Source organism: Talpa europaea, assembly GCF_964194135.1.
Source record: "Talpa europaea genome assembly, chromosome: 15".
NCBI classification, from domain to species: domain Eukaryota; kingdom Metazoa; phylum Chordata; class Mammalia; order Eulipotyphla; family Talpidae; genus Talpa; species Talpa europaea.
The window spans coordinates 56,039,334-56,161,229 of NC_140083.1; the positions used below are offsets into that span (position 1 = coordinate 56,039,334).

Sequence of the window (121,896 nt, forward strand, 5' to 3'; positions counted from 1 at the left end):
TTAAATAAGCAAGTTTAAGATTATCTGGTGATGTGAAGCACCATGCTGACAAGTGGTATTCAGCTGAGAGGTAATCGGAAGGCAAGGCGAGTCATGCACACACTCATCTGATTAATTTAAGTCCCTGAGCATCTCACTTAATATTTATCCAGCACTCCAAACTGTTCTCCTCATATAACCTAAACAACTGTTTTGTTTACTACCGCCAAAGTAGACATAGGAATGGATACCATTGTGACTTATAACCACATGCAGCCAGTTGGGAAGTTCTTAGTGACTCTAGCACCTTCCAGTTCTAATTCCCAGGCCATTTTGTTGAATTATAGCCCAAATAATCGGAGAGAAGAAAGAGAAATGTGGAGGCCCACAGTTCTCCATGAAAGCAAAATGAACAGAGAAACAAGGAAAAAAGGCAACAATAGTGAAAAAACACAGCAATCACATGGATTAGAAATGTGCTGCAATCTAACTATATTTTTAAAGAATCAATTCCAATAATGCACATTCTTTCTTATTTTTTTTTAAATTGGAGAAAATATAATGATGCCTACCATCATTATAAAAAATAGCACAGGGCCTCCCCTGGTGGCGCAGCAGTTGAGTGCTGGGCTGCGAGACTGCCTGCAGCTTCTGTAGTGCCAGTTCGTTCCCCGGCCGCCGGCAAGGGTCCCATGAAAAAAAAAAAAAAAAAAAAAAAAGCACAGAAATTTTCAAAGGAGAAACAAAACAAAATAACCATAATCCCATCCAGATAACCATTTTCAAGATTCTTCTTTAGCTATAATGAGACATCATCTCATACCTGTGAGAATGGCCTATATCAAAAAGACTAGAAATAAGAAGTGTTGGCCAGGGTGTGGGGAAAAAGAAAACCTCATATACTGTTAATAGGAATGTAGTATGGCCCAGCCCCTATGAAATGCCAGGGTTTCTCAAAACATTACTGTAGGGTAAGTGATGATCAGGCTTTTACACCATTGGACAATGGCTTTGAATGCGGGAGCTGCTTAGGAGCAAGGGTTTGTGTAAGTGGGCACAACTGACCTGAGAGACTGAGCCTATAAGGGCTGCGTTACAGAGGACGGTGTGCAGTGGAGAATGGTGGTGGCATAGCTACGAGAGACAGCCAGAGATAGCCCAGCAAGATAGTAAAGATTCAGCGGGGGCTGGGAGGTCTGCCAGTCTCCTGGCTCCCTGGGCCCCTGCTTGCCCTGCATCTGGTTGCCTCACTACAAATGGTGTCGAAAGACCATTAAAAGCCTGAAAGAGTTACTGAGGGCTCCAGTACTCTCCTTCAACCACCTGCCCAGATCCACAGAGAAACTACCCCTTGCCTTGCTGGCACTACAATTACAAATAAATATCAATACACCATATGATCCAGCAATTCCATTCCTAGGTATTTATCCGAAGAATATAAACACATTAATTGGAATGGACATATGCACTTCTATGTTCATTGCAGCACTATTTACAATAGCTAAGAGTTGAAGTTGTATACACAGTGGAATAGTACTTAGCTATATAAAAAAAAAAAGATGAAATCTTGCCATTTGCAAAAACATGACTGGAACTGGAGCTGATGATAGGCAAAATAAATAAGTTCTGGATGATTTCATTCATCTGTTGAATATAAAAAAACAAAGCAAAGAAACAGACAAAAGCAAGTCCAAACAAATCCTAGCAATCTGATTGCAGAAGTGAAGTTGGTGGGGGAAGAAAGGATGGAAGATTACTGGTGCTTTAGTGGTGGATGTGGTGTGATAACATATTTGAAGAGGTTTCAACCTATATCCTTAAGTCATATACATTGTTGTAAACCAAAATTACCTCAATACAAAAATTAATTTATAAAAGATCAATATTATCCTTAGTATTTCCTATAAGTAAATACACCAGTAAACATATGCAACATCCCCACCACCACCACCACCAGTGGTGGTGACAGTTAAGTGGGTAGAGTCTACGACACTACCTAGATTTGAATTCTGGTTCAATCACTTCAAAGCTGTGTGAACTTGTGCGAGTTACTTGACCTCTCTGTTCTTTAATTCCCTACTTTTTTTTTATTTAAATAATAAATTTTATTTTTATATTCCCCCATACAACTGCACATGCCCCATTCTGACCCCAATCCCTCCCCTCCCGGCCCCCACCCCCCAAAAAGTGTCTCTGGTTCATAGTTTTTTGTTGATTTTGATTTTCACTTTCTTATAGTTATTCATTTTCCTGATCCCTTATTTAAGTTTTCTAGATTCCTGCTATGAGTGAGACCATCCAGTATTTTTCTTTTTCTTTTTGGCTTATTTCGCTGAGCATGATCCCTTCCAGCGCCATCCATGTTGCTGCAAATTGCATGTGTTTATCTTTTTTGAATGCTGAGTAATATTCCATGGTATATATGTACCATATCTTCTTGGGCATTTTTTTTGGCATTTGGGCTGTTTCCAAAGCTTAGCTATTGTAAATAGTGCTGTTATAAACATAGGGGTGCAGGTGTTCTTTGGAATTGATGTTTCTGTGTCCTTTGGGTAAATACCTAGGAGTGGAATTGCTGGATCATATGGAAGCTCTATGTTTAGTAGGTCCAGAAATCTCCACACAGCTCTCCATAGTGGTTGGACCAGTTTGCATTCCCACCAACAGTGCAGGAGAGTTCCTTTTTCTCCACAACCTCGCCAACATTTGTTGTTGCTAGTTTTTTTAATATGTGCTATTCTCACTGGTGTAAGATGGTATCTCATGGTAGTTTTGATTTGCATTTCTCTGATTACAAGTGATGTTGAACATTTTTTCATATGTCTGTTGGCCATTTGCATTTCCTCTTCAGAGAAGTTTCTTTTTAGCTCTTCTGCCCATTTTTTGACTGGGTTATTTTCTTTGTTGTTGTTGAGTCTCATCAGCTCTTTGCAGATTTTTGTGATCAGTCCTTTATCATTAGTGTTGGGTGCAAAAATGTTCTCCCAGTTGGTGGGGTTTCTCTTTGTTTTTGTTATTGTCGCTTTTGCTGTGCAGAAGCTCTTTAATTTGATGTAGTCCCAGCTGTTTATCTTTGCCTTCACTATCACTGCTTTGGGTGATGTGTCTGTAAAGATGTCTTTGATATGCAAATCACATAGTGTTTCACCTATATTTCCTTCTATGTATTTTATGGTTTCAGGTCTTATGTCTAGTTCTTTCATCCATTTTGAGTTGATCAATTCAGTAAAGTGGCAGGATACAAAATCAACATGCAAAAGTCAGTAGCCTTCCTATACACAAACAATAAATCTGAAGAAGAAGAAATAAAAAAAAATCCCTTTTATTATCGAAAAAAAAAAATCAAATATTTGGGAATAAATCTAACAAAAGAGGTAAAGGACCTATACAAAGAAAATTATAAAACACTGTTAAAAGAACTAGAAGAAGATACAAAGAAATGGAAAGACATCCCCTGCTCATGGATTGGAAGAATAAACATTATTAAAATGGCCATCCTACCAAAAGCAATATACCAATTCAATGCTATTCCAATCAAAATTTCAATGACATTCTTCAAAGTAATAGAACAATTATTGATGAAATTCATATGGAATCACCAAAAACCCCGAATAGCCAAAGCTCTACTGAAAAAAAAAGAAGGAAATGGAGGCATCACACTCCCAGACTTCAAACTATACTACAAAGCCATAATCATCAAAACTGCATGGTATTGGAACAAGAACAGACATACAGACCAATGGAATCGAATAGAAAATCCAGAAATAAACCCACAGATTTATGGTCAACTAATCTTTGACAAAGGAGCAAAGACTATGCATTGGAGCAAAGAAAGTTTGTTCAATAAATGGTGCTGGGAAAACTGGGTTGCTACATGTAATTCCCTACTTTTAAAAGTTGGGATCAATTACCTATGTTATAGGGTTGTTTTTTTTTCCAACTTTTAAAAAATTTTATTTTATATAATTCTTACATCATTTTTCATTTTTGCACAATGTATGCATTTTCATTTTGGTTATATTCCCCATACAATTGCACCCCCCCACCTTATTTTGACCCTAGTCCTTCCTCTCCCTGCCTCTCCCCTCCCAGTGTGTCTCTGGTTTATAGTTGCTTATTGATTTTGATTTTTACTTTGTATCAGTTAGTCTTTTTCCTGGCCCCTTATTTAGGTTTTCTAAATTCCTGCTATGAATGAGACCATCCAGTATTTTTCTTTTTCTTTCTGACTTATTGCGCTGAGCATGATCCCTTCTAGCTCCATCCATGTTGCTGCAAACTGCATGAGTTTATCTTTTTTGAATGCTGAGTAATATTCCATTGTGTATATGTACCACATCTTCTTGATCCAGTCATCTATTTTTGGGCATTTGGGTTGTTTCCATAGCTTAGCTATTGTAAATAGTGGTGCTATAAACATAGGGGTGGGTTTTAAAAGAATTAAAATTGACATCTACAAAGTTCATTAAACAGTGCCTGGAATACAGAAAGTACTATAAAAATGCTTACATTTTTATTATTATCTTCAATTACAGTTTTACAAATATGGTATCACACTGCATATATCATATTAGAGCTTGTGTTTCCAATCTGGTGATATAGCCACTTTAGGAAAATTTGCTTCCTCATATTCTGTATTTTGAAGACTTTGAGATCATTCAATAAATAAACCCAGACTAACTGGGCTTCAAGATGTGACATTTTGACTATGTCTAGCTGCTTGCTTATATCTGTGATGTGAATGAACAAATATATAAGTGGGCTGGGAAAAAAATCTAAAGCCAGGGTGTTTCTCCTGCTCCTCACTTTAAGCAGTGCCTCTGGCAGTGGCTGTGAGTCTTTACGGCCTAAGTACCTGCACTCAGCCCCACAGTCTTGGGAGTTTGAGTGACTGCCCACTGGTGTAAATCTCTGGGTTGTCCACTATCCTCAGAATGGCTTTTTGTCTCTTCAGACACCTTTGTAACAGTTCCTCATATTAAATTTCTCTACTGCTCTACCTACCAGTGTCTATCTTCCTGTTTGGACCCTCACAGATATAGAGACATTCTTCAATGTGTAAATAGAGATTTATTCAAAATCACAAAGGTAGTTTAAAGTTTTTCAAAGTAGTTGTGTCTCATTTCAAAGCTCATGTACTAGAACTACTATATCCCATCTAAATGAATAGTTTTCATTAATTGTCTCTTCCTGTTACTTAGCTCAAAATGTCTGCCATTATGTTACTATTGTCATAATTTAATTATCTATCTGTCTGCCATTATGTTAGTAACTATTGTCATAATTTAATTATCTATCTTTTTCAACAGCTTGTGAGACATTTCTAGTGCAAGCATGTCTGTATTCATCTTTGTATCCCTAGCACCAACTACTGTGTTTGGAATGTAATAGAGCCTTAATAAATATTTGTGGAATGAGTGAATAATAATCATTACCATTTACAGAGTGACTATTTTTTATTTCAGCAATCTTGCTGGGGGTCTTATATAAATTTTTAGACTCATTTTTTATAACATTTTTGCAAGGTAGGCATAAATATTCCCACATACAGAGAAGGAAAAACAGGCTCACAGAGTTTAAACAACTCACAACTAAACTAGAATTAAACCCTATCTAACTGGACTTCAAGGTTTGACATTTTGACCATATCCAGCTGCCAACTCACAACTAAACTAGAATTAAACCCTATCTAACTGGACTTCAAGGTTTGACATTTTGACCATATCCAGCTGCCTTCATGTATTTATAAATGTGTATGCACAAATTTATAAATAAATGGATTTGGTAAAAATCTAAATGTGTTAGTGGATTTTCAGTTATTTTGGGAGCTTTATAAACAGATGAAAATCTTTATAAGAAAAAAGATCAGATCAGTGTTTATTTGCTACAGTTAAATGAAGGAACATGTTTTTGTACCCCAAACTATGTCTATGCAAGCAAAAAAAGAGAAGTGCGATAAACATGGAAAGAAATGAAACAGTTTAAACTGCAAGTGTAAAAACCTTGGCTGCTTCTATAATTCTCTGATCATTCTCTAGAATTACTTGGCCTGAGAAGGCGCAATGATGATCTTCACAACCGATTCTAAATCGAGTCAGGTTTCAACTTTATGGCTTTGGTCTATAATCAAAGTTAGATTAGAATGTTAGAAAAAGTAATGGGGTAGGTCTTCCTATTGCTGGTTTGCTGGTGAAGGTTTTTACCTGTGTTCTGTGCTTTGCACTCTTTGCTTTGCATAGTGAAATCATGCATACAGTTAATAGTCTATGGTCAGCTAAGTTTCTCTAGTTTTGCATAGAGTGATGCATTTCTGGTACCTCCTCTGGACATAGAAATAAACAGATACTGGTATTTGTAAGACTGATATACAGAATCTAATCTTATTCTTTGCTTCTGATGAGTGGGAACTAATATAAGTAACAGAATTTGGTAGGCATCACACAAAATGTCATTGTTGATACTACAAACCCTTCATTGGCACATACTTCTTGGATTAGTATTGGTTGAAATTATTTCAGCAGGGAACCACCCCGAAAGCTGTCCTCTCTTGCAGAAGTAGGAGCCATTTGGAGATTCTGGAAATAAAAAATTTTCTTAAGATTTTTGCTGGCATGACCCTCTCTTTTGTCCCAGGGAAAGGACGTTCTTCTAAGTCTTCTTCATGTATGTACTACTAGTTTTGCCATGATAAAATCTTTATTTTGTTAATTCAATAGTATAGCATTTAATGTATGCCTTTTCCCCAGGTGGTTTACAGCGATAAAACACCATGTTTATATACTTAATGCTGGGCGAAGAGCACAAGATTATTTGTTTTGTAAAACAACAAAACAAAAAGACATATCCTCTTATGATTGAGACATGTCATTAGGGGCTGGCAACTGGCAGGCAGCAGCCCGGGAGTGGAATTGTTCAATGGGCTTAACGTTTCTGACAAGCAAAGTGAAAGTTTTAGTAACTGCATGTAGTTAACAGTTTTGTCAAATGCTTTTACCACAATTAGAAATAAATGCGCATGAAAAGCAAAAACCACCGGTAGACATGGAAGAAACTCAAGCATGTTTCTTTGAGAATGAGCACTGACGAATATCTGGCTGCTGCTGAAAGTTCAGAGTTAGACAAAGTAAAGCTTCACCACTTCCTCAAACTGGAGCAAGTTGTTTTCATTAGCAGTGATGACAGAAGGGGATTTGTCCCTGATGCTGTGGTCCCAGGAGCAGAAGTCCCCGTCTAAACAATTCTGTGCTAACAAAAGGGGCCTGTCCACAGGGCTGTCACTCACCAGGCAGAGAAGATATGAAGAAACAAAGTGTGCATTCCCTGATTTGGGGCCAAAGTGCTTGACTGTGATTGTGATATTACTTTGGATTTCGTGTATTTTGTTAAATTAACAAAATAGGTGTTTTTATTTCTTCATTTTATTGTTTTCCGCCATTAAATGTTAAACTGTGTCTGAAAAGCTAGACATTTTCACTAAGCAAATTGGCAAATGAAGGAAAGGTTAGTGTTCATTTAATCACATTTAATTGTTTCCAAGCTTCAAGCCTTAGTCCAGGGAATTGCTTATAAAACTTCTTTCAAGGAAGTAAAAACATTTTGAAACAAAGCTCTGAAAGAAATAAAACCAGCTCTAGATTGCTACACAGTGTCACCAGGCATAGAAGGATCTGCAGAATTCCTCTACACAGCAATTTTCTGTCGCACTAACTTTGTATATCCATCAACTACACAGGAAACACCAGCATTTAGAATAGTTATGTCTTTTACCTACTAGAGAGAGTGAAGACAGTTTTGCTAAAGAAGAGGGGTAAGTTCTCTCCCTCTCCTATTGTATAATTGGGTGACTACCTTGGGTTCAGATGTAGGGAAGGAGAGAATAGAAGCAAAAAAGACAGGGAAGCAAGGTTGGGTTCTAAATGCATGAAAAAGTAGGAATGAGGGCAGTCGAGAGGCGTATGATAAAAGGAGCTGTAAGACAGAGGAGGCCCAAATAACAGCAGTTCCTATTCTTCTAAAAAAATTATCCTAATCTGTTAGTTTTCCCCCAAACAAGTGCCATGTACTTGTATTACAGTTAAGGTGATTTGGAATTTTGTGTGAGGATTTAGCATGAGTTCATTTGTATGGCCACTCAGAATTGACAAGTGTATCTCTCATAATTTTCTTCTATGATATATGAATCTTTTCACCACTTACATGCCAATTTGTATTAGATGACACACTAATTCTACTCCAGTTTGTTTTATTGAAAAGTTTTACCTTTCCTAGTAAAATTATAACTTCTTTGTGGTCTGGTCCAAGTACCTTCCACAGAGCATAATGTTCCTCCAGCCAGGTTCAACAGTCTTTAGGACAGTTTGTCTGCCTCATTTACTGATGAATTATAGTACATAGTACAATGACTAGTAAATAATAGACTTTCAAAAAAATTCTATTGCACCTGTGAGAGAATGAATAAAGAGAACAGATCTTATACATAATTGTTCAGTGACTATTGCCTTAATGTTTGTAGGGGGAGTGTGATTCAACACATTTATAGAGGTACAGCACTTAGGTCTTTAAAAATTAGTGTCAATCAGGATGACTTGGTAAATGGATAGCATTCGCAGGATTTTAAAAAATTAATGTCAAGCTTATTGTTAAGATATCAGTCTTAAGTAGATGATTATAACACCGTTAGAGTGAAATACTTCAGTTTTAGTACAAAATATTGTACTAGTTTCAAGACACAGACACAATCTTTGACATGGGGTTAGTAGAATTTAATAAAGTTAAGGGCTTCTTTCAGGCTTACAAATAAAAATGTGTGCCTAAATACTCTACAGGTAAGTACACATATAGATCTGCCCTCATATGTTTGCCTTCTCCTAAACCTCACATCTTACTTTGCAATTAAAGGATTCTTTTTCCAGATCATAGATTATTTGTTATTTTTACTTAGGCAATTTCCATGATTAAAATTCCATGTCTCCCCAGGTTTCTGTGAATCAGCAGTGCCCCAGAAAGCGTTTCCCTTCCTGAGACTCCAGGGAAGTCTTGGAACGCAAAGAACTTGAAGAGGGAGCCTGGCCAAATAGAGATTTTTGAGCCGTGCTAGGCTCTGAAGCAGATTTTTAGCACAAACACAAATCAAAGTCTGTGTGCTCTTAAAAGCAGCATTTTCATGTAAGTCCAAGGAGCTCACTTGGTTCTATTTGTTTTGGCTAAAGAAATGAAAAGCTTTGTTTTAACCACGAGATCATTATTTTGCAAGGGAACCATAACATATTAATCTAGTAGCTTTAATCTCACTAAGGAGTAAATACAGTTATTTGATGTAACTTTTCAATGGAAAATTAACAGCTAGATCTTCTCTAACGTCATTATTTTCTAGATCTGAATCAAAGTTTCCCAAGTATTTTTGGAATACAATAGATTCTGATTATTTTATTCAGTGTTTTCTTCAAAACAATGACAACTTATGATTTTGTCAGTAATTTAATGGGGTTTTTTTTGTCTTCTTAAAAGGATAGAACTAAGAAATATCAAGATTTAAAACATAAATAACTTGGAACACTCAGAAGAACAACATGGGAGAAACTAAGAAAAGAACTGAAACCCATAGAGTAAGATGTCTTTCCAAGCTAAAGGTATGGAACATGTGTGTGTGTGTGTGTGTGTGAGTGTGTGTGTGTTTTAAAATCTTACTTTGTAAAGTTGTTAATATTTTTATGGAGTGATCTGGATCTAATATTATTGTCATAAGTGCCTGATACATTAATGATTTTTTTGCTTTGAGAAATTGGTTTTATAACTGAGGGTCTATATATAAGTAAGTTTACTAATTCAGGCATTGTAATCAGAAATGATTTTGAAGGATTTAAATAAATGACAGAGTCTTAACAATTTTCCAGGCACCCAGTCACCCAGTATTTGTAGCAGGAAGTATTTTTCTGGATCAAAAGTCAATTTATGCTCACCGTTCTGGGACTTCTAGGCAGACGAGTGTGGGGTCTCTCCTGGAAAATGGTTCACTGAAGAGAAAGTCTTTGTGACTCTGTAGGCAATGGTCTCTTCACAATGACCCAGTAAAACAAATGTTTACTTCAAGCTTTGGCAACAGAACAAGCCTTCTCTGTAAGAAAAATGCCCACTTTGTTATCTTTTCTGGAATTTTTGACTATTTCAGAGCAAACTTTTTGCATAGCTTCAAAGTCACTTTGCCTTCAAATAAAATTCAAATTTATTTTAAACTATGAGATCTGGGTATTTGTCTTGGTTCTACAGCTAGTGTCTACAAGTAGTTTCCAAACTGAGACACTGCTCCTAATTTTCTCTCTATCAAAAGTTTCTTTTCCCTTTATACCTGTGTAAGGAAAATTTACACATGCACATGAAATTTATACATGTACGTGAACTCTATAATGACATAGACTGAGAAAAGTGTTTTTACCTGAAGTGCAATGTAAACGATATTTTAAAAATTTCCCTTAAATCATTCCTCAGTGTATAGGTCTTCTTCTAAAACTGGATGGATAAAAAATAAAGATCAAGGCCCAGTCTCTCTGGATTTAAATCTGAGTTAAACTACTTACTTATTGCGTGATATTGGACAAGTATTGACCCTCTTTGTGCTTCAGTTTTCTCCCCTGAAAGGGTAATAACAATAGTTCTATCTTACAGGATTCTTTTCTATTTACATACTTGGAACAATGACGGGGATATTGTGAACATTTAATAAATATTAACTATTGTTAAAAGTAGCACTGTGGAGAAAACAAGTCAGGTGTTACTTTTTAACAATTGGTCTTAAATCTAATTTTTGATTTCTTTGGAGTTTGGCATTTAGATGATCAAGATTAGATATTAGTCTGAGTGTTACACTATTATGAGCATAAGTTTATCTGGTAAAAGTGAGAAGCATTTGCTTAGTAATCAGGTTTTTCTGCTTCTCTGAAATAAGAAATATACTCTTTAACCAAAATGTTTTACGAAAGGGTCAAAGGAGTGTCCTCAACAAATTTACTCCCAAACTCTGGCACACTATTGTGAAAGAATGTTAGGACTAGCTTTATACATAAAGAGTATTTTGTACTAGACATGAGTCATAATAGGCATTGCTTTGCCTTTACTTTGTCAATAGAACCTGTTAGGAAGCCCATCTAGATTCACCCAGTCTCATTTCTTAAAACGCTAAAATAAAGTTGTTTCCCAGTTAGGATTAGTATTTTATTTTGTAAAGCATGTTTTTAATGTAAACCAATATGTTTAATTATAAAATTATGTGCAAAATTGTTTACTCGCAATGTATTCTACAGAGATTTATAGTGTGATGAAACAGTTTCTATAATATTTAAAAGGATAATATTAAATTACATTTAATATAAAGGATAAATATTTAATAAAAAAGATAGTTATAGTATCTTACCAGCCATATAATAGTTTTGATTCATATTAAGTTTGATATTTAAACTTCTCAGGTCTTTTCCACATAAATTTCTGTTCAGATTTTCCCAAATAAATTGGTACAGATAGTGCTTGGTTTAAGTTATTTAATCTTATTATATTTCATCTTACATTCAGCTTATTTTCAGTTCTGACCAGTTTTTCAAGATTTTTTTTAAAAACTTAGTCTATCTATAATTAACTCAATTAACTGATACTGTGTGCCTAGCATATCCATGAGACATTTAGCAGACACCAAAGATACAAAGGTGAATAAGACTGGCTCCTGACTTTGAACTGTACACAGTACAGTGAAAGAGGAAGTTATAAGCATCCAAACAGTTAAGTGTGATAAGAGCTGCTATAGAGGCAGGCACATAGCAGGGTAGGAAGGTGAATGAGAGATTAATGCTACCTAGGAAGCAAAGAGAGAAGGAAGGCTCCACAACAGAAATGATAATAGAGTTGAGTTTTTAAAAAATGAGTATATATCAGGGCCTCCCTGGTGACGCAAGGGGTTGAGTCTCAGCACTATGAAGCAATCCATAGTCACTGCAGCCACTGCAGCAAGAGTTTGATCCCTGGCCAGGGAGCTAACCCACATGGCACAGAACACCTCTCTTGTCTCACCTGCTGCTCCCCTTAGCAATGTATTTAAGCCAATCTGCCTGTTCTGTTTCCCACTCTGCCTCTGGTGAACACTCTCACCCTCCTTCACATGTGGCCTATACTTCAGCTCTTGTATGCATAAATAAATAAATCTTAAAAAAATGAATATATATCAGATATATAAGGGGAAGAAAAACATTATAAGTGGAGGAAATTGAGATGTAGAATGGCATGGTGAATTCAAGTAACCATAAGTAGAATATTGTATCTCTGCATAAGTATCAGGAGATGAGATGGAGATATAGATGAGGCTCTGATTGCCATCCAAAAAGGCAGGGATTTTTATCCATGGCAGTAACTAAAAAGTTTTAGGAAGTGGAATCACATGTTAAGCATGCATTTTTAAAAATTCACTTGACAGATAATTAGTGATATTATAAATTCATTTGACAGATCATTAGTGGTGGTGGCAAGCAGAAGGGAAATTGGAGGTTGATAAGACAACAGGCCACTGGGAAAAAAATGATTGTAATTGTCTAAGCTAAACTAGGTACACATTTGAGAGATTTCAGCATGTGGGTGGTAGCTGAAATCTTGGGAACAAGTAAGACTTCCTAGGGAGAGCTGGTGTAGTGAAAAGTGAAAAGCATACTTGATTAAAGCCTGGAGGGGTTGGCCAAAAAAAGAGAAGATTGAATAAAAGGTCTAGCAGGTAGGCAGATATATAGCTATGCATGTTGGGAGGGAATTTCAGGAAGAAAAGAGATTAATGGTGTCAAATGACTCAGATATCAAGTTCTCAGCTAAGGACTGAGAATTAGCTCTTGATTTTGGAAATCAGGGAGGTTTTTTTTTAATGACCTTTTATTTATGATAGTTTCAGGAGAGGCTAAACTGTAGCAGGTTAAAGATTGAGTCAAAGATTAAATTGCATATGCAATGAATCTAGATTATTCTTCCAAACAGCTTGATGGTAGCTGGAGTAACTACCCTCATGGGTGAATGAAGACTTTATATATAGGTTTACATGTAGCTATATTTTTGTAGATACACAGAATTATTTTAAATGTATTTAAAAATTAGCAGGAAGAAAGGCAGTAAAGAGTATTGGGAAGGGGGGGCAATAATTCATGGATCAGGATCTCAGAAACAGGAAGAATGGGAAAGGGATTTTATTACACAGGAGAAGGTATACCTATCCCAAAGTGATAAAGGTAGAGATGGATTAAGTTTGAGATTATTTGTTGGTTATGAATTACACATGGCTGGTTTGGAGATGAGGAAACCAAAAAGACTGTGAAAATCTTAAAGGGAATATACAGGGTGCAATATAAATTATGGGGTTGGTTCAAGATTGGGGCCATGAAGGGCTACGGTGGAGGACTATGGTGTTTTGGTGGTGTGTGTGGTAACAGATATCTAAGAGGTGTGACCCTGTACTCCTTAAGTCATATACAGTATTGTAAAGCAGTGTTTCCTTAATAACAAATGATACTATTTTAAAAAGAAGATTGTGTGTATAGAAGGTGGAGAGGTGAGGATTTCAGGGATTTGAGAATGTTGGCTAAGAGCAGCAGATCAAATGGTCTCCAGGGATGGAAGTGTCATCAGGAAAAATACTTACATAGGGTCAAGATAAAACTCCTATGGTCTAATATTGGAGACCCACCATTCAGGTTGGCATAAATTTACTTATCTAGACTTCGATGTTTTTGAAGAAATAATTAATCTACCCAATTAATTATACTACTACCCAGTATAAAATGCACCTTTTTCAAATCCCCTATTAAAATCTAAGTCTTTTTCTGTTAATGAAACTCAAGCTTTTAACTTTTCACATTTTCTTTAAAACCATACTAAGTTGTCCTTGGTTTTTATTATGGGTCATGTCAAACATGACTCCTCTTTGGAACTATCTCAATACATAGGAAACATGAGTCAATAGATGGAATTTTATGGTATTCATATTTGTTTATCATAGCAAATACTGTTCAATTTTGAAATATTTTTGTAATGGTCTATAATTAAAATAATGTTTTAAATAAATTAATGGTCAGTGAACAGCAATCTAATATTGTAAATTTGCATATTACTTTAGATAAGAGAGACCTTAAGGGAATTTGCTACAGAAATAATGTCTCTGTAATGCTACATTCCTCTTTTTCAATATCAATAATCAATTAGTCCTACTCTGAATTTTCAAAGTGAGAACTTGATATGAAAGGCCAGAAGAACAGATCATAACAAAAGTTTCTCACAAGTTCAAGGATAATTTAAGTTTGAGTCAGTCTTGGAGAAGAGTTTATATTGTCTTGTAGAAGATTTTTTGTCAACAGGTAGCAAATACACAATTTAAAAATAAAATTTTTATATGTTTTCTTATATTCTTTTCTCCTAGATGTTTCTGGTGGCAATAACATGTGCATATATAGCCAAAACACTATCTGGATCTTATATGAATTCCATGCTCACACAAATAGAAAGACAGTTCAACATCCCGACATCTTTAGTTGGATTTATAAATGGGAGCTTTGAGATTGGTAATGAATTATTTTTGTATTACGTCTTTTTATATTTTATTTTATCTGTGGACTAGATTGAATTTTATTCTTCTTATTTGTTGCTTTTTAGGCCACTTAATCTTTCTGAATAATATTCATTCTATTTCCCCCCCTATTGTGTCTAGGAGGTTGAGAATTCTCCTTCCTAAGTACAGAGGGAAGAAATTGCTTTCACTTGTCCCTGAATTTATATAAGAAACAGTCTCTAGGGAAAAATAAAGTTTATTCTTAGGCTGTGATTTTTGTGGATGACTGGGAAGATGAGAGGACAGACAGTAACAATAAGGGAAAGAAAGATTTCTCCTGTGAACAAAGCTACATTGAAATATGCTATAATAATAGCTTTCACATCCTTCAAGGTGAAAGCTGCTGTTAATATATTTAATCAATATCTGAAATACAAATCAGGTTTAGGAGAGGAAAAACTGAAGCAGGTGATGTGTGATCTTACCTCTTAGTGTTCAACTCCTTTAGATCTTTCTCTGACTACCATCTCTATGTGCTAAATCCTAGAATGGAATTAATGGAATTAAAAAAATGGAAATTTTTAATGGAATTAAAAAAATTACATTTAAATAGTTCTTAGTCAGCTTACCATATAATGGGGAACAGAGGTGCAAAATAATAAACAGTTAGTTTGGTGACATAGGTATATGCAAGGTATTATAGGAACACAGAGGAGGAGATGCAATCTCACTTAGTTAGGCTCTTGAAAGCCAACCAGATTTTATCCAGATGAAGAAATGGGGTTATATAAGTGTGAAGAGGATTCCAATTGATGAAGCATAATTAACTTGTGTGGGGAACACCACCAGCCTACTATTACTGGCTGCCCAGGCTTAACATGGGGTAAGAAATGGACTATGCAGAGACTTGCATGCTGTTGTAGAACTTACCTTTTATCCTCGAGGATAAGGGAGAGTTACTCAGAGATTGATAGGGTTATTGATATTTCTTGTGCCAAGGACTTCTTTGGCAATCTCTAGCTACAGGAGCTCAGAATGCTTTTAATTGTATAAGATAAAAGCCATATGGGTACAAAGACAGTCAATTATATTGAAGTGAAATTATCAAAATATCAAAACATTTTGTGCTTTTTAACACATTAAATAACACTATCTACACTAATTTGGAAGTGGTGATTACTGTCATTAGTAATTTGAGGTATCTTCAATGCCAAGTGCAAACATCTAACTTCTACTGGTAACAAATTAATGACAAAATTGGGAGTACTGTTAATAAATACTATAGTCTGTGCTTACTCTCACTATCATCGGAAATGCTAACATTTAGTTAAAAGCTAGTGAAAATAAAGATGCTGTTTTTTTTCTCACTCAAGTTCATGGAACCCCTGATATCTATCATTGGACTCTGGAGTTTGTAGAATGCAGGATAAGAACTCCTGCTTCAAGCAAGGCTCATATTTTGCTTTTCAGACTGGCCACACTTGTAGTTGTGTTGAGGACTGGTTTGAAGATGTTCAAGTAGACTGGGGCAAACAGCATAACAGAAGGTCCATGCAAAAGTCCAAGCCCAGGCTCTCAGGACCTGAGTCAAGATCACTCTAGTAGGAATGGATGGAAGAACATGACCTAAGGAGTTAAGTTCCAGTAAATTTAGTGAAAAGTTGAATGTGGCAGGCATTAAAAAGGAAAGAGGGAGACCGCAGCTTTACTGCTGGACCAGGGAAGTAGACAGTGCTACTGAGGTGGAAGTGGGGAAGAGGAACAAGAGTTTGGTGGTGGAACACGAGTTTGGTGGTGGCTATGGGGACCATGAAGAGTGAGTTCTGTTTCTGTAGTAGGTGTCCATGCTGCAGATATTTGAATTTGAACTGTTGAATAGCAAGTAAATGGGTGCTTGTTAAAACTAGAAAAGAGATGCTGCAGTTCATGGCGAGGATAGAGGGTGGGAAGTACAATATACAAAGAATGGATCCCTGAGGTGCACCAGTGTTTCAGGGACAGGTAAAAGAAAAGGAGCCTTTGAGAGTGTTAAGGGTAGGAATAGTCAGAGCATTAAGATGAGAAACAGGGAAGAAGGGCATGATGGATGTCAAAAGACAGACATTTTCAAAGGAAAGGAACTTGTCAGTGTATCACAAACATTAGAAATTCTAAAGAAGGATGGAAAACTGTTCTCTGGGTTTTATAATGTGGAGATAATTGATGATATCAGCTGAAGAGGAGATTTAGAAGCTAGAAAGCAGTGAGAGGCCACTGCTTTCAGAAGAGAATGAGAGGGGTTGAGGAGGAATGTTCTTGACATTTAGAGAGAAAGTAGAGAATATCTGTAACTAAAAGGCAGTATAGAAGGGGACACACAATACATGAGGGAGATTTTAATTACTGGAGTAAATGTCTTGAGAGAAGGAAGGGGAATGCCCGGGTGGTGTCCTAGACCTTGCATGGTCAGATGGGCCATGACCCTGAAAGATGGATGGCTAAGGCCATCTGATGGGGAGCTCAGATACTTTCAAGTCAGATTCTCCTCAGCTTTTTGAGAAGTAGAAAAAATTGACTGCGGAAAGTGAGTGATGACAGGTAGTGTGAGGAGTGATGACCTGATAGTGAAAGAGAAGTAATTTATAGATGTGCTCCAAGTATCCCTTTGCTTACCTTTCCTTGGTAATTCTTACCAGACAGTGCTTTCCATAGCCTTGACAAAAACTTATCTGTCCCTCCCAGCCCCCTCTCATGGTAGTTATCCTGGTAATAAGACAAGGCAATGGGAAAGATGAACTTGAGAAGTGAAATCTCCTTTGTTTCCCTTTCAAAACTGATGTGGATCTCCAGTAGCAGCTTGAGAACATACTGCCTTCAATATGGGTGGCTTTACCCAAATGCCCAAAAATAGATGACTGGATCAAGAAGATGTGGTACATATACACCATGGAATATTACTCAGCATTCAAAAAAGATAAACACATGCAATTTGCAGCAACATGGATGGCACTGGAAGGGATCATGCTCAGCAAAATAAGCCAGAAAGAAAAAGAAAAATACGGGATGGTCTCACTCATAGCAGGAATCTAGAAAACTTAAATAAGGGGCCAGGAAAAAGAATAACTATAAGAAAGTGAAAATCAAAATCAACAAAAAACTATGAACCAGAGACACTTTTTGGGGGTTGGGGAGTGGGAGGGGAGGGATTGGGGTCAAAATGGGGGGGTTGCAATTGTATGGGGAATATAAAAATAAAATTTATTATTAAAAAAAAAAGAATCTAGCACTTAACTAGTGCTTGGCACACAAGCACAATAAATAATTGTTTAATGAAAAAAAAATATGGGTGGCTTTAACATGGGGATTTTAGAAACCTAGTTAGTCCAATGCAGCTGATGGCAGAGATGGAGCATTCCCCATATCAAATAATGGAGGGGTTGACAGGCCAAATGAGAGAAACAAATGGAAAAAAAAGCCTTCAAAATACACACCTTAGAAAATTATTAGTGCCTTGAAGAAGAGTTTATGTTTATAAGAGTTCATCGCAGAGGCTTTTCTTATACATAGTAGGATCAGGGTAAATATTGATTATTGACTTAAAAAATGTGTGATTTGAGAACTTACTCATCTGCTTGGTGCTCTCAACCATGTATTCCAAATGCTCTTAGTTTACTTATGAGCCTGTGTGTCAGAACAGGATCTCTATAATTGGTTTCTTTACCCTATGTTTTGGGAATACATTTTTCCTTGAGTGATTTGTGCTTCAAATACAGACTTACTTTTAAGGTGCAGTTTACTTCTAAATAAAAACAGTTCTTTGGCTTGGTTCAGTGGTTAAAACAAAGTTATACTTGAATCATGAGCTATAAAACATATTTATCTGGATTTGACTTTTGCTACTCTTTTCAAGCTTAGCAAAACATGACAACCTTCTATGGAGAAGGCATGGAGGGAGAGGACAGAGGGGACCTGCAGGCTGACACCTACCTTTGCATCCAATTCCCTAAGATCAGATAATGATATATACAGCCATTATATTTCCCAGAACCATGAACAGTCCCTTTCACAGGCTCTTCTTCTGCCCTCTAAATGCTGGTATTCTACGTTCTGTTTATCTACTGACATCGTGAAAGAGAGCTCTCCTTCAGGGTCGTGTCTGAGGTTCTTAAGACTTCACTCATACTTACTGAAATATTCTGTTTGTATCTCATTTTTCCCCTAGGAAATCTTTTATTGATCATATTTGTGAGTTATTTTGGAACCAAACTGCACAGGCCTATCATGATTGGTGTTGGATGCATGGTCATGGGCCTAGGGTGTTTCTTGCAATCGCTGCCTCATTTCCTCATGAACAGGCAAGTATTCCAGTCTCTCATGATGTTTTATGTTCAAATTTCAGCTGCAGGAAATGAAGCTTGGAATTTCCTTTCTAAGAGCATGGAGCACTGTGCTGGGAGATTCAATGGGAAGATCGTGTTCCACAAGTCTGTGTGTGTTCTTGACTGTCTGGCTCCCACATACAGATTTGAGACACCTCTTTTGTAGAGTCGAGTCTTATATGAAGAGTCTTAAGACCTGGCAAAAATTTGGGATTACCCCTTTCTTGGGGCTATCGAGATACTTCTGATTATAATGATGTTCTTTTTAATTGTAGGTCACCAAGTGGTTGAATTTTATTTTAATTTTTTTAACCAAAGTAATATGTATACAAAATTGTGAAGATGAAATTATATCAAAAGGCTTATAATGAAAAAGATCTGTCCCCTGCCCCTTAGATATAGCCCAGAGGCAGCCCCTTACAATTCTTTTAGCTCTTTTTTCCTGCTATTTGCTTCCATATTTCCAAGTAAATGCTTATTCTTTGCATTTTTGATACTTCTGTGTTTATGTAGTCATACTGACAAGCTCATATTCGGTATTTCCATATGTCTGTGAACACTGTTTTCCCTGATGCACCATAGGGTTATCTTTTTTAGTTTCCTTGGATTGAATAACTGCCACTTTTAAGTTTGATTTTCTTTTTCTCGCTAAATGTTTGTTATCACATTCTCACCTGGTGGAGCAGTGTCTTCTCAATAGACTCTCACATACCAGAGGGTGTCATTTTTATCTTGGGGGCCCCTCTTCTGTCACCATTACTTCTCCATGTACAGTCTGTACTGGGAACTGTTTAGACATGCTGTATCACTGCTTTGATGTTGTCCAGTTATCTTTGGGAATTTGCTTTGCCTCCTTCTCCCTTCACATATATGAGTCACAAATTTCATTGTTTCCCTCAAAGCATTTACTTAGGGTTGTATTTCTTTCATCTACTGATTCAGTGACCACTAGCTTATCTGCTTTCTCATTTTCAAAATCTTATCAAACTCTCATCTTGTCAAATCTTTCATTCTCTTTATCCTTGTGACATGATACATTTTCCTTTTCATTTCAAAATCCACTTACTGTCATTTTGTTCATGTTTTGGGAATGAATGGACTTCAAATGAGTTACTAGGTTTTAATGGGTAAGTTGAATGAAAGGATAACTTATCTTCTGAGGCATCTCTGAAGGAATTTGAAGTTTCCAGATAAAGTGTTTTCACCGTCCCTTTACATCCTTTTACCCTATCCAAGACAACATTAAGTAGCATTTAGTTTTTATTTACATTTTTATCCTCTCTACCCTCTGTGAAATGTGTTATTTCTTTGTCTGAGGCTGGCATGTTTCATAGAACCAATGGGCATGAAGACAGAAGCTTTGCCTGTGGTTCACAGTCAAACTCCCTGGGCATGACTGAGCAATTGTTCTAAGGTTAATCTATTGCTATTTTGACCCTTTTTAATATGCTACATAGCGTAGCAATTAGGATTACTAGTGACATCCAAGCATAATACTCCTTGGAACGCAGAAGGACAAGTTTTCTTTGGCTTTCTCTTATCTAAGAGAAATAGAGAAAACATCCAACATAATTTCTAAGAAACAGAGACACAATTGGACATATTTTCCTCCATAATTATAGTGTGTCATTTACTTTCTGAGGAAGGGCAGGTGCCTAAGGTAAATGGTCCCAGTCTTTGTTCTTATGAGAACAGAAAAAGTCACTACATTGTGTTGTTATAGTATTTTAGATTCCCTTCAGGTCACTCCTTATGATGGTAAATGGTTTGTTTTTCTTAGGAGTTAACATACACAAGAAAGTATTATTGTTTTGATTCTCGGAAAGTAGGAGTATATTTCTTATAAGCAAACCTCAGAGAATCTGAAATTGGAGACTTCTCTTGTGTTTTTTCCCCAAAGCTTTTATCTTATTAATTATGCTTTATTGAGTCTATTATTTCCCTTAGTTTCAGTTCCTTATCTACAGTTCCTTATCATTATTTCCAGGAAATAATCACCTAAAAACCACAGAAAGCTGACATTAGCTCATCCAAAAGGTAGACCCTCCACATGCACAGAATTGAAAACTAGCTGTAAAGGTAGTGCACATTTACAGTGAGTGGCAAGTTCTTTTTGATGGTTTTAATTTATGATGATTACATTGTCTAGAAGAAAAGACATCGTCTTTACTGGATCTGGACGTTGGGTCTTTCTTTGTACAGTGCTTATGTTGTCCTTCTTGGCTCCTTAACAAAAACATGTTTTCCCTGTGTTCATACAGATATGAATATGAATCAACAGTTTCAGTTTCAGGAAATTTGTCCTCAAATAATTTCTTGTGTATGGAAAACGACACCCAGATTTTCAGACCAACAGAAGAACCATCAGGTTGTCTACTTCACTTTATTGCTTTCTGTTCAGTGACTCTGTAACTGGACATTTTCTGCTGAGGGTTTTGAATGAGTTATTGGTTTGGTAAGGTAAATGAACACAAAAACTTTTTTTTTCAGGGATTTTGGAGGGGATCAGGGAGGGGAATAGAATTGGCTAATAATAGAAAATGCTCTCTCTCTTATAGTTGGATATAAGTATTAAGAATGCCTGTCTATTTTTTCAAATGGTTATTTAATAAGTCAAAGACATCTATCCAAAGATCACTGTAGAGTTAACTATATGAAGGAAACATCTTAGAAGGATGGATTTCTACTATTAGCTTACAATATGTAAATAGGAAATAGGAAATAGGGCTATACAATTATGTAAATAGGAAATAGAAATAGTAACAAACTCCAAGAGGTGTGTGCTATCTCACTGATCTTCTATAGCAGAGAAAGCAGGCACGTATGCTATCATTCTGATTTACTCAATTTTCTTTCTTCCCAAGTAGGAATTTGTCTTTTTGTGCCTTTCTCCTTTTATCAGAGGTACTACTTTACATTTCAATGAAATAATAGTGTTGCTGCTCCTTCTTATGTTCCAAACACATCTGTGACCCTTCATATGCTAAGGGACCCAGAATATCTTCTGGTGATACTTAGTCCTGAGATGACCCAGATGGCTTACGTCAGACTGGAACTTCTCTTTTTGTGAAGGGGACATTTTTATGCTGGATTCAGTAGAAGTTATAGTTTCTCCGGGATAAGAATTCCACTGCCATTATGCAATCAGAAGGAACCAAAAGACTTTCAAGGAGTATAAAAATAGCTGTTTCAGAAACTCTAAGCCAAGGGAACACCCTGGGGAGGAGACAAAGGAAAACATTATTGACAATGGCCTGTGTTCTGTCTGTGATCTGTGAGGTGACTTTTGCCAAAGAGTGACTCAGGTCCTATTTCCTATTTTTCATTAAAAAAAAATCTGCACTGTAATAGATCAAAATCTTCCCACTGTGGAATTGCTGCGGAAAGTGTATTAATTCTTTGATCATCTGATATTTCCAATTTTGCTCTAGAGTAAGCCTAGAGTTTGCCTGAGAGGTCTAGACATAAGTCACTGTGCTCACCACGGGAAAAAAAAAATCCCCAGAAAAAAAAAAATCAATACCCAGAAATGGAGTCTATGACTTTCTGGACTGGGAATGGCTGAGAGACAAACCTCAGAAGAAATGTCCAGACCTATCTCTGCTCAGCACCTTTATACCTGTGTGTGGTACCTGGTCAGGTTATAGAAAATAAGGACAAGTTGTCATTCACTTTTCTGAACATATGACTTCCACCAAGTGTCTTCTTGGCTTGACAGCTATTTTATCTTAGAAAGGAAGTGACAAAGAGGTAGATTAAAGTCTTCATACATCTGCCATTTTCCTCCCCTTCTACTTTGGCCTAGTTTTTGTTATTTTACTTTGTAGCTACTGTTTCAAGGATTGGGAAGGCTTTCTTTATTAAGTTATTTGGTGTTTAGAGTCTATAGTTGACTCTATAGAGAAAATGAGATAACTACCCAGGTAAATATTTTCAGTTTCTATAAAGTAATTAGAACTGTAGAGAATTTAAAATTCAGTAAGACTTGGATTTAACTATATATATATATAATTATATATATATTTATATATATATATGTATATATATCTCCCTATGAGTACTGTTATACATATGGTAAGGTAAATGAACAGAAAAACTTTTTTTTCAGGGATTTTGGAGGGGATCATGGAGGGGAATAGAATTGGCTAGTAATAGAGAATGTTCTCTCTCTTATAATTGGATATATGTATTAAGACTGCCTATCTATTTTTTTAAATGGTTATTTAATAAGTGAAAGATATCCACCCAAAGATCTATCCAAAGATGAGTACTGTTATACATGTGTATACATTTTATACATATGAGCAGGGATGGGCTCCAGCTTACTTCATATACTTAACTAGATCTCAGTACTTTGTCAGAAAATGCAAAAGGGAGGACCTGATAATTCACTGTTGGCTTACTAATAAAATCATGGATGGGGTTTCTTGGGCATATAAGAACTGTAAATTGCTTACCAAAAATTTAGGGTTAAATGCTACTCACTTTTTACTCCCAAGATATTAATGCAATGTCATTTTCTTCTCTTAACGCAGAGTGTGTGAAGGAAGTTAAATCATTAATGTGGGTATACGTACTGGTAGGAAATATTATACGTGGAATTGGTGAAACTCCCATCATGCCTTTGGGTCTGTCCTACATAGAAGATTTTGCCAAATCAGAGAACTCTCCTTTATATATTGGTGAGTTTGAAAAACTGCTGTAGCCCAATTTTAGGCCAGCAGGCACCCTGAGGATGGGCAGCAAATGTTTATTTGGATTCAGTGATTTTCGGAATGATGAACAGAGTGCCTGGCACAGTTGACCACCAGTAAAAATGTGTTAAATGGAAGAATTACATGCTAACTCCAAGTAACTGATTTTGCTAAATCTGCATTTTGCTGTTAGAAATAGTATGAATCTCATGTCTTGAGTTCTTTTTGCTTGGATTGTTCAATTGGTTATAAAATCATAACTTTGAGTAGAGGGACATTTTGCTAGTAGACATATATATTTTTTAAAATCAGAGAAGTCAAAGGCAAGAAGAGATAGGAACAGAACTGCACATTATCAAAACATATTAAAATATTTTATCATTACCGCCAGTAACTTTTGGCAATTTTTGATGATTCACTGGTTTTGCAATCTTTTTCAGTGTTTCTCTGATGCTTTGAATCCCTTTACATGTTTATACTGAAAGAATAAAAATCCTCACCCATAGTAAATTAACAAATACCTTGTTATTATATGCTTTTATTTAGCCAATGAATACTAAGGGGTATAATGCATAGAAATAACTGTGACAACTTTCTGTATCAAGATGAATAAGACATAGTATATATGAGGCTTGTATAAAAGTCATTACATGATTATAAATCTGTAAAATTTGGTAAATGTATGGTATAATTAAATAACTATAAATCAATTACTATGCACCAGGAAAACAGTTCCCATATATGACTCCAGAGTTTGGTGGAGAATACAAAATTTCAATATAAAGTTCAAGAATCATCTATACAGAGACATTAAGTGAAATCAAGAGGGAGAAATGAGGTTGTCATGATAATATAGACAGTGAGAGGCTGGAGGGTAAAATACTCAGAAACACTTTACTTAGTGAGGAGAGGAAGAAGAAAGCCAAAGGAAGATTCATGGGTGACAACTGCCCAGCAATGTCTAATAACCACGAGAGTTAGGAGGATAAATACTAGAAAAAGACAATGGATAAGTGGCAAAGAGATTGCTGTGCTACTTGAGTGTATTTCCAATTGAATGTGAAAGAATCTGAGTAGAGTTAATGGGGTCGGGGGAGAAACAGAGGCTGGGCACAGTAAAAGGAAAGAGAGTAAGGTGGATTTGAAATACAGAAATCAGCGGATGAGGGAGGTTGAACGAGCACAAGAAAGGGAGTGTTTGGTTAAGCAAGGGTTCACAGAAGACAGAAAAGGCTGGTGCCAAGAAGTCAGGGGAGTACACGGGGGCAGGGAGGGGGGTGTTGGGGCTGGGACTGTACAACTGTAGACAAGGCAAAGACAACAGGTGTGGACATATTTTGAAGAGGAAGAAAGCCTTCTGCAGAAGCTCATGTCTGAGCTCATTATCTAATCCGAATGATAGAAAAAGCATGAGATTGTTGTTAATAAAGTTTCTAATCAGTAAGAACTTGAGAGGACAGATGGAAATGGAAGATAAGAATGTGGTGGATCATGACAAAAGTGAAGAGAATTATCAGTGATACTGAAGACACAGCCAGAGGAACTTTCAAGTCAGAGATCTGGGGATGACGTTTTTTCTGGGGAATATGTCACAAGAAATTCATCTTAACATGGCATGGCTTTAGAATTCCTCTAAAAATATGATCATTTTCAGAAACATCAGAACAGTTGTACTCTGTAGCATGGTATTGTTGATAGCACATCCTGGCCTACACAGCTAGAATGAATCTACACCTGTGCTCCCACATAAAAAGAAAATTTGCAGGCCTAGAGAAAGTGGCTTTCAATTACGAGGCTCAACATCTATAGAAACAATCTTGTTACTTAGATGTACATCAAGTTTCTTTTTTTTTTTTTTAAGATTTATTTATTTTTATACAAGAACTGGAGTACAGGCCAGAAGCATGGGAGGGTGAGAGGATTCACCAGAGACAGAGTGGGGAGCAGAACAGGCAGACAGGCTGAAATACACTGCTGAGGGGATCATCGGGCGAGACAGGAGAGGTCTGCCTTGCAATGTAGGTTTCTCTCTGGCCAGCTGGGAATTGAACCCCGGCTGCAGAGGCTGTGAACAGCTTCATAGCACTGCACTCAACCCACTGCACCACCAGGGAGGTCCCAGCAAGTTTCTTAGAAACTAAGTATCTAAGGAAAAAATAAAGTCAAAACAATTCAATCTTTGGGTTCCTCATGGAATTAGGGTTCTTTTTTGTGGGTTATGTGTATTATAACTTGGTATTTTCCTTTATTTTTAGGGTTTATAGAAACAGGAGCTATCATAGGTCCATTGATTGGACTTCTGTTAGCGTCATTCTGTGCAAATGTTTATGTTGACACTGGATCTGTGAGTACAGGTAATCCAACAGAATCTAATATTCCAATGTCTAGAGTTCACAGGTATCTTTGGGCAAGTTTGCACAGTTAATCATTGCCTTACCTGACCCTCACTTAGATAGAGCATATCCACTTTCCAGGTGAGCAAACTGAAGTGGAGGAGTTTAAATAATTTTTCAAGTATTTCAAATCAGTGAACAGGAGAGCAAGCGAAAATGCTTATCTCCTGACTCAAAATCCAGTGCTCTTTCTACTACATGACATCATATATTTCTTGTTTTCAAAAGATTTGAGCACATAGATTTGCATTTCTTTTAACCAAGCAACCAACCACTTCTGAGTAGTTAGAGCTATTTAGTAAGAACCTATTTCCAAATGCCTGTGATGACAAGGCAGATAGTCTAACCACTTTATTGCTACAATCTTGTGATACTAAGTATTGTCACATTTTATGAATTTCTAAATTTTATACATGTTTTCTATTTGGATAGGACCTGAGAATTATAGCTTTAATAATTTTCTAGTTCCTAAGGACAGAATGACTTTGGCTAATTAAAAATGTGTGCATTTCTTTACAGATGAACTGACCATAACTCCCACTGATAGTCGCTGGGTTGGTGCATGGTGGTTTGGCTTTCTGATCTGCGCAGGAGTGAATGTGCTCACTTCTATTCCATTTTTCTTTTTGCCCAAAACGCTGCCGAAGGAAGGGCTACAGAATAATGCAGAGATCATTAAAAATGACAAAGAGGAGAAACAAAGAGAGGTCAAGAAGGAAAAGGATGGACTTACTAAAGGCAAATATAAACATTTTAAATTCTACACAACTTACTTTTTGTTTTATATTGATGTGTCTGTATTGTAGCCTGACTCTATGTTAAAATGTATTAAGACAATTTGTCAATAAGAGTCAGTATTCAATAATATCTAACTAGTCTGATTTTTTTCTGGGCTACTACTTGGAAATATCTAATTTACAAGTTGCATTATCTCAGATTGCCATTTACATAAATGTTTAAGTCAATCCGGGCATTTAATAAATTTATTATTTTTTATTTTTTTCCAATAAAAAAACCTGCTTTATGCAGGATATAGGCTGAATTAAAAAAAAAAAAAGAAATTCAGACTAAGAATGAAAGGAGGGAAAAAAAAAAGTACACTAATTGAAATAAGTATCTAGTTCTGCAACCAAAAATGTAAGTTTAGCTGTGAGTTTCCTGGGAGTTAAAGCGGAAGAGAGAAATATAATTGTCATATAATTCCCTATATTTGATAGAGAGACTAATGGCCACTCTTACAGAGAAACTGTTGCCTAAGTAGCAAATTGGAAAAAGAGACAGTTTTCATAAGATGCATGATACAGGAGTATTCAACCACAGGTGATTTTCTAGCAAACACAGGAGCTTATTTCATATAACAGTTTCCTTTGTAAGTCCTCAATGAAAGTTCAAAGCATAATTTATAGAAGGGATTTCTATGGCAAATAAGCTAAGGTAATCTAGGTATTTAATATTTAAGAAAACTGATTCCCAAACTTAATCATACATTGGAATCACCTAGGAAATTTTAAAAATTACTGATGCCTGGAAATTCTGTGGTATTGCCAGGTCTCATTTAGTTAGTATGACTGAAGGTAGGAATGGCTTAGTTTATCTGAAAATGGGGATAATAGTAATAATAATAATTATTATTATAGAGTGGTAAAAGGGTAAAAGTAGTTATACACACATTATTATTATTACTGCTAGTATTAGTGTTATTGCTATGTTACTATCACCCGTGAATTATACCAATTTGCACAGAATTTTTGTCAACAATTGAAAATTCACCTAAACCACAATTTAAGATAATACTTTTTGGATCATTAAGGGTCAGTAAAAGATCTTGTAAATCTCCATCATCATGATTATAATAAATAACTCTTCTCTAAGGACTTTATAGACTGATAGATTTCAAAATAGAATATTGTTTGTATACCACAAGATCAATTTTCAATACTAGGAAACAGGTTAGCTGAGTGTAATACCTACAGAAAAGACACTGGAACTACAGGGACTCACCTATTACCACAGGGATATCGACAAACATGGATGATTTACAAACCTCCAGTGAACTCTAAATACAACTCTCTGTCCCCTGCCATATTCTCTATTCATACATGCGAATTCTACAAATATAACTCACCTCTTTGCATTAGGCTATGCTTCCTCCTCTTCCAGTTTACTTGTTACTTGGTCCAGAATGGATTTTGGAAAGTTAGTTAAGCAAACCAGGGTAATACACTGTCACAAATCTTAGTTCTCTTATAGAGAACATGAAAATAAGAAAAAAAGAAAGTAAAAATGAGAATTTAACCTCAAGTGGAGGCAGCATTACCCAGAACACCTGTAGAGATGAGCTAAGAATTTGACTCAGAACTTTGTTCAGAGAGTCAGGGAAAAGTTTTGGTTACATAGTTGACAAATAAATCAGGATTTCAAGGAGTGAGGCTGGACCTGGGTGTTTTCAAAGATCACCAGGTCATTTTAATATACATCCTATTGGCAGCCACCCAAACTGTTGTTCTAAAAAAGAAAAAAAATTACCTGATACTAAAGAAAATTTATATTCCATGAGTTCCTATATACATCTTCATTTTAAATGTCCAGAGTAATAATATCAACATTTGAACATAGTTTTGTCAAATAGATTTCTTTCCAGAGTTTAGAGAACAGAACAGCATTTTTTCTTTCAGGTGATCCCTAGAGAAGACAGATGATATTCATAGAAGGGAAAGAGAAAGATAAAAAGGAAATGATGTGAACCCAGACTATATTTTGGTCATGTTATACTTTTTCTTTAATACACACTGGTAACATAGTGAAGATAAAACCACTGTGCCCAGCTCCCTGCCCTATCAGCTGTAAGTTGCGTCACTGACTGGCAGAAGCTACCAAAGCAAAGCTCTAACATGAGCTTTCGAGAAATAAAGAGAATTAACATAGTATATGATGAAACAGAGACACATAATATGGATCTGAGGTTGATGTTTCAGAAAGTTAACAAGGTGCAGAGGTAGTTTGACAAGTATTCTTCCATTTCAGATTTTTTCCCATTCATGAAAAGCCTGTTATGCAACCCAATTTACATGCTTTTCATACTGATAAGTGTCCTCCAGTTCAATGCATTTGTTAATATGATCTCCTTCATGCCTAAATATCTGGAACAGCAGTATGGGAAATCTGCTTCGGATGCTATCTTCCTAATTGGTATGTTTGTTTTTGTTTATGTTAGTAGTCCCCTTTCCTTCTGTGAAATGCTGAACAGTGTGATGGGTTTAAGAAACACCTGAACTGAAATATGTTAGCATACTTCTGTGTCTGGTACATTTTTCCTTCTTTCTCCAGGAAAATAAAGAAATGGTCAGAAAGGGAAGAAGCCAAGGAACTCTGGCTTTCTTCCTTCTTCTCTCTCTCCAGCCAGAATGCAAATATGAAATATTTGTAGGAGGCACAAACTAGATATGATTTGCAGATGTGCAACCCATTAATTTAAAAAGGAGGACAGAGTTCACTCATTAGGAGTCTCTGTGTTATTCCCAGATTTTACCTTTTTGTCTCTAATTTATAAACCCACATTCTTCCTAATTTGGTTCTTTGGTCCCCTGGGGGTGTGAAGTGTCTCTGCAGCCCCATAGTTCTGTGAACACACTACCCCCTGTCTGGGGATTTTTTTTTTCTTTTAAGATTTATTTTTATTTATTTATGCATATAAGAACTGGGGTGTAGTCAGAGGTGTGGGGGATGAGATGATTCACCAGAGACAGAGTGGAAAGCAGATCAGGTGGATCTACTGAAATATATGCTGAGGGGAGCAGTGGGCGAGACAGGAAAGGTCTGCTGCACCATGTGGGTTAGCTCCCTGGACGGGGATTGAACTCATGCAGCAGTGGCTAGCTAGAGCTAGATAGCACTGAGACTTTCACCCCTCTGCCATCAGGAAGGCCCCCTTTTTCCCCCTTTGCCTTATTATTTTGAAAGTAAATTCCCAGACTACCTGCATCCATATCAGCTAGAGTGTTTGCTAAATTTTCAGGTATCTGGGCCCCAACTCAAAAAGACTAAATCAGACTCTCTATGGGACTCTGGAAGGGATTTTTTAACAAGTTCCTTCATGAATGTGCTTCAGTGAGCAGACCCTGGCATTGTAAGAACACATCATAGGGCTGTCTTTCCCTTTTCCTTTTTTTTTTTTTTTTTTTTTTTTTTTTTGATATTTGGGGGAAGGATAGCGGGAGGGAGAATGCTGGTCACTAGCACCAAGACATGAAATGTAAATACACTTGACTATCACAGGTTCAGCAAAGTAACCCTTCTAAAGTACTTGTGCACCAAGTCAAATTCTTAACAAAGAAGTAGGACTAAACAACTGCAAAATCATGTAAATCCTCTATATACACACATATGTAATATATATGTATAATCCCACCCCAAAGAATGGGGTAAGTGCTTTGACTTGTCACACCTACTGGGATCTTAGGAATCACACTTTGTAAATAATATTTTACTTGCATTTATAGGTATTTATAACTTACCTCCAATATGCATTGGATATATAGTTGGTGGCTTAATTATGAAGAAGTTCAAGATTACTGTCAAACAAGCTGCTCACATAGGATGCTGGTTTTCTTTAATTGAGTATCTTCTGTATTTTTTAAGTTTTCTCATGGTTTGTGAAAATTCTTCAGTTGCTGGCATAACCACGTCTTATGAAGGGTATGTTGTTTTAATTTCTTTCTGCAATTAAAAATCTGTTTTCTTCAATGGTTATCCATGATCAGTTCATTTGCTAGTAGGAGTTAGTGGCAGTAATTTATGGTCTTTCTCCATCATTTCTCCATCTGTCAGTCATAACCCAATCCATCCAAACTCTAGGCTTATGAAAATGGTTGAGGATATATATCACAGTGCTAGTGAGTTTATGATTGTGCATATATATATATGTATGTATGTATGTATGAATAGGTGATATGAGTTTTTAAATTCATTTGGACAGTTAAAATGAAATGAAGGGCATCTTAAATTGTTGCCCTTAAAATTATCAAGAGTATTTGACTGAAATAATTTTAGATATAAAACCACAAAATAATTTTGCATACATTTATCTGATTTAAGTCTTGCAAACTCCATTAAGATTAGGTCTTCAACCATCCCTTTTGTTATTGAAACAAAAAAAATCAAATATTTGGGAATAAATCTAACAAAAGAGGTAAAGGACCTATACAAAGAAAACTATAAAACACTGTTAAAAGAAATAGAAGAAGACACAAAGAAATGGAGAGACATCCCCTGCTCATGGATTGGAAGAATAAACATTATTAAAATGGCCATCCTTCCAAAAGCAATATACAGATTCAATGCTATTCCAATCAAAATTTCAATGTCATTCTTCAAAGAAATAGAACAATTATTGATGAAATTCATATGGAATCACAAAAAACCCCGAATAGCCAAAGCTCTCCTGAAAAAAAAAGAAGGGAATGGAGGCATCACACTCCCAGACTTCAAACTATACTACAAAGCCATAATCATCAAAACCGCATGGTATTGGAACAAGAACAGACATACAGACCAATGGAATCGAATAGAAAATCCAGAAATAAACCCACAGGTTTATGGTCAACTAATCTTTGACAAAGGAGCAAAGACTATGCATTGGAGCAAAGAAAGTTTGTTCAATAAATGGTGCTGGGAAAACTGGGTCGCTACATGCAAAAGAATGAAGCTTGACCACCACCTCACACCATACACAAAAATCAACTCAAAATGGATTAAAGAACTAGACATAAGACCTGAAACCATAAAATATATAGAAGGAAATATAGGCGAAACACTACGTGATTTGCACATCAAAGACATCTTTACAGACACATCACCCAAAGCAGTGATAGTGAAGGCAAAGATAAACAGCTGGGACTACATCAAATTAAAGAGCTTCTGCACAGCAAAAGAGACAATAACAAAAACAAAGAGAAACCCCACCAACTGGGAGAACATTTTTGCACCCAACACTAATGATAAAGGACTGATCACAAAAATCTGCAAAGAGCTGATGAGACTCAACAACAACAAAGAAAATAATCCAGTCAAAAAATGGGCAGAAGAGCTTAAAAGAAACTTCTCTGAAGAGGAAATACAAATGGCCAACAGGCATATGAAAAAATGTTCAACATCACTTGTCATCAGGGAAATGCAAATCAAAACTACCATGAGATACCATCTTACACCAGTGAGAATGGCACATATTAAAAAAGCTAGCAACAACAAATGTTGGCGAGGGTGTGGAGAAAAAGGAACTCTTCTGCACTGTTGGTGGGAGTGCAAACTGGTCCAACCACTGTGGAAAGCTGTATGGAGATTTCTGGACCTACTAAACATAGAGCTTCCATATGATCCAGCAATTCCACTCCTAGGTATTTACCCAAAGGACACAGAAACATCAATTCCAAAGAACACCTGCACCCCTATGTTTATAGCAGCACTGTTTACAATAGCTAAGCTTTGGAAACAACCCAAATGCCCAAAAATAGATGACTGGATCAAGAAGATGTGGTACATATATACCATGGAATATTACTCAGCATTCAAAAAAGATAAACACATGCAATTTGCAGCAACATGGATGGCGCTGGAAGGGATCATGCTCAGCGAAATAAGCCAAAAAGAAAAAGAAAAATACCGGATGGTCTCACTCATAGCAGGAATCTAGAAAACTTAAATAAGGGACCAGGAAAATGAATAACTATAAGAAAGTGAAAATCAAAATCAACAAAAAACTATGAACCAGAGACACTTTTAGGGGGGCGGGGGTGGGAGGGGAGGGATTGGGGTCAGAATGGGGGGGCTGCAATTGTATGGGGAATATAACAATAAAATTTATAAAAAAAATAAATAAATTAAAAAAAAAAGATTAGGTCTTCATTTTTGAGTTCTGATAATATCTGGGAAAGTACTTTGTATACAGTTAGGCACTGATTTAATGCTTGTTTATTGGTTATTTGCTTCTCTGAGATAAATCATTGAAAAAGTAGCTACAGAAGCAGATTTTTTTTTTTATGCCAGAGCTGCTGTGTCCAAGCCACAGTGATGGTGGGAAGATTTCTTAAAGTTAAAGTTAGCAATATAACTAAAAGTTAGCAATATAAATGTTAGCAATATAAACAAAAACTTAAAATTAGCAATATAAATGTTGGCATTTTCCTCCCTACCATTCCTTTCTTACGTCTTATTGTTTAAAACAAAGACACGTGTATGTCTTAGGGTAAACCATATGAAATAGTCATTTTGGGAGTTCAGAATCTTGTCTGTTGCTATTTTTGATAAGGGAGGGAATATCACTGGACTGAGATGAAAAGAAGAAAAGGGAAATGCTCTAATATTCTTTCATATTCATGACATTACTTTAAATTATTTCAGAATGCAACAAGATTTACCTGTAGGAAATACTATCCTTGATGACTGCAATATGGACTGCAACTGTCCCACTAAAATATGGGATCCTGTGTGTGGAGACAATGGGTTGTCGTATATGTCAGCCTGTCTTGCTGGTTGTGTGACATCGGTTGGAACAGGAATAAACATGGTAACACATCCTATTGCCTTTTCTGCAGAACTTTTGTTTGACGCATCTCAATGGCATGTTCCAACGATGAACTGGGCCCACATTTGATAAAAGTAAAATTCAATCATTCCTTAAAACCTGATTTTTTTTGTGTGTGGCAAAAATAAGTTGCCTTAAATATGATCATTTTAATTTACCTTTAATTTTCTGGATGTTATTTAAACTTTCACAGTGTCTCAGCACTGATCTTTAATTTCTTAAGTTTTTACCCAGAAAAATTTGTTTGAAAAATACTTGGACACATTTTGATTACAGAGATCAACTTGGCAGTTTTGATCTGTATTATCCAACTAATTGTTTTACTGGTTTTGTTCTTTTTTTCTGTACATACACACGTGTGATCTGTGTTCTTTGCATTCTCACTACTTTGTAAGGTGATGGAATTAGGCATGTTTTCTTGCCTGAAAAATGTAACACTACTTATGATGCTGGTGGGTGATCAGAGCAAAATATAAATTTTGGTTCTGTTTAAAACCTGAAAACAACAATTCTAGAAGAGTTGCCTTTACTCTGTTTTTGAAATAAACTATACAAAGCTTTGGCTATTTGTAAGCATCTGAATATTTTAACTGAGAATTCTGAAATAAATTTTGTTTGCCATACTTAGTGCTGTGACAAAAGCAGAATGTACTTTTTTTTTTAAAAAAAACTATACCTTTAGGATAGCTGACCTATTGAAAATTTAATCCATATATTTAGAAAGAAATTCCATTTTTATAAATCTACTCTTCTATGTTTTGTTTCATGTCATAACCCCAAGAGACATGATAATGGATATGAGAATAAAAGGGAAAAATCTCCATCTTGATCCAATTCAGTATGTAGAAAATATTTGAGATTTTGTTAAAGATTTTCTTTTTTATAGGATAACATACTGTCTCCTGGCAGGTGTTCCAAAATTGTAGCTGTATCCAAACATCAAGTAATTCATCTGCAGTCCTTGGGCTGTGTAACAAAGGACACGGCTGTTCCATGATGCTTCAGTACTTTTTAATCTTGTCGGCGATCAGCAGTTTCATTTATTCTCTATCTGCCATACCGGGATACATGGTTCTCCTGAGGTACAAGAACTACTTTCTTTACTTAGATCCCTGTCTAATCATTTATGAAGACAACTTTTATTAAGAAAGTCACTTGGAGCCATGGCATCTAAGAAGTCAGGGTTGAAAAATATCACGTATTAAAGTTTCCCATTAAGCTTTGTTAAATTTTACAAAAACTTAAAGTTAGCAATATAAATGTTGGCATTTTCCTCCCTACCATCCCTTTCTTACTACGTCTTATTGTTTAAGACAAAGACACGTGTATGTCTTAGGGTAAACCATATGAAATAGTCATTTTGGGAGGTCAGAAGTGGGTTGCCTGGTACTCATTTCCTATGGTTCAGCCTTTGGACAACAGAGTCCAAAGGTGTCAGAAGCCTGTTCACCAAGTTATCTACCGGGCATTAGGCAAGTCACTTGATATATCTGAGCTCCATTTTTCTTTAATACAGGATAGGCATAATAAGAAGTTCTCTGCTCCCTACCAAGGCTGTTATGAGATGTGGAGGATGAAGGGCTTTCTAAGCCTAGGAATGTGCAGAGCCAGATTCCAACTTAGGCATACTGAACATGTGTTCTTCCAAATATAGGCTACTTCATGACTAGTAAAGAATCTTACACACAATTCACAATTTTTCTCTTTTCTTGGAAATCAGAAGCACTATCAATTAATCTTAATTCTTAGTTGACAGCAAATTATCATCAAAAGCTGGGGTAACATCCCCCTGGCTTGATTTTCTTTTTTAAATTTTTTCATTCCATTCCCCACTTATTCTCACCATGTGCACCCATATTAATATGACAGTATATGTCCTTAAACATGTATTTTCCTTTGTAAAGTATCAAGATTGTGTGTGTGCTTATATCCACACAGATAGTGCTGTGTAGGTCTTGTGTTGTTTCACAAGGCACATGCACATATAAATTCACTAAGTACTTCCAGAACTCACACCAGCACTGTGTGGGAGTTCCCACTCCTTACAGCTCCCATAACACTTGGAGCCATATAACTCTGAATGTGACTCTCCTAGTGGGTGTGAAGTGGAGGCTCATTGATGTTTTACTACATTAGTTCTGGATACAGTGAGTTTCAGCATCTCTGAAAACTTTTTTTCTAGTCATGTGGGTTTCTATTACAAGGTGCTTGTTCATTTTCCTTTGTATTTTCTTTATTTTCCTCGGTGGTTTTGATGATTACTCTTTAGATCATAGATACTAATGTACTATTGCTTATATTATACAATTATCTTTTCCTAGTATCTCACAGTACCTTTGATGAAATTCTAAATTTTGTTTTATTGAAATCTAAGCTTTCTTGTCTTAGTGCTTGTGTTTTGAGGAGACATAATTTAAAAAATGTTTCTATAAAACAAATGACAAAAACAAACTTTTAGACTATGAAAACAAAATAGTGGTTAAAAGAAGGTGGAGGGGAGGATAGATAATTCATTTAAAGGGGAGTAATTGTCTGATGGTGGAGGGACACTAGACTCCTGGTGTTGATTATAAATATGTACAGATGTTGATTCACAAGGCTGGACACTTGAAATCTATATAATGTTATAAATCAATGTTAGATTAAAATTTACAAAAGATGTTGTACCATATTACCAATTTATAAAAATGATCCCCTAAATTTTATCCTACCAGCTTTACAGCTTTACCTTTTACATTACACTTCTTTAAACCAAGTAAGTCTATCTTTATGTGTGGAGCAAGGGAGGGAGCTAGTATTCTTTTTTTCCATATAAAAAACTCATTTTCCCATCATCATATTCTAAATAAAGGGTTCTTTCTCCACTGATTTGTGGTACCCCCTTTATCATATCTCAAGTTTTAACAAATTCTCACTCTATTCTGTTCCAAAGTTTTGTTTGTTCTCATACCAGTGCAATATTGAATTTATCGCATTGATATAACATATGTTACATATCATATATGGTATCTTTTTCACTCACACACCACTGCCTCCTTTACCCTTCCTTTAATCCCTTTTCCAAATTGACTTGCCTGTTCATACATGGATCTTTATACTTACATATGAATTTTGAAAAAGTCTGTGTGGATTCCATAGATTGGAGAAAATCTAATCCAGATCAAATATTTGTGAACATGGAATATCTTTTCATTTAAAAAAATTTTTCTTTTTTGAATACTATACACACATATAAGGTGCAACTGACAATAATGAATACACATATCCACATATATGTGTATCTATATCCATGCATGAATATAAGGATATGCATATTTTTGTGATGCAGATCACACATTTTTGTAATGCAAAATGGCATTATTTTCTCTCATTTTCTAGTTGGCTAGAGAAATGCTGGTTTACAGAAATGCTGTGGTTATTTTTAAGTTTAATTTTTAATCCAGCAACCTTTCCTATTTGTTCTAAAAACTTGTTTTTTTAATATTTACTATGTAGAAATATATTAAATATGGAAAGCTTTTTCTCTTCACTTTTAAGTCTTATATATCTGAGACTTAAAATTTTCTTATATCATCAACTTGGATATCAAAACTGTGTTTAACTGTGGTGATGATAGTGAGCATTCTTGTTCTTTTCTAATTTTTTTGTATTTTTATTTTTTAATTATCATTTTTTAAATTTTATATATTTTTTTACATAATTTTTCATTTTTGTACAATGTATGTATATTTTGGTTATAATCCCCATGGAAACCATATGAAAAATTTTCATTAAGTATGATACTAGCTGTAGATTTTTATTATATAATTTTATCTATAATTTCTGAATTTAAAATGATAAAATAGGTGTTCAAATTTATCAATTTTTTTTGCATCTATGAAAACAATTATATATAGTTTTTCCACTCATTACTTTCAGTGTAGTGAAATAAAATAATAGATATTTTTTGGCTGAATTGTGTTTGCATATTTGAGCAAAATTACACTTAGTGATAATCAGATTGTAACTAGGATACACAATTTAAGGAACTATATAGTACTTAAATCTCTATTTTTATTTTGTGAATTTACTTGTATTTTAGGTGTATCAAGCCTGAAGAGAAGTCTCTTGGTGTGGGATTACATGCATTTTCCACAAGAGTATTTGGTAAAAACAGTTATTTTTCCCAACATTCCATTAGAATATTATTAAATACTTAGTAAATGAAATCACTGTCCCAGAGCAACAGTTTAGCAAATATCCGCTCTGCTAGTGATTGAATTTGTTATTAGCATGAGAATGAGTACAAGAGGTGGAGAAATACTGTTTACTTGAAATGGACTGATCTGTTCATAATTCTATTTTTCATCAGTTAGAAGAGTTAAAAAGCAAATGAATGAGAAATTCAGTAATTAAACTATTAAATGTTGCAGGAAATCTATAACGAATATAAAAAAATATAAGCAAAACAATATATTTCAGTTCTTACCTTTTTGATGGACTCTTCTTTCTTCCTTTTAATTGTAGCTGGAATTCCTGCACCTATATATTTTGGAGCTTTAGTTGACTCCACATGTTTACATTGGGGAACCTTGAAATGTGGAGAATTGGGGGCATGCAGGATATATGATTCTACCAATTTCAGGTAAAGATAATAATCTTTTAAAAAGAATTGCTTTCTAAGTATTCATTATGCATAAAATGGCATCATTTATCTAATGTTTTCTGTTAAGTTTATAGACTACTTTTAGAATTTTGTTTCCAAAATAGATACTATAACTGTATCTCCATTCCTTAGTTATAAATTGGAATTTTACTACCTTACTATTTTCAAAATACTCAATAAATATAAGCATGGATAACTTGCTTAGCCTATCTTTTCAAATTTTTTAAAAAGATTTATTTATGGGCCTCCCTGGTGGCGCAGCGGTTGAGCACTGGGTTGTGAAGCTGCCCGCAGCCTCTGTAGCACCGGTTTGATCATTGGCCACCAGGTGAGGGTCCCACATGGTGCGCAGACCTCTCCTACCATGCCCGCTGCTCCCCTCAGCAGTGTACTTCGGTCCTTCTGCCTGCTCTGCTCCCCGTTCTGGCTCTGGTGAATTCTCTCACCCTCCTGTGCTTCTGACTGTACCCAGTGCTTATATAAATAAATAAATAAATCTTAAAAAATATATATTAAAAAAAAAGACTTATTTATGCATACAAGAACTGGTGTACAGGTCAGAGATGCGGGGGTGAGAGGATTCACCAGAGTCAGAGTAGGGAACAGAACAGGCAGACTGACTGAAATATACCGCTGAGGGGAGCAGCAGGTGAGTCAGGAGAGGTCTACTGGGCCATATGGGTTGCTCCCTGGCAGGCAGGGGATCGAACTTGTGCTGCAGGGGCTGTGGATTGCTTCATAGTGTGGTGTTTAACCCCTTGAGCCAAAAGGGAGGCCCTCAAAATTTTTTTTGTGAAATTGGTTGCAATCAATTCACTATTGCAGATTATGGCTATGCATAAGCTGCCCATTTATTCTATCCTACATCATTTCAGCATCTTACTAGCCTGAATCCTTACCTCCTTTCACCAAGGACCTCAGAACTCCAAAATGGTATCTGTTTCCCTCATTAAATTCTGTTGACCCAGTGTTGTTTTTTAAAATCTTAATTTTTGTTAATATACATGTGATTTTGAGCAAAATTCATATAATATTAACTTGAACAAAAAAATTCCCTTTTTTCTTTTCATGTACTTTTTCATTTGGGGAACTAAATTTGTTTAAACTTTCAATTTCTCCTCATGAAGCAGTAAGAAAACACCGTCATTTATTAAAAAAATAATCTAGCATTGTTTAAAACATTTGAAGGTTTTATCTTGATCAGCATAAGTCAAGAACTATGACAGGAGAAGACAGCATGAGATTGATGTAAACATCAGTACTCCACCTGGGTAGTGTAAGGCAATCCCAGGGACACACTGTGCATGCAGTGGGTTTGCATCACAGCTAAAGGACCCAAGGATCACGAGTGTATTGATCACGAGGATCATTCATCTCCCCCTGCTGCCTGGAATCTTGTAGACAGCACCCTTAGTTAAATGATATTTGTGGCAAAATAATTATATTTTGTACCATACTCTGTCTCTCAGACGAATTAGGGTAGTTGATAAAGTATACTCATGAGGAAATTTATAGACTCTAAAACAGTATAGAAACAAGAGCCAGATACTGCCGGTAGACAAATCTCCTTGTGTTCCTTGCATTTATGTATATTTTGTGAGCACAAGCTTTTGTTCTGGACTATATTTTCAAGGCTGTTTGAATAGTACATGGCCCTGAAAGATATATACTGTTTACTTCTGGAGCAGAATGTACTGTGCAGGATGGACAATGCTTCACACAGGGTGTGCAGGATGGACAATGCTCCACATAGGGGCAAAGGTAAACCAATGACAATAAAAATGAGAAAATAAACAATACAAAATAAACTGAAAAATCAATTGGTGTTGGGTAAACTACACACACACATACACACACACAAACTCATGATGAATTAAAGACTTGGATGTAAGACAGGAAGCCATAAAATACATATAAGAAAGCATATGTAAAACAATCCACATTGGCTTCAGTGCTGTCTTTGGGGACTTGACTCCAATAAGAAGGAAAACAAAAGCAAAATAATCAAAAAGGGCTACATCAAACTATAAAAACCTTTTGTGCAGTGAAATAAACTATTGTTAAAATGAAAAGACATCCTACTGAATGGACAAAAATATTTTCACATCACACATCCAATAAGGGGCTAATAGCCATGATCTAAAAGAAACTCATATGGCTCAACAAAAAAACCCAAAAAGAATATTATTTAAAAAGAGTTACATAGACCTTTCTTCAAAAGACATACAGATGCTCATAGGAACATGAAAAAATTTTCAGTAAGACTTGTTATCAGGGAAATGCAAATCAAAACCATAATGAGACATTACCTCACACTTGTGAGAATGGCCTGTACCAAAAAAGTAAAAAAACAAAAAAACAAAAAAACCCAAGCGTTGGTGAGCATGTGGAGAAAAAGGAACCCTTTTACACTGTTGGTGGGAATGTAGACTCATGCAGTCTCTAAGAAAACAGTACGGAGGTTTCTCAAAATACTAAAAATTGATCTACCACATGATCCAGCAATTCCACTCCCAGATATCTATTGGAAGAATGTAAAAACAAATTCAAATTCCTTCAAATTCCTTAAATTTGAAGAAATATATGCATTCTTATGTTCACTGGAGTACCAAGTTATGGAACCAACCTAAGTGTCAAAGGAAAGATGAGTGAATTAAGAAGATGTGGTATATACACAATAGAATACTACTCAGCTATAGAAAGATTCTGGCCATTTGTGATAACAGGATGAAAGTGGAGGGGATGATGCTAAGTGAAATAAGTCAGAAAGAGAAACATAAAAGCTGGATGATTTCACTCGTATGTGGAACAGAGAGAAGTGAAAGAAAGAAATGACAAAACTAAACCAAAAGAAGCTCTAGAAATCTGAGTGCAAAATTAAGGCTACAAGAAGGGATGGAAACAAAGCAGAGAGGAGACTCAATGGTCCATAGTGGAGGGTGACTGGTGATTTGATGTTGGGTGTGGTGTGGTGACATATACACATACACAATGTTGTAAACCAATATTACCTCAATTAAAAAAAAAATCCAATGTGTGGATACCATGTAACCTGTGTTTTCTGTCTAAATGCAATGAAATTAGAAATATCTGATTAAATTTAAAAGTATCTACTTTTATCATGAAATTTGTTGAACCCAGGATTCAGAAAAAGGAAAAGGAAGTAACTTTAAATAAAGTAGAACAACCTGATGATTCATTATGTAACATATTGATGCATTTTTTTCTGTCTAAATAGGAGCAAGAGACAAAATATGTTTTCAGAATTTCAAAGAGACACATCTAGATTCAAAGATTATATGAACACATTCCTTGACATCCAGTTTTCCTGAAATTGAGCAAAAACACAAAGGAATGAGTGTAAAGGCTTTAAACCTAAGAATTAGCATTTCTGGGAGTTCAGCCTCCAAAGGGAAAATAAAATACTTCTAAGGAGCCAAGAGACCAGATGCCCATTCAGTGCTTTAATACAAGTGATGTGGTAGAACACCCTTGGATTGGATGGAGTAATGCTTCTCAATATTTCATGTCCATCCATAACTTCAGATTTGACTTTATTTGGAAATAAGTTCTTTATTAATGGAATTTATTAAATTTAGACAATGTCATACTAAATTAGAGTGTCCCCTAAAGAAGCCATGTGATGACAGAGGCAGAGATTGCAGGATACATCTATATCCAAGGATTTAGGATTACAGGAATACCCAGTAGATGGAAAGAGAGAGGCAAGGAAGGATTCTTTCTTGGGGCCTCCAGAAGAGGCAGGACCTTGACAAGACCTTAACTTTAGACTTCTAGCCTTCAGAACTGTGAGAAAATAAATGTTTTACTTTGTTACAGCTTCCTAAGAAATGTACAAACCTCACTGTGAAAAGACATTATAAAACAAAACAGAAATGCCCAAGAAATGGACTGAGCTACTTGCTCTTTCCCGCTGTGATTATTCCTATTATTATGAAAAATCACCCTAATGAGAAGTAGGTTTGGCCTAAGGACCTGGGGGATTGTGAAAAGCAAATGCAATATTTACACATGTGGAGATAAAAGTACTGAGAAAGAGAGCAAGAGAAGCAAGCCACCACCCATAAAACACCAAAAAGAGCTTGTAAGCTAAAATTTAAAAACATATGAACAAACTTGATGGTTAAAAAGCTAAGTTCATCACTTTCAGTTGAAATATGACCTATTCCACATTAAATTTTATGTAAGTCTCCACACTCTATCAATACAAAAGAAAAATTCTTATGTTTTATTAACCATATGCCAAAAAAATGACTTGATGATATTTACATATTCATAATTGAAACTCTGAAGAAACTCAGAAGAGAGGAATTTCCTACACATGATCAAGGTGATCTAGAAATAAATATTATAATTATTATTATTTTTTAATTTAAATTTTATTTTTATATTCCCCATACAATTACAACCCCCTTATTTTTACCCCAAGCCCTCCTTTCCCCGCCCCCCACCCCCCATAGAGTGTCTCTTGTTCATAGTTATTTGTTGATTTTGATATTTTCTTTCTTATAGTTATTCTTTTTTCCTGGTTCCTTATTTAAGTTTTCTAGATTCCTGCTATGAGTGAGACCATCCAGTATTTTTCTTTTTCTTTTTGGCTTATTTCGCTGAGCATGATCCCTTCCAGCGCCATCCATGTTGCTGCAAATTGCATGTGTTTATCTTTCTTGAATGCTGAGTAATATTCCATGGTGTATATGTACCACATCTTCTTGATCCAGTCATCTATTTTGGGGCATTTGGGTTGTTTCCATAGCTTAGCTATTGTAAATAAGTGCTGCTATAAACATAGGGGTGCAGGTGCTCTTTGGAACTGATGTTTCTGTGTCCCTTGGGTAAATACGTAGGAGTGGAACTGCTGGATCATATGGAAGCTTGATGTTTAGTAGGTCCAGAAATCTTCACACAGCTCTCCATAATGGTTGGACCAGTTTGCACTCCCACCAACAGTGCAGGAGAGTTCCTTTTTCTCCACACCCTCGCCAACATTTGTTGTTGCTAGTTTTTTTAATATGTGCCATTCTCACTGGTGTAAGATGGTATCTCATTGTAGTTTTAATTTGCATTTCCCTGATTACAAGTGATGTTGAACATATTTTCATATGCCTGTTGGCCATTTACATTTCCTCTTCAGAGAAAATATTATAATTAATGGTGATTCTTTGGAAGCATTCTGACTGAATCCTGCAATCACTGTCAGTATTAAGGTAAGTTGGTATAAAAATGTTAAATGAAAACAGTAGTAAGAGATTAGAGAAAAGAAAGTAAATTTGGAATTTCTGAATATTCTCAAAAAACATTTTAATAAACATTAGAATCAGTAAGTAAATTCAGCAAATTTGCTAATACACGATTGACAGATAAAACCCTGAGCTGCTGTCATCCTTTTGTGAATATCATATCAACAATGAAAGATATGTGAAGCTAGTTAGTTAGCTCTCACTATGTAAGATTCACTAAGTCTTAACATTTTATTTTTGATAGACGCATCTACCTTGGACTGCCAGCAGGGTTAAGAGCATCAAGCTATATTCCAGCCTTTTTGGTCCTTTTTTTTTTGAGGAAGTATCAGCTACCTGGTGAAAATGCCTCTTCAGGAACTGCGCTGATGGAGACAAAGGTTACAGGGAAGGAAAAAGAGTGCAAAGATGTGCACCAAAATTCCAAAGATTTACATGATGGAGAGCTGAAAACTAAACTGTAATGTCGTATTATGCTGTGCTTTCCAGAAGTGGAGAATACACTGCAACTTAATTGTTTCTAAAATCAATAGAGGTACTGCAGGCTACTTTAACTTTTCTTTAAGAACCTCAAAAAAATTTTTTTTACTCAAGTTTTAAAAAAATGTTCACTGATGATATTTCTGAAGCATCAATGGAACTTGAGATTTCCCTCAGAGGGACATTTATAACAATCCTCAAAACAGCATATTAGAACCAGTTTTATTTTTATGTCAAACAGCAATTTCTCTTTTAACTCATGCAAAATAAGGGCTTTATTCCCCACATCTGCTTTTCTACATGATTTTAAATTGTTTCCTGTTATGAGAATCTATTTAAGTCCATTAAAATTTTGCTTTGGTATTTGGATTACTTAGACTGAAATTCTCACACTGCTTGAATATTTAAGAGTTTTATTGTAACTTATCACTTCCATGTGAAAACAGCTGTATCTTCATACTCCATTTAGGAATTGTTCTTTATCTCTTCCTAGTCATTCCAGACATGACTTAAAATAGATTACTCATTACTGTGCCATCACTTGCTTAGATTCTGTGCCGTGAGCTACTTTAGGGAAGATGCATTTCAGAATAACAGGTATGCTAAGAGTAAATATTTATTTACTGGAGAATAGTTATTGGAGAACATGGTGACCAGACTTAGGCAAAGGAAAGGAAGAAAGACTCTCAACTGATTCATATTAGTCTTGAAAATTCATGAAATTCATAGGGAATTTTAGAAGTGATTTTAAAATTTATGACCCATCTGTAATTTTCACATTTATTCCTCAAGAGATGTATGGATCCAACAAACAATTTGGACTATTTTTGTGTTTCTTAATGCACTTACTTTCCTTCTAACTTTTCTCAATGTTATCGCCTGATTTGTATAGCTAGGTAGATATAAATATCATTAGAGAGAAAAATGATAGGAATGCCCCAATAATGCTCAGAGCGCCACTACAAATAAATGCTATTGAATAAAGCCATGCAGATGACAAAAGCAAAATATGAAGCTTCTTTTTGCAATTTTCCCCAAGAAAAATTTAAATAACACTAAAAAATAAAATAAACAAACAATCATAATGCTATTCTAGCCTTTGGATTTCTGTAACTCCTGTTTAAGTCAATTTCTAAACACAAAAATTTCCCTGATGGCATGAGCTGGATTCTTTGCATTAGTAAAGATATACTGGTTTCAGTTTCCTAGAATGTTTAACATGGAGGAAATTATATTTAGATTACTATAAAATGCATGGAAAATCTAATTTTTTTCATAATTTTATATGTTTCTTAAGAGCTGGGAGAAAAATCATTTGCAGACCCAGATACCTCATAACTAACTTTAACAAATTTGGCACACTGGAAATATTCTTGTGGTCTTTCAAAATTTTAGATGTATTTGCAAAATTAAACCTTTTCTTCACCTCCATTCTAAAAGGCATTATTCGCTACTTTCTTTATCAGTTATTTAGAGGCCTCATTTTAATGAAAAGACCTTACTGAGTATGGGTGATATTGTCCTAGAGAGCACAGGAGCGAGGGATAAATCTTTAGATAAAAAAATCCAGAGTTAATCAAAGCAAACCTGTTTTTTTTTTTTTAAATCCCATTTCAAAAAAATATCAAGTGAGAAGATAAAAGGAATAAAATCAAAACCTTCTTGCCTAATGATTTGGACCTGTGCAGTGAGTTGCTTTAGGGAAGATGTATTTTGAATGACTGGTATGCTAAGAGTTCGTTTGTAAATATTTATTTACTGGGGAATATTTAATTTCTGGAGAGCATGGTGACTATAATTAGGCAAGGAAAAGGAAGAAGTTATTCTCAAATGGTTCAAATTAGTCTTGAAAATTCATAAAGCTAATTGAAGCACATTTTCCTTTACATTGAAGCATCACAAAAAAGGACTTTGGCTTCTGCTCAGACAAGAAAGAAGAGTCACCCCCACACCCTTACAATAAGAAAAAGATGTATAAAATGCAAATTACAATTTTTCTTGAACTCACCAGTGAAATGAAGTTATTTGGTCAAAGAGCTAACAGGAAATGTGGAGGGAGGAGGGTTCCTGCAGGGAGAAACAGGATTGAAGCATCTATTACTTGGGGCAGATGCCACTTAATGCAGAATAAATCATTAAACTGATTCACTTAGAAACTTTTAACAAGTTGCTAAAGCCTAAGAGTGTGTGGGCATAAGAAAGTGAACCCCCTGAAGCCCTAGGACAGAAGTGTGTTTACACCTCTTGTAGTCCTACCAGGCAGCCCCTTGGAATGTAGAGACAATCTTGATAGAGTGCTGTTGATGCTGGGGAGAAAAACAGCAGCTACTTTTCAAATTCTGCTCATACCAGTCTCCCCTTTTTCGCTTCAGGAACAAAATCATTTCCAGTGGGGAAAGGCAAAAAAACATGTGGGGAATAAGTGCAATCTCTGGTGCCTGGGAAGAAAGGTTCCACTTCTGGGGGAGGAGCAGGTCACCTGGAGATCCAGGGTGACAGAGCCTATCGGAGGTCCCCCTTTCTTCGCTCCCATGGTAATAAGCATCTAGTGAAAAATATGAGTGGACTATTGTTAGGAGACCTGCAGGAGACAGACCACTTTGTAACAAGGCAAAGAGAAAACCACACCCTTGTAGAGAGTAACCCCTAAAGATAGGAGGTCTCCCTAGAGGAATTTGAAGGCCATGGTGCAGGAGGGTAAGCACAGCAAAGGCAAACTTCAAACCTAGTCCAACTCCTGATACCAACCCCACTCTATAGAGCTAGTAGAAGGAAAGATGCCTCATCTTCAAGTATAAAAAATACTTACCTAGGTAAATATTTGTCATATATTGTATCAGTTGTCATATATTGTATTTATTGTTTTCAACACAAAATGATGAGACAGAAAAGGCATTAAGAGATAGTCTCAGTAAACAAGCCATCATCAGAACCAAGCTCAGATATGAAACAGGCATCAGAATTATTGAACAAAGACTTTTAAAATGAATATGACTCACAGGAACATTTGTTTGCAGAGGGTTTAAAAGTAAGGAATCTACTGGTAAGATAGGTTCCAAACATAATGGTGGACAAAGAGATTTTGGAGTTTATAAACTTACTTTTTGTGGTCTTTTCTCTTGCTGTCTGAATATCCTCATGTCCTCCACTTCTGCTCCTTAGAAATATTTGCTTTTTTTTTTTTTCAGGGACCAAATATTAGTTTTTTTTTTTTTTGAGATAACACTGGTTTATAACACTATGTTTTAGTACATTTTCACACCTCTTCAAATGTATACCACACCACTGCAACCATTAATGTTTTAATAATCCTCTATCACAATCCACTGGACCCCTTCTACCTATTGCTCCCATCCCCATCTTCTTCCCCTCTGCTAACAAGCATTCTGTTGTCAAGGTCTCAGGGTATGGCTTTGTTTTGTTGTGTTTGTTTGTTTCTCCTTATTTCACATGATGCGATAATCTGATTTTTGTCTTTTTCTTTCTGATTTCACTTAGCATATTTCCCTCCAGTTCCACTCATGTTATTGCAAATGGAAGGATTTTATCATTTTTCATAGCTGAGTAGTAGTCCATTATGTACACATCATAACGTCTTCTTTATCTACCCCTTCATCAATGGCCACCTATGTGGTTTCCACAGCTGGGCTATTGTGAATAGTACTGCAATGAATATAGGGGTGTACATATCTTTTCAAATTACTGTTTTCTGATTGGAATCTTATAAAGTGATTGGCAATATATAATTTCTCCAGTTTAAACAGAGACAAAGTCTTAATTCAAACAGATCAACCTGCAATGATGGAACTTGGGACAACATCAAGGTTAACAACAGAAACTGGTTGGGAATGAGAGATGTATTTATGAGTTAGTGGTCAGGAATGTGTTGCTGAAATCACACTGCTTGTGTGATTCTGATGTGATTCTCATCAGGTGGGTTTTTGGTTTCCAGATGGTAAGTCTATGCAAGACAAAAAAGAGGAAAGTGACAAATGCTGCTGACAAATTTGTTACAATTGTCAATAATTTAGACTTAGTAGCATCTTCAGAAATATGAGTTGAGAGTGAAACAAAGAGATCAGCATGATTCTTGTGAATGAAAGGCATGAACAGTTCTTATTCTATCAATACTATAGGATTTTTTTTTACAGTTTATATTATTATATGTTTACATACTTTTTTCTCCACCTCATTTGTGGGCTCCCAAAGGGCAAATATTATATTTTGTAAATGTTTCTATCTCCTGTGTTTAGCACATAGATGACAAAGAACACTTTCTTTATATTAAAAATTTTATTTTTTGTTTTAAAATGTTAAAGAAAAATTTCAACACATTTGAATTCATCACTTCCTCTTCAATCACTTAAATGCAGCTATTTTTAGTTTTACAGGTTGCTTTCAGATTCTTTTTATAATAGTCACATTTTTATGATGAGCATTTTCGGAGTTTTTTAATTCATTGACTCGTTCATTAATTGATTAAAAAATAATTGATAAAGCACATGCTATGTGTCAGGCACTAGGTTAGATGCTGGGAGTTAAGAGTGAAAATAAAACTCAATTCCAACCGTCTTGGAGCTATGACAAATGAGAGAGACCAACAGTCATCAAAAAATCATGAAGAAATGTAAAACCTCCACTTAGATTAAGTGCTGTGTGGCTATAGACATAATTGGGAGATTTTTAACCAGTGAAGAAGTCAGAGATGTTGACGGAATGTTGACTGAGAAGCAGTCAGTCCACTGGGTGGGGAAAAGAACACTGTGGGAAGAAGAAACACACTTCAAGGCTCCACTGCATGCAAATGGAGGTGGATATGAAGATGGTGCTGACTTCAGACTGTCTGCTCCAGTTCTTTCTTCCTAGCAGGAAGGCATTCCTCCATTAGATCTTTGATTTGTGCTTCTTTTCCAGTTCTGACGTTTTTTATTTTTCACAAAAACACACATTTCTTAGGCTGTTACTTGAAATTTGTCCTCTAAATCATCTATTTTCTTTTCACCATTTGCTTCTTTATCTTTTTCTTTTACATTTTTGCACATTTTTCAATGGTAACTTCATCACTGACTTGGTCTTAACCTTTTTTAATACAGATTTTAATTGCGCTCTTGCATTACTTTGCTTCCTTGCAAATTTGCTTTGTCTTACATATATCTGTGAAATTTTTCCTCTTTTCTCCCTAGGATTTGTATTCCTTTGTAATAAATGCCATTGAATCAATAATTAATATTATTCCGAATTCTTAGATTCAACTCAAATATCTGGGGGTATATGTTTTAATGCCTCTTTCCTTCACTGTACATGTCATATTTGTAAATATATTCTTTTAATTTATGCCATTCTATAATTTTACAATTTATAATTGAATTTTGTCGGTGTACTTATTTTATGTAAAGTTTAAGTTCATAAGGCACAATCCTTTTTTTGCTTTTGTATACTTAGTGTTACATATCACTTTGACTGACATGCATGTGAAACTCAATAAGGGAATCTTGAATATTTATTCAATGTTCAAGAGGTTGTTTTTTTCTTTTGCAATTTTTTCAAATTTAGCTCCTAAATTTTCTCTATTTTTTAAATGAAACAAAATGCATCAAACTTTTTAAGTAGTAATTAGATGTGAATGTGAATGGTTTTTCCAAATTTCACTCTGTGGTATATGCATCTTTTCTCTGGTCTACAATTTGAGAACAGGCTAAAAAATACAACTTATAGTCTAATTCGAGATTCTAACAAACATTCATGTTGTTGACTGCCATATTCTATTGAGAATAAAAACTATAATTTCTAGTATTTACTTTTATAAAGCTGCTGTCACTAGGAAATTCACCATTTAAATGTTGGCTCACATGTTTTACTTCTTCTTGTACTTGTGGGGATGTGAAAGATATCTCTTTGTGCACCAAAACCAAATAAACATACAAAAAACAAAACACCCTGCAACAAGAGAGACAGCTGGTAATTTATCTACATTATCTAGCACAGATTGCAATTCTGCCAGAGAGCAGACAGATGGGAAGAGAACACAATTTTTAAGTGGGCTTTGCTTTTTCAAGTTAATTATCAGTTTTTCTTAATACATATCCACAGGCCCAAATAAAACTTGACACATCCTGTAATATGTTGTCTGACAATCATAGCTTGCAAAATTTCAATTATCTCTATTTTTTCAACAGTATTTTAATAGAAGCTTGGAAGAAAATTCATCAGGAGTTACTGTCAAACACAATTTCAAGTATAAATTAATAAAGTCTATTAAATATATGATGAAACATGAGTTACTGATGTCATGATAGTATATATCCTTTTTCATCCTAGATTTCAGGCTGAATAACATGGTCTAAATTTATTTTTTTAAAAAGGTATTAGACTTTTTTCCTTGTTGGGACTATTAATTTCTCTTTTGCTTTTTGCTTATACCTACTTTCTACTCAATGGTTTTATTAAGACTTACAATACCTGAGCAAATACTCTACCATCTAATACATACTAATTATACCTCTCACTTTAAATTTGTATAGATCACATATTCTAATCTTAACCAGAAATGCAGAGTCATACCTGAATGAGTATTCTCATTCCTTTTCATTTATAATTTCTTTATTATAAATTCAGAGGTGATTCATTGTTCCAGTGTAGAAAAGAGTATGAGAATTGTCAGTCAAGGACCAGAACTGCTCAGAAGTAACATTCTATGGATTTAATATAACCCATTGGTTGACACACAGTAACAAAAGAATTTTCACCCTCCCTTTAAATATGTGCTTCATTGTTTGTTCTAGCAGAAGGCACCAAATGTCCATCATTATATAAGGGTTCTAAGTCTGCTTCATTTACGATTTTTCTTCCATTTTCTGATGCCTTGGTATCTTTTTGATTTTTTTTCTTCATAGTGGTAATTAACACAATATAAAAAATAAGTGCTAAGAATTTTAAGACCAGCATCATGCCAATGAAGGTATTTCTATGAAAAGGGAAAAAGAAACAATTTTCACTTTAAATTGACAATGTTCTAATTTCATTTAGTTTGACAAAGTCACTCTCTCGTAGGTAGATTTTAAAAGGAAAAAAAGATGTTTGAAATTATACATAAAAATATTAGGGTAACAATTCTAGGGAATCTTTTCATTGATGCATAAGGGATTTTTAAAATTATTTTAGAAGGATTATCATGTCACAGAAACTAAGGGTCATTAGCAATCTACCAAGGGTTTTCCATTAGTATAGTATTTCTGGAATGGTGATCTGTCTTAAAGACAGATTTGTTTATGTGTAATAAAAACAGATAAAAAAGGAAATGAACAAATCATGAGATTATCCAACAGAATCCATTTAGGATTGTTGTCATAATGTAGATTTCCTCAGATGAGAGACTGCTCACTATTTGTCTATGCAACATAAATCAATGGATAATTATCTGGTTATCCCCAAATATTAAATCCAAAAACTATAAGGGGACCATCTGACTTTTTGTTGTATACGCATTGCCAAATGCATTGCTTTTTTTTTTTAGAAAAACATAGTTTAGAGAATCTAGTAATGAACACAACTGACTAAAAGGACAGTCATAAGGGCCATAACTGAGTTACAAATTGCTAAGAGTTCTAAAGTGTGGTAGGAAGTGGTGGCTACAACTATTAACATTTATTATACTGAAAATGACATTTCATGTATTGGGAATTAATATAATTAAAAGAAAAAATCAATTAATGAAATATATTTATGAGAACTTACCCATATAAGGTGGAATCATATATCCTGCAAGACCCTTGCTTCCCAGAGTGACTGATGGACCACTTCATACAAGCTCTATCAATCAGAACCCCAAAATATATAGGAGCAGGAATTCCTCCTGCAACAAAAGATGAGAAGAAATCAATGCAAGGAATGTATTTCAAATTTAACTGGTAATTCATATTGGATTAAGTAACAGTTGAAAATGTTGGAGGACTTGTGGGAGCTTGTATTATTATGTGCTTCAACTATTCTGTGTCTTTGCCTTGATTATTCTTTGCTTTGACTGTTCTATGCCTTTCAGTGTGCAGAAACAGAGGAATAGGGAACCTTGAAGGGCAAAAGTCCTGGTATTAGGATCTATAAATGCTGAAAACAGCATGTGCAGAAACAGGGAAAGTTTAAGATAAGAAACCTCCCAGGGCAAAAGTCCTGGTGTGAGGGTCTATACATGCTGAAAACAGCATGTCCAGAAACAGCAATAGGTGTTATGGCTAGAGTAGCATAAACACTGAGACTTTTCTTGACTGTCACCTTATTTCTCCTTGGTTGGTGCCAGCTGGTTCCAGCCCCCATATACTTGTACATTCCCTATTTGCCTGCTTGCACCTTTTATCTTTTTATTTTCTGATTCTAAACAAAAACAAGACTGCCCTGGGAGCTGGGCTGCACTTTCTTGGTGTAGTGTCTCTAGGTTTCTCGTTGTTCTGGACATGGATTCTGAGTAATCCATTTTCATCCAGTCACCACACATCGTAACGAGAAAGGATTCTTCAGTGTTTTGGTCTAAATCTACTCAAGAGCCAAAATTGTCAGGCCTCAAAGTCTCAAACCACATATAACAGAATAATTATCTTTTTTTCTACCTTCATCCTGTCAACATGAAAGAGGGAGACTGTATATTCTGCTCTTTTATAATACCGATTACCTTAAGTCTGGTTGATGAAAAAGAGAAAGCTGTCAGTAAAACATGGAAGTCATGTTGGTTCATATGTAATTTTTCTTAGGCAAGGAGAATTAAAATATCACAGGGAAAGGAAAAATCTTACAGCTCAGCAGCTGCAAAGGAAGATTTTTAAACTCTGTTTTTAAGAGAGCTAACAGGTGAGTGCCTCCATTAGCATTCCCTCCCCAGAGAAGAACAGGCCCAGCTTAATGGAAGGCTGGGCTCCTGGCAGCTTATTCTTTCTGGGCTCAGAGCACCACCTCCACCATCCTGTGTCATTAGAGCCCATAATCTTACAAAGTTTCTCTGTGGATTGTATGCATTTGTAATACCCTCTGAAGCATCATAGGCTGTCCAAGCTTGGGCTGTGGCGCTGAGTGTTTCTGTTCACTTTTGATCACAAGGACCCCTATATGTCTCAGTGGCCTGTGCCCAACCCAATTTCTATTTGTAGTGTATGATTTTGTAGATGTGAGACTTTGCAGGAACACATATGCTATATTATAGCAGAAGTGCTCTCTGGCTATCAACTTCTATATCTTTTCAACTTCTATAAAACTTTGAGACTGATTCCCCATCCCAAGCCTTGTAGTTTGACCAAAATTTTAGGGGCATTCTGCTAGAGATCTATTCTTCAGGCATTGGAATGGAAATATCCACAATTTACCATCTCATTTTTATATTCTGATAACTTTTAAGTTTTATATGGTTACACAAACATTATTACACAAATGGTGCTTTCATGTTTCCAGATTTCATTGATTCAATTTACTTCTAATCATTTTCAATTTTCTGAGATTCAGAAATCAAAAATGAGAAGCCACTGGTGTTTGAGAATAAGATATCTGAGAAAAACTGGTACTGAGAAAGTGGGTGATAAATTTACAGGTTTCCACACATCAGAGCTGCTCTTTAAAAAATGAAAAATATATGACAATAATTATTTTCCACACAAAATGCCATTGGTTTGATCAAACTGAATAAACTAAATGTTATAGGTAACAACCTTGGTCTTAGTCATTACTAGAATTTTAAGCTTTAAAGAACCTATTTTCCAAATACCTTTTTCAATTTGATATACTCTACAGAACTTTCATAATTTATACATGTTATATTCAAGACAACTGTAAATTGGAAATTTGGTATGCAGTATTATTCCTCTCATAAAAATAATGCTTCCATTGTGCCATCTATTGGACATATCAAAATAGGACGTTCATAACTGTGAGGGCAAAATTCCTTTTCTTCCTTTTTTATATTAGTAGAGTTTTTCCATTGCATCTCATTTTAGAGTATCAGAAGTGCCAACTCCCCAGATTCTATTTTTCAGTCACTAGTATCTATGACTTAGATTCTAGGAGGGAGGCACCTCCATTGGATCTGGAGGAAGCTAGCTGACTTAGGGCATAAGAATGTGGGAATGGAACCCTGCAGCTCCTCCAGCTTCTCCTCTCCCAGGCTCTTTGTATTTCTTCTTTATACCTTTGAGCATCTGTGGCCTTCTCCCCAAATATAACTTGTTGAGCAACTTCTTCTTTGTTATTTGGGCAAAGTTATGTTTTTTTCTTTTGTCTGTCAGGGTCACAGGGATAGCCTCCCCCCACCCCCCATCCCACTGGCTTTCCTTTTGCCATCAGAGGTGGCCTCCAGGACACAGTCAGCCTTCTACTCCAGTCCTGGAGGGATGATACCCTTTTTCTACTTCCCAGAAATAAGCAGATAATGTTAATGGGTCTTACAAAGGGGAACTCACGGGGCTAGTTAAGAAGTTGTTACACTAGCAACTGCCTCTCTATATGTGGTAAAACAGGCAACAGGAGAAAAGATGATTTCCTAATCTTACACTAATCACCTCATTTGAATATTTAGATATAGGCCTTTATCCTCTGGAGTCTACAGCCCCCCTATTCTATGACAACAGAAACCACAATTTGCTCAACTTTCTTTAGCTCAGAGACTCCCTTACTCCAGGATGCTTAGTTCTATACTTTTAGTTTTCATTCCCTCTTGCATTTTAAATTTATGCTAAAGGTTTGCTGCTTAGCCTTAGAGAATGATGCCAGGGCACAATGAAGAATGTTTATTTTTGTGGCTCCAACAACCTCAGCCTGACCAGGTTTCCAGACCTCCCAAGTTGCTTTGGGCACTACTCTGTGGAATCAGTTCCCACCAAAGGGTTACACAGATTTTTTCCCAATAGGCCCTGAGTGGGCCTCTTGTCACCTTGGTTTGGGAACTAGAGGTCAATTCAGGCCTGTGAGCCTATTTTATTGCCAATACTTAAAGAACATATATTGTTTTGAGAGCAGTAAGGGCCCTGCAAGTTAGGAAAAGCTTCTATTCTTGCCTCATTCCTTTGTTCCTCCCTAGTCTCAGAAGAGATCAAAAAGTCCTAAACTTCAGCTTGTTTCCTAATGGAAGACGCAATCACTACCCTTCCTTTTATGACCTAGAAGACTGTAGTTTGGGGGCCTGTAGGGTAAAGAAAATGTCAGGCTTTTCTGCCCTTCCGCCATCAGGATAGATGATGGATCCTTGTCCTGAATGCATGCCTGATGGCGGGCACCTGGAATAGGGTGTGGGCATAGGTAGATGGGATTCAGCTGAGCTAAGACTGTGCTTTTAAGGGCGGTGTCACGGGGACGCCAGCAGCAGCAGCAGAAGCAGCAGCAGCAGAAGCAGCAGCAGCAGTAGAAGCCGAAGCCGAGAAGCAGCAGAACGAACGCTAGAGAGCCCAGATAGAGTGAAGACTTGCTGGGGGCTGGGAGGCCTACCAGCCCCCCAGCCAGCACCCTTGCCTGCCATATGCCTGGTGAACCCCAAATAAAAAACCTGCAAAACTACTGAGGACTCTGACTCCTCCTTTACCCGGTCTGCATGGGATCAGAAAACCTGCACTGTGCCCAGTGTGGCCCTTACAGGGCCTCATCCAGTTCTAAGTTTATCAGTAAAGATGTTCTAAGAATCTCACCTTTACTCTCAAAGTATGGACGAGATCACCCCCTCCTTGCTGCATTATGAAGTTTAGGGTAAATAATCCTGGAATGTTTCATTATTCTTTAGACTTGACAACCATGTGAATTCTCCATATGTATGTTATTAAATTGATTGTTTTCCTTTACTAATCTGCCTGATTCTGATTTGATTACTTGTGCAGCCTGAGAAGAACACAAAGTGGAGAGGGATGATATCATTTGCACCTTTCCACCCCACTTTGTAGAAGGAATGTCTTCCACCTTGGTGGCTAGGAAGAAGTATTCTAAGTCTTGAAATATTCCTAGAAAAACTTTGGAGATTACTTATTTTTGTGTTAGAGGGAATGTAATACAAATATCATTTCTTGTTTTCACCAGATTGACTCTAATTAGTAATCAAATTGGCTGTAGGTCACTTGGTTTTCCTTTGTCTCTTATTTCTCATTTACCAAAACAGAATATATAGTTATAATTGGAAATTAATTACACTGAGTCTTTGTGCTTTCACATGAATATTGATACCTTGAATGTATAATTGACAGGTTTATCATACCTAGGACACGCATGATTAGTGCATGGAAACCCACGGCAAGGGACTTCAGTTCAGGATGAACATTTCTGAAATAAGATAAAGGCAAAGAAACATTAAGCATCTCTCAAATATTAAACTGAGTTTAACAGTAAAACATGTTAAACTGAAAACCCTCAAGCTAATAGTCAACATATTTTCAGTTGTTTCAAAATGCAAATATCTAAATAATAACAATAATGATAATTAGTATTCCCTATTGATTCGATGCATTGCGATTTCAGGACAGTTTAACAAACACATTCACACTGATCCTTATGAAATCCTATGAGCCAATGGTTGTAACAGACTTTATTAGTATAAAGAAACTGATTTTATAAGGTCAGTTCAGAGAACACAGGTATTTTGAGTAGGTTTATCTAGGTTGTATGTAGTCTTAGCAAAATTCTTTTTACCATCTTATTTCTGTTGTTGCTGGTAATAGAAAAGTTGACTAATATAATTTGTGAGTTACATAATATAACCAGAAGAGTCAAAAAGGACCTATAATCTAGTGTCTAGTGTACTTAAATACCATTTTAAAGGTATCAAGCACATTTGTATTACCTATTAGAATTTAACTCACTCTTGCCTTTAGAAAATTATTTCCATAATTCTACTTTTCTGTGTGCAGTGAGCTGATGACTCCCTAATGTATATCAAGGAAAATAAATCCTGGTAACAGTGGTGGGATGGGGAGAGGGTGACTGAGGCTCAAAAAAATACTTTATTCAAATACTGAATTAACTGATACAGGGTTTATTTCTTCCTTGAACAATTTGGATGATAGCATTTGTTCATTTTGTCACTCAACACACATTTGCTAAGTGCCTCCTAAGATATTCCATGCTATTGAGAATGTTCTTGAGAATAACAAGATAAATGATGCTTCATTTCAACTGAATGACTTAGTCACCTCTTTTAGCCTCAGTTTCCTTATCAGTTAGGAACAGTTGGCTTATCTCACTAGATGAGAGACTCTAAAGCAATAAGATAGCACCATAAAACTCAAATTATCTTTTTTAAAAAAGATTTATTTATATAAGAATGGGGGTACAGGCCAGATGCGTGGGAGGGTGAGAGGATTCACCAGAGACAGAGCAGGGAACAGAACAGGCAGACTGACGAAATACACTGCTGAGGAGAGCAGCTGGCAAGACAGGAGAGGTCTGCCTCGCCATGTGGGTTTCTCCCCAGCCAGCTGGGATTGAACCCGCACAGCTCTGTGGACAGCTTTACAGTGAGGCGCTCAACCACCTGTGCCACCAGGGAGGCCCCAAACTCAAATTATCTTTACACAAAATTGCACCTGATATAGAAGAGCAATCATAGAGTGGAGCTGGCAAAAGTATTCCAGAAAATTCTTAGGATTAAACAGGCAAAAATTAAAGTAAACATAGCACAGTGAAAATTAAACTTCAGTCCTACGTTGAAGTTGGTTTTGGAGATGCTGGGTTTTGAGAGTGGGGGCCCTTGGGTTAACTCTGGGAAAAGTTTCACCAGGGCTCCCCTTTCAGCAGCACCGGTGAGTTTTCCAGGCAAGTTGTTCCACAAGACAGAGGCTTTAGTGATACAGAAAAGGGCAGGTTTATATAAAAAGGGAGGGAAGGGTAAAGAATGCTTGCCCAGACAGAAGCAGACAGAAAGAGCTGGCCCCCAAAGGGACAGGTTTGCTAATAGAGAGGTCTGCATAGTCACAGGAGGTAGCCTTGGCAGGACAGCTGCCTCTGCTGCTTTGCCAAGGGAGGTCAGTGAAGAGAAGCACTGCCATGGTCACAAGGCACAGGTAGGCAGGAGGGCTGCTGCTCCTATTTTACCAAAGAAGGTTGGTGAAGAAAAACACTTGCACAGTCACAGGTGGGCAGAAGAACTGCTGCTCCTTGACACTGCAGAAATTCCACTGATATAGTCTTCTCTTTGGGAGGGGCTCATTGCTTTGTGGAGTTGTTAACTTTTGAATAACTATGCAGAATTTGAAAAGGACCAGAAATTCTCTAATAGTCCTCAATTTCCATTTCCTCTGTCCTTTGGGAGGGGTTTTCATCAGTTCTAGAGTGTTAGTAGGTTGATTTGTAAGGACTAGTGATTCTCTATAATGGCCCTCAATTGCCATTTCCCCTCTGGTCTGTGCCTTCTGCCGATACTCTCTGTAGTAGTCTGATAATTGCTCTACAACTTGGTGGCCTAAGGATTTTTACCTTCTACAGCTGGGTTAATGACTATGGTAATCACTTAGACCCCCCACCTCCAGCTCCCAGCATTGAGTGAGCCAGGTTTCTGGTCTTGTGGTGCCACCTTTCCAACTTTTCTACTCTTTACCTCCATCGTAGATAAAGAGAGAAAATGAATGAAAAGGGTTTTGGCTGTTTTTACAATGGACAGGCCACTGCCACTCCCACCAGCCACGCTGGGAAATGCACCAGTCCACTGGGGCAGTGGGGCAGGGGAGGGTCAAGGAGATAGTTTCTCCACAAGGGAGCTGACAGGAGAAAAAATCAACAGCAAGACATGACCAGGCTTTTTTTAAATTTGCAAATGCAAGCCCCCAGGAGCTCCAGAACAATCCTACTGCATTTTATTATCCCCTTCTCATGTTCAGTTTTTCTACCAATCCTCAAAATTAATAGTTCTCATTTCCTGATCTTATTTCAAACCTCTTCCTTTTCTCTCCTCTCTCTCTCAGCTAATTACCTTGCTTTCTATTTAACAGACAAAGGAAAAGCTAACAGAAAAGAAATACATCACTTCATTTAGTTTCCCGCATTTTCCCAGAAACCACCTTCCTTTATGTTACAGAACAAAAGTCTGGGTCCATGTTTCTTATTCCTTGTCCTCTTTCCCAATCATTGTGGCCCCTACTTCCTATAGAACTTCCTTCTTCTCTACTGGATAATTCTCATCCCCACGCAAGCATGCTATAATTTCTAACAAAAGTGATGGAGGAAAAGAATAGAAAACTTGAAAAGGAGGGATCACCAGACTAGGACCTGACTCATACAAGGAGGTGGGGTAGAAGGGATTAACACAGCCATTAACCCAGCTATAGGCACTAAGATCCTTAGGTGCCAATGCCCAGATCATAAAGCATAAGACCTAAGCAGGTAGACTACTGTAGGGAGTGTTGGGAACACAGACCTACAGGTGAAGATATGGAGATTGAAGGCCATTATAGACTCGGTTCCTTTCAAATTCTACAGGTTATCGAAAATCAACAGCAACTGCTCCCAAAGAGAAGATCGTATCAGTGCAATTTCTGCACTGGCACGGGGCAGCAGTCCTACTGCCCACCTGTGCCTATGCAAGTGCTTCGCCAACATTCTCTCTCCACAGGGCGGCAGCCTACCTGCCTGCCAGTGACTGGTACTATGCCAGTGCTTCTCTTCACTGATCTCCCTCAGCAGAGGCAGCTTTCCTCGAGGCCACCTGCCTGTCACCAAGCAGACTTCTCTCTTAGCAAACCTGTCCCTTTGGGGGCAACCCTTTCTGCGGGCTATGTCTATGCAAGTGTTCTTTATTCTTCTCTCCCTTTTATAATAAACCTGCCTTTTTGGCTATAACTAATGTCTCTGTGTCATGGAAAAACTTGCTTGGGAAACTTGCTGGTTCCACTGAAAGGGGAACTCTGGTGAAACCCTTCCCAGAGTGAACCCAAGGTCCCCACTCTTGGAACCCAACAACTCCAAAAATGACATCAAAAGCACAGACAGAACTCTTTATGCCATACCATGCTAGTTACTACTTTTCTCTGTTTCCTTTAATAACACTAATCCTAAAAGGAACTTTTTCTGCTGTACTTCCCCTTCTTGCTTTTTCTCTTGATCCTTTGCAAAGCAGCCTTATTTTCCCCCATCTTCATGTACTACTTTCAAGAAGGCTAATAGTGACCAGTATGGAATGAAATCCAGTGGTTATTTCCTAGTCCTTAACTTCCTTTACCTCTCAGCAGCCCTTAACACATTTTCTCACTCTCTCTTGGTTTTTCTTTGAACTCATGGGACCACTGTCTGTTTCCTTCACTGCAGTGTCCTCCTTTTCTTGGTTTCTGAAGTTAGAGTGCCCAGCTTTTCATGTGAGGATCAGGTTTCTATCTGTATGAAGTCCCCAGAAAGTCTCAACAGTGCTGTGGATTTAAATGCCAGTTGTATGTGACTGATTTTGAAATTTGTATCTCTGACTCCAATATTTGTCCTGAAAGTCAGATTGTATATATGGCATTGTCACTAGGACTTACAAGGACAGAATGAACTCTTGCCTCTCACTTACTCTACCTTACTCTTCCACAGTCTCCCCCAGCTTGTTCAATAAAATGTATCACTACCCTTCCAGAGCCAAGGCCAGATCCCTGGATCCGTAAATTTTCTCTCTTATATGCCACATCTAATTCTTCCGTAAATTCTAACTGACTTTGCCATAAATTCAAAACAAAGACTTTGATTGCTCCCCACTTCCTTTACCATCCTCATCCTCAATCAGTCTCTCCTCCTGTAAAGAACAAGCAGGACTTGTTGTTTTTCCTGATTCCATTTGTGCCTCCCAAAGACTATTTCTCTACACCATAGTCAGAGTGATCTTCTAGTTGGGTAAGTCAGCTGTGTAATTACAATACTCAAATCTTCTTGCTGGCTTCTTAGTACGATTAGAATAAACTCTAAAGTCTTTACCACTACTCACAAGGTTGGATCATATTTTTCTGGACTCTCTCATTATACTTCTCACCGCTCTCTTCCTTACATCTTCATTCTGACCCTGTAGATGTCAAGCAAACTCCATCTCAGCTTTTTCCTTTGCTGCCATCTTGTCTGAGTTGCTCACTTATCCTCACATCAGATGGGCTATAATGTTAATCTTTATTCAGGACTCTTTTATCAAATAACTTCCAGATGCATATTATCTGAGCTAATAAGGCTCAACTGTTTCTTCCATCCTCAGCACCCAGAACTTCCCTGATATACATATTGAATATATACATTGTATATGAATGAGTGATGGCATCACTCCTTAGTCTAGTTTTAACAATGGCTTTATGATATAAGTGTTAAAACATCATTAAAATGTTTAAATTTTTATCCTAGTTTCTGCTTTGCAGTTTTCTTTCAATAAAATCAAAGACTGGAGCGGGATCAATAAATGATTTGATAAAATAATAATGTTGATCTTAAACTACTTTCTAAGATGAACTATATTATCATCAATGATGGAACAGTGATCTCTGAAACTCTATCTTCATGGAAGACTTTAAATGAAGTAGCTAAAGAATTGTTGAGATGCAAGCTAATATGGAGTTTGGAGATGACTTCCTGTAAGTTATTGAATCTGAATTTGGCAAATATGGAAGTCTTCCTCTTTGGAGTAAACAACATTTTATATTAAGAAGGAGCTATACCTGTGGTCTAAATTAAATAATTTGACAGGATTTGGGGGTCAGCTAAATTCCAACAACTGCGGACTCAGTTTGTAGGCCTATATCCACTTTAACAACGTTAATAAATCTATTTTCTTTCTCTTCCACATCATGTTATTGGCTGACAGTGCACTTACCAGGTTGCCATACTTATATGAGTATATTTTTAGACCTACAATCAAGTCTTTATATGTTTTCAGTTTTAGGTGATTGAATGACTACATCTAATGGATTTTTATTATCAGCTTCTTTCCTTATTCTTCAATCTTACCATGCATCACATTTCTCTTACACTTATGTTCCAATGTTCCAACTGACCAGCCTCTTTCATTCCTCAAACATGCTAGCTCTGTCCTGCCTAGATGCACTGGAATCTATACCCACTCCTTATAAAGTTCTTTCATTTGGCCAACTTTTATTCTCTACCCCTTCAGATTAAATATCAGGTTTTTTTTTTTTTTTTTTTTTTTTTTTTTTTTTTTTTAGAAGTACTGAGTCCTCTTCCTCACAGCTCTTTATCTCAATCCTAAATTAGGGTTCTCCTTTTACTACCTTTAATAGCACCCATTTTCCTTATTAATGACAATTTGGAAAATGTGACTACCTTTAAGTGTGTTACTCTTGTGTCAGTCTTTGCTGTCTCTTAGTTTTCTGTCTCAAGAGTGTCTATTTTCCAAGTTGTATGAGAACAGAAACTTCATCTCTTTTAATTATTATTACAGAATATCCTACACCAAGCATGTATAAATATTTGTCCAACAAGTAGAGCAAGGAATTAATTTTGCTCACATATTTTTCTACTTTCTATGAGGGTATTATGAGCCACTAGGTTAAAAGCCATTCTGTAGGCAGATTAAAAGATTTACAATATCATAAAAAGAAGTTTACATTACATAGTCTGGCTTCCAAATGTTTTCTTTCAATTGACTCAATAAGTGATTTTCTGTGGTAGGCCAATTAGGGTGTCAGGCACCCCACAATCAGGTATTCTTTCAGTTAGGCAGTCTTTTAGTCTATGCCTTAAAATTCTCAGTAAAAGGAGAAAACATGGAATCTTACTTTTGTAATAGAGGAATCAAGAGAAATTGGGCCTCTCTGGTGGCACAAGGGGTTAAGAAGCAACCTATGAAGCTATCCGCAGCCACCGCAGCACGAGTTTGATCCCCGGCCAGGGAGCTACCCGCAAGACCTCTCCTGGCTTGTCTGCTGCTCTCCTCGGCAGTGCATTTCAGTCAATCTGCCTGTTCTGCTCCCCACTGGTGAACCCTCTCACCGCCCTCTCTCACCTCTGGCCTACACCACAGCTCTTGTATGCATAAGTAAATAAATCATTTTTTAAAAAAGAATCAGAGAAATTATTATTAAAAGTATGCAATAATCCTAATGAAATAAAAATGTAACTAATAGAAATAAAAATGTAACTAATATGATTTAGGCTCTGAATAGAGCCTAAATAAAATAAAATAAAAATGCATACTATCTGAGCTAATAAGGCTCAACTGTTTCTTCCATCCTCAGCACCCAGAACTTCCCTGAATAGAAATAAAATGTAGAAATAAAAATGTAACTAATATGATTTAGGCTCTGAACACATTACAAAAAATATGTAGATTATTAGATGTGTTTATTGTAATATACATAAAAACACTTTTAAAAAGTCATACTCACTTAAAAACCAGCATGATAGTTGGGGTGCTTCCCAATGAAGTGAAAAAATTAGACAACATTTGTACTCCTACATAAATATAGAATTTCTTCATACACCGACCATCTCTTGGACATGTACCCAAATGAGCCAAGTTACTTCTATTCTGGAAGTCAGTTTCTTCTATACAACTACAGTTATAAAACACCTAAAAAATAGTTTTTGAAAAATTAAAGAATATGTTTTAAAATACAACTAGACTTTAAATACATTCCATTATATTTAAAGAAATCTCATTCATTCAAGCTAATATATTCTAAAAAGATGGTTGCTTTATTGTTAAAAGGCAAAATAGTTTCCTAGATTTCTTTCTAGACAAGAAAATATAATTCCTATTAACATTTAATTCATCTTTTAATTTAAAAGCTGGGAAAGAATAGACGAAATTAGCTTCTCAAACAGTATATAACATTGTTGTTAATATATATTATTTTAAATATCTCTTTCCTACTTATTTTTACTTCTTCTAACACACCTACTTACTGTCTTTAACAATCTGTACTAAAGGCAGAGAGCGTCTCTAGGCTAGGATCACCCAGAGAACCAAGAAAATACAGCAATGTGGAAGAGGCCAAAACCTGAGATGATATTGATATTCAGAATGGAAGAGAGTCCAGAGAAATGGGACAGAGACAGGGAAACAGGGCAGGGCAGAGGGGCTAGAACTCTACTATGACCTGCAAACACAACATCTAAGAGCATAATGACAGCTTATAGGAGAGTTGCTATCATTACTAGAGAGGGTGGACATAAGAGAATGCCCTAAGTGTTACAGGATAGAAGGGGGAATTTTAGAAAGAAATAATTTTAGAGATTTAATTTGGCAGAGTTTTTACAGATTAGTGTCTTGAATAAATTCTGTTCTGAGTCTAGGCAAAATTAAGGTTTAAGGGAAGTTTACTTTGAACCTATTTGTGTTAAACACTAATGACTGAAGGAGGAATTATGAAAGAATTTGAATCCAAACTTACCTGACCATCAAGCTTTACTTTTTTCACTAGGAATAATATGGAGAGATCCTTTATGTAAAAAGTCTATTGACCAATAAAGCCAAATTTAGGTACAAAGAACATTAGTTTGAGTGATTAGAAGGGACAGTTTATTAGCAAGGATTGGGTAAAAGATCTTCCCAGTACCCCCTAAATGGTATAATCATTGACAGCATTAAGAAAATGTCCCCATAGTAGACAGAACTCTCCTTAGGATTCCAGGCCTTCACTGATGGGCAAAGTGACACCATGAATTAAATGGGGGCAAGTTCAGTGAAAGGCCCTAGAGTCATGAAAATGAGATGTGAGCTGTACAGTACAGTCCACACTGTGGCACACAAGGGCCATTTTTCCACAAGTTCATTAAAACTGTGGCCCAGCTTCAAAGGTGTTTTATTTTTCAAAGTTGTCAGAGTCATTCAATAAAATAATTAATAAACAAGGGATAAGAAAGATGGGAAAAGTTTGACAATCAAAGACAGATGGGTGTGGTAGAGAGTAAAGCTCACAGCTTATTATAGTTGTTAATTTTGGTGACAAGAAAATTGTCACCAAATTTTGGTGACTGGCCAACATTATGAAATATTGAGTGGACTGGAAGTAGATTATAGAACACCATATCTGAACCCCAATTATGAGAAGTTACCCAGGGGACTGAGGAGAACTCAATTTGTACAGAAGTGAATGTTCTGAATGAGGAAGGAAATATTATTTCTGTGGAAGATGTTGCCAAGTAGGAGACAGTTTTTAGACCCTCTGCCTGGCAATAGTGCCAACTTTGGGACATCAAAATTGGAAGTCAAAATGGGACAGCTGTGAGCATGAAATCCTATTAATTTCTTGGAAAGTCACACGGGCTGTGAGCCCAGAGATAAAGTTTACTTGCATACATTGTTGTTTCAGAAAGGGAGGTAGTAATGGTAAGGATTTTTCAGGACTGTCTCCTATCTTCTGAAAGGCAAAGGATCTGCGACTAAATGGAAAAAGTCAATCCGGTGTTTCTTAGGGATCTTAAATGCATTTATATTTATATTGTCTTCCAAAAGCTTATATTCTCCTAAACTCTTGGGGGAAAAGTAGGAGCAATCTCAAATGAGAATTCAAGCAACTTGAAAACCTGTTTGTGAGTCAAGCAGGGTTTTGTATGAGGGTTTTGTTTATATAACATCAAGTTATGGCAATGACAGACAGCACTGACAGTCTTTCTCTTTTATCTTTTTGCTGAAGACCTTCATTATAGAAAGATTTGATAAGCCACTGTTAAATCAACTCTGCACTTTTGGTTAAGAAGAGGAAAGTAAAAACTCATACTCATACTCACTATAGGTTTTTTATTGCCACTTGAAGATTTGCATCCTGCTAGACAAGGTGACAAGTAAGTTATTCCATTATTCCCACATACTGGTTCCCATTGACTTTCATCACAATTGCAGTCTGAGTTGCAATGAGAAAGTGGTATGTTTTTATGTGTGGCCACTGGACTATTTCTGGAAATAGATAATACATATATCAAAAAAGAGTCAATGAGAGAGAAAAAGAGAGTTAGACAGAGGGAGAGAAAGGAGGAAGTGTGAAAAAGGAGAGGAGAGAGGGAGGGAGAGAAATGGTAACAAGGGGAAAGGGCTATTCTTTAATTAGAGAAATGTAACAAGTGATGAAGCCAGTGTGGCCATATTTTTATTTAGTGTACATTAACTTTTTCACCCTCCATTTTTACCAAGACATGGTTTATGACTGAGACAATGTAAATTATTAAAAAGAAACCAAAAAATACTTGGACAAGAAGTCTCTGATTCTATCAAGAAATGTAATGCTTCCTATTTCCTGAGATTTAGCTTCTCTTTAGTTAGGAAGCAGCCTTAGACTGGGTTTCTCTCTCAGTTCACTGTGAAGTCTCAAGAATTTGTGAATAATGAAGTTGAATTTTAAAATCTACAGTTTAACCATATAGGAAAAGAACTGACATGGTCAAAGTAGAATCCCTGCAATCTTTTTTTAAAAATTCAAAATAGTAGAATCAGTTATGAGGGTCTAGAAAAATTCTATATTCTTTTTTATATGAACGTATAACATATTTAACAATAATTTATGGTAAAATTGGTTATTTTTACAAAGTATAATCATATATAGCTAAAATTACAAAATGGTTATTTGTAGAGTTAAGTTTCTTCGTATACATTTCTAAAATAGTTCTTTTGCTTTTGGTGAAACTCTTGATAATAACTGAGGATTGACAAATTAGTTTTATTTATTTTTTTTTTATAGAGGCATGCTTTATTTATTTGTTTGCTGGTTTGTTTGTTTATTTTGTTTATACATGCACTGGGTACAGTCAGAAGTGCGGGAGGGAGGGTGAGAGAATTCACCAGAGCCAGAGCGGGGAGCAGAGCAGGCAGAAGGACCGAAGTACACTGCTGAGGGGAGCAGCGGGCGGCAGGAGAGGTCTGCGCGCCATGTGGGACCCTCCTCCGGTGGCCGGGGAGCAGCTGGGGATCGAACCAGCGCCGCAGAGGCCGCGCGCAGTTTCGCAACCCAGCGCTTAACCGCTGCGCCACCGGGGAGGCCCGACAAATTAGTTTTATTTTTTTTTTATTTATTTTTTATTTTTTTTTTTTATAAATGTTATTGTTATATTCCCCATACAATTGCAGCCCCCCATTCTGACCCCAATCCCTCCCCTCCCGCCCCCGCCCCCCTAAAAGTGTCTCTGGTTCATAGTTTTTTGTTGATTTTGATTTTCACTTTCTTATAGTTATTCATTTTCCTGGTCCCTTATTTAAGTTTTCTAGATTCCTGCTATGAGTGAGACCATCCGGTATTTTTCTTTTTCTTTTTGGCTTATTTCGCTGAGCATGATCTTGTCATCAGGGAAATGCAAATCAAAACCACCATGAGATACCATCTTACACCAGTGAGAATGGCACATATTAAAAAAACTAGCAACAACAAATGTTGGCGAGGGTGTGGAGAAAAAGGAACTCTTCTGCACTGTTGGTGGGAGTGCAAACTGGTCCGACAAATTAGTTTTAAATGGGAAAGTAATTTACATGAAGAAAAAGGTGGACTCAGAAATTCAGAAATTCCAATATCAATAATTTTATTTAAAGCTGTCTTATGAGGGGGCGGAGCAACATGGCGGCGAGGAGACGCTGCGAGTAAGATCTCCCATTAAAAAAAGTTAATAGGGAGGGAAAGCGGCAGATCCCAGTGAGAACTGGGACACGGAAGATAAACAGACGACTCCAGCAAACTACCCGAAGAAGAAAGTGGCCATAAAAGAGGACTAGAAGGGAGAAAAGTGCAGAACCCTGCTCTCCTCCCCCACCCACAGAGTAGGCACTCTCCGACCAACAGAGAGGAGGAAAACAACAAACTAAAACGATCAACAAGAACAAACCACGCAGCGGGACTGGGAGTGGAAAGGAACGATTGCAGCCACCACACCCCGTGAACAGGAGCTGTGGAGAACCCTGCAGGATTCGCCGCGGCGGTGAGAGAACGGCTCCGGGCGCCATTAGAGAACAAAGAGACTCTGGAGGAGACCTACACACACCCCGGGCCAGCCGGTAAGCTTGTGCGGAAAAGTGGCACACCACTTGAAAAGCAAACGCGGATCGGGATCTCGGCTGCCCAGGTCCCCGCGCCTGCGACCAAGGCTTGCGGGGAGACGCGCAGAGGCCCTCACTGAAGTGAAAGTCCCTCACTGAGTAAGCAGGAACCAGGTGCCCAGGCACGGGAGTGGGGTGCAAAAGGCGCCATTCCCGCTCCACTGAACTGGGCTACAGCCCGCGTCCTGGAACTGAGGGCTTTGGAACTGAGACCCGGGGCACGAAATTCGGGGCGTGGGTTCTCCACGACGGTGGGGCACAAGGCAGACACAGCACCCCAAAGCTGTTGAGGTTTACCCTACCATTCCCGCTCTGTTCCCTGTCCCACGGGGTGGGGTGGGGGGACGAAAAACAGCCCCCCAAGGACAATAGGAGAGATCTCTGGCGCCACCTAGTGACCAGAAAAAAAAGTCACTAACACCCCATAGAACAGGGAAATTTCTTAAGACTGCTTGAAAAGGGAAGAAGGCTCCCGGAGGAGACAGTGGCCAGCTGGGAAGTTAGCCCACGCCAGGCCCCTTCCGACCAGCAGTCTGAGCCCACAGAGGGAACAGGCACCCACAGCGGGGCAGACCAGGAGCGCAGAAGAGTGTGCCTGAGACTGATGCGCAGGGACTGAGTCCCGTGTCGCCATTTTAGAACAGGAACATTTCTTCAGTAAAGACTGCCTGAAACCAGCAGAAAGCTCCCTCAGAAGCCAGAGATGGCTCCTGGAGGAGGCAGAGGGGAGAGGAGAAATTCACCCAAGATGCCGACCAGTCCGAGCAACACAGTGTCCCAATGCAAACGACAAATTAGAAAACAGACAGTAGGGAGTAGAAGAACCACACGCAACCTAACAACTCCTCAGGAAAAAAGCACACCACAAAAAGAAAACCACCCCCCAGACTGCAACAACAGTAACTTGGAAGAACTTCTGAGACTTCCAGAAAGAGAATTTAAAATTGCCATGATTAAAAAAGTGACAGAAATCATAAAGGAAAACAATGATATGAGAAAAATAATCAATGATCAGAAGAATGAAATTGAGTCCCTAAAGAGGGAAGCAAAAGAAACGCAGGAGATCAAAGAATTAATGGAGGAACTAAAGAACTCTGGGAAAAGCAATGAAAGCAGAATAGATGAAATGGAAGAATGAATAAGTACTCTTGAAGACACAGAAATAAAAAGAACCAAAACAGAAACGGAAAGAGAAGTACGAAGGAAAAAGAACGAAGAAAGACTTCGGGAACTATCTGACTCCATGAGGAAAGGAAATATAAGAGTTATAGGAATTCCAGAAGGAGAGGAGAGAGATGTAGGAACAGAGAAAATATTCCAGGAGATAATTGAAGAGAACTTCCCAAATGCGAAGAAGGAGCTGAAAATTGAGATACAAGAAGCAAGAAGAACACCAAACTTCCATGACGAAAGGAAAAATACAGCAAGATACATAATAGTAAAGCTCCCAAGAATCCAGGACAAGGAAAAAATAATGAAGCTGACAAGAGGGAAGAAACAGATAACATCAAAGGAAAACCAATCAGGCTGACATCAGACTTCTCTGAAGAAACACTACGGGCAAGGAGAGAGTGGAGGGCCATAGTCAACAGACTCCAAGAAAACAGATGCCAACCAAGAATACTCTATCCCGCAGAGCTCTCCTTCCTCTATGAAGAAAGAATAAGGACCTTCCCAGACAAACAGAAACTCTGGAATTTCATTACGACTAAACCCCCACTCCAAAAAATACTACAAGGAACCCTAAAGCCAGAACCTCAGAGGGACGAATAACAATGAAAGAAGGCCAAAAAAAAAAGTTATTAAAAGAATAAATAAATAAAATCAAAGGAAAGACAAACACAATGGCAAATACAGATGCTAACATATCAATATTAACTCTAAATGTAAATGGACTAAACTCTTCAATAAAAAGACACAGAGTAGCAGCCTGGATTAAGAAACAAAACCCAACCTTTTGCTGTCTCCAGGAAACACATTTAGCTACAAAAGATAAAAATAGGCTCAAAGTTAAAGGATGGAAAACAATCCTACAAGCAAATGGACCAAAAAAGAAAGCAGGAACAGCTATACTTATATCAGATAAAACAGATTTCAAACTCAAAAAGATAAAAAGAGACCCCAATGGTCACTACATTATGATCAAGGGGACAATACTTCAAGAAGAAATAACACTCATTAACATATACTCACCAAACGAAGGAGCACCAAAATATATCAGACAACTGTTGTCCTCTCTGAAAACAGACATCAGAGAAAACACATACGTAGTGGGAGACTTCAACACACCACTATCAACAATGGATAGATCAACAAGACAAAAAATAAGTAAAGAAACTAAAGCTCTAAATAAGGACCTAGAGCAATTGGGCTTAACAGACATCTATAGAACACTAAACACCAAAAAAACGGAGTACACATTTTTCTCAAGCGCACACGGATCATTCTCCAGGATCGATCACATACTGGGGCACAAGACAAACATCAACAGATACACCAAGATTGAAATCATATCAACCATCTTTTCTGACCATGAAGGCATCAAACTAGAAATAAACCATAAAAAGAAGGCAAGGAACTTTCCTACCTCATGGAGATTAAAAACCACACTACTGGAAGACCATTGGACTAATGAGGAGATCAAAGAAGAAATTAAAAAATTTTTTGAATTGAACGACAAGGAGGACACCAATATCCTAAATGTATGGGATGCAGCAAAAGCAGTAATAAGAGGAAAATATATAGCAATAGAAGCTCACATCAAGAAACAAGAAAGAATGCAAAGAAACAACCTAATCTCGAAGCTCAAAGATCTAGAAAAAGAACAACAAAAAAACCCCAAAACCAGTAGAAGAAAAGAAATAATAAAAACCAAAGCAGAAATAAATGAAATTGAAACTAAAAAAACAATCCAAAAGATCAATGAAACCAAGAGCTGGTTCTTTGAAAAAATCAATAAAATAGACAAACCCCTAGCCAGGCTCACAAACGAAAAAAGGGAGAAAGCACAAATAAACAGGATCATCAATGAAAGAGGAGAAATCACAACGGACACAGCAGAAATCAAAAGAATAATCAGTAACTACTATGAACAGTTATATGGAAACAAGTTCAACAATCTAGAGGAGATGGACAAATTCCTACAACTCTACAATCACCCAAAGCTAGATAAAGAAGAAATAGAACACCTAAACAGACCAATTACAATTAGCGAAATTGAAATGGTAATAAAAAACCTCCCCAAAAACAAAAGCCCAGGACCTGATGGATTTACAAATGAATTCTACCAAACATTCAGAGACGAATTAGTGCCTATCCTTCACAAACTCTTCCAAAAAATTGAGAAGGAAGGGACAATACCAAACACGTTCTATGAAGCCAACATTACACTAATACCAAAACCGAACAAGGACAACACAAAAAAGGAAAACTACAGGCCAATCTCCCTAATGAACACTGATGCAAAAATCCTCAATAAAATTTTAGCTATCAGAATCCAACAATGTATCCATAAGATAATTCACCACGACCAAGTTGGATTCATTCCAGGGGCACAAGGATGGTTTAACATCCGAAAATCAATCAACGTTATCCAACACATCAACAAAAAGAAATATAAAAACCATATGATAATATCAATAGATGCTGAGAAAGCTTTCGACAAAGTGCAACAACCATTCATGATAAAAGCCCTTGAATTTCTTGGGATACAAGGAACATACCTCAACATCATAAAGGCCATCTATGACAAGCCAACAGCCAGTATCATTCTCAATGGTGAAAAGCTGAAAGCAATTCCATTAAGATCTGGAACAAGACAAGGATGTCCACTCTCACCATTGCTTTTCAATATAATACTGGAAGTCCTAGCCAGGGCAATAAGACAAGAGAAAGACATCCAAGGAATCCAAATAGGAAAAGAAGAAGTCAAACTATCACTATTTGCAGACGATATGATATTATATATAGAGAACCCCAAAAACTCCACAGAAAAGCTAATTCAACTCATCAATCAGTTCAGTAAAGTGGCAGGATACAAAATCAACACGCAAAAGTCAGTAGCCTTCCTATACACAAACAATAAATCTGAAGAAGAAGAAATCAAAAAGACCATCCCTTTTGTTATTGAAACAAAAAAAATCAAATATTTGGGAATAAATCTAACAAAAGAGGTAAAGGACCTATACAAAGAAAACTATAAAACACTGTTAAAAGAAATAGAAGAAGACACAAAGAAATGGAGAGACATCCCCTGCTCATGGATTGGAAGAATAAACATTATTAAAATGGCCATCCTTCCAAAAGCAATATACAGATTCAATGCTATTCCAATCAAAATTTCAATGTCATTCTTCAAAGAAATAGAACAATTATTGATGAAATTCATATGGAATCACAAAAAACCCCGAATAGCCAAAGCTCTCCTGAAAAAAAAAGAAGGGAATGGAGGCATCACACTCCCAGACTTCAAACTATACTACAAAGCCATAATCATCAAAACTGCATGGTATTGGAACAAGAACAGACATACAGACCAATGGAATCGAATAGAAAATCCAGAAATAAACCCACAGATTTATGGTCAACTAATCTTTGACAAAGGAGCAAAGACTATGCATTGGAACAAAGAAAGTTTGTTCAATAAATGGTGCTGGGAAAACTGGGTCGCTACATGCAAAAGAATGAAGCTTGACCACTACCTCACACCATACACAAAAATCAACTCAAAATGGATTAAAGAACTAGACATAAGATCTGAAACCATAAAATATATAGAAGGAAATATAGGCGAAACACCCAAAGCAGTGATAGTGAAGGCAAAGATAAACAGCTGGGACTAAATCAAATTAAAGAGCTTCTGCACAGCAAAAGAGACAAAAACAAAAACAAAGAGAAACCCCACTAACTGGGAGAGCATTTTTGCACCCAACACTAATGATAAAGGACTGATCACAAAAATCTGCAAAGAGCTGATGGGACTCAACAACAACAAAGAAAATAATCCAGTCAAAAAATGGGCAGAAGAGCTAAAAAGAAACTTCTCTGAAGAGGAAATGCAAATGGCCAACAGGCATATGAAAAAATGTTCAACATCACTTGTAATCAGGGAAATGCAAATCAAAACTACCATGAGATACCATCTTACACCAGTGAGAATGGCACATATTAAAAAAACTAGCAACAACAAATGTTGGCGAGGGTGTGGAGAAAAAGGAACTCTTCTGCACTGTCAGTGGGAGTGCAAACTGGTCCAACCACTATGGAGAGCTGTGTGGAGATTTCTGGACCTACTAAACATAGAGCTTCCATATGATCCAGCAATTCCACTCCTAGGTATTTACCCAAAGGACACAGAAACATCAATTCCAAAGAACACCTGCACCCCTATGTTTATAGCAGCACTATTTACAATAGCTAAGCTTTGGAAACAGCCCAAATGCCAAAAAAAATGCCCAAGAAGATATGGTACATATATACCATGGAATATTACTCAGCATTCAAAAAAGATAAACACATGCAATTTGCAGCAACATGGATGGCGCTGGAAGGGATCATGCTCAGCGAAATAAGCCAAAAAGAAAAAGAAAAATACTAGATGGTCTCACTCATAGCAGGAATCTAGAAAACTTAAATAAGGGATCAGGAAAATGAATAACTATAAGAAAGTGAAAATCAAAATCAACAAAAAACTATGAACCAGAGACACTTTTTGGGGGGGTGGGGGGCGGGAGGGGAGGGATTGGGGTCAGAATGGGGGAGTTGCAATTGTATGGGGAATATAAAAATAAAATTATTATTTAAAAAATATAAAATAAAATACCAATAATATTTATGTTATTTATGTTTAAAAGAAAGAAAGAAACTGGTTAAAAAAATAAAGCTGTCTTATATCTAATTCTGTTTGGGAATATATGACTAGCAGTGATGAAGCATAGTGACAATGACCCATTCAGACCCTGTATATACTCCTATGCTCACACTAGTTCTGCCACTTCATGCAATGTGACTACTCTTTCTGAAATCAATTTTTCTATTTGTAATTCATAGATAATGACATGAAATACACAGGAAATTTTTTGGAAAAAAGTTAATTTGGTAGTTCTCAAACTTTTTGTCCTCAAGAGTTCTTTACACTCTTAAGTATTGAAGGCCCCAAAGGTGTCTTCAAGTGAGTTGTATCTACTCATATATACAGTATTAGAAATTACTATTATTTTATTAATAATTGATAATTATTAAATATAAAAAATAATAATACACCAGAACACAGAAGCAAAATGTCATCAGCCATTAGGCTGATGATAGAACATATCTTGTGATTTTAGAAAATATCACATTACATTCAGGAGAGGATGAAACTGAAAAAGGCAAATACAAACTTGGTATTACAATAAAAATAATTTAGAACTTGTTTATCCTGTGATAAGATCTCAGAATCCTTTATAAGACCCTCAGACCACATGTGAGGATCTCTTCATAATGCTTTCATAGATTCAAACTTACCTCAGCAATTAACATTTCATAAACGCTCACTATATTGATTCTGTTATTTGTTATTATACTATGAGTTTCATGGGGGAGTTGATGTATCTTTAAGGAGGCACTCAGAAAAATTTTACCAGATGAATAAAATCCCATATAATGCTAGTTAGTTCCTTTTGAATAAATGGTAGTTACTATACTTGTTATCAGGGAGCTGGCTTTGGGTTGGGGCCTGCCCTAACAACAGAGCAGCATTGGAACAAATGATTTAGGAAAGCATCAGTCTGGAGTTATTATATGGCTTCTAATGTTTCAAAGTTGTCAATGAATGAAGGAAAAGGGTATGAAAGTGTTGATGCTCTCTAAGTTATTTACCTCTAAAGTTCAATGTTTTAGTGCCCTATATTTTGATTTACCAGATTGAGTGGTAACAGACTGGCATAAGGAAATGTTTCCTTATAAAAGTAATAGTTGGACATCAAAATTAATGGCAGATAAATGTTGCTCATTGACGTTTGGAAAATACCATTTATATTCCTCTCATGAAGACTGCAGTAATTAAGACTAAGAGTTTTGGTGCCAAGAACCACAAATTTCATTCAGAATCTTAATCTACTATCTCCGTAAACTTGTTTTCTTTATCTATAAAATAGGGATGAAAGTACCTATCACTTATTGTAAGTACTTAATAAATGATAACTATTATTATTCCTTATTAAGGAAAGGCTAAAGGAGTTTTGATATCTTAAGAAATGGACATTTTAAGAATTCTTAGTTGAAATTTCTCTCGATTAAAAGAAAGTTTAGTTAACATTGCTATCTGCCTTGTTTTCCTTAGAATCTTCTAGATTGGACAATTTATACAACTATAAATTATACAGTTTAGGCAAATGATATGTTGATATATACAAACCCATCATAGGTCAAGGTTAGGCCAGCAACTGATTTGGTTTCACAGATTAGCATAAGATTGACTGAAGCCAGGAGGAAGGAGATTACATAGACAGAAAATGAGAATTTGGCAACTTGAATCAAAGTAAATTTGAATCTTTTAATGATATATCCTCCTGCTAATAATCCAGCTGCAAAAGTTGGTAAGAATATGACTCCTAGAAATGAAAGAAGAGAAAAATTGTAATTATATATTTTGAATTGTTTTTATATAAGAAACATAAGGGATACAAGCAAAATTCATTCAAAAATCCTATTATTTCTTAATTAAAGGGCTAGCAGGACAGGATGAATGTACAGACAGACCACTGTACCAATAAACAGACAAATATCACTTCTTTCTGCTAATGCTGAGAGTTAGGTTTCTCCAAGAGCAGAAGACAGTGACTGAGAATATTTGTATGTCTGAACAGATGGTTTCTGAGGTATACATTTTTCTCCTGAAAAATAACAAAACATGATCTCCCTGTTTGTGAGACTTTCATCCTACCATCTAAAATCTTTATTGCCTCAAAATGAAGAATTCTAATCCTCAGAACCTCACTCAAATTTGCCCAGTACTTTAGAATTACTTGCATGAATATTTCTTTCTTCTTCCAAAAACACATAGAGCCTGAGATGATAAACAGGCCTGCATATGGTATTAAAAATAATTAATTCCTTTATAACTTTTACATTCATTGTCCTATATGAGTTATTTAAGCTTATGCATTATACTATTTCAAAGGTAATTTTGTAACAAAAAATCCAGGCTGGAATTTTACTGGGAGTCAAACAACTTTTACAATTAAATCCTTAAATTCAAGAGCAGCATCATATGGAATTATTATCTTGTTTACTTATGACCTATTGTACTGGGTAGTGTATTGCTCTTAAGAATCTTTTATGCTATGAATTGAGAAAGAATGATATAAGAAAATCTTTCCTTCCTAATCAAGTTTCAATATGCCCTTGAAAACAGATTTTGTTGCAAAAATGCTCTCCAAAATATGTTTTGAATTATAAACACACCAATACTTTGTTTAAATTTACTTTTTGTTTGGAAACATCAGTGTCCTTTTTCTTTTTAAGTAGTTGAGTCCTGATTTCAAAAATCCATGAGTTTTGAATTATGATTACACTACAAAAGGATTTGTCTCAGGATCTCAGCACTAAATTATAAGATAAAACTAGGCAGAAGTCACATCTAAATGTTCTGTTTACACACAATTTTTCCTTAGGAACTCATCTCCTAAAATAATATGAGTTACAATTTCAGATACAGATCAATGATGATGTCACATTTGACAAATTTTATAAGATTTGTAAAAAGATAAAAGGAAATCAAATTTGCTAAAATAAAAAATCACCTTCACAACATAATGTCATTTGAAACTCAATTACTTGATAGTATATTGCATAGCAGCAAATAGGTAAGCAATATTTCTTACCAAGCAGAATGTTAGCGTCAGATGGTGAATGATCATACTGTTGTTCTAAATATTTAAAGTTATAAGTAAGAGCACCAATAAAGCTATTGAAGTGTAGCAGTGTTGCACACAATATAAAAACATAAAGAGGATTGCTAATGATGCTTTTCAAGGACTGAAACAAACCTACAAAACATAAAAATAAAGCAAATATTATAATGCAACTTAAATATCTATTGATCTTAATATTATAAATTTAAGTTACATAATATTTAAAATTACATAAGATAAAACACAGAAAGTGTATTCTATTATCAACAGTTTTTAAAAAGGATCATGCTCAGTGAAATAAGCCAGAAAGAAAAAGAAAAATACCGGATGGTCTCACTCATAGCAGGAATTTAGAAAACTTAAATAAGGGACCAGGAAAAAACTAATTATAATAAAGTAAAAACCAAAATCAACAAGCAACTATAAACCAGAGACACACTATTGGGGGGATAAGGGAAGGGAGATTAGGGTCAAAATAAAGGAGGGTGGGAATTGTATGGGGAATATAACCAAGGTGAACATGCATACATTGTGCAAAAATGAAAAATGATGTATAAAATATATAAAATAAAATATATATAAAAAATTCCTTCAGTTTTTTCCATACTCAGATTACTATTTATTTACTTAGTTCATTTTATACCAAAATGGGATCATACATATGTGTAGCTTTGCAGCTCGCTTTCTTGATTTCATATTTGGTTATTCTTAGTACTCCACCATGCAAGCGCATTCATTTATTCATTCACTCAGCAAATATTTGGTTTTCAATTGAGTACCAGACAATACTCCAAGTACTCAAGAAACAAAATGGAATAAGACATGAAATGTCTCCTATTTATTAGTATTTAATAATATGAATATAATACTATATAGGTATTATAATATTTATATAATATAACTATAAATTGCTTCTAGGCCTTTTGGCTAAGATCAAGTATAGTATAAATATAATAATTATATTAATGTAAATATAATACTTATATAAATACAATACTTTTAGCATTTAATAATATAAAATATACTAATAATATAATTAAGTGGAAAACTACCTTTAAAAAAGTATAATCCCCGGGCCTCCCCTGGTGGCGCAGTGGTTGAGCGCTGGGCTGCAAAGCTCCCTGCAGCCTCTGCAGCACGGGTTCAATCCCCAGCCACTGGCGAGGGTACCACATGGTGCACAGACCTCTCCTGCAGCGCCCACTGCTCCCCTCAGCAGTGTACTTCATCAATCTGCCTGTTCTGCTCCCCGCTCTGGCTCTGGAGAATTCTCTCACCCTCCCCACTTCTGACTGTACCCAGTGCTTGTATAAATAAATAAATAAATCTTTATTAAAAAAAAGTATAATCCAAAGCTTATAGAAATAAGAAGACTACGTTTCAAAGATATTAAAAATCAATCTAGAACTAGGACTCAGATCTCATTTCCTTGCAGATAGCTTTTCCACCATAAAACACTGCTTAAATAAATGTGACAGTATTAGGAAGCTTCCTTCCTTTCCTTCCCTTTCTTTTTTTTTAACAGATTTATTTATTTATGCATACAAGAACTGGGGTATAGATCAGAGGTGCAGTGGGTGAGAGGATTCACCAGAGAGAGTGGGGCACAAAACAGGCTGATCCACTGAAATACACTGCTGAGGGGAGCAGCGTGACACAGGAGAGGTCTACTGCGCCATGTGGGTTGCTCCCTGGCTGGCTGGGGATTGAACTCATGCTGCAGTGTCTGGCAATAGCTTGATAGTGCTGTGTCTTTAACACCTGTGCCACCAGGGAGGTCCCACGAAGCACTTTTATTAATGTACAAGGAGAGGTAGAGGATAATGATATTGTGTTTCAATGGCATGACAGTAATGGTGCAACAACCTGTACCTATAAGCAGGTATATAACAAATTAATAACTTCTGTTCATAGGAAGAATTATTCATTGGGTCTGTGATAACCAGGGCAAACAGCCCTAGTTTGGGAGTTAAAATCCAACTCTCTGGTTTGGGAGTTAAAAGTAGAAGGAACTACTTAGAAAAACAAAAGGATGTATTAAAGTCTAGCGAGACAGATCCAGATTTGGCTAATGGGGGATGGATAGCATGGGCTTTGAAAGATCTTGTTCAGTCTATGCCTAAGGATTCCCGTTTGATATGTTTAGAACTAAGCCTTCTATTCAGTGGCAATAACAAATGCCATCTGCTATAAGAAGAAAAGAAGAACCCCCTGCCCAGCATGTGCAAAGCAGTGCAGGCCTGCAGCAAAGGCCCCAAGACCCCACCTGGGCAACAACTCCCAAACCCACCAGTTAGGATAGCAGCCCAACTCACTGTGTGGAGCTATACCCAGCAGAAGCCCTACAAATAGTAGCGTGGACCTGAAAGCACAGGGAGATGGGAGAAAACACAACAAATGGCCACTTGAGTGCTCAGGGGAATACTATACCACAGAAGAGACAAATCTAGGACAAATCACAAAGACATGGAAGATCTGTTCTTCCTATGGGATACAGAATTCGAATTTACATTAATCAAGAAATTCAAAGAACACCAAGAAAACAAAAAAGTGGATCAAAGATACATAACAAAACTCGGAAAAACAAAGGAATGTTCTGAAAATCAAAATCAATGAATGAAAGATCAAAAATGATATTCTAAATAAGAAAATAAAGAGTTTCAGGATATAAAAAGATCAGTACAGCAGTTGAAAAATACTGTAGTAGAAAGCTATGGAAGCACAATAAGCCACATGGGAGGGTGAAACAGTGAACCTGAAATGCAATTACACAAAGAAGCAAGAAGAAAAAGAGAAAGAAAGAAAAACAAAACCAAAAACAACCAAAGAAACACTTCTAGAACTATCTAACTCAATGAGGAAAGGTAATATATGAATAATGGTTATCCCAGAGGGGGTTTAAGAACACACAATTTATTTAAAGAAATAATAAAGGAAAAATTCCTGAATCTTTGGAAGGAAATAAAATTACAAATTAAAGAAGTTGAAGAACACCAGGATACCTAAACAAAATGTGACCTACAGCAAGACATATGGTATACTGAAACTTCCAAGAGTTCAAGACAAAGAAAGAATACAGAGTTTGGTGAGAGATAAGGAAGAGATAACCTATCAAGGAACCCTGGTCTAGTTAACATCAGGTTTATCTGAGGAAACACCATAGGCAAGGAGAGAATGGAATAATGTGATCGAAAAACTTAAAAGTAAAAACTGCCAGTCACGAATACTCTTATCAGACAAATAGAAACTGAAGGAGTTTATAAAAACTAGATATACCTTCTAAAAAATATTCTAAGGAGCCCTAGTATCTAAACCACAGAGGGGACACCTACAAAAAATGTAACAAGGAAATAAAGAGAACCAAAAAATTACGGACAAAATGGCAGCAACAGACTTTCATATATGAATAATCACCCTAAATATAAATAGACTGAACTCACCAATTAAAAGATAGACGATCTGGTTGGATTACGTAAGTTGGGTTCCTAAGAGCCCAGGTACCAGACCCAAGGTAAAGGTTTAGAAAACAATCTTATGTGTAAACGGGATCCAAATGAAGGTGGGAATAGCCATATCAGAAAAAATAGATTTCCAGTTACAAAAGGTAACAAGAGGCAGTGATAGACACTGTATAATGATTAAGGGAACAATACATCAGAAAAACATAACACTCATCAATGTATACTCACCAAACAAAAGAGCACCAAACTATATTAGGCAACTGCTATCAATTCTGACAACAAATACTGGAAAAGACACATTTGTGGGAGACTTCAACACTCTACTTTCACCACTGGATGGGTCAATGAGACAGAGAAAGAATAGGGACACAACAACCTTAAACAAAGGATTAGACCATCTAGAGGTAATAGATATCTATAGGGGCCTGCACCCCAAAAAAGCAGAATCCACATTTTTCTCAAATACACATGGGACAGTCACCATTAGACAAGTATCAACAAATTCATGAAGGGGCCTCCCCGGTTGCACAGCGGTTGAGCGCTGGGTTGCGAAGCTGCCCGCAGCCTTTGCAGCGCCAGTTTGATCCCCGGCTGCTCCCTGGCCACGGGAGGAGTGTCCCCCATGGTGCACAGACCTCTCCTGCCGCCCGCTGCTCCCCTCAGCAGTGTACTTCGTCAGTCTGTCTGCTCTACTCTCCCCTCTGACTCTGGTGAATTCTCTCATCCTCCCTACTCTCCCCTCTGACTCTGGTGAATTCTCTCATCCTCCCGTGCTTCTGACTGTACCCAGTGCTTGTATAAAATAAATAAATAAATCTTTAAAAAAAAATTCATGAAGACTGGTATCATACTAAGCATCTTCTCTAATCAAAAGGTATCAAACTAGAAATCAACTATAAAAAGCAGGGAAATTCTCTAATATGGAGAGATTTAATGACACACTACTGAAAGACTACCATGTTATTAAAGAAATAAAAAATATACCTTGAGACAAATGTCAATGAGGACACAACTCTCCTGAACTAATGGGACATAGCAAAAGCAGTACTAAGAGGGAAGTAGAAGTAATACAGGCCCACATGAAGAATTAAGAAAAAGCTCAAATAAATAACCTATCTCTCATCTCAAGGAACTAAAGAAAGCATAACAAACAAAACCAAAAGCCAGCAGAAGAAAGGAAATAATAAAAACTAGAGCAGAAATAAATGAAATAGAAACCAAAAAGATAGTCTAAAAGATGAATAAAACCAAAAGCTTGTTCATTGGAAAAAAAACAAAATAGACAGGGCCTCCCCAGTGGCGCAGCGGTTGAGCTCTGGGTTGCGAAGCTGCCCGCAGCCTCTGCAGTGCCGGTTCAATCCTCAGCTGATCCCCGGCCACCGGAGGAGGGTCCCACATGGGGCACAGACCTATCCTGCCGCCCACTGCTCTCCTCAGCAGTGTACTTTGGTCCTTCTGCCTGCTCTGCTCCCCGCTCTGGCTCTGGTGAATTCTCTCACCCTCCCGCGCTTCTGACTGTACCCAGTGCTTGTATAAATAAATAAAATAAATGAATAAATAGGGGAGGGGCGGAGCAACATGGCGGCGAGGAGACGCTGCGAGTAAGATCTCCCATTAAAAAAAGTTAATAGGGAGGAAAAGCGGCAGGTCCCAGTGAGAACTGGGACACGGAAGATAAACGGACGACTCCAGCAAACTGCCCGAAGAAGAAAGTTGCCATAAAAGAGGACGAGAAGGGAGGGAAGCGCAGAACCCTGCTCCCCTCCCCCGCCCACAGAGGCGGCACTCTCCGACCGGCAGAGACCAGGGAAACAACAAACCAAAACGCCCAACAAGAAAAACGGATGCAGCAAGCGGGACTGTGAGTGGAAAGGAACTATTTCAGCCACCACACCCCGTGAACGGGAGCTGAGGCGAACCCTGCAGGATCCACCGCGGAGGTGAGCTCCACGCGCCATTAAAAAGAGAGCCCCGCCCACCAGGAGGAGACCAGCACCAGCACACAGCCCCGGCCGCCCGGTAAGCTTGCGCGAAAGCGGCGCTCGGATTGCAGCTGCCCAGGCCCCTGCGCCTGCGACCTAGGCTTGCGGGGAGACGGCGGAGGCCCTCCCTGAGTGAGCAGGAACAAGGTGCCCAGGCAGGGGAGCGGGATTCAAAAGGCGCCATTCCCGCGCCACTGATCTGGGCTACAGCCCGCGTCCTGGAACTGAGGGCTTTGGAACTGAGACCCGGGCGGAGGCCCTCCCTGAGTGAGCAGGAACAAGGCGCCCAGGCAGGGGAGCGGGATTCAAAAGGCGCCATTCCCGCGCCACTGATCTGGGCTACAGCCCGCGTCCTGGAACTGAGGGCTTTGGAACTGAGACCCGGGGCACGAAATTAGGGGCGTGGATTCCCCACGACGGTGGGGCACAAGGCAGACACAGCACCCCAAAGCTATTGAGGTGTACCCTACCATCCCCGCTCTGCTCCCTGTCCCACGGGGTGGAAAATCAGCTCCCCAAGGGCTCTAGGAGAGATCTCTGGTGCCACCTAGCGACTTGACCCCAGCACAGGCTACTGAAGGAGCTAGTGGCCAGCTGGGGAGTTAGCCCACACCGGGCCCCTTCTGAACAAGTAGTCTGAGCCCACAGGGAGAGCGAGCACCCACAGCAGGGGCAGACCAGGCGCGCAGAAGAGTGTGCCTGAGACCAGAAGCGCAGGGAGTGTGTCCCACATCACCATTTTAGAACAGGGACATTTCTTCAGTAAAGACTACCTGCAGAAGGCTTCCTCAGGAGCCAGAGGTGAGCGGGGGAAGTTCGCCCACGCCAGACCCCCTCTGGCCTGCAGTCCAAGCCCAGAGGGAAGCAGGAACCCACCGCCGGGGCAGACCAGGCGCACAGGGGAGTGTGTCCCCACATCGGCATTTTAGAACAGGGACCTTTCTCCAGTAAAGGCTGCTTGAAACTGACAGATGACTCCTGGAAGAACCAGAGGGGAACAGAGAAGCCCACCCAAGATGCCGGCAAGTCCCAACAACACAGTGTCCCAACGCATACGGCAAATTAGAAAACAGACAGTAGGGAGGAGAAGAACCACACGCAACCTAGCAACTCTCCAGAGAAAAAGCACACCACAAAAAGAAAGCCAGCCCCCAGATTGCAACGACAATAACTTGGAAGAATTTCTGAGCCTTCCAGAAAGAGAATTTAAAATTGCCGTGATTAAAAAACTGACAGAAGTCATAAAGGAAAACAATGATAAGGGAAAAATAATCAACGATCAGAAGAATGCAATTGAGTCCCTAGAGAGGGAAAACAATGGTCATAAGAAAGAAATTGAGTCCCTAAAGAGGGAAGTAAAAGAAATGCAGGAGATCAAAGAATTAATGGAAGAACTAAAGAATTCTGGGAAAAGCAATGAAAGCAGAATAGATGAAATGGAAGAACGAATAAGTAATCTTGAAGACACAGAAATAAAAAGAACCAAAACAGAAAAGGAAAGAGAAGTACGAAGGAAAAAGAACGAAGAAAGACTTCGGGAACTATCTGACTCCATGAGGAAAGGAAATATAAGAGTTATAGGAATACCAGAAGGAGAGGAGAGAGATGTAGGAGCAGAGAAAATATTCAAAGAGATAATTGAAGAGAACTTCCCAAATGTGAAGAAGGAGCTGAAAATTGATATACAAGAAGCAAGAAGAACACCAAACTTCCACGACGAAAGGAAAAATACAGCAAGACACATAATAGTAAAGCTCCCAAGAATCCAGGACAAGGAAAAAATAATGAAGCTGGCAAGAGGGAAGAAACAGATAACATTCAAAGGAAAACCAATCAGGCTGACATCAGACTTCTCCGAAGAAACACTACGGGCAAGGAGAGAGTGGAGGGACATAGTCAACAGACTCCAAGAAAACAGATGCCAACCAAGAATACTCTATCCCGCAAAGCTCTCCTTCCTCTTTGAAGAAAGAATATGGACCTTCCCAGACAAACAGAAACTCCGGAATTTCATTGCAACTAAACCCCCACTCCAAAAAATACTACAAGGAGTCCTAAAGCCAGAACCTCAGAGCGACGAATAACAATGAAAGAAGGCCAAAAAAAAAAAAAAGTTATTAAAAGAATAAATAAATAAAATCAAAGGAAAGACAAACACAATGGCAAATACAGATGTTAACATATCAATATTAACTCTAAATGTAAATGGACTAAACTCTTCAATAAAAAGACACAGAGTTGCAGCCTGGATTAAGAAACAAAACCCAACCTTTTGCTGTCTCCAGGAAACACATTTAGCTACAAAAGATAAAAATAGGCTCAAAGTTAAAGGATGGAAAACAATCCTACAAGCAAATGGACCAAAAAAGAAAGCAGGAACAGCTATACTTATATCAGATAAAACAGATTTCAAACTCAAAAAGATAAAAAGAGACCCCAATGGTCACTACATTATGATCAAGGGGACAATACTTCAAGAAGAAATAACACTCATTAACATATACTCACCAAACGAAGGAGCACCAAAATATATCAGACAACTGTTGTCCTCTCTGAAAACAGACATCAGAGAAAACACATACGTAGTGGGAGACTTCAACACACCACTATCAACAATGGATAGATCAACAAGACAAAAAATAAGTAAAGAAACCAAAGCTCTAAATAAAGACCTAGAGCAATTGGGCTTAACAGACATCTATAGAACACTAAACCCCAAAAAAATGGAGTACACATTTTTCTCAAGCGCACACGGATCATTCTCCAGGATCGATCACATACTGGGGCACAAGACAAACATCAACAGATACACCAAGATTGAAATCATATCAACCATCTTTTCTGACCATGAAGGCATCAAACTAGAAATAAACCATAAAAAGAAGGCAAGGAACTTTCCTACCTCATGGAGATTAAAAACCACACTACTGGAAGACCATTGGACTAATGAGGAGATCAAAGAAGAAATTAAAAAATTTTTTGAATTGAACGACAAGGAGGACACCAATATCCTAAATGTATGGGATGCAGCAAAAGCAGTAATAAGAGGAAAATATATAGCAATAGAAGCTCACATCAAGAAACAAGAAAGAACGCAAAGAAACAACCTAATCTCGAAGCTCAAAGATCTAGAAAAAGAACAACAAAAAAACCCCAAAACCAGTAGAAGAAAAGAAATAATAAAAACCAAAGCAGAAATAAATGAAATTGAAACTAAAAAAACAATCCAAAAGATCAATGAAACCAAGAGCTGGTTCTTTGAAAAAATCAATAAAATAGACAAACCCCTAGCCAGGCTCACAAAGGAAAAAAGGGAGAAAGCACAAATAAACAGGATCATCAATGAAAGAGGAGAAATCACAACGGACACAGCAGAAATCAAAAGAATAATCAGTAACTACTATGAACAGTTATATGGAAACAAGTTTAACAATCTAGAGGAGATGGACAAATTCCTACAACTCTACAATCACCCAAAGCTAGATAAAGAAGAAATAGAACACCTAAACAGACCAATTACAATTAGCGAAATTGAAATGGTAATCAAAAACCTCCCCAAAAACAAAAGCCCAGGACCTGATGGATTTACAAATGAATTCTACCAAACATTCAGAGACGAATTAGTGCCTATCCTTCACAAACTCTTCCAAAAAATTGAGAAGGAAGGGACAATACCAAACACGTTCTATGAAGCCAACATTACACTAATACCAAAACCGAACAAGGACAACACAAAAAAGGAAAACTACAGGCCAATCTCCCTAATGAACACTGATGCAAAAATCCTCAATAAAATTTTAGCTATCAGAATCCAACAATGTATCCATAAGATAATTCACCACGACCAAGTTGGATTCATTCCAGGGGCACAAGGATGGTTTAACATCCGAAAATCAATCAACGTTATCCAACACATCAACAAAAAGAAATATAAAAACCATATGATAATATCAATAGATGCTGAGAAAGCTTTCGACAAAGTGCAACACCCATTCATGATAAAAGCCCTTGAAATTCTTGGGATACAAGGAACATACCTCAACATCATAAAGGCCATCTATGACAAGCCAACAGCCAGTATCATTCTCAATGGTGAAAAGCTGAAAGCAATTCCATTAAGATCTGGAACAAGACAAGGATGTCCACTCTCACCATTGCTTTTCAATATAATACTGGAAGTCCTAGCCAGGGCAATAAGACAAGAGAAAGACATCCAAGGAATCCAAATAGGAAAAGAAGAAGTCAAACTATCACTATTTGCAGACGATATGATATTATACATAGAGAACCCCAAAAACTCCACAGAAAAGCTAATTCAACTCATCAATCAGTTCAGTAAAGTGGCAGGATACAAAATCAACACGCAAAAGTCAGTAGCCTTCCTATACACAAACAATAAATCTGAAGAAGAAGAAATCAAAAAGACCATCCCTTTTGTTATTGAAACAAAAAAAATCAAATATTTGGGAATAAATCTAACAAAAGAGGTAAAGGACCTATACAAAGAAAACTATAAAACACTGTTAAAAGAAATAGAAGAAGACACAAAGAAATGGAGAGACATCCCCTGCTCATGGATTGGAAGAATAAACATTATTAAAATGGCCATCCTTCCAAAAGCAATATACAGATTCAATGCTATTCCAATCAAAATTTCAATGTCATTCTTCAAAGAAATAGAACAATTATTGATGAAATTCATATGGAATCACAAAAAACCCCGAATAGCCAAAGCTCTCCTGAAAAAAAAAGAAGGGAATGGAGGCATCACACTCCCAGACTTCAAACTATACTACAAAGCCATAATCATCAAAACCGCATGGTATTGGAACAAGAACAGACATACAGACCAATGGAATCGAATAGAAAATCCAGAAATAAACCCACAGGTTTATGGTCAACTAATCTTTGACAAAGGAGCAAAGACTATGCATTGGAGCAAAGAAAGTTTGTTCAATAAATGGTGCTGGGAAAACTGGGTCGCTACATGCAAAAGAATGAAGCTTGACCACCACCTCACACCATACACAAAAATCAACTCAAAATGGATTAAAGAACTAGACATAAGACCTGAAACCATAAAATATATAGAAGGAAATATAGGCGAAACACTACGTGATTTGCACATCAAAGACATCTTTACAGACACATCACCCAAAGCAGTGATAGTGAAGGCAAAGATAAACAGCTGGGACTACATCAAATTAAAGAGCTTCTGCACAGCAAAAGAGACAATAACAAAAACAAAGAGAAACCCCACCAACTGGGAGAACATTTTTGCACCCAACACTAATGATAGAGGACTGATCACAAAAATCTGCAAAGAGCTGATGAGACTCAACAACAACAAAGAAAATAATCCAGTCAAAAAATGGGCAGAAGAGCTAAAAAGAAACTTCTCTGAAGAGGAAATGCAAATGGCCAACAGGCATATGAACAAATGTTCAACATCACTTGTCATCAGGGAAATGCAAATCAAAACTACCATGAGATACCATCTTACACCAGTGAGAATGGCACATATTAAAAAAACTAGCAACAACAAATGTTGGCGAGGGTGTGGAGAAAAAGGAACTCTTCTGCACTGTTGGTGGGAGTGCAAACTGGTCCAACCACTGTGGAAAGCTGTGTGGAGATTTCTGGACCTACTAAACATAGAGCTTCCACATGACCCAGCAATTCCACTCCTAGGTATTTACCCAAAGGACACAGAAACATCAATTCCAAAGAACACCTGCACCCCTATGTTTATAGCAGCACTGTTTACAATAGCTAAGCTTTGGAAACAACCCAAATGCCCAAAAATAGATGACTGGATCAAGAAGATGTGGTACATATATACCATGGAATATTACTCAGCATTCAAAAAAGATAAACACATGCAATTTGCTGCAACATGGATGGCGCTGGAAGGGATCATGCTCAGCGAAATAAGCCAAAAAGAAAAAGAAAAATACCGGATGGTCTCACTCATAGCAGGAATCTAGAAAACTTAAATAAGGGACCAGGAAAATGAATAACTATAAGAAAGTGAAAATCAAAATCAACAAAAAACTATGAACCAGAGACACTTTTAGGGGGGCGTGGGCGGGAGGGGAGGGATTGGGGTCAGAATGGGGGGCTGCAATTGTATGGGGAATATAACAATAAAATTTATAAAAAAAAAAAAAAAAAAAAAAAGGTAAGCACAGAATAACTATGCTTTTCTCTGCAATAGTTGAAATATATCAAAATAATTTAAATCTTCATTTTTAAGAGATAAATGTCAAGATATTAAAGAAATCTCTCAGGTAATAGAAAGATTTCTTACAGATATAACTCTTGGGCATGCTTTAATTGCTAAAATTTGTACCAAATTAAAAATTTCTTTAAATGAAGTTTATGCTAGTTTAAGAAAAAAATGTATGTGAACCACATTTATTATTATTAAATTGAATTATCAGAGCATTTACACTGTACTAGTTGTACAGGCAGCAAAATAATTTAGCAGAACAACATGCTGCATTAAAGCCTAGTAAAATTCTGCTACTCTATAATTATTATCAGCCTTAGTATAAAAGGTATAGTCAGTTTTATGGAGCAAATGCATTCCTCAAAGTTGCATATAATATAAATTTGTGCATATAACATCATTCAAAATATATCAAGAGACTCTATTAAATGAAAAAAAAAAAAAAAAAGAAAAAAAAATAAATGAATAAATAAAATAAACAAATCTTAAAAAACCAAAACAAAACAAAAAACCAAAATAGACAAAACTCTAGCTGGGCTTACTATGAAAAATAAGGTTGAAAACTGAAATATAGGATCTAAAATAAAAGAGATGACATTACAACAGATTACAACAGATACTGTAGAAATTCAAAGGGTAATAAGAGACTGCAATGAACAATTATATGCTAACATGTTCAATAACCTAGAGAGAGATGGACAAATTATTAGAATTACACAATCATATGAGACTGAATAGGTAAGAAATAGAAAACCACAAGCAAGGAAATTGAAACCATCATCAAAACATCTGGTCCAAGACCAGATGACTTCATAAATGAGTTATACTAAACTTTCAAAGATGAACTAATAGCAACCCTGCTCAAACTCTTCCAAAATTTGAGAGAGAAGGAATACATCCAAACACATTTTATAAGGTCAACATTACTCTAACACCAAAACCACAGACAACACACAAAAAAGAAAACTACAGACCAATTTTCCTAATGAACAGAGTGTAAAAACACTCATAAAAGCATAGCAACCTGAATCCAACAATGTGTTAAAAGAATTATTCACCATACCAACTGGGATTTATACCAGAGCCACAAGGATGATTAAAAACCAAGTGATGATATCAATAGATGCCAAGAAAGCATTGATAAGACTCAGCATCCATTTATGATGAAAACCTTTGAAAACCTGGGGATAAATGGTATATACTCAACATAATAAAGGTCATATATGACACACCCATGGCTAACATCATTCTAAATGGTGAAAAATGGAAAGCTTTTTTTACTAAGATACCATACAAGACAAGGATGTCCACTCTCACCACTACCATTCGATGAAGTATTGCAAGTCCTGTTAGAGCAATTTTCAAATCCAGATTTGAAAAAAGAAGTAAAGCCATCATTATTTGCAGATGACATGACAATATACATAAAAAGAATTTATAGACTCCACTAAAAACTAATTGAAATAATAAACCAGTTCAGCAAAGCGGCAGGTTACAAAATCAATACACAAAAATCAATTGTCTTTTTTTAAGCAAACAATGAACTAGAAGAGAAAGAAATTAAGAAAACAATCCCATTTATAATTACACTAAAACAAAGAAAAAAAAAGAAATACCTGGGAGTAAAGTTAACAAAGGAGGTCAAGGATCTATACGAAGAATACTATATGACACTGTCAAAAGAAATAGAAGATACAAAGAAATAGAAAGATATTCCCTGCTCATGGACTGGAACAATCAACATTGTCAAAATGGCCACATTATCCAAAGCAACATACAGATTCAATGCAATCCCAATAAAAATTTAGATGGCATTTTTCAAAGAAATGGAACATTACTGAAATTATATGGAAACACAAAAGATACCCATGGCAGAATCATACTTCCAGACTTCAAGTTATTATAAAGCCATAAGAATTAAAACATTGGTACTGGAAAAAAAGATCAGAAACACAGACAAATGGAATAGAATTGAGAGTCCAGAAATAGAACCACACATATATGGACAACTAACTTGTGACAAAGGAGCCAAGAATATTAACTGGAACAAGAAAAGCTTTTTCAATAATTGAAAAAGAATGATACTAAACCACTGTCTCATACCTTCTACAAAAATCAACTCAAGACTTAGGTGTAAGACTTAAAATCACAAAACACATAGAAGAAAACAGGCAAAACAGTACATGACGTAAGCTTCAGAGATATCTTTGTGAATTTGTCCCCACCAGCAAAAGAAAAGTGAATATAAACAATTGGGACCACATCAAACAAAAAAATTTCTACACAGCAAAGAAATCACCACAACAAAAAGATACCTATTGAATGGGAGAAAATATCTGTACACATATGTCTGACAAGGAACTGATATCAAAGATCTATAAAGGAGCTCATACAACTTAACAAAAATAAAACAAATAACCCAATCAACCCCTAGGCTGAATAGGTATTTCTCCAATGATGGCATACAGAAGGCCAACAGACACATGAAAATATGTTCGTCATCAATTATCAGGAAAATGCAAACCTAAACTACAGACACCACTTCACACCTGTAAGAACAGCCCATAGCAAAGAGAGTAAAGATGGCAAGTATTGGGGAAGGTGTGGAGAAAAAGGAACTACCTTACAGTGTTGGTGGGAATGCAGACTGGTTCAGCCCCTACAAAAAGCAGTGTGTATATTTCTCAAAGGATTAAAAATGGATCTGTCATATGACCTAGCAATTTCATTCCTTGGTATCTACCCAAAGAACACATAAACACTAATTTGAAAGGAATCTTGTGCTCCCATTTTTTAAAAAGATTTACTTATGCATACAAGAACTGGGGTGTAGGCCAGAGGTGTGGGATTGAGATGATTCACCAGAGACAGAGTGGGGAGCAGAACAGGTGGATCTATTGAAATAACACTGCTTTAGGGAGCAGTGGGCGAGACAGGAGAAGTCTGCTATGCCATTTGGATTAGCTCCATGGCCAGGAATCCAACTCATGTTGCAGTGGCTGGCAGCTTGAGAGTGCTGTATCTTTAACCTCTGCAACACCGGGGAGGCCCCCTGCACTCCCATTTTTATTGCAGCACTATTTACAATAGCCAGAATATGGAAACATCCTATATGCCCAAGTCAGGTGACTGGATCAAGAAGATGTGGGCTATGTACACCATGGAATATACTCAGTGATCAAAAAAGATAAACTCATTCCATTTGAGGCAACATCAGTAGAGCTGGAAGGGATTACGCTAAGCAAAAAAACCCAGAAGGCCAAAGATAAATACCTGATGGTGTCATTTATATGTGGAATATAGAGAAACCAAACAAAGGGTCATTCAAAGACAAACTTTAAAATCAACACTTGAAAGCTAAGCATAGAATTGAGGCATTCACAGTGGGAGGCAGAGGGGTGAGAACAGGGCAGGGAGACAGCACAATGAACTATGGTGGAGGACTATGGGTGCTGTGATAGTGGGTGTGCTATGTTGACTTCACCTGAAGGGGAAGATGCTTTACTTTCCAAATACTAACAACTATGTATTTTAATTAAAAAAACTTATTTAACAAATAAAATTAATCAAAAGAAGAAAAGAAGGTATAGATGAGGAAAAAGGAAAAGGTAAGGAAATTTACAGCAGAATAAATAGTGTTTAAAATTGTTAGGCCAAAATGCTAAACTCTCCATGGAACTCCCCAATCAGGAGGGACCACTGACTTGTGAGACATTCTAAATGAACTGTGACATTTGATCAATAGAAATGGAGCATATGGGCTCATTAAATCATTGAATTTTTGAGGTGGCAGGAATTGGCTCCACTTTTGAACAAATCTCACTGATTATAAATTGTTTATATAATAAATTACAAATTTCCTTTATTTCCTTCTAACTAATTAGTATTATTTCTACTCAGGACCGTAAAGAACAAATCTAATATTGGATTTTTGGGACTAAATATTTTTAGCTATTTCATCTAAAAATATTAAAAACAGCACATGATTAAGAATTCTTACTGTTCTGATCACTATTGTACAAATACAGTTGATAGTGCAGATGATGTTTATAATTGTCCTATTTTGCACTTTCATTATCTTTTCCATTCTTCTGGGGCTCTCAATCAACCATGCTCCTTAGGAGTTTAGACAATTTATTACTTTTTAGGGACTTGATTTGGTACAGTGAAAACAGCACAGACCAAATGAAAATTACCTGGTATGCTATTTTAAGTGTGTACATTACATTTCAAAAACTTCTAACTCAGTGGTGTGCTAACTGACTTATGAGGAAACAAGCCTGATTTGTTGTATTTTCCAGTTTTTACCCTTATAAATGGTAAGTTCTTCCTCCATGTTCATCTTCAAGCTAGCAAGGTAGTTGAAATTTTCATTATTCTCTCTCATGAGCCAATAGAGGCTGGCTCGAGCATACCATTGCTTTTGGATTAGAGTGATGGGAGGAGAAAATAAAAATAAAATGAGTGAGTGGAAGAACCAAGGACAGGTAGAGGCTTGGCCCCAAATCAGGGAAACTTAAGTGTAACTTCCACGTCATCCTGAAAAGGTTGCCCTGGGTTGAGGTATTGCTTTGCACTGGCTTTTTACTGTTTCACTACTTCTCTCCAATTCCAAGGTTTGCACAGTTAACACCTTACTCAAAATTCTTGCTCTGGTAGCTGCTCCAGATTATTGCTTCTCAATGGTTTTCCATTAGCCCCAGAATTTATTTTTGAAAGTGAAGGCACTATCAAATGGTGGAGGATCCTTATTCACTTGACTGACTGATAATTTTAGCTACTGCTGTTGCTCCTACTTCATTTTTGAATATTAGGTAATCAATACTTTTTCCATATAATTACTAACAAAATAACCTTTTTCTAAATATCCAGAGAAAAACCTCCTCTGAATTCCTTCTCCTTATTCCATCTTTCTGCCTAAAAGTAGGTGTCATCCAATTTATAGGTGCCCTTATATTTAACTTTATCATAGTACTTAAACACTATATTATAATAGTCTCTATACTTATTGGTACAACTGACTAGATTATTAATTCTGGGTTGGGGGGAGGAAGGCAATATTCTATCACCAGTAATAGTATAGTACCTGGCACCACTTGAGAATGAATGAATGAAGTATTATAGTTTTTTTAAACCCTTGTAGCTTACAGTATAGAATTTTGAAAAGAATATATATACTTTGATTTATGAGTAACAGATTTTTTTTTGTCTTTGGTTGATTTCTCCCTGCTAAAGACCACAATGCTAACTAATCTCTTCAGAGATCTGCTGGTATATGTTCAGAACATATTTACTAATTTAGTAGATTATTTTTTTTAAAGATCTATTTTATTTATGCATACAAGAACTGGGGTGTAAGCCAGAGGTACAGGGGGTAAGAGAATTCATCAGAGAGAGTGGGGAGCAGAACAGGCAGATCTACTGAAATACACTGCTGAGAGGAGCAATGGGCAAGTCAAGAAAGGTCTGCTGTACTATGTGTGTTGCTCCCTGGCCAGCAGGGGCTGGAACTCATGCCGCAGTGGGTGATAGCTTGTCAGTGCTGTCCTTAACCCCTGTGCAACCAGGGAGGCCCTAGTAGGTTATTATTTAGGAAAAAAAATTCAGCTAAATTTAGCACAAAAGAAAGCTAACTCCAGATGATTTAGAAATGACTTATTATTATGGAATATTCCTCCATTTCACTGGAATAAACAATTCCAAATTGATTGTAAATGAGAAATACTTACCAGTAATATTTTCCCCATGGTTGTCTAATTTAGCCACTTGACTTGTTTCCTCATTTGTTTTGAGTGCGTGCAAAGATATGGAAGATTCCCTTTCTTTCTTTCTTTTTGGTTTATCCAGACTTTTGGGCAGGAAAAAAAATGGAATGGAAGAAAAAATGGATACTAGTCCACTCACAAGGAAACTAAGCCACCAAGCACCAACCCAACGAGAGTCCTTAGGAGTTATTTTTATTGTGCCTAAAATAAAGAATTAGAAGAAGCCAGTCAAGCATCATTTTGAAATGCAATAAATTATGGGCAACATGGTAATGACTGCTGTTCTCCAACATGAAGAAAGTACAATGTATTTGATCTATTCTAAGGCACTGTTTTCTTTTTTTACATTTGTCATTTCTGAAATCAAGGTAACAATCTTGAAATCAAGATTAATGACATCTTACAATTGCTGCCATCCAGGAATTCGGCATGACATTGTTGTTACCCATGTGAATTTGGTGACTCTTCTGGTGACCAGAAAACCTGATGGTCACCATGTTCGATGATGGTGGGCTATGGCTATGATTGAACACTTAAACCTAAAAAACATTTCAGAACTAATTGTGGAAGATATATAAATTCTTGCTGTTATCTGAGAACTTCTATTGGTACCAATGCTGAACTTAAGACACCAGCAATGAAATTTACAGCAATTTACCAGAAATTTTCAGAGCTAATAGCAGGGATTTTTTTCTCTCCCGAAATCCGAATTCATAGCTCTTCAACTGCACAGAGGATATATGTGTAGATATATGTGTATATATGCAGTGAAAACTTGAATTTGAAGTGACCAAAGACTTGGACTCTAAATTTTAGAGATAATTTTGTTTCATTATATTTTCCTTCAAAGTGTATATGAGTGATATATAAATGTTATATCTTGACAAGTTTAGATGAGCTATTTAAGTATAAAAGAAACATTCCAAACAATAAGAAAGGTACACACACATCACATAAATCTGAACCACAATATGGCATTATTACTTTTTGATCTCTAAGAAAATTCCTTAACATGAGACAATAAATTATTCATCTATCTACTGAATATTTTTCATATATGCTCAGATACGGGTATAAAATTGATTTGCATGATTATATTGTTCCATAACCAGCAACTCAGACTTCGGAAATGACTGGTAAAATCTGACTTGCTACACACTAAATATTTATTCATCATCTTTAGAAATGACATTTTGATAAATTTTTTCTGTTATCACTAGTCTAGACATAGAAACTAGAGGTAATAACCTAGCCAGAGAGGCCTGTGAAAGTGTTTTCCTTGGCTCACATTCTGTCTTAAAAACTGCAAAATTCTACATGAAAATCTAGATATATGGGTTTTATGGAAAGCCAATTGAAAATTTTTATCAATGCTGGAGGCAAATTTCTTCATGAAATCTGTGGAGTGAGTCATTCACCCTCACCAACTCTTCCCTTTAACCAACACACCTGATATCACTCATATTATCTCTTCTGTCTCTCTAATCATGACAGTTTGCCAAAGTGTTCTCCATAATATGTTCACATCATATTCATGACTGAATAAGAGAAGATAAAATAAAGTCTAAACAGTCAGTGCTGTGCCAGAACGGAATCCCCATGAATTCCAAAATACTGTGAGTAGAGATTTCTGATGATGGAAAAAGAGATCAGAAACCTATCATCCTATAGCTTTAACAATTTCTGTACTCATAGCGATAAAAAACAAACACAAACTAGAGGCAACTGACTATAAATGTATGGAATATGAACCTAGTCTAATCTACATTTCCAAAATGAATCAGCATTTTATTATAAAATACTTTCAAGTTTGCAGCTACTGTTGGCCCACTCTAATGTCTGACTCCATTTTTGGAAATTAATACTCCTTGCAGATCTACTTTAAGTTCTGGCAAGATAGAAAATTAGATTTGTCTAGTCACAAACACTGATTACTTAATAAACACAACTAACATCCTGTCATGTACTAAAAGAGATAGGAGGTAAGTATACAAACACTTATGGCTCACAATGATTAGGTTACATAAAATCATTATCTTGGAAGTAAATTAGTATTTACCTTGCGCCAATGGGAGGTGATGAAGTAAGGTTTTTTTTAAGAAGAGCCACACTGTGGAAGAGACTTTAAGAATTGTGCAAATAGAAGAGGAGAGGTGGTTTTTAAGTGTAAATGCAGAGAAAGAATTATAGGGTCCACTGAGAGACCAGTAGTTTGTATTTTGGATGAAGTAACAGTAAGCAAGTTTGTTATATTTTTCCTATTTTATACTAAATACATTGATAAGAGCTGGTGTAGATAGGATTTGAATTTTATTTTTATTCTGATTATTGATAAATTTATTTCCCATTTGTAACTTGTGACAAACAGTCAGCAAGGACTACTAAAGAGTAAACTGGATTATTCGAAAGAGTGGTATACCCTACCTGAAAAGCGTTATTGTGCGGTTTTGTTCTGGTTGTACTTACTCAGATCAACATAACCAATATCCACGTACATTTTAGAAAACTGAGATCCCATTATAAAGCCAACTATTGGGCCAATCATTCCAACTGCATTCAAAATTCCTGAAAATATTATCAAACAATTTTATCAGATGCCAAGTATATATGATTCCTATTTAATGTTTTTTTAAGCAACATTACATAATACATTTCTCCAAATAATTGTTGTAATAAGTAACACAGTGAATTTAGGAACACTTTTTTTCAAGGGCAGACCCAAGAAAAATAATCATAAAATCTATTTTCTTTACATTACCTAAATACAAAGAAGACTGTCCTTCTTCAGAAAAATCATCAATATAAGAAATCCCTAAGGGTACTATGGGTGTTTCTCCAATTCCACGAAGCATATTACCCAGTAGGACAAATAACCACATTTTTGATCCAGGTTCCTTTTCATTACCTATGTAGACCAAAAAAAAAAGTTTTATTTTATTAATTTTAGCAACCCAGCTACTTTAACTGTTTATTTATGCCATTTAAGACATTTTTTGCTTTTTTCTAATTGTAAGAATGATTCAATACATTTTGCAAAATTTGAAAATACTAAAAAAGTATCCACAATCTTACCACACACACACGGAGCCACTTCTAATGTTTATGTATATCTTCCATAATTTTACTGTACATAAAATTCCTTAAGATTCTTTATGTACATTATAGACTCAAATTTTCAGTTCATATTATAATCTATTTTCATAATTAACATATTACAACAATTTCTTCATATAAGATTTTTTTATATCAGGATTTTAAAACCTGCACAGTAGTATGCTGAATAAAAGTTTCATAATTCATTTAATCTCTTACTTTTTAATCACAAAATATTTCTAATTTTTCATTTTGCAAGATAACGCTGCCATGGCTATAATTGTAAACACATACTAGTGAACATTCCTGATTATTCCCTTGAGATAAATCAATAAAAGTAAAACTGCTGGCTTAAGGAGATAAGCATAATTTTGTTTTTACTATATTGAAAATTAACAAAAAGAGATATTTATACATCACTAGCAATACATAAAATGTGTCTTTTTCCTCTCTCCTTCATTTCTCTTTATTTTTAATCTTTTCTTGTCTCGTAGGTAAGAAACGTTTTAATTATTCTTATTATATGTAATTACAATTTATTATTTGTATTATAATAGGTAAAATTTTTAGTTTGTATAATAATTCGCATTTTCCATAAAGAGTAAAGTTTATATATTTTACTTATTTTTTCTACTTCCTTCTTCAAGTGCCAATACCCCACCAAAATATTCCTTTCTTATTACTTCAAAAAAGCTCTTTATTTAGAGAATGTATTAGCACTATGATTTTGTCTTATATCTACACCATGCAAATGCTTTTCCTTTTTATTTTTTCAATCAATTTTGCTGATGAATATCACAAGCACTTTTACAGAAAATTTAAACTGATAAATTTCAGGGCATTTTTAGTGACACCATCAATTCTTACCTTTTGCCACTATCTCAGGTAATGTTCTATTGAGTAATGAATTCTGATTAAGTGAACAGGTTAAAAAGCTTGATGTTGAGTTTTCTGATGAATTAATGTAAGTTTCTTTAGAATACCTGTAACTTTAAAAACATCACTAGATTTAAAATTCTGTTTGTCTGCTGAATACGTTTACTTTTTCTAGAAATAGGAATTTTTCCCTTTTATTTGCACCATTCTTTTCTCCAGGTTATCAGAATAGTCTTTGTCATTTTCCCACCCTGTATTTTAGGAGACAGGATGGGTAAAAGAGAAATGTCTGTGTTCACTAAGAAATATTATTCAATACTCCTCTCACAAGGTAGATAATTATCTTGTCATCTTAGGAGTGCTTATATTCTGGGCAAGATATAAAATATCTTGATTTCATGCTGTTTCAAAAAAATGTAATTACCTTCAAATATGGTCACAATCTAAACCTTCTAAGAACATGTTAATAACATCTAACAACATTCTAATAACATTTAATAAACTTTTCAAGTCAATCTAAAACACACATTAGTTCATCTACATTTTCTACCAATACTCATCTGATTTTCTTTTATGTCTATACACACTCACTCACCCCTCCACCCCATCCACCTCTCATATGCCTGATTATTCAAAACAGTTTAAAAATTTTTAACCTATTTCAGTTTTATGAGGAAGAACTTAACAGCAGCAAAAAAGATGGAGCTAGAATAGGGATAAATGCTGATATTCAAAAGATTGAGTTTTTCTGTCAGTTCTAAGGTATTACACTCAGCTCTAAAGAACTAGATATAAAATACACAGTTTCTGTAGTTAGGGCATTTTACATATATTATATTTACATATGTTTATATATATAATATTACATATTTATGTATGTATAAATATATGATAGAGAATGATGCACTTAATATACCCACTCCTGAGATCTTAAAGTAAATAATGATCAGCTTTGCTTGCAGGTGGAGGAAGGTGAATTAGGAGTTCCCAATGAAAATGATGCGTAAGTTGAATCTTAAAGATGTACAGGAGTTTAACAGGTAAACAAAGAAGAAAAGGTATTCAAAGCTGTAGAAATACTATGTGCAAAGGTATGCTGTATTATGGCACACTTGGAAAACTGCAGGTCTATGGTGTGATCCCCAAGCCTGCATAGCAATTTAAGATGAGGCTGGGAAGGTAGTCAAGGAACAAATCAATGAGTGAACTCTGTATGTAAATGTGTTTAGATGTTAATCCACAGGCAAGAGGCTTTCAATGTTTTTTACTGTGACTAACAGTAAGACATACATTTTGCATCAAAACCACAATACATACATATGTATTGAACAAATATATGTACAACCAAGACCACAGTTTCAATATCTCCATTCATAATGTATATTCTTCTATTTTATCCTATCCTATAAATCTGAATAACTTATAAAGGTGAATAAATCTGAACTGACTTACTGATCCACTAGTGGTATGGGATCTGAAGTTTGAAAACCACTGTTTTAGGAAGTTGGGAGTTTAATAACAGGAGTTAAATAATTATATTTGTATTTTAAAATGAGTACTCTGGTATAGAATATGAGTTGCAATGGAGTTGAGACTGAAGGCAAAATGTCCAGGTCAGAGATAGAAGCTTCATTAGGTTAGGGGCAGGAGAGTTGAAAAGAGGGTCCGATTTTGACACACAGGAGGCAGAATAAGCGGATTGTTATGTTGAAGTAAAGAACAGGTGTAGGATGAGCCCTTGACTTTGTTTGTGTTCCATTGTGGCTAAATGAGTTATTAATGAAAGAGGGAATTCAAAAAATCTGATCTGGTTTTGGCACAGGGTTGAACTCAATATTGAATATATGGATAACAAATGTTTGTACAATGCTAGGATGGAGATACCCATGAGATGGCTGATGATATAGATCTTGAATATAAGATAAATTCACCATGTATAGTTGACATTTAATGCATATTTTTCAGACAAATGATGCAGAATGAAAAGCAAAGAAAACTGAAGAAGAGTATAAGGGATACTCTCATTATATTGTCAGCAGCAGCAGAAAAGGATAAGCATGATGAAAAAAATCACAAAGATAGGAAACAAACAAGAGAGGTTTATGTACAAAAATAAAAATGAGCAGTACAAGGAAGTAGAAAGTATTTATAAGGTCAAATATGGAAGGGGGCGGGGTATCATACTATCCCTGAGTCAGCTGTATTAACTCTATATGTGAAAAATAGGCTTCTGTCTTATTTAAGCCATCACCATTTTAGGTTTCCAGTCATTAGAATCTGATTGTAATCATAACTACATAATGAATTTAAGAAGAGCAACATCAGTGAAAATGGCAGTGGGAAAATTCATACAGCAGTGGATTGAGTGGTGAAGTCTTACTGAGATTAAAATCTTGTAGGCAAAGATACAAAATACATATACTAATAAGTTATAAAGTTTATTTCCCATGAAACTATATATCTTATTTAGTACTATTCATATTTCAAAATCAATGGAAGTCACAAATTACTAAATAGAAAAAATATTCCATGTGTAACATACTTAGTGTTCATAGTTTTTAGAAGGTGACTGCTTATCTAAAAGGAAAAAATGAAGTTCCACCATTCATTTACAAGCAAATGACTATTAATGGCACAGAGCTCTTTAACACTTACTATCCCATGAAAAAATGTGGTAAAGCAGTCAAAATAGTTCCAGTTCCCATAAGGAAGCAACCAGTTCCAATTAGCTTTGGTCTGTGTAGTTTGGATCCAAAGTAACTCACAAATACAATCACAAGCAAATTTCCTAGAAAGAGAACAAAATGATTTTTATAGGATTCATTATTACAAACACTGGCTATGTGCAATTTGTGTCCAGTAAAAAGGAAGACCATAAAATGGATACAAATAGAACACAAGATATGGTACTCCCTCAAAGATCATGAAGTTTAATTGAGAAGATAAAACTCATTTACTTTAAACCACTCGTTATAAAATTGTATGATATTAATAGTAAATAGACTAGATTTCAGATACAAAAGACAGCATTTGTATTACTTGCAATACTAGTGAAGCAGAATTTTACTGAAAAATTTGGAGTTCATTATATTATATTTAAGCGAGAAAAATGGAGAAAATCTTCCGGATTTGAGGGAAAGGTATTCAGTAATGCAGTTATTCATTCATTCTTAGCATTCTTTAATTTCCTCTTAAGTACTGTATAGTGTTAAGAGCTAGAAATATTAAAAAAAGAAAAAAACATGTTATCTGTGCTCAAGTAACTTACAGACCCACAATAAAAATAGAAGGGCAAAGGTGCTCTTAGACCACAGAAAGGGGAACTTACCTTAATTAAGGGTTTCAGGAGAGTTTCCTGGAGGAGAGACCATTTGAGATTTAATGCTGAGTATAAATGATTTAGATTATTTAGACCAAAGGGTGGAAGAAGAGCCTTTTAAGTACAAGGAGTCATAATCAATTGTGCTTCATTAGGAGCTACAGGTATAGTAACAAACAGAAAGTAACCAAAAACAATGAAATACTTGAAAGGGAAAAAAAAAGATGACACAAAAGAAGGAAAATGAACCAGAAGATACAGTAACCAATGAAGAAAGAGTTAACTAAAGGTACTAAAAAAGAAGGAAAACTGAAAATATCTAGTTAGTATCTCTAGATGTACAGAGTATGTTGTAATCATAAAATAATTGACAGACTAAAAGAAATAAAGTAATGCTGTAAATTAAAAATATAGAAAAATTTACATATTGGGACATGATATGACAGGTAGAAGACAGAACATAAAGAAAAAAAGGACATCATTTTAGAAAGAAAAATTTAAAGGGAAAAAAACCCAGAAAATAAATAAGATAGATGGGAAGAAACTAATTTAAAAACAGAAAATAAATGACCTACTTAAAGGTAGAATTAAGCCTCCAGAGAAATTTTTTTCATTTTTCCAGCATAAATAAAAAAGAGACAGTCCCAGGCATATGCCGGTAAAGCTTCTGAAATTCAGTGAGAAAGAGGAGATGTCGATAGATGGTGGTAATAATAGGAATGATTTTGCATCTACAACATGGTTGTTATAAAACTGTAGACCAATGTTTTAAATGTTGTGAGGAACATTTTGAACATTTAAGTTCATACTCAGACAAATCATCACTTGAATATTATAGTAAAATACATCTTCCAATAAATAAGGACTCAGAAAATGTGTTCCATTATTTCTGGAAAAAAATAACTGCTTCAAGTTATATTCCACAAACCTAGGGAGGAACTAGAAGTCATAAAATTCAACAAACTAGAAGTTATAAAATTCAATAAACAAACTTACTAAGTAAAACTTATAACTGTGTCTAAATTATAAGTGTTAGTTACAACACTTAACAAAAACATAAAGAATCAATTCTTTAGTCAAAAGAGACATTTGAAGCTAACAATAGTTTCACGCAGTCCAATAGTCTATTTTTAAGATGGTTTCATTAAACCTGGGAGGTGGAAGAGTTAAGGATATGTAGGTAGAATCTCCTCTGAATAATGAAAAGGCAGAATTCATATGAAAAAGGTAGATATATTCCTTTACATGATTATATTGTAAGTACTTAATGGTCAAACATATTTTAAATAAATTAAAAAGATAGAAAGCAAACTTGTGGAAAGTGTAATCTATACTACATATTTTTTGCTTCCCTACAAATGATTAAAAAGTGAAAAAGATGGCAAAATGGGCAGTTAGTGAACTATCAATTTATAAAATAAAAAGGATGCTCAATCATTGTATTAAACATCACTATATTGAAGAAATTCGAATTAAAATGAAGAGAAAAACACATTCAATGTTCTAAACCGTTTTAACTCCATGTTTTATATTCAATTGAACAGTAGAAACTGCACACAGGTTGCTGCAAAGCAGGTCCTCCCTCTACAAATCATCAGAATCATAATCCTCTCTCAATCTTTTTTCTTTTTACCCCCCATCCTGAAAAAGGTAGGACAAAGCCCTGCAAAGCCTTAGTTTGCCAGATCAGGGTTCTTTAATCTCTGTACCACTGATGTTCTGGGTTGCGACTCCTTGTTGTGGGAGCTGCCCTGTGTTAACACAGAATGTTCAGCACCATCTCTGGCCTCTACTACTAGATGCCAACAGCAGTCTCCTCCCTGCCCTTCAGGTTATGACAAACAAAAAGGTCTGGATATTGACTAACTGCCCCCAAGGCAGATTTACCCCTGGTTGGGAACCACTGGTATAAAGGTTGAAGGAACAATTTTTGTATCTGCAAATGTGGCTACTAAGTAACAATCAAAATGGAAATTAAAAAATTACCCATTTCAAAGCTTCCATCAATTAAGCCAGCAATTGAAGATGGTATTTCAAATCTCCTTTCTATTTGAGTGATGGAACTTTTCATGACAGCAAAACCTAGTGCTTTGGCAATAAAGCAGAAGGACAGGGATACAAGGAACATCTAAGAAAGAGCAGAAGAAATGGGGAAAGTGATTAATCAAAGGGCTACATAATGTTTATATGTACAGAGAATTCAACTAGCTTTTCTTCCTATAAATGTTTTTAATCACATGGCGTATACCTACCTTTCCCCTATACCAATTGGTACTTCTTAGTCCTTTCAATGCTATCATCACTATAAAGATAAAGCATCATTTTCTAACTTGTCACAATACCAGATACTGGAGGCTATTTGTTAATTAATGCTATTAACTGATTTTTAGGAAGCTAGATTTATAAGAACCTCGAAGTCTGTGATGGCCTTGACAATAACTATTCTTTATTCCCAAGTGAATAGCAGAGCCTTGCTGTGAGAAGAGAGGGGACATGTTCTCAAAGGTAGCATTTCTAGGAAGCCAGGTGGAAAACAGAACTTTTTAATTTATAAAACCTTACTATTTGGGGTAAATCCAAATTAAAACAATGAAGTGATATAGCCAATAGTATTTTAAAAAGAAGAAACTCTTTGAACTCCCGTTGTTATAGATGTTTTATTTTTAATTTCATTGTAACATCCAAGTCGATCAGTAAATTCCTTTGCCTCTACTATTAAAATCTGATCCTGTTATGGACTGAAGATTTGTGTTCCTCCCAAATTCATATTAAATCCTAATTCCTACTGTGATGGTAATTGGAGATAGGGCCTTTGGGCAGTAATTAGGCTATGACAGTGGAACCCTCATGAAGGTTTAGTGTTCTTAGAAGAACTTGCTTCTCTCTCTCTGCCATGTGTGGAACCAGCTAGAAAATGACCATTTGGAAACTAGGAAGAGCTCCTCACCTGAACTCAACTAAGCTGGTATGATGACCTCAGACTTGCAGCCCCCAGGCTGAAATAAATTTAAGTCACATTGTCGATGGCATTCTGCTATAACAGCCCAAGCTGACTAAGATAAGCACTTCTCTTCACCTCCTCCACTGTAAGTGGAGCATCAGTCTGTCTAGTCTGTGTCACAGCAATAGGCTCAGGCTAGTTCTTTCTGCCATGGCTCTCCTCACCCTTCTTAACACAGTAGCTAGAATAATTCTATCAAACTGAAAATTAGATCATGTCATCATATCCTGTCTTCCCATTTCACTCATTGTAATATTAGTCTTTCCAATGATCCTAAATGATCTGCCCTCCCCACTGAATATCCCTTCTCCACAAATAGTCCTTCTACATTTTCTAACTTCACCTTCTATACTCCAGTCCTTGGTCTTTCCTCTTCAGCTACACTAACCTCACTACACCCTCAGCAATAAGTTTACTGTATTGTCTCAAGTTCTTTGTTCGTTCTTTCTTCAAGAAAAGCTTTTCTCCAGAGTTACATTCTATCACTCCTTCATATCCTTGTAGTTTCTATTCAATGTGTCTTTACAGTGAGGGTTTATTTGAGCAGCCTTTTAAAAATGACTTGATTTTCTGTTCATATTATATTTTATTTCTTTATTATTTAATAGATAGTGCCCTCCTTTGAATGAAGGCTTGTTAAAGACAGGGATTTTTTTGTCTCTTTTGTTCACTAATATGTTTCCAGTATTTAGAACAATACCTGTCATAAAGATACTCAAAAAGTATTTCATGAACTCTTATCTACCCAGAACCTAATGTGATCCACACGAGGCTATGTTTAAGGGAGAGAGAGATGGTCCAATATAGCTTTTCTATATTGGCAAGTTATGTGTATTTTCTTTCCTTTATAGGGAACTTAAATGAAGTTGAAAGGACTTAAGAAATGGTATACAATGATACAACTTATTATAAATAAGAATTGCTAAGTACCATACAGGAAGTCACCCAAAAATGAAATACCAGGTGGAATGGTATCAAAACCAGTTTTACTATATTAGTGAAGGGAGAAGCAAGTTTCTTAAGGGAAAGACATTAGTTGGAGAAAAATAATGATTCAATTCTCACATCTTTTAGAATCATATATAGTCTTTATAGCACAAAACATAAATGAAAATACTTTCAAGTTCTAATCATCTCAGAAAAAATCATACTATTGGCACTAGCCAATAGAAATATGGCTAGGATTAAAGTCTACAAGATGACAAAATAGTATTAGACTCTCCATTCCCCCATAAAAAATAGATTTAATGAAATAAACTGAACAAATGCTTCTATGAAAAATCTAGAAACTACTTAAAATATTTCTGTACCCTAGATGGCATGAAGTTAATGATATGGAAGTTCAGTGGAGAAATTTGTGACACTCTCCACTCTCTTGCCAGTCTTCTTCCAGCCAAGCATGGTTAGTGCAATTGGGATGAAACGCCCAACTCCTGTCTTCTTCCTGGAGAAGGGAATGGGGGTTGGTGGGGTTTAGGGGACAGTCTGAGGAACCAGTCTTGGTCCAAGTACTGATAAGAGTGGGTTGCCAGGATAAGTCTCAGGACAGACAATAAACCGTGCACCAGAGTTTGCAGTACTACTGATACACACTAGGTGGAACACCAGTACTGAGATGTACTACACCACCAGAGAAGTTACAACATCTCTGATAGTCACCAGGGAGAGCTCCTAAGTAGAAACCAGCAAGCTCAGAAAGGCAAAAAAGCTTAAGGGATCTACAGAATCCCTAGCTCAGCTCAATAGTAAAAGTCATCCTGGTACAAAATCAGATCACAATGTCTGAATTGGTTGATTTTCAATGCCAAATCCCAAGAACAAAATACAAGACATAAACGGGAAGCCATAACACATTTAAAAGGAACAAGTGAAAACCCTAGAAATTGACCTTAAAGAAACAGAGATGTATGAATTGCCAGAAAAAGAACTTAAGATTACTGTCATAACAATGATCAATGAATTGATTAGACAGAGAATTAAAAAAAAATCAGAAAAATGTTGCTTAAACAGAACAAAAATATTAACAAAGAAATAAAAACTACAGCAATCAAACAGGAATTCTGGAACTGAAGAATATATTATTTATAATTTATAAAAATTCACTAGAGGAACTCAATGGCCAACTTAACTAGATTGAAAAAGAATCAATGAACTCAAAGCTCAAAGACTGAATTAGAGGAGAACAAAATGAATTAAAATTGAGCCAAAAGGACTTAAAAAACACCATCAAGCAAACATGAACATTATGAGAGCACTAAAAGAAGAAGAAGAGAAAGGGGGAGATAAATTATTTGAAGAAATAATGGCCAAACATTTTCCATGTCTGTGAAGAGAAATATAAAGAATTTTGAAGAACTCCATCCAAGATACTTCATAAGCAAACTTAAAAGTCACAGACAAAAAATCTTCAAAGCAGCAATAGAAAAGTGACTCATCACATACAAAGGAACTCCCATTAGATTACCATCAAATTTATCAGCAAAAACCTTGCAGGCTAGAAGGAAGCTGGGTGAAAATTTCAAAGTACAGAAAGAAAAAAAACTGCCAACCAAGAAAACTTCATATAGAAAAACTGACTTCAAGTATGGAAGCTAAATTAAGACTTTACTAGCTAAGCAAAAGCACTAGGTCTGCCCTCAAGAAACACCAAATGCAATCCTGTGAAATGAAGTAAATGGATGATAAATAAAAGCACAAAAAATACACATAAATACAAAATTCTCTAACAAGGGAAATACAGATTCCTGCATTATTGTATTCTAGGTAAGTAAATAATATGTCTTATTTAAAATTTTCTTTAAAAAATGTCAAAATTATAAATCTATATTAATAAATATGCAAAATAAAGGGGGTAATTTATATTATCAAACATTTAAAATGGGAGGCAGACAGACTAATTGAAGTTTAATTGAATGAAAGAGTAGTTTAATTAAGGTTTAGTCATCATCATTTTAAAATATCATTATAATTTTAAGATGTTTTGTGTAATTGTAATGGTACCTGTAGACAAATATATTTACAGAAATATACAAAAGAAAACGATTTGAGAATCAAAACCTGTCAGTGTAAACAGCAAAAACAAAATAAAAAAGGAAGAAAGCAAAAGAGGAAAAGGACAAAAACATTTTAAGACAAATAACAAAATAGCAATAGTAAATCCTTCGCTATCTTTAATTACTTTAAATATAAATTAATCAAATGTACCACTTAAGAGAAATAGATTGCCTAAATGAATTAAAAAAAAAACTATATGTTGTCTACAAGATCCATTTTATTTCTCTTTTTTTTTTTTTTTTTGAGGGAACGTTTCTTTACAACACTGTATATGACTTAGGGAAATAGATCCTCATCTTTTCAGATGTATATTACCATACCATATACACCACCATAGCACAATAATCCTCCACCACCGATTATTTTGCCTCCTCCCTACTTAGGTCCTCACCCTCACCTTCCCTCTTTGAGCATTTCCAATTCTGCAGTCATTTTTCTTTTTTTTTTTTTTTTTTTTGGTCTATTCCTTTGTTCTGCTAACTTATAATCCATATATGAGTGAAATCTCCTGGTATTTTTCTTTCTGCTTTTGATTTATTTCATTCAGCATAATCCCCTCCAGTTCCATCCATGGCAAAATTTCATCTCTTAATAGCTGAGTTGTAATTCATTCTGTATATATAAAACATTTTTATATACTCATCTGTCATTGGGTACTGAAGTTGTTTCCATAATTTAGCTATTTTAAATAGTGCTGTAATGGACATAGGAATGCATGCGTCTCTTTCAATTAGTGTTTTTTGAATTCTTTGGATAAATACCCAGGAGTAGAACTGCTGGATTATATTAGTATTATCTACTTCCAATATTTTGAGAAACCTTCATACTGATTTCCATGGGACAATAGTCTATCCTACTGCAAACAGTGTGTCCGAAGGTTCCTTTTTCTCCACACCCTGGCCAACATATTTTATTTCTGGTGTTTTTGGTATAGGTCACTTCTCACAGGAGTGCAGTAGTATCTCCTTGTGGTTTTGATTTGCATTTCCCTGATGATAAGTGACGTTGGTCAATTTTTCATGTGTCTATTGGCCATCTATATGTCTTCTTTGGAGAAGGCTCTATTTCTTTTCCCTATTTCTTGATTGTGTGTTTTCTTTTTGTTGAGTTGTATGGCTTTTTTTGTAGTACAAGATCCACTTTAGAACTAAAGGTGAATAAATGCTGAATTTGAAAAAGTAAATTATGTACTAAATGTCTGTGTTCCACCAAATCTGATGTGCTGAAATCCAAACCCCAATCAGTACTAAAGTTACAGAGAGGTGGGATCTTTGGGAGGTTATTAAGTCGTGAGTATGGACGTTTCATCTTACTAGAAGTAATATATTTGCTAAACAGTCCCCCAAAAGCTCCCTTGACCAACATTCATGTGTTGGCACAGCAAGATGATGAAGCCAGAAGTCTCATCAGACATTCAGTTTGTGGGTGCCTTGATCTTAGACTTACCAGGGTCCACAACTGTGGGAAATAAATTTCTGTTATTTAACCCATTCAGTCTGTGTTTGTTTAGTAACCCGAACAGACTAAGACAAAAATTGGTTCCAAGAAATGTGTACTCTATAACAATTACCTGAAAATATAGGAGCTTAGAAAACTAGGTAATGGGTAGAGGCTAAAAGAGTTTTGAGGAGCAAGTTTAAAAAAGTCTAGATTTTGGTAAGAAGAATTTTTTTTTAAAGATTTATTTATTTATTTATACAAGCACTGGGTACAGTCAGAAGTACAGGAGGGTGAGAGAATTCACCAGAGCCAGATCGGGAAGCAGAACAGGCAGACTGATGAAATACACTGCTGAGGGGAGCAGCGGGCGGCAGGAGAGATCTACGTGCCATGTGGGACCCTAGCAGGGTGGCTGGGGATCGAACTAGCACTGCAGAGGCTGCGGGTAGCTTCAAGGCAAGCCAGCGCTCAACTGCCCAGTAAGCAGAATTTTAAAGGCAATTCTGGTAAGAACTCATAAGGAAAAGAGGAGAGCTATAGAGAAAGCTCCATCTTCTTAAAATAGTAATCACGAGGGCCTCCCTGGTGGCGCAGCGGTTTGAGCGTCGCGCTGTGAAGCTGTCCGCAGCCTCTGCAGCACGGGTTTGATTCCCAGCCGGCCAGGGAGAAACCGCCCCCTGTTCCCCTCAGCAGTGTCTTTGGTCAGTGTCTTTGGTCCGTCTGCCTGTTCTGCTCCCTGCTCTGTCTCTGGTGAATTCTCTCATCCTCCTGCACCTCTGACCTGTACCCCCAGTTCTTGTATAAATAGATAAATCTTAAAAATAAAATTGTAATCACAAGCAAAATGTTGATAGACATATATACCGTAAAGACCATTTTGGTATGATCACAGAGACAAATGAGAAACATGTTAGTTCTCAGCATATCCATATATCAAAAATAAGAAAACAATTTGATAAGGAGATTATTAGTATGGATATAAACTACACACTTAAATAGATGTTGTCTTTCAGACAAGGGAAGAATCACTCTTTCTGAGTGTGAATCAGAGGTCATCAGACATTAAGTTTGTTGGTGCCTTGATCTTAGATTTCCCAGGGTCCACAACTGTGAGAAATAAATTTCTGTTATTTAACCCACTGTGTTTGTTTAGTAACCCGAACAGTAACCCACCAGAGGGCCAGAGTGCAAGAGCCAAGGAGCCAGAGGCAAAATGGCTTCCAAAGAGAGTTGTGCTACCTCTCCAATGCAGGAGGGCCAGGCTTCAGGAGTGGGGACCCTAGAAAAAGTTATTTATATTAATGTTGATTATTATTGATGTTGTTTATATTATTTTTTGATTTTATCATGTTATCCATAAAGATTCCACACACCAAAAAATTATTGGAACCAAGTGATAAATTCTGCTAAGATTCAAGATACAAAATAAACACTCAAAAATCAATTGCATTTCTACACACTAACAATGACTAACCTGAAAAGGAAGTTAAGAAAAACAATCCTAATTACTATAGGATTAAAAGGGATATCATACTAAAGAATAAATATAACTGAGGGGTGAAAGACTTATACCCTCAAAACTATAAAATACTGCTAAAGAAATCAAAGATGATACAAATAAATGGAAACACATCTGCCCTAATAGATCGGAAGATTTAACTTTATCATGTTTTGATCTTTTGTTCCTCTCCTCTATTATTTACTAATTCAGGCTCTTTTATATAAGGACTGTCTATTGTCAGATTCCAGCAAATTTCATCAATTCATAATTAAAGTGTCATGCCCTTGTATTTAAACTGCCAAATCTGTTATAACTCATAACCTAGGATCTTGTACATAAAACCATAAAAATGTGTCAGTAGTGATTATTTGTTGTTTGGTGGCATTAAACAGTTTTTCATGTTTTCTGGCAAAATGTATTTAACAAAAAATTTTCCCCTTAACTAGATAAATTTTTCAGTGTTATTAAATTCCACTTAATTTGATGAATTTTTCAGTGGTATTAATTATATTCAAAATCTGAGCAACTATCAACACTATTCTTGTTTTCAATTCTTTTGGATATATACTTACAAATGGAATTGCTGGGCCATATGGTAATTTCATGTTTGCTTTTAAGGAAGGTTTAAGTGGTGGTTTCATTGTAGGTTTTGATTTGCATATCCTTCTTACCTAATAAAATGTTGAACATCTTTTCATATGCTTATTGCCCATTTGTATATCTTCTTTGGAGAAATGTCTATTTGGGTCTTTTGTTCATTTTTTTTTTTTCAAAGACAAAATGAGTATTTTAATTCAGTTTCAGAAAAAAGATATCACATGAATTTGGATTAGAAAACATGACATTAAGAGGTTTTTCTGGAAATGCATGGAAAAAAAATAACCTTTATTAGATCTGATGATGATTTTCTGGGTCATCTCCTCACATCAAAAGCTATTTATCTTCTCTCCAAACCACCTGTTCCAAGAACCAACTTGCCCTCTCATTTCCCTCTAGAGCAGGCTATCTCCCCACCACCCCCACCCTCTTCTTTTAGTCACACTGTGTGGGTGCTGAAGACCCTAGGCTCTGACCAATGAACAGAACTGTCCTTTAAGCCAGCAACCCACAGGCAGAGGCACCCAAAACCTCACTCCCAGACCCAGGCCAGGCCACAGAGCTGGCATTGTTTCTACTGTCTCATGAAGAAAGAGCCAAAAGCTGACCCTCAGCACAAATTAAGGCTGAATATGGAGAGAGGATAAGGGTTCCTAGGCCAGAGCAGGCTGAAAGCTGGGGGCAATAAAAGGGAGTTTTTACAGTCATTTTATCTTTAGAAACAGAAGAAATTGGACCCTTTTCTGCTACTATTGTTCCATAAGCTACTCTACAGCTACTGTGCTCTAGGGGCCTCCGCAAACACAAAGCGGTCTAAACAAATCAGGGGAGCGTTGGCCTGGCTGGAGAAAGTGACAATCAGGAAGCTAGGTTGTGTGATTTGTGGGAAGATGATGCTGGAAGCTTCAGCTCTTCACATGGCTGCCAGGCCGGCAGAGGACAACACAGTGAGAACTAAGACAACCACTCCAGACTGGTATAGCTGGGGAATCTTCAGGCCTTTTCCCAGGTCCCACATCAAGTGTCGGATCCCATTCCAGGTGTGTTACATGAGAGGGAAGGCCAGTGCAAACTTGGCTGAGTGGATCAGTGCTGGTCCCAGATACAGGCACTTCACAAATTCCAAATGAGACTCAAAGTTCCCAGGGACCAACAGGGCCGACAAGCCAAAAAGAGAGACCCCTGCACTCAAGGCAATGCCAGTACCACGGTGGCAGATAGACATCGCCATAGGAAGAGACCAACTGTAGATAGTGATGTGGGGAGACAAAGGACGGTTTGAACTAGTGTTCTTATTCCAGAACCTCTCCATCTCTTCTTTCGCTGAGGTTCCCGAAGGAACAGTATTTCTGATGCAGAGCTGAGGACTAAGATGGGCACGGAGGCAATGACGGCCAACATGTCTCAACAAGAGCGCAGCCATCTTGGGTTCCGGCCTGCTTTTGTTCATTTTTGAATTGGGTTGTTTGCCTCATGTTGCTCAGATGTAGGGATTCTTTATAAATTTAGACTAGTCATACTTGTGTCCAGGATATGAATTATAAATTTTATCCCAGTCAACAGGTGTATTTTCATTTTGTTGATTAAATTCTTTGATACACAACAGCTTCAATTTTGACGAAGTTCAATTAGTCTCTTTTTTTCTTTTGTTGTTCCTGCATTTGGTATCATATTTAATGAACAAGCCATTACCACAATCATGAATATTCAACTAATGTTATCTTCTAAGAGTTTTCTGGTGTTAAATCTTATGTTTAGGGTGATGATCTATTTTGAATTAACTGTTATATATGGTGCTGAAGTAGGGGATTGGGATTCAACATTTATTATCTGAAAATACAGACGAATTTGTTGAAGAGACTATTTAAGCCCAAGTCCAGTGAAAAGGCTTGGTACCTTGTTAAAAAATAAATGGTTATAGATATGGACGTATTTCTGGAATCCGTGTTTAGTCCTTTGAGATATATATATATATATATATATATATATATATATATATATATATATTCTATGCCAGTAACACACAATTGTTATTACTACAGCTTTATGGTAAATTCTAAAATTGAGAAGTGTGAGTACTTGTTCTTTTTCAAGATTGTTTTGGCTATTTGGGGACTTTTGCAACTCCAGATGTACTTTAGGATCGATTTTTCTAATTATGCAAGAAAGGCTCTTGGAATTTTGATAGCAATTATAGTGAAATTATAGATCAAACTGGTAGTATTGACATCCCAATAATACTAAGAATTACAATTCATTAATTCTAGATGGATTTTCACTTATGTAGGTATTCTTTAATTTCTTCTAGTAATGTTTTTTAGTTTTCAGTGAACAAATTTGATTGTACTATGTATCAAAGAGGATCTTTTTGAGCTGATTCTACTTGGATTACGTGAACTTTTTGCAAATTAAGATTCATGTATTTTACCAACTAATAGATATTTTCAGTCTTTTTTTTTTTTTCCAATGATTCTCTCTATCCCTTTCTCTTTCCTCCTCCACTGGGATTCCATAATTTTTATGCTGGTGGCTTGACAGGACCCACAGATCCTTTAGGCTCTGTTCATTTCATTCTTTCTATTTTCTGCTCCTCAGACTGAGTAATTTCAGTTGTTCTATCTTGATGTTTTCTGATTGTGATTTCAGTTTTCTCAGAGGTGCTATTTAGTTATCAGACTTTTCAACTTCACAACTTGCTCCTTTTCACAATTTTGATGCCTTTATCAATGTTCTTATTATAGTCACACAATATTGTTTTTCAGTTCCTTGTCCAGGTTTTCATTTAGTTTTTTTGACTGTATTTAAGAGCTACTTTTAAGTATTCCTCTAGTAACTCCAATATTTTGGCTTTCTCAGGGATAGTTTTTGTCAATTTATTAATTTTGTTCCTTTAAATGGACCATACATTTCTGTTTATTTAGTTTATGATTTTTTATTTTAAAGTGTACATTTGGATATTAGATGGTAACCCTGGAAATCAGATCTCCCATTTCTCAAGGTTTGCTGTTGTTATTTAAGTATTTAAAGCTATAGCAATCTGTCTAGTGACTTTTCCCAATTATTTTGGAAGGGACTACTTCTTGTCATATTTGGTAGCTGAAGTCTCTATTCCTTAGCTTGTATTTAGCTAATATTTTGACAGAGATTTCTTTACATGCTAGCAACTAAAATAAGCAACTAAATAAACATAAAAGAAGAAGAAGAAAAACACTCCAGTCTTTCAAACTGACTTTGTGCTTGGGCTCTCTGAGCCTAGGGATTAACCTGAATACAATCTTAGGGACTTCTCAGCTCTTTTCTGAACATGTGTCTTGTTCTGACATATATATGGCTATCTAATGTTCCCTATGTACATTGTGGCTTTTAATTGACCTAAATTTCCCAAAGAAACTCTCTCCCCAGTTTTCCTCCCAGCCCATAGTTGCTCTATTGTTTTCAATTATAATTTTTTGTTCCAGGTGTTTGCAAGTTTGATTTGTTCCTCTACTTTACAATATAAATTATCAGGGAAATGCAAATCAAAACTACAATGAGGTACCACATCACACTTGTGAGAATGGCCCGTATTTTAAAAGATCAGAAACAAGTAAACTTGTATTTACTACAACGTTCAGAATCAGTAAAATTTATATTTGAGCATTATTACAATCATGAATGTTTACATGAAAAACATTCACTCTCAATGTTGAACTTTAAGTCAAATATAGTGTTTTCAAAAGTATCAGGTATTTCATCTTTAAGGGATGAACTTTCAAATGCTTTTCTTTGATTCTATGAGTTGAGTTAAAAAGGAAAGATATTATTATTAACTAACTGATTATCTACTAGAAATATCTAATAGCACTGATGTAAAATTGTTTTAATTGTTTACAAAATTATTTTCTGCTATGCAGTCACCCATTAATAGCTATCACTTCAGTTACTATGCTTACAAATAATAAGAACTCAGGCAAAACTGGAACACAGGATGATTATACACACTCATCAAATGTTTGTTGAAATGTAATCAATCCTTCATTATTTCTACATTATTGCTATTATTTTTCATAATTCTTGAAGTTATTACCTTTTAAAACTAGTTTATTTTTCATGTCAACTTAAATGATATAGGACATTCTTTCAGCTTGTTTTAATTGAGATGCAAAATTATTTTTGTTGAGTACCACAAATGGTATTTGACCTTTCTTTGCTTTCAACTACTTCTTGAAAATTACCGCTAACATTTTTTCCTGTCTTTCATGGACAAGATATACAGTCTTTTAATTAATCTTAATTTCAGAGTACTTGTAATCTAAAATTTAAAAATTGCCTTACTGGAATATTTCTTTTTATCTTCTAACCATACAATTGATTAGAAGAATTTGTAGTTAGAATTCTTTGTGTATGTCCTTATGATTAGCTCTCAACTTCTATCAGTTTTACTTTAATTTTGAACTAAATGTATTATAGATTTAACATACTATTTCAAAACAAGACTGGTAGGTAATATACTTGTATGTTTCAGAAAAAACAGGTTCTACATATATTACTTACCTCTTCACCTAGTTTTATTTCCTATTTAGATTATATATCTCATCTTTCCCTCTTTTTTGTCATCACATTTCCTACTCCCCACTGCACTGTTTTCTTCTTGGCAAAAGTAAAAACCTCCATGGACATGTTTGTGTGATGCAAGGAAACACAATGTATTTTGCAATCAGAAGGTCTGGATCCAGTTTTTTTTTTTTTTACTTAACCTGACAAAGATGGAAAAGTTACACAATTTACTGAACTTCAGTTTCTTCACTTGTGAAAGGATAATATGTAATGTTTAACTTATTTATTACAGAGTTCTGTTACCATAAGACTCCAGGGAAATTATGTTCATGAGTTCATGAATGTGTTTGTGAGTATTTGTCAGTGGATTGAAGTGGTATGAAATCTGGAAGGACACTATTGTTTTATATCTTTTCTCTCTTTTTGTAAATACAGGCCTTGTTTCTGAAGCTTTCCCTCATTCACATTCTATTTATACAAACTGCTTTTAGTACTAGAGGAAGAAGGGAAAGATGTTGGATGCTGAGGCTCTTCTTACCATCTCTGTAAGATAAAGCTGAGTTTGAAGCATGAATAGTATAGAGTGAAATAATTATCAAGCAATTGTCTGATAAATAAATCTCTACCCAAAGATTTAAACTATATTAAGTATCAAACTTATGCTTAAAAAACTCTTGTCTTTGGAAAAAAATCTACATTTCTTTAATTTAGTTTTACTTTACATAATTTTAGTATATTGAGACAACCACTTAAAAATTTTAAAATATGGAGGCTCCCTGGTGGCCTAGGGCTAAGTTTCAGCGTTTTCACTCCTAAGGCCTGATTTCAATCCCCTGCCAGGGAGCTAACCCACATGGAGCAGCTGACCTCTCCTGCCTTGCCTGCTGCTCCCCGTAGTAGTCTATTTCAGTAAGTCAGTATGTTGGGCTCTCCACTCCGACTCTGGTGAGCCCTCTTGCACCTGCACCTCTAGCATACACCCCAGTTCTTCTATGCATGAATAAATAAATGAATCATTAAAAAAAACCCTCTCATTTGTAAGAAATTTAAATATCCTTTCCCTTTTCCTATTATTAACAGATCATAGGCAATTACATTTCTGTAGTAGTCACTTTGGCTAAATGAATACCTTATGATTAATTCTTTTACATTTTTATAGAACTTGTCATTTTTATTTTCTGTGTATTTCTGTGCTTCCTTATTTTATTCACTACAATCAAATTTTATGTATTTACTGTCATAACCCCTAGACATTTTTTTTATTCTGGCAGTTGCCTATGTGATTTGCTTCAATTGCTTACAAATTTTAAAATGCTTTATTAGGAGATGAACTATTACAGTTTCCTTAATATGATCATTTAAATATAATGCTTTAAAATATACTAGAATTTCAAAATGGCAGAGTTTGATGTGATATTTCAATCAATTGTCCCTTAAAAGATTTAAGGGAAAGAGGTAGGGAATTCTAATACTCAAGACCTCTGCCCTGAATTTTTCACATTTGTCTTCAACTTCACCTTTGTACCTTGGACTCAATACTTCTGGCTTTGAGCTTGGTTTCCCTCTTCAACTATTGTATTACTCAACCTATGAAAATACACAGCTATTACATTATTTTTGGCTATTTTCAATATAGATGCAAACCCAGGTCAGCCCCTGCCAATGTGGTCCACTCCAGGGTAGGGATGGGTAATGATTATTCAGACTTCAAAAGTAAGTATACCTTGGAGAAAATCACGGGAGATCTCAGACATCTAAGAAAGCAGCTAAGGGAAGGAGGTGGTGCTGACTAGTCTCAGGCATTCTCTTTCATGGTATTCACCTGTGCTAGGTTGCAATCTCCCTAAAACTGTTCTTCCCTCAGGAGACTGAGAGAGCCTATTTAGATGAGTTTGGTAAAATACAAACTGATATATAACTTACTGATAAATGATGCCCTATACCCTGAGGCTTACCTCCCCACTCTTTTCTTGAGTTCTTAGGGCTCACATTAATAAGGGTTTGTACTTAATCCTTCCACTGTTCCCATTACCAGAAAGATTAATATCAAAACCAGAGAAATCTGAACTCAGGAGAAAATCATGAGAGCTCTGAGAAAGATAAATTCTTTCAAAAGAGAGAAGACAAAAAACCAAACAAATTCAGATATAGGCATTTGAAGAAGCAAATGTTGTAGAAGACACTTGAGGAGTTTATATAATATAACAAGTATGCAAAAGAGATAAGCAAAAATAATAACCAAATGAAATAAAAGCAAAATAAAAATAGCAAATATAGAACCAATAAAATATATGAGGCATGGAAAGTATAATACTTTCATATAATATATAGGGTGAAAACAAGAAAGGATGAGTTAGAAATTCATATTAAGAATCTTGCTGATAGGGAATTTGAAAATACATAAAGGAAAGCTAAAAGAAAATATATAAACAGGTACACACATATATAGGAGAAGTTAAGCTCTACAAACTAAGAATTAAAATTGACAATAACTGAAGAGCAGATGCCTTCAAAGGAGAAAGACATTGGATAGGGAAGTATTAAAAGAAACAGTAAGTACAACTTTCCCAAATTTAACAAAGATGAAAAAACCAAGGTTGAAATTAACCATAGGAATACCCAACAAAAGAGATAAGGAAGAACCTAAATATGGTCATTCACGATAAGGATATATAGTCTCAAGTATATAAAACCTAAAAAAGTCTAGGAGCATACAGATCCACAATAAAAACAGTTTTGGAAGAATTTCTTAAATAAAAGGGAAACCCAAACTACAGATTATGAATGAGATTTGTTAAAAAAAAAAAAGTGAGTAAATTTACCAGATAAATTTTGTTATCACATTTAGGAAAATAAGATAAAAACTAGGAAATGAGGGAAAACAGTGATAGTAGCAAAATTTTAAATTTAAAATGCAGACAGAATAAGTATGATAGATAAGAAGACATATCAAAGGACATGAGGATATGTTACAGTACTCGCTAATCAGACCTTAAAAATTAAAACAAGAGATTGTACATAATATCCTGGTTAATATAATCACAGGGTCATTTCAATGTGTAAGAGAGATTAGAAGAGTCAGTGTTAATGTAATGTTATGTTAAGAACTATTTGCAGACCATCACTAGCTTGGAATATGGACAGGAGTTATAAAACAAGAAATTTAGGCATCCTTGAGCAACTCGAAAAGGCAAGCTAAATAAATGGGTTGCCATCTAGATTATCCAGAGAGAAACACAGATAGCACCTTGATTTTTGTCCAGTGGGACCTATTTCAGACTTCTTAATTTCAGAACTGTAGGATTAATATAGAACTGTGGTAAATGTGTGTTGTTTTAAGCTATTAAGTGCATATATTTGTATGCACACATATGTATATATGTGCTTGTGTGTCTGTGTCAAGTGAAGATAAGTGCTATAAAAATCAATTTGCTTAAAGAGTTCTGTATAGGAAATGCTGTTTAAATGGGGTGGTCATGGATGAGGTACTGTTTAAACAGAGATTTGAATGAGATTAAGGAGCAAGGTACATGGGAGTAGAACATCTCAGAAGAGGGAACATCTCAGAAGAGGGAACATCAAGTGCAAATTTCTACTCAGAAGTGAGCTTGGCATTTTGGAAAAATAGCAAAAAAAGTTAATATAGCTGCAATAAACTAGAGGAAAACTGAGATATGGACACTGTTGGTGATGTTGCAATTTTTGCATACGTGCTGTTGAAGCAAATACGGGACACTGTTGGTGATGTATATGAGATAACTGTTCTGATTATTTTTGGAGGGAAGAACTGGATTGAAGGAAGAAAGGAGGAACTTTTATATTTGCTCTATCATTTATAAATTTTTAATGATGATGGATTACTTTTATTTTGTTTAAAATTTTCATTACATTATAGAGGCATGAGACATCTGAAGTGCAGAAACAACAGGTGTAAAGATGAACAATATGATGGTATAATATATTATTTAGTTGGTTTGGTCCAAAACTTCAGGGAAAGGGATAAGAAAGAATCAAACTATGCTGCTGTTATTTATATGTGTCCATTATCCGTATGCTCTTTTATATATTTCTATCTGCTAATTCTAAATGCACATAAGTAACAACACGGATATTTGTGTGTGTTCATGCACACAGATATATAAAAATATTTGAGCTGTGACAGGGAATTATTTGGTCTAAAGGGAAATTTTTAAAAGTATAAGATGAAGAAGATGATTAAATAGTCCATTTAGTCCCTGCTTACCAGAACATTTTGAGGGTACTAATATTAAGGAAACTCAGTTATTTCAGCAGTAAGGAGAAGAATTGAGAGCAGGGTAGATGGATGGGATGAAGCCGCCTGAGTTCACACTTTGGCTCAACCACTTGCCGGTTTGGGGATCTAGAGGAAGTCATTTGCCCTCTCTGTATCTAAATTTTTTCATCTGTGAAAGGGAGAAGATCACACCTGCCTGACAATCGTGGTAAGAAATAAATTTACTACTAGAAGTTAGACTTTTGGCCTGCAATGAACATACTTCATACATAAGGCACACTTGTTAACTTGAAGCACTTTTCCAAATATGCTGCAAAGGACTTCTCTAGAAATTTTATTTGCTTCAACCAATTTGTAGTCATCTTACTATGCATGTGTAAATGAAATCAGTATAATATTGTATTTAAAAGCAGAAATAATCCAGCACATTTTATTACCTCTAGACAATAGAATGTAATACAACTGATTATGCAATATCTTTTCCTTGTGGCTGCCGTTCTGCTTAAATGTTATTCAAATATTTCATCAGAACATACTTCACCAGTAATCTCCGCAAACAAACAGACTCCACGCTCTCTGGACAAAGTTAAAAGGGACCTTATACAACATTATTGCAATTGAGTATGACCTCTGTGGTCTTTATCAGTTGGATAAGCCTGCAATGTTGAGTGAGTAAAACATGCAAAATACTGGTAAAAAGCAGCCTTGGTTTACTGATTTCCCTAGTGGGGTCTAAAGACTTTGACTTAGGCTCAAGGGTTTTCAATTTACATGCTAGATGACTTCAGGAAAACCTTCAACTCTGGTGAGTCTTAATTTCCTCAATGTTGTGTTCCACGTGCACTTTTTTTCTATGTTCCTTCTATCATTTACAGTCTCACTTGTAACAAAAGCCAAGAGATGGGATTATTATTTCCACCAACTTGCATAAGGACAAGTTAAACAACTTTCCTAAGTCATCAACTATAGCTTTGGGCCATGTGTTTTGATTCTTCTTGCAGATCTCTTTCCATCATATTATATGATCTAAGTTATTAGAATAAAACTGCCATTCTTCAAGAAAAAAACTTTAAATAGGTCAAGATCACAAAGTGATTCATAAGGCTGATTAATCTTCTCTGTTTATAGGTCAATTGTAAGAATATTTTCACATATTTTCTATTATATAGTAACTTATGATTTATAATTTATATTTATAAATATCTTTCCCCATAAAGAACCAAAAGGGAGCTATCAAAGTATTTCTAAATTTTCAACATTAATAAACTTTTATCCATCAGAAATACCATCAAAGAAATATCTTTATCAAATTTAAAGATGGATTTAAATCAAATTATGGATCATTCTATTAATATCTGAATGTTTGCTTCAGTTGAAAATTCTAATTTGAAAGTGTTCTTATAAACAACCAGTCACCTTTTCTTTACATAAAAATTCTCCTTTCATATATTTATTTCAGAAACATAAAGTTCATTCCACCTTGAATCCATTGCAGCATCCAGATTTCCTTTTCCGTGAAGGCTGTGTCTCTGCTGTGTTATTCATAGATTGATTTTGGTACATCTTGGAATTACAGATGGCATGTGAATGTGTTCAAATGTCCTCGAAGGTCTGACTGAAATGATCACCTATTCAGGGAGAAAAGTATAATTTATTTCACTTTAACAGAGACAACTTAAAATCAGAAAAACTTAACATCAATCAAGAAATTAATCAATCCAGGGCCTCCCTGGTGGCACAAGGGGTTAAGACACAGCCTATGAAGCTATCTGCAGCCACTGCAGCACAAGTTCGATCCCCAGCCAGGAAGCAATCCACATGGTGAAGCAGACCTCTCCTGTCTTGCCTGCTACTCCCCTCAGCAGTGTATTTCAGTCTGCCTGTTACTTCTGTTCCCCACTCTGTCTCTGGTGAACCCTCTCACCCCCCTACACCTCTGGCCTGTGCCCCAGTTCTTGTATGCATAAATAAATAAATCCTTAAAAAAAGAAATTAATCAATCCACTAATATTCAC

At 36.1% G+C, this 121,896-nt stretch overlaps 2 protein-coding genes and 1 pseudogene across 4 annotated transcripts; 1 reads left to right on the plus strand and 2 right to left on the minus strand.

The window, feature by feature from the left end:
- Positions 1–9,548: 9,548 nt before the first annotated feature.
- Positions 9,549–43,933, plus strand: SLCO1A2 (solute carrier organic anion transporter family member 1A2; the record flags this gene model as incomplete). Of its 2 annotated transcripts, XM_084255717.1 has the most annotated exons (14): positions 9,549–9,608; positions 14,411–14,552; positions 18,741–18,873; positions 21,159–21,265; positions 23,433–23,579; positions 25,847–25,945; positions 26,504–26,722; positions 29,009–29,173; positions 30,484–30,679; positions 33,380–33,545; positions 34,473–34,645; positions 37,645–37,709; positions 38,070–38,187; positions 43,714–43,933. In XM_084255717.1, the coding sequence occupies 14 exons, from the start codon at positions 9,549–9,551 to the stop codon at positions 43,931–43,933; spliced, it is 2,010 nt and encodes a 669-aa protein (XP_084111843.1). The 2 variants fall into 2 exon arrangements, with proteins under 2 accessions (XP_084111843.1, XP_084111844.1); XM_084255718.1 differs by lacking the exons at positions 9,549–9,608; positions 18,741–18,873; positions 21,159–21,265.
- Positions 43,934–50,702: 6,769 nt separating this feature from the next.
- LOC311185385 (solute carrier organic anion transporter family member 1B3-like) lies at positions 50,703–121,399 on the minus strand (the record flags this gene model as incomplete). Its single annotated transcript, XM_084256015.1, has 14 exons — positions 121,361–121,399; positions 103,484–103,625; positions 100,834–100,966; positions 98,170–98,291; positions 96,968–97,114; positions 96,676–96,774; positions 94,174–94,410; positions 76,740–76,904; positions 75,272–75,467; positions 65,589–65,754; positions 63,242–63,426; positions 56,158–56,222; positions 51,684–51,801; positions 50,703–50,913 (listed from the first exon to the last, which is right to left on the minus strand). Exons 2-14 carry the CDS (start codon positions 103,623–103,625, stop codon positions 50,703–50,705), a joined length of 1,986 nt encoding a protein of 661 aa, XP_084112141.1. The 5' UTR covers positions 121,361–121,399.
- On the minus strand, positions 112,004–112,680 carry LOC311184871 (succinate dehydrogenase cytochrome b560 subunit, mitochondrial-like; annotated as a pseudogene). The gene has a single exon. The product of its transcript is annotated as a succinate dehydrogenase cytochrome b560 subunit, mitochondrial-like (transcript).
- Positions 121,400–121,896: the final 497 nt, after the last annotated feature.